This window comes from Dipteris shenzhenensis, chromosome 12 (genome assembly GCF_047967505.1).
Source record: "Dipteris shenzhenensis isolate YYH24624 ecotype China chromosome 12, Dip_SZ_1.0, whole genome shotgun sequence".
Taxonomy (NCBI): domain Eukaryota; kingdom Viridiplantae; phylum Streptophyta; class Polypodiopsida; order Gleicheniales; family Dipteridaceae; genus Dipteris; species Dipteris shenzhenensis.
This window is the reverse complement of record NC_141607.1, coordinates 12,936,236-13,080,414: the sequence shown is the minus strand read 5'-3', so window position 1 is coordinate 13,080,414 and position 144,179 is coordinate 12,936,236. Positions and strand designations below refer to the sequence as shown.

The 144,179-nt window shown below is 43.1% G+C and overlaps 1 protein-coding gene across 1 annotated transcript; it reads right to left on the bottom strand.

Annotated features, from left to right (window-relative positions):
• Positions 1-44,606: 44,606 nt before the first annotated feature.
• On the bottom strand, positions 44,607-131,375 carry SMT1 (sterol methyltransferase 1). The gene is made up of 13 exons (XM_087382556.1): positions 131,182-131,375; positions 130,861-130,927; positions 128,624-128,697; positions 128,422-128,506; positions 111,614-111,669; positions 103,340-103,394; positions 78,311-78,358; positions 50,642-50,725; positions 50,420-50,536; positions 49,468-49,551; positions 45,932-46,057; positions 45,725-45,822; positions 44,607-44,920 (listed from the first exon to the last, which is right to left on the bottom strand). The coding sequence occupies exons 1-13, from the start codon at positions 131,265-131,267 to the stop codon at positions 44,860-44,862; spliced, it is 1,041 nt and encodes a 346-aa protein (XP_087238682.1). The 5' UTR covers positions 131,268-131,375; the 3' UTR covers positions 44,607-44,859.
• Positions 131,376-144,179: the final 12,804 nt, after the last annotated feature.

The window sequence follows — 144,179 nt, the reverse complement described above, 5'->3', positions numbered from 1 at the left end:
GATGCAAGGGTAGTGTTTGCAGAGATGCCACAATGGGTTGTGGTCTCCTAAGTGCGATGATTGCTGGTTGTGCTCAGAAAGGGCATGGCAAGACATCCCTGCAACTGTTCAGGCGCACAGAGAATTTTATGAACTGACCTATTGGGATGTAGTGTCATGGGGTGCTTTGATTGCAAGATGCACTGAACATGTGCATGCTGTTCTTGCTCGAGCTTTTTGGGAAAATGCAACATAGTGGCATGAAGCTAGATTCTATTGTAGAGATTGTTTTTCCAAGTTTCGCATCATTGAAACTTTTGCAACCTACCTATATGTCAAAACCTACCCTAACTTCATTTCAGCTCGAGTAAAAAGTCCATAACTTGGGTATAGACTATAGCTTTTACTTTCTGGACATGTCCACCCGACTGTATGTCAAAAATTCTCTTAATTTCATTTTAGCTTGAGTAAACAATCCATAACTTGGGTATAGACTCAATATATTTTTGAATCATTGTCTGGCTACTGAAAGCACTAATCATTGCTTGGGAGTGTTTAATCTCATTTCATGAATGTCCTACCTATGAGTATGTATTTGTTCCTGCTTTCATATCACACATTTTTTGGAAGGAATGTTGATTTTCCATTGCGGCAATGTAACGATTTACAGGTGCCACAACCAATGTTTCATTGTTTGGCTACTGAAAGCACTGCAGCCTAATCATTGTTGAGGACTATTTAATCTCATTCCATTAATGTCTTGCATTTTAGATAAGCTTGGTTGAGCTATAGAACAATATGAAGCCTATGTGTTTAAATTAGATTTTTGGGCTTTTTTGGTAGTGTTGGGAGCGAGCAGAGTTGCTGGTGTACATGTTTGTACCCTCTTTTTTTAACTGAAGCAGTTGCTCAGCATAACAGATGTAATTAACCATCAAGTTTTTTATTGGCAATCTATTTGCAGCAATAGATCATAACTCAAATGTTTTGTATTTTAGATTCATCAATCATTGGTTCCTATGTTGCGCATGCATCCACACCTACTTTCATTCATGGAAACGTTGAATTAATTGCACATAGATACTCCTACTTGTTCTACATGGTAAATCATGCTTAGCAGTCATGAAATTCATATTATAAATGAAATATGCATAGAATGGCTTCTTCACTTACATTGTGTTAGATATTTAATAAGTGACTCGATGGTATTTTGTACTGTCATGCAGTTACGTTTCTTCAAGCTTTATGACTGTGGCGAGAAACTACTCAAGTGATTTTACATCACCTTAAAAATTTAGGAGTTAAACGCAAAGCATTGGAAGCAAATTATAGTTTGTAGCAGTTGCTTCTGACAATGTCTCCAAAAATGCCATCTTCCAATGGATCTTGTAACTTGAAATCCATTGAAGCTAGAAAGGAGGAACTCAAAAAGAAGGTTTTCAAGTGTATGAAAACCAAAAACAAGAGTACGATGAAGCCCTAGTACTACGAAACCACAAGGGCATTAGGTTTTTCAGAGTTTATGAGTACACATGCACTTGTACGGTTAATACTTTCAAGAAAATAGATTGGATTAAGTGTTATATTTTGTACATATTGTTGTACACATCACTAAAACTAATGGAGAGAAGATGAACTTTGTTATGACGGGTGTTAATACAATAAGCTTATCATCTCTTGCTTAATATTTGATATTTTTATTATAATGTTGTGTGGCAAGGATCTTTAAATGTAAAAGCTAAAAATATTCTTACATTTTCAGTTGTTATGTTTAAGAAGTGATGTTGTGAGAAGTATCTTGAAATCCAAATTACGAAATTGCATTTTAAAGTAGTAGTTCTACGATGAATTCTTCATAAGCCAAATTTAAAATAAGTGGTAGATGGTGAAATATTTAGAATGATGTTTTTTTTTACAAAGATGAGTACTAACTACATGCAAAGTGAAGGCACTACTCTCTACGATGCATGGGAGCCTTAGAAGAGGGTAGAGTAATCTATGCTACTATTATTAGCAATAGATGGGGAGTTGGATTTTGTTGTGGGGAATGCTCTCATCAATATGTATGGCAAATGCAGCAGCAGAGAGGATGTGATGGTGGTGTTTGTTACAGAGTTGCTACAGTGAGATGTGATCTCCTGGAGTGCCCTGATTGGCAAGGAGGCATTGCTACTCTTTGCCTTATGGATTTGTGAGCCATCGTGACTGCCCTAGCAGTGGATTGAGTGATTGCCCATGAAGGGCATGACAAAGAATCTCTACAACTATTTGGCCAAATGCAAGTTGAAGGTCTCGTGCTAGAGATAAGATCACCTTCATCTGCGTTGTGGATGCTTGTGCTTGTATGACATCCCTAGAAGAGGGTCGTGTGACCCATGCTACTATTGCTGGCAATGATGGGAGTCAGATGTTATTGTGGGAAATGCCCTCGTCCATATGTATTGCAAGTGTGTGAACCTAAATGATGCAAGGGAAGTGTTCACAGAGATGTCACAGTGGAATGTGGTCTCCTGGAGTGACATAAGTGCTGGTTGTGCTCAGAATGGGCATGGCAAGGCAGCCTTGCAACTGTTCAGTGGAATGCAGGTGAAAAAAAGTCTCTTGATTTTTTTATTTGTTGATAGTACACTGTGTGGATGGGACTTCTCTTCATGTTGGTTTTTGATTTCTCCTCATCTCCTCCCAATCTAAGCCGTGATACCTTCATTTTGATTTCAAAGAAAGGTTTTTCCAAATTCCATGCACACATTATTGTACACACATAGTATTGCATGAGGATCCTTCCATTAGTTCATAAGCCTTACTTTACGAAGTTGTCATGTCAGGTTCATTCATATCCATAAGCAAGGCCCTCTCTCTCTAGGTGACATCGAGAGATGTCGGCCTCTAACACCCCCTCTCAACTCCTGGATGGAATAGAGATGCTAGGGACATGAGTGAATGAAAAGCTCACAATATTCATGAAAATTGAAAAAAAGCTCGTGACAAAAAGCTCACAAAAAAATCACACCCGGTATAAACTAGTAAATGTAATTGATGGTATAGATGCACAAAATGGTCATGCTGCACAGAATTCACAGCAGCAATCACAAAATATTAGTGGACCTATAGTGTCCTCTAGCAGTGCTTCACATACTTCACCATGCACAGGCAAATTGAGATCAAGAGGATCTCCTCAAAGCAATGCAGATAGTGGTATGCAAGTATCTCAAAAAGGAAAAGAGAAAGTAGATCAGCCCATGGTTGATGTGGATGCAGGTCACTCTTATGTGGATGGTGAATCCAGTGGCTCAGAACAGAGCCTTGATGATGAGTTCAGTATTCCTTCTGGTGTTACACGTGGAGTAAGGAAGACAAGGGATGTTTTGAGAGCATCTGGTAGTGAGCCTACTTTGTGCAGGCCTACCATAGCTAGGTGTTCTATGGATAGGCTGAAATATGATGGATTTACAGCCATTCACTATGCCTATATGGTCAAAGTGATACATGAACCAGAACCCACTTCTTTTGAGCAAGCCATGGGAAAAGAAAAATGGGAGAAAGCCATGGATGAAGAAATGGATGCCTTAGAAGCAAATGCTACATGGGAATTGGTGCCTTTGCCTAAACACAAGAATGCAATTGGCTGCAAGTGGGTTTATAAGGTGAAGCACAACACAGATGGTTCTATGAATAGATACAAGGCAAGATTAGTTGTCAAGGGGATGCATAGACATATGGCATTGATTATGAAGAAACATTCAGTCCGGTTGATATGATGGCAACCGTAAGAGTAGTCATTGCTATGGCTACCTCAAAGGGATGGTCTTTACATCATATGGATGTAAAGAATGCCTTCTTGCATGGTGATTTGCAAGAAGAGGTCTATATGGAGCAACCACCAAGTTATGTTCATGCTATTCTTTGTTTGCACGTTGAAGAAAGGAGGAAGAAAGCCTTGTATGGCTTGAAGCAAGCACCTAGAGCATGGTCTGACAATATAGGATAGTATCTTGTCACTATTGGGTTCAGATTTCCAAGGCAGATTTCTCACTTTATGTGAGAAAAATAGAGTAAGGCATTATGCTGCTTGTCATTTATGTTGATGATTTGATCATCACAAGTGATAGTGATGAAGATATCCTTCATGTGAAAATGCTATTGAAGAAGAAGTTTGAGATGAAGGATTTGGGAGAGCTGCGTTACTTCTTGGGCATTGAGGTGATTAGATCCACAAGTGGGATATGGCTCTTACAGAGGCAATATGGATTGGACATGCTATCCAAATATGGGATGAGAGGTTGTAAGCCTATTTCAGTTCCTTTGGAGCATAATGTGAAGTTAAACACAGATGCAGGTGAGCTTCTGGAAGACCCTACTATGTGCAGATGCATAGTAGGAAGTTTGATTTGTATGACTATTACCAGGCCAGATTTGAGCTATGCTGTTGGGTTAGTAAGTAAATTTATGCAGGCTCCAAGGAAATCACATTTGGATGCAGCTAGATGCATACTGAGGTATGTGAAGTCCACATTGTAGTATGGACTATTTTATGAGACTAGGGTTCAGATATAGTTGCATGGATACATTGATGCTGATTGGGCTGGTAGTATTTTTGATAGACAATCTACAAGTGGGTATAAGAAGAGGAAAATTGTTTTCAGCCTCCACCTTTGTGTATATTCCCCCATTGTGTATGTGAGAAAGTTGCAAGTGAGACTCCTTCCTTCTCTCCCACTCTCTTCAAAAGTGGGATACTAGAGAATTGATTTTGCAAGGAAATGATAAGAAGGTGCGCTACAACGTCAGAAGCGGCAAAAAACAAGTTGTCAAGGAGGAGGCTTCAACATCAGAGAGTTTGAGCTTTGACTTAACCGATGAAGAAGAAGAGACAGGGTGTAGCTTCGAAGAGTCTAGCTCAGAGGGTGAGGTGGAAGGAGTGGCCTTTGTTCTTTGTCTTGGTGCTAATCGGGATGAGGGAACAAGGTGGTGGTACAAGAAGATCCTGTAGAGACACTTCATGTGGAGGATGTGGAGCACACTAAATGAAGCCAACACAATGAAGAGCTTCTTGGTGATTCTCTATCAGCAGGTAGTGAGAAGCTCCAATACTTGGATATGTTAGATGATTTTCCGTGTCTCTTTGCAACAAGGTATTCACAAGTTTGACTAGTCTCATGTGGAGCACAACATTGAGTTGAAGCCAGAAAGCAAGCCAGTTATGCAACGCTTAAGGCGATTGGGGGTGATCGAAGCTGAGGCACTAAAGAAAGAGGTAACACAACTACTTGATGTGGGATTCATCTTTCTTATTGATGATTTAGAATGGATATCTCCTATAGTTGTCACACCAAAGAAAGGAAATAAGTGGCGGGTTTGTGTGGACTTTCGTCCTTTGAATGCATGCACTAAGAGGGATCATTTTCCTTTGCCATTCCAAGATGAAATACTAGACCAAGTGGCAGGGCATGAGATGTATTCTGTATGTGATGGGTATTATGGGTACTTTCAAATTCGTATTCAGGAGGAAGATCAATAGAAAACATCATTTGTCACACCTTGGGGAGTTTTTGCTTACAAAGTGATGCCCTTTGGGTTGAAAAATGCACTAGCTACATTTCAAAGGTTCATGAGTCAAGTGCTTGAGCCTTACTTGGGAAAGTTCATAAGGGTGTTTTTGGATGATTTTTGCATTTATTCTCCATGCATAGATCACATGGAGAAGTTAAAGATGGCCTTAGCTAGGATTGATGAAGCAAAAGGTGTCTAAATCCTAGAAAGTGTCATTTGGCTCAAACAAAAGTAGTCTTGTTGGGGCATATTGTGTCTAAATAAGGCTTGCAAATGGATCCTGACAAGGTTCAAGCAATCATGGAATTGCAAAGTCCTAAGAGTGTCAGTGGTGTTCGCAGAATTCTAGGAGAAAGCAAGTATTATCAGCACTTTTGTGATGATTTCACAGAGATAGTGCATCCCATGAACTTGTTGACAAGAAAAGGAGTTTCTTTCCAATGGGGTGTGGAGCAACGGGAGTCTTTTCAGCAACTTAAGGAGGCCATGAGTAAAGGCCCAATATTGAAGCCCCTTGATTGGTCTCAAGACTTTTATGTAAATCCAAGTGTATCTTTGCATTCAGTTGGTGCTGTATTGCTACAAAAAGGAGAGGCAGGCAGAATGCAACCCATCTATTATGCCAGCCAATAGCTTACAGAGGTGGAAACAAGGTATGAAAAAATGGAGCAGCAAGCTCTTTCTTTGGTGTTTTTAGTCAGAAAGTTTCGCTCGTATTTATTACCTTGGCCATTTTTCTTCCTTACCTCTCAGTCTGTATTAGCATATCTAGTTCGCAAGCCTAATCCTGGGGGGAGATTTTCAAAATGATTGTCAAAGCGGTCTCCTTGGAGCCTACATAAACTGACTTACCAACCCAACAGCATAGCTCAAATCTAACCTGGTAATAGTCATATAAGTCAAACTTCCTACTATGCATCTGTACATAGTAGGGTCTTCTAGAAGCTCACCTCTATCTACACTCAGCTTCACATTCTGCTCCAAAGGAATGCAAATAGGCTTACAGCTTGTCATCCCATATTTCAATAGCATGTCCAATCCATACTGCCTCTGAAAGAGCCATATCCCACGGTCTCATGATCTCCAGCATAGTCACTATCATAGTATCCATGCAACCGTGGATGACTTCCTCTGTATTCTATCCCAAATTGTCTTGTACCTCTGATGTATCTCAAGACTCTTTTGGCTGCATTCCAGTGAGACTGTTTTGGATTTGCCATAAACTGTGCTAGTGAGCTTACTGCATAACAAATATCTGGCCATGTGATTGTCAGATATATAAGAGATCCAATGAGTTGCCTGTAGTATCTGTCATTGACTGTAGGCTTTTCTGAATCTTTATTAAGTTTCAAACTCTGTTCCATGGGAGTGGCTGCAATCTTGCAATCTGCCATATGAAACTTCTTCAGGAGACTGTCAACATACTTGAGCTGACTCATGAATGTGCTATCTGAATCTCTCCAGAACTCAATTCCAAGACAATAGTGCATAAGTTCAAGATCTTTCATGTCGAACTCTGTAGATAAGTCTTGTTTTAGTTTTCTGATGAAGCTATCCTTGCTTCCTGTCACAATCAGATCATCTACGTACAAAAGTGCAATAGTAATATATTCCCCTTGAACTTTGTAGTAGAGAGTATGATCTGCATTGGACTTCATGTATCCCAGATCAGCAAAATATTTGTCAATTCTGCTGTACCAACTTTTGGGTGCTTGTTTTAAGCCGTAGAGACTTTTCTGGAGATGGCAAACCTGGTTCTCCTTTCCTGGTTCAACATAACCGGCTGGTTGTTGCATGTAGACTTCTTCATCTAGATAACCATTGAGAAATGCATTCTTGACATCGAGCTGATACACATTCCATTTGTTGAGTGTCGCTAATGATATCAAGAACCGTATGGAATCCATCTTTGCTACTGGAGCATAAGTCTCATCATAATCTTGACCATATTGTTGTGCAAATCCTTTTGCAACTAATCTGGCTTTGTATCTCTGAATACTACCATCTGGATTGTACTTCACTTTGTATACCCATTTGTTGGCTATGGCCTTCTTTCCTGGTGGAAGGTCGCATAATTCCCAAGTGTTATTTTTATACAAAGCATCCATTTCTTCATTCATAGCAGTTTGCCATTCTGGCTTATCTACTGCGTCTTCGAAGTACACTGGCTCTTCTGTAGCCATGATGGTAGTCATAAGAGCATAGTTGGTGGTTTCCACCTGAATTGCTTTGCCTTTCTGAGCATATGTCAATCTTGCTGGTGGTCTGCCTTCCCTAGTAGACCGTCTGAGCTGCTGTGGCACTGCTTGGGGTGTTGCTGGCAATTCTTGCTCTTCTTCATCAACCTATTCTGTAGATGACTGTGAAGTCGATGCTTCTATCTCCTGTGTAGGTGAGGTTTTCCATTCTGATTCCTCATCGAAGATTACATCTCTGGAGATAATGACTTTGCGGTTGATGGGATCATACAATTTGTATGCTTTGCTTTCTTCACTGTAGCTAACCATGATGCATTTGCGTGACTTCGCATCCAATTTCCTGCGATGATCATCATGTATGTGGGCATATGCTATGCAACCAAATATGCGGAGATGCCCAATGCGTGGCTTGTGTCCAGTGAATGCTTCATAAGGAGTCATACCTTGTATCGGTTCGGTAGGAAGCCGATTAAGCAAGTAGTTGGCTGTAGATATTGCTTCTGCCCAATACTGATTCAGAAGATGCTTTTCACTAAGCATTGCTCTAGCACTGTCTGCTAAAGTCCCATTCTTCCTTTTAGCTCTTGCATTTTGCTGAGGAGTATCTGCACATGTGAATTGTCTTCGAATACCGTGAGTTTTGCAAAAGTTCATGAATGCTGAAGACATGTATTCACCTCCTCTGTCTGATCTCATGACCTTGATCTTTCTGCCTGTTTGGTTTTCTACCATGGCTTTGAATTCTTGAAATCTGGCAAACACTTCAGATTTCTCTTTCAGAAAGTAGACCCAACAATATCTACTGTAGTCGTCGATGAAGGTCAAGTAATAAAGTGAACCATTGATGCTGCGGGTCTGGGCATAACCCCATACATCTGTATGAATCAAATCAAGAATACCTTGTGCACGAGAGGTACTTCTGACAAAGTTGGTTCGCTTTTGTTTGCCGAAGCAGCATGCTTCACAAACTTTTCCAAGAAACTGTAGCTTCAGAATCCCAATTGCCATATTCTGATTCCTTAGATCTAACAAGTACTTGAAGTTGACATGACCATATCTCTTGTGCCATTTTGCAGATAGTGGCATCTGTTGCATTTGAGCTGACATGGCATGCTTATCTGGTACTGTAGCTAGCATCCTGTATAAGCGTCCTTCCTTGACACCTTTTGCTACTAGCTGACCTCTTTTGGATTTGTCTCTGATAGTGCATTCATCACCGTCGAAGATGACTTTGTAGTTGTGTTCCGTCATTTGACCTACTGACAAAAGGTTCTTGCTGAGCTTCGGAACATAGAGCACATCTTTGACTAATCCTTTCGTACCAGTGAAATTGTTCATAGGGATAACACCTGTCCCTTGAACCGGATTCGGTGTATTGTCTGCTGTGTAGATGACATTCTTTTGACCTTCTAATGGCTTCATTTCTGTGAACCATTCCTGATGATTTGTCATATGAGATGATGCACCGCTGTCGATGTACCAAGGATCCTGTTCCACTTGGTCGACTTGATAGCTGAAATCCTCTTTGGGATTGAAATCAGTGTCTAGGTGCATTGTATCAATCTGATGCAATTCCTCACTTGCAAGAAACATATTTCCATGTTCATTTGCAAAATGACTGTGACTAGAATGTCCACCACGATGATTTCCTCTTCCTCGGGAATTCCCTCGATTGACCGCCTTGGTCATATTGCTTCTTGCGGCAATCTCTTTCATAGTGTCCAAACTTGTGACAATAGTTGCATTGAATGTTTGACACATTGGTGGATGCATTCCCTCGTCCTTGGAATCTTCCTCGGTTGGAATGATTTCCTCTTTGCTGATTTTGGTGTTGCTGAGGATGATGCTGCTGATGCTGATGCTGATTTTGATTTTGTTGATGATGACCACTTTTTTGATATGATCTACCTCTGTTTCTACCTTTGCCTCTGCTTCTGTCTGAAGCTGTGAATGCCTGATCATTAGAATGACCTTTACATGCTTGAATGGCCTGAGTCCTGAGTTCTTCACCAAGTAGAACTGACTAAAGTTCTTCCAGTGTTGGAATTTGCCGTTGGATGGCAATACTCTGGACTAGATTCTCATATCCTTCTCCTAGTCCATTCAGGATTACTTGAACCATTTCTGCGGGATTCATAGTCTCTCCTACTGCTGCAAGTTGATTGTTGTAGTCTTTGATGCGGAGTACATAAGCATGACCGGTTTCACTGCTGTTGCGGAAACTCTGGTTGATCTGGTTTCTCAGGGTGAGAATCCTGGATGTGTTCTTGGACTCGTAGAGAGCTGCGAACATATCCCATGCTTCTTTTGATGTCTTGACTGTGTTGAGCTGTCCTAGCATGACATCTTGCACATTCTGCTTGATCAGGTGATAGGCATACTTGTCTTTCTTATCCCATTCTGCTTGAGCTCGGGTATGGCAGGATCTGCTACTGGTGCGGAAACTGTTTGTGTAGATGTAGATCCCGTTGTTGGTGCTGTGACAACAGATGGAGTAGAGCTACTGGTGGCTGGATTGGCCAATGGTCTAGGTATGGATCCATCGACATACTCCCATTTGTCCTGAAGCACAAGAATGGTCTCCATTCGGTATTTCCATGTACCATAATTGGAGTTGTCTAACTTAGCAGATGCCTCCAGGTTGAGGTTGCTAGTCGACATGGTGCAAACAATGTACTCAAAAGTGTCCTGAAAAACTCTGTATGAATCAACTGCAAATACACTGAAGATGCCAAGTGAAATCTCTGTACCGTCGGTGAAGATAGAACTGCAGTATATAAGATCTGATCTGTGTTACAAGGCTTGTGGCAATGATGCCGGGAATAGCCAAGAGGCTTTACAAGGCTGAAAAATGATGTGCACGATGCCGTTGGATAGCCAAATAGGCTTTACAATGGTGGCATGTGTGTGTGAAATCAAGTACTATCTGCCCACTGAATCAATCTGCAATGCCTCTGAACTCTGGAGTCTGCTCACTGAACTGATGAACGTAAGGTTTTTAGTAATGTAATGATGTGAAACCAGATGTGAGCGTATGGAGTGACTCCGAGTAGGTACTAGTCGAGAATTTTGGGCATGGCTTAGATTGGCAACTTGGGGAATTCAAAGCGTCCCCTCTATGGCGATCTAGTCTACTCTGATCTAGATCTAAACCAACCGTCGATCGATGAAAGAGCAACAAATAATTCCTTTTCCTTTGTTCTTTTTAAGTGCTGGGTCAGATGCGTCGATGTAGAGGCAAATGTGCGTGAAGGAAGTGGTTTTGTCGGCGAGGCCTAAATGTGAGTGTAACTTGTGCCGAAATGTGCGCGTGATGTAACGAGCGCGTAGAGCACAAAAAATTGAGCGATTTTCCTTTTTGGAGCACCCTCAAATTCTTCCTGGATCAAGAGATATGACTTGATCTAGGTGGAGGGGCAAAAGGAGTGCAAATGGTGCTCAATGATGATGTGTCACTGTGAGTCACATGCAGTGATGATGTGGCACTGTGCTTAGCAAGAGGTGTGCCAGTGAAGCTCTGTGCTGAGGTGGAAGGAGTGTGCACATGCAGTGTGTGCACAGTGTGCCTGGCAAGGGGCTGTGCCTGCAGGGGTCAGTGCTGACTGGACTGCTGAGGTGGCAGTGCTGAGGTGGCACAGATGATGTCAACAAGGTGACGTGGCACTGATGACGCGGCCTGATGATGTGGCCTGATGACGTGGCCTGATGATGTGGCAGTCGGTGGTGATGTGGCAGTCGATGATGACGTGGTAATCGGTGATGACATGGCAGTGAGGATAGGCTAGCTACACGTGGCACATCCGGGTGCCTGATGATGTGGCAATTGGAGGTAAGGTTGCCACGTGTCGAAATGATATCTGCCACGTGTCGAAACGCGAGGCACCGGACTACCCAAGATTCTGACGGAATCTTGGAGATTCCGTCGTCTTCCCCGCTGATTCCGTTGACTAGGCATCGTTGGAGCTACGAGTCTACAGGACATGCAGCCCGTGGCTGCTGGAGCGTCGCCCGTGCGCTGGCGATGGAGCTCGTCGATGGAGCTCGTCATGGAGCTATTCGAGAGGCTTTAGATGGTTGTTGTACTTCATTGCGAGAAGGAGAGCCAGGCAGTCGAGTTGACTAGAGCATCTGTGGCGGTGTCACAAAGCAAGAACTGTGGCCATTGAAGGAGGCTTCGTTTGAGTCAGAGGCGCTGGCTTTGGAGAGGCATGGCATGGGGGCTCTGTGGCGCTGGAGTGTCACCTGGCTGTTCTTTGTGAGTCGCTGGCTTCGTGGTTGCAGATCGTTAGTTGGGCAGGCGTTGGCTGTAGCTTTGGAGTGCTTGTTGGCTGGGTCGCAAAAGATGGAGGCGGCTCGTGCTGTTGAGTTGCCTTAGCCATCACAAGCTGCACCTCAGGAGCTTTCGGTTGCCATAGCCAGAGCTAGAGCTTCCCGTCGCCATAGCCCCCCTCTCCCCACCTCCTTCCCCCATCTCCCTCTTCCTTTGGCCTCGCCATGACTTTCGTCGAGTCTGTGCAATGCTTCGGTCGTAAAAAAAACCGATGTTGCCGTCGCTTACTGCAAGCGTGGCCGTGGTCTCATCAAGATCAATGGTTGCCCCATCGAGCTCGTTGAACCCGAAATCCTTCGCTACAAGGCCTTTGAGCCTGTCCTTCTCCTCGGCCGCAACCGGTTTGCTGCCGTCGACATGCGAATCTACGTCTGCGGCGGAGGCCACACTTCCCAGATCTATGCCATTCGACAGAGTATCGCCAAGGCTCTTGTTGCCTACTACCAGAAGTACGTGGACGAGCAGTCCAAGAAGGAGATCAGGGACATTCTTGTGAGGTATGATAGGACATTGCTTGTCGCCGATCCTTGTCGCTGCGAGCCTAAGAAGTTTGGAGGAAGAGGTGCCCGTGCTCGTTTCTCAGAAATCTTTTTGTCTCTCCCTCGCAATCAAAATAGTCTTTCACAGCTTTTGGAAGCTCTCCCTCTCACAAACAAGGAATACTCTCTTTCTCAAGAAATGAAATCTTTCAAAGAAATGGACACTTAATGAACGGAAGTGGACGGAATTTCTTCCACAATGAACAGAAATTTTCTCTCAACGGAAGTGAATGGAAGAATCTCACAATCACTCAAGAGAACTCTCAATCTCACAATCTCTCTCACACTCTCAAGAATCGCAATGCCTCAGCGGAAGGCAAGGGAGCTCTGATACCATGACAAAATATGAAGAGGGGAGAGGAGAAGAGTGGAGATGAGGAGAGAGGGCACAGCTAGAGAGCACACCACAAATGACTAACTGTACACTAGAATTAGTTGAAAAAATAGAATATATACAAACCCTTTTAGGGTTAGGGTTAGGGGATCTAACCCTTTCCTTTATAGCACTCTATAAGGTTAGTGCTATACACATATGATCACGTGATGGTGCTATGCACACATGATCACATGATGTTGAGCGTGAACTCTCAACACATAGGCAATGCAACCAAAAACTTTCAAATGAGAAATATCTGGTTTGTTGCCAGTATACCTCTCCTCTAGTGTCATGCCATGTATTGCTGTAGTGGGAGTCTTGTTCATTATGTAGACTGTTGTAGCAACTACTTCAACCCAATAATAATCTGGCAGGTCTTTTTCGTTGAGCATGGCATGAGATACCTCTCCAATATGCCTGTTTTTCCTTTCTACAAGTCCATTTTGCTGTGGGGTATGACTGCATGAATATTGCTGCTTTATGCCATGCTCCTACAGGAACCTTGCAAACTCTTTTGAAAGGTACTCTCCCCCTCCATCTGACCTTAGGCATTTTATTTGCAGGCCTGTTTCTTTCTCAACCATAGCTTTAAAAGCTTTGAAATGCCCAAACACTTCACTTTTCTTTTTCATAAAATACAACCAAACTTTTCTGCTATAGTCATCAATAAAAGTGACAAAATAATGATAGCCTCCAATAGATGTAGCTTTAGTAGTTCACACATTAGAGTGGATTAATTCCAATGGCCTCTTACTCTCTTGAACATGTCTAGGAAATGGTTCCCTTGCCTATTTTCCAAATTGACAAGCTTCACATACCTTATGCATTTCTGCAACCTTAAACTTAGGCAATCCTGCAATAATATTTTGGGCTTGCATTAATTTAAGTCATTGTACATTAACATGACCAATGAGTTTATGCCAGATATCAATATCTGCAACTACATTGGTCCCATGTGCAAACATTGCTGCACTCAATTCAGGCATGTCTGCCTCCAACGTAAACATCCTGCCCTTCTTCTTCCCTTTTGCTATCAAGCAACCTTTATTTTTCATATCCTCAACAAAGCATCCATGAGGATTAAATCTAACCTACAAGCCTTACTCAACCATTTGACCAACAGAAACCAGGTTCTTGATGATATTTGGGACGTGATATACATCAGACTTTTTTTTTTTCCCATCGTGCATAGACAAAGGAATTTTACCAATCTGCACAATAGGATGTGCAGTATCATCACCAATCTCCACAAATCCTGGTCTTTCCATTTGCCTTGCATCGTGCATCCACTTTGCATGACCTGTCATGTGGTTTGATGCACCTAAGTCAACATACCACACATCATTGCTCTCTTCTGCACTTGTCACAGAATTGGTCATGTGCTGCACCATAAACAAACACTCATTTCTATCATCACCCTGTCTACTAGAGGATGCATAATTGCCTTGCTGTAATTTTCCATTCATGATGTCATTCTACTTTTTATAGCAGTCTTTAGCCATATGACCCATTTTACCATAGTAGTAGCATTCAACATTGTTGTTTGTATTTTGGCCTCTCTTCCATCCACCATGACCTCTTTGGCTCCCCTTGCCTCTAAGGTTACCACATCCTCCTCCATAGGACTGGTTTTCTTGAATTTGCTGCATATTCTGATTTTTGCCACGGCCTCCAGATCGGCCTACTCTACCTCTTGACAAAATATGAAGAGGTGAGAGAAGAAGAGTGGAGATGAGGAGAGAGGGCACAGCTAGAGAGCACACCACAAATGACTAACTGTACACTAGATTTAGTTGAAAAAATAGAATATATACAAACCCTTTTAGGGTTAGGGTTAGGGGATCTAACCCTTTCCTTTATAGCACTCTATAAGGTTAGTGCTATGCACATATGATCACGTGATGGTGCTATGCACACATGATCACATGATGTTGAGCGTGAACTCTCAACACCTTCCCTCAAGATCGACATCATGAAGTAGGCCTTCCCTCAAGATGATGATTTTGGGGAATCAAAGAAGGACTAAGCATTGCATTCCATCACACCCCTTTAATGGGAATGTCCTTCCTCTGTATCAAACCAAGAGCTAGTCGGTGTTTTTCGAATAGCTCTTTACCGAGTGGTTTGGTAAAGATGTCTGCAACATTTTCTTTGCTATCACAATGATGTAGTGTGATGTCACCAAGTAACACTCTTTCTCTAATGAAGTGCTCTCTGACATCAATGTGCTTTGTCTTGGAGTGATATACTAGATTTTTGGCTAGTGCTTGAGCCGAGATTGATTATCACAGTATATTGTTGTTGGCTTTGACTCATCAAAGTAATCTGTTTTTGACAATAGTCTTCTGAGCCATATAGCCTCACATGCACCTGTAGTGAGTGCTCTATATTCTACTTCAGTCGAAGACAAAGAAATAGTTGGCTACAACCATGATATAGCACCTTGACCAAGGAAAAATGCATATCCATGTGTCGATCTCCTGGTCTCACGATCTCCAACATAGTCACTGTCATAGTATCCATGCAACCAAGGATGACTTCCTCTGTATTCTATCCCAAACTATATTGTACCTCTGATGTATCTCAAGACTCTTTTGGCTGCATTCTAGTGAGACTGTTTTGGATTTGCCATAAACTATGCTAGTGAGCTTACTGCATAACAAATATCTGGCAGTGTGATTGTCAGATATATAAGAGATCCGATGAGCTACCTGTAGTATCTGTCATTGACCGTACGCTTTTTTGAATCTTTAGTAAGTTTCAAACTCTGTTCCATGGGAGTGGCTGCAATCTTGCAATCTGCCATATGAAACTTCTTCAGGAGACTATCAACATACTTAAGTTGACTCATGAATGTGCTATTTGAATCTCTCCAAAACTCAATTCCAAGACAATAGTGCATAAGTCCAAGATCTTTCATGTCGAACTCTGCAGATAAATCTTGTTTCAATTTTTTGATGAAGCTATCCTTGCTTCCTATCATAATCAAATCATCTACATACAAAAGTGCAATAGTAATGTCTTCCCCTTGAACTTTGTAGTAGAGAGTATGATCTGCATTGGACTTCATGTATCCCAAATCAGCAAAATACTTGTCGATTCTACTGTACCAACTTCTGGGTGCTTGTTTTAAGCTGTAGAGTCTTTTCTTGAGATGGCAAATCTTATTCTCCTTTCCTGGTTCAACATAACCTACTGGTGGTTGCATGTAGACTTCCTCATCTAGATAACCATTGAGAAATGCATTCTTGACATCAAGCTGATACATATTCCATATTTTGAGTGTCGCTAGTGATATCAAGGACCGTATGAATTCCATCTTTGCTACTGGAGCATAAGTCTCATCATAGTCTTGACCATATTATTGTGCAAATCCTTTTGCAACTTTTCCCTTTGTATCTTTGAATACTGCCATTTGGATTGTACTTCACTTTGTATACTCATTTGTTTGCTATGGCCTTCTTTCCTGGTGGAAGGCCACATAATTCCCAAGTGTTATTTTTACACAAAGCATCAATTTCTTCATTCATAGCAATTTGCCATTCTGGCTTGTCTACTGCATCTTCGAAGTACACGGGCTCTTTTGTAGCCATGATGGTAGTCATAAGAGCATAGTTGGAGGTTTCCACCTAAATTGCTTTGCCTTTTTGAGCATATGTCAATCTGGCTGGAGGTCTACTTTCCCTAGTAGACCGTCTGAGCTGTTGTGGCTCTACTTGGGGTGTTGCTGGCAATTCTTCTCTTCTTCATCAACCTGTTTTGTAGATGACTGTGAAGTTGATGCTTCTATCTCCTGTGTAGGTGAGGTTTTCCATTCTGATTCCTCATCAAAGATTACATCTCTGGAGATAATGACTTTAAGGTTGATGGGATCATACAATTTGTATGCTTTGCTTTCTTCACTGTAGCCAACCATGATGCATTTGCATGACTTTGCATCTAATTTTTTGCAATGATCATCATGTATGTGGGCATATGCTATGCAACCCAATCTGCGGAGATGCCCAATGTGTGGCTTGTGTCCAGTGAATGCTTCATAAGGAGTCATACCCTATATCAGTTTGGTAGGAAGCCGATTAAGCAAGTAGTTTGCTGTAGCAATTGCTTCTGCCCAATACTGATTCGAAAGATGCTTTTCACTAAGCATTGCTATAGCATTGTCTGCTAAAATCCCATTCTTCCTTTCAGCTCTTGCATTCTGCTGAGGAGTATCTGCACATGTGAATTGTCTTCGAATGCCGTGATTTCTACAAAAGTTCATGAATGCTGAAGACATATATTCACCTCCTCTATCTGATCTCATGACTTTGATCTTTCTGCCTGTCTGGTTTTCTACCATGGCTTTGAATTTTTGAAATCTAGAAAACACTTCAAATTTCTCTTTCAAAAAGTAGACCCAACAATATTTGCTGTAGTCATCAATGAAATTCAAGTAGTAAAGTGGACCATTGATGCTACGGGTCTGGGCATAACCCCATACATCTGTATGAATCAAATCAAGAATACCTCGTGCATGAGAGGTACTTCTGACAAAGTTGGTTTGCTTTTGTTTGCCGAAGCAACATGCTTCACAAACTTTTCCAAGAAACTGTAGCTTCAGAATCCCAATTGCCATATTCTGATTCCTAAGATCTAACAAGTACTTGAAGTTGACATGGCCATATCTCTTGTGCCATTTTGCAGACAGTGGCATTTGTTGTGGTTGAGCTAACATGGCATACTTATCTGGTACTGTAGCTAGCATTCTGTATAAGCATCCTTCCTTGACACCTTTTGCTACTAGCTGACATCTTTTGGATTTGTCTCTGACAGTGCATTCATCATCGTCGAAGATGACTTTGTAATTGTGTTTCGTCATTTGACCTACTAACAAAAGGTTCTTGCTGAACTTCGGAACATAGAGCACATCTTTCACTAATCCTTTCATACCAGTGAAATTGTTCATAGGGATAATGCCTGTCCCTTGAATCAGATTCGCTGTATTGTTTGTTGTGTAGATGACATTTTTCTGACCTTCTAATGGTTTCATCTCTATGAACCATTCCTGATGATTTGTCATGTGAGATGATGCACCGCTGTCGATGTACCAAGGATCCTGTTCCACTTGGTCGACTTGATAGTTGAAATCCTCTTTGGGATTGAAATCAGTGTCTAGGTACACTGTATCAGTCTGATGCAATTCCTTAATTGCAAGAAACATATTTCCATGTTCATTTGCAAAATTACTGTGACTAGAATTCCACCATGATGATTTCCTCTACCTCGGGAATTCCCTCGATTACTACTGGATTGACCACCTTGGTCGTATTGCTTCTTGCAGCAATCTCTTTCACAGTGTCCAAACTTGTGACAGTAGTTGCATTGAATGTTTGACACATTGGTGGATGCATTCCCTCGTCCTTCAAATCTTCCTTGATTGGAATGATTTCCTCTTTGCTGATTTTGATGTTGTTGAGGATGATGATGATGCTGATGCTGATGTTGATGCTGACTTTGATTTTGTTGATGATGACCACTTTTCTGATATGATCTACCTCTGCCTTTGCCTCTACCCTTGCTTCTATCTGAAGCTATGAATGCTTGATCATTAGAATGACCTTTTCGAGCTTGAATAGCTTGAGTTCTGAGTTCTTCACCAAGTAGAACTGACTGAAGTTCTTCCAGTGTCGAAATTTACCGTTGAATGGCAATACTCTAGACTAGATTCTCGTATCCCTCTCCTAGTCCATTCAAGATGACTTGAACCATTTCTGCAGAGGGTTCATAGTCTCTCCTGCTACTGCAAGTTGATTGTTGTAGTATTTTATGCAAAGTACGTAAGCATGACTGGTTTTGCTGCTGTTGCGGAAACTTTGGTTGATTTGGTTTCTCAAGGTGAGAATCCTAGATGTGTTCTTGGACTCGTAGAGAGCTGTGAACATAGCCCATGCTTCTTTTAACGTCTTGACTATGTTGAGCTATCCTAGCATGGCATCTTGCACATTCTACTTGATCAGATGATAGGCATACTTGTCTTTCTTATCCCATTTTGCTTGAGCTCGAGCAATGGCAGGATCTGCTACTAGTGCAAAAACTGTTTGTGTATCTATAGATCCCATTGCTGGTGTTGTGACAACAGATGGAGTAGAGCTACTTGTGGCTAAATCGGCCAATGGTCTAGGTGTAGACCCATCGACATACTCCCATTTGTCTTGAAGTACAAGAATGGTCTCCATTCGGTATTTCCATGTACTGTAATTGGAGTTGTCTAACTTAGCAGATGCCTCCAGATTGAGGTTGCTAGTCGTAGACATGGTGCAAGAAATGTACTCAAAAGTGTCGTGAAAATCTTTGTATGAATCAACTGCAAATACACTGTCTATGCCAAGTGAAATCTCTGAACCATCGGTGAAGATGGAACTACAATATATGAAATCTGATTTGTATTACAAGGCTTGTGGCAATGATGCTAGGAATAGCTAAGAGGCTTTACAAGGCTGAAATGATGTGCACGATGCCGTGAGATAGCCAAATAGGCTTTACAATGGTGGCATGTGTGTGTGAAATCAAATGCTATCTGCCCACTGAAACAATGTGCAATGCCTCTGAACTCTGAAGTGTGCTCACTGAACTGATGAACGTAAGGTTTCAGGTAATGTAATGATAAGAAACCATATGTGAGCATATGGACTGTGGGTACTAGTTGGGAATTTTGGGCATGGCTTAGATTGGCAACATGGGGAAATTCAAAGCATCCCCTCTATGGCGATCTAGTCTACTATGATCTAGATCTATACCAACCGCCGATCGATGAAAGAACAGCAGATAATTCCTTTTCTTTTGTTCTTTTTAAGTGTTGGGTCAGATGCATCAATGTAGAGGCAAATGTGCATGAAGGAAGTGGTTTTATCGGTGAGGCCAAAATGTGAGTGTAACTTGTGCCGAAATGTGATGTGATGTAATGAGTGCATAGAACAGGAAAAAACAAGCGACTTTCCTTTTTGGAGCGCCCTCAAATTCTTCCTGGATCAAGAGATATGATTTGATCTAAGTGGAGGGGCAAAAGGAGTGCAAATGTGCTCAATGATGATGTGTCACTATGAGTCACATGCAGTGATGATGTGGCACTATGCCTAGCAAGAGGTGTGCCAGTGAAGCATGTGCTGAGGTGGCAAGAGTGGCCACATGCAGTGACTGTGAAGCATTGTGTGTGCCTAGAGGTTAGTGCTGACTGGACAACTGAGGTGGCACAAATGATGATGTCAGTAAGGTGACATGGCAATGATGATGTGGCTAATTATGTGGCCCTGATGATGTGTCCTTGATGATGTGGTAGGTGACATGTCATTGATGATGTGGCAGGTGACATGGCCAGATGATGTGGTAGATGATGTGTCACTGGTGACATGGTAGGTGACATGTCAACTGAGCTGGCAAGGGTGACATGGTAGCCTCTCAAAGCTCCTGACATGTCAGATAAGGCTGATGTGGCACTTGCTAATGTGGCAGTGGATAAGCTACCATGTGGCAAGCGCGGGAGACTGCTGATGTGGCAAGTTGAGCGGGGCGATGATGTGGCAAATAAGGTCTACCACATGGTAGATAAAGATTGATACGTGTTAACTTTGAGACCACACCGGTGTGTGGTAACCCTTGTAATAGGTTTGGTGGACTATGCCACATGTCATTTCATGCTTCACCAAAATCTCGATGATTCTGATGGAATCTAAGAAGATTTCGTCCGCCTACAGATTTCTATCCCCTGTTGCAGATCTACTTGGAAGGCACTATGTAGATGTTGCAGGGGCTTAGAGCTTGGGGCTATAGTCCGAATGGCGAGAGGTAGGGTGTACGGCATTCTGTCCGTGGAGGCTGGGAGTCTGCGCATGCAGGGTGAGAGCTTAGAGCTCTCATGTAGGTTGCTGGTGCAGTTGGAGGCATTGCTCCATGGAAGGAGCTTGCAAATCCTTCTCTGCTACCTCAACTTGGCAGCAAGTGTGCAGAAGCTCTCGTTCATCTGGCGTTGGAGGCTGAGCAGTCGTTGAAGACCCGTGGGCTGATTGTCATGCTAGGCTATTTGGTGGCTTCACATGCAGGCTTTGGAGCTAGAGCTAGGTCATTGTTGTAGCTTATTGGCTGTCGCGGCAGCCAGTTGCTTGGATGTAAGAGAGCCATAGTCAGAGAGCACAGCTCTACTAGGAGCTTTGTAGCCTTGGTTGTTACTAGAGGCATAGGTTGGGTGGAGAGGCGTAGGTCGGTTGGCTGAAGCCGTTGATGGAGAGGTTGCAGTGCTCGGCCGTTGCAACAGTGGTTTGCTGCGTTCCATTCAATGGTGCTCGTTGGCAGTCTATCGATCATGTAGTGAGCAAGAGTGTTGGAGCATTGTCGTGGTTGGCTCAAGAGATCTATTGATGGGAGGCCAAGCGTTGCATTACTGGAGCTACACTAGAGCTCGTGCGGATGGTGCTATGTAGATGGCGCCTTGGAGAGCCGTCTGTAGTAGAGGCTTGCTTTTGTTGTAGTAGATTTTGTGAGTCTGCTAGTAGATAGGTCGTGCTTTTGTTTGCTGTGTGAGGCTCGCTGGAGTTGCTGAGAGGGTTGCTCACTAGGTGTAGTCTTCACTGTAGAAGCATCTCGTGGTGAGAGCTGTTGTGGGAGCTTGAAGATAATAAAGCTGTAGATAGACGTTGGAGTAGATTTGTTGAGGAAGACCGGCCAGAACCTCTCTCTCTCTCACTCATCAAGGATAAGAACGTCTCTATCACACAAGAACTCTCTCATAGAAACAATGAATCTCTCAAGAATAATTCTCCCTATCTTTCTCTCTCACTCGAGTAGAATTATGAACGGAATGAATAACTCTCCAAGAACTCTCGAAGGAGATGATAAAAATCTCCTTTCAATGGACGGGATTTTCTCTCAACGGAAGAGAATGGAACACTCAATCTCTCTCAATATCTCAATCAATGATCTCGATGCCTTAGTGGAAGGCAAGGGAGCTTTGATACCATGACAAAATACGAAGAGGGGAGAGGAGAAGAGTGGAGATGAGGAGAGAGGGCACAGCTAGAAAGCACACCACAAATGACTAACTGTACACTACATTTAGTTGGAAAAATAGAATATATACAAACCCTTTTAGGGTTAGGGTTAGGGGATCTAACCCTTTCCTTTATAGCACTCTATAAGATTAGTGCTATGCACATATGATCACGTGATGGTGCTATGTGTGGGGGTTAAAGGTCACTGTGCCTTTACCCCAGTTATGTACAATACTCAAACACATATATAAATGAATGAAAAAGAAGATTACGGTGGTTCTGCACCCACCAAAACTTGTGTGGCTCTCTGTCTCTCTCTCTCTCCTTCTTCCGTTCTTGCTTCTATTGAGAGCACTCTCAACTGGTATCAGAGCCCGGGTGATCTAGCTGAGCATGCGTGAATGCTTAAAAGCTTAGCAGCTCTGTGGGAGGAAGGAGAAGCTCTATGGGAAGCTTTGTGGGTGACTTTACTTGCATCTGAGTGTGTAGAGACCTTGGAGGAACCTTTGGAAAAGTCACTTTGGTTTCGTGAAGTGGTTTTGAGAGCCTGTTAAGTGTTTTCAAAGAAAAAGTCATTTTTTGAGCTTTTCCCTGTTCCGTTCGATGACAGAGACTCCGTATTGACTTGTAGAGACAACTATTGCTTGCTTTTGGTATCCACTTCACTTCAAGAGCTTGGAAACACCTTCATTCTTGAATCTGGGATCATTTCATTGGATTTCTAACTCACTGTGTCAGTTCCTGCGTTTTTTGCCCGGGTGTTGGAACTCAAGTTTGGAGCAACCATTTGTAGATCTGTCAGTTCCGGTGGACTAAGAAGGTCCTAAAACTTCTATGTTGCTCATCATTCGCACTCCGGTGGAGTTTACAAATAGCTCTGTTTCCAAAAACGTTTTTCAGTCCGTGTGTTGGACCCAGTGATTGAGACCACGGTTTCCAAAACCGTCAGTCCCATTGCGCGGACGCCCAAAAACCCCTACCTGTCAGTTCTTGCACGATTCGATGGAGGATTTTCAGAGTTATAGATCTCTTTGGATTCGATTCCGTCTCTCTGTTATGCATTTTTCATTCTAAGGTTTTGAAACCTTAGATTTATGCCACATGGCAGTGGATAAGTGGACTCCCATTTCTCACTCATCGGTTGGGATTTTGGAGTTGTGGTAGAATAGAGATATTTGCAGATTTTCTTGCTGAGTCCAATTATGCAATGGCGCCCATGTTTTGAGGCATCTCATGTTCTATTTTCAGTAGCGGTCATTACCATGGGATTATGATTTCTTGAGCATACCTTATGCAGATCACTCTGGTTGCAGTTTGAGTAGTGTGTGCACTCATTCGTGGTATGCATTGGGTTGCAATGGATGATTTATAGGCCATTTAGATGCATTGCGGTCCTTATTGGATGCGTTGATAGGCCCAAATTGCCTTGTGGGATGCTATTTTTTATGGATGCTTTGCACATGGATGCTATTTTATGCTGAGGGATAGCTTTGACACATTGCAGGTGATGCACTGATAGTGCTATGCTCTCTTGGATAAGATATTATTGATGCATATGCCAGTGGATGGTGTTTATGCTTGAGTCATTTGGCACTTATTGGCATTTTCTTTTGGGCCAGATTTGCTCATATGGATGCATAGGATATGCATAGGAGTCAGATGCATCTTTTGATGCTTTGAGCTTTGAGTTTTGGTGATATTTCACTCTATTGTGGCATACACATTTGGGTGCACCTGGTATTTGGTGTGATTCTCTCTTGCAGGCACTAGCATTTGGGATTTTGTTTCATTTGCATCATGGCATCATCTTCCATGTCTGAAAATGAGTTTTTCAGCATTAAAAAGTTTGATGGGACATTTTTGGCATTGGAGGAGGTTGCCAAGAAACCTATATGTGTGTGGAAGACTTGTAGCTGGGTGGCTAGTCTCTGTTCAGCTTATTAGACCTTGGTCTCTTGAAGATCTTCTCTCTATAGTTGGGACACACTTTTCTTTATGGAGTTCTTTCTCTACTGTCCTCGCCTCTACTTAGTCACCCAGCTCTTTCACTGTGGCATATTTGTTCCACTTCATGCCGTGGATATAAAAATAGCCTCTTTTGCAACTCCTCAATGTGCTACTCAACAAAAACTTCCCAAGAAAACATGATCAAATTGCCTTGCTCAATTGACACTAGGCTAAACTCCTTTGCATATGCCTTGTTAATGGCCACAGTCACCTTCATGTTGGCAGGGCACAATTTTTGATACACTTTATTGTGAAAAATGATAAAATGTCTATACACGTTAGGGCAAACATTGCTGGATTTGATTTTGTATAGGGATGGATCTTTGGGTATTTTAAAACACCCAGCCACTCCCTCTCTGATAGTTTTGTCTCCTTGAAGCTTTTGGGATTAGCTCCCATCAAACTAAGACCATATTTTGAATGAAAATCCTCCTTCTTCAAGCACAACTTCATCTGCTTTAGATACACCACTTTTAGAGCTTTCCATTGCCCTACACATAGATAGAAGGGAAGCATATGTAAAAGAGAATAGCCATAGACTAGGAAATCACCACAAGGTAAAAGCATGTTAACAATAACACTTTTTGTTATAATTAGCAGTTTAATAAAACTTCAATAAATACTAATTATTTCCACAATGACATAAATGTAAATTATGCAATGATTAGTTTTGATGTGCACTTTTATATAGGGCATGCTAGAATCACAAGTAAGTGTGTATAGAAATATTTATGGATATGCTAGGAGCTCTAATAGTAATGTCCATGGACATGCTATTTTATATCAGTTGATATGCTTTAATCCCACAAAGAAAGAGACAATAGCTGAGATGCTCGTAGATGCTATCATGAAATACTTATTGTTCACAAAATGCCTTATCTAGCCTTTATGAGACACCTACCTACTGTGTCTCTTACATTACTAGCAAACAAATTAATGGACATAGTTTTCAAAGTCTCTCAATGAATGAATCTAGTAAACTCGTTTTATGATTACCTGGAAATTATCCACTTCCATTGTCTCATCAGGCCAACCCATAGAAGGCACACAAGTCATGATATTTGCATCATGGCCCTCAGTTTTCTGGGAATTTGCTGTCTTGGATTTTGTTCTTATAAGCTAAAAGATGGAATTTCTAAAATATATCACCATCCTCACCTTTCTCATTTATACTATGAATATGATTAAAAGCCAAAAAACAAATTATCATTCACACCCCAAGTGAGCTTGCCATTGGCAATGAAACTAAAGTGTGCATCCTCACATTATTTTAAAGTGATGATTGGGCACCTTCGTATGTGCAAACCACCTACCTCAAAAATGAAAGACACATGAACCATCTCTCTTGGGTAAACCAAACAAGAGAAAGCTAAAGCAAATAAGTGGAATGAACCATCATTTAAAGAGTCCAAAATTGAGGATCTTCTATCCTTTTACATGTCAATTCTCCTCTAGCTAAAGTCAAAACCAACTACATCCACTCTCCTCTTCTTTAGACATGGGATGAAGTCTATGTAGTCTCAAAGATGACTCATGTATAGTGGGGATCTTGAAGGAATGCCAATGGATACTCCACTCCAAGATACTCCTTATGAGAGCAATGCAAAGCACGAGCCATCTGCAAGTGTCACTCGAGCAACTCCCGGATTGTTACAATGTGTTTCCACATAGAAAGAGGGAAAGGGGAGATGGGAGAAGAGAGGGAGAAGTGGAGGAGAAGAGGAGAATGAATGGGATGGAGTGGCAAACACAAAGGCACTACGAAGGAAACAAGAGAACACCCAAAAACACTCTTGGAAGAGAAGAGGGAGCTTGTGTTCCAAACTCATGCATCCAACAATGAAGACCAAAGTCAAGCAATTGGCCTTTTATACATGTCACCTTTTGAAGTGGGGGCCAACCCTATTTCCTTTATATGATTCTCTTTTGTCATTCTTTTACACCCATCTATTTGGATCTAACGCACAATCCTAGCTCTATGGACTTGCCACTATCCATAAAATGACATCACTAACTAGCGGTGGCATATTGTCTCCATATTGTTAAATCGGTTAACATGTCCCCCTTCCTGATCTCGATCTAGTCCTCTAGATCATGCAAAGGTCATAATTGTTGGTTCAATGTCGGTCAAGATCATTCCTTATGAGTACCCGTGTGAATGTTTGCCATTTCCAGTGCTTCATAGGAAGAATTGTTGCTTGGAAAGATGGATATTGCATCTGATAGCATTAGATTCCACTATAATTGGCATGGCATGGCTTGATTGATTGCAATGGTTAGATGTTGGGTGGATGGATTATAGATGAGTACTTGTGACCTTTCAATGAAAGAGGAAAAAAGAGAAATATCTAAGGTGTAAGTTAGTAGGGAGAAGGTGTTAGTAGGGATTAATGTGAGCTCCTAGTGGTGTTAGGGTCATCAAAGTAAGTATTTAGTATTCCTGCTCTCCTTCTTAAGTCCCATATTTGACTTGAGTGGAACTTTTATTGGATTCTCATTGGATTATGTCTTTGACCTACCATGCTTGTAAGTCCAAATTTTTGCATGACATTTTTCCTTGCTTCGATATTTTGAAGTTCTTTCAAAATCCATTTTATTGATTATATTTCATTGAGGGCTTCATTCGAGTCATCAAATTGAGAGGAGTCTGATAATACACCATACAAACCCCTAAAATGAGGACTATGGCTAAAGAGGGTTATTGCATTTTTGGTTCTAGGAAAGTCCTCTAAGTTAGAACTAATATGACATTGGAAGGCTCAAATGATTAAGTGGGTACTAGGGTTAAGCATAAAAAAGAAGAATAAAAAGACAAATAAAAAGAGGAGGGAGAGTTAGAGTCAGCTAATGAAGGGTGGGTTAGTAAATGAAAGTAAAAACAAATCTTTGAGGATCACAAGAAACTCATCCCAACCCCCTTTTTTTAAATCATCAAAGTCACTCTACAATCAAACTCATCCTGTAGAGCTATTGGTGTAGGATCACTTGTTGTTCTGTATGTGCAAGGGTGTCTTGGGATATTGGGGGTTAATGTGTCTTTGACTATCCCTAGACCTTTGCTAATGAGGAGCTTCTTCCATGGTAGCAATGTGTTGTGAAGGGCTCGAGTCTCTTTTGTCACAGTGGGTTCTTGTGGATCTACTCCATTTTTATGAGTAGGTTCTTGTGGGTCTAGTGTAATCGAGTTGACTGAATGCCATACTAAAGGAGTGGGTTTATATTTCTTCATGGGAAAACTTATGAAGGCCTTGAACTAGCATTGCCTTTCCCTTTTTGGACCTTGCGGTAGGTTCTTATGTTACTACTCCCTTTTTAGGAGTGGGTTCTTATATAGCTACTGCTGGTGAATGCTTCGTTGTTGGTATTGTAGACTCGGACCTTTTAGATCTCTCCTCTTATTTTTGTGGCTCTAGAGGGGTGAAGTAGGCCATGATACAGCATTAGAAGGTGGGCTGCCATGTTGATGATGCTTAGGGATCCACATTGCCATCAAAAGATCTTGAGCTTGCAATAGTCCTTCCTCATCCCATCTCTTTCTGGTGCCCCTATTAATTACATCCTCTAGCATGTTCAACTTCCATTGTCTCACCATAATAAAGTGATGTATGTCCTTTGGAGCAAATGTGAGTAGGATCATAGTGTCTCAGAGATCTTGTGTTTTCGTTGAGACCAAGCTGCTTATAACAAAGTTGCCAGTAAAAATAATTCTTCATTCTCATTGGAAGGTCTTGTGTGATTTCCATTGTGTCTAGCATGGTTGATGTGACACTTGTAGCTATCATGAAGCTTGATGCCAAATTTTGTAACAAGGAAGGTTCTTGTGTAGCTCCCAAAGTAGACTCCCTTCTTTTCATGGCAAGTTCTTGTCTTACTGTCTCTTCTTTGGAGACAAGTTCTTATGTAATTTCCATTTTCCTTGAAGATGATGCAGTGGATTCAATGGCTTTTTGACAAACTAGTGACTAAGTAGGTTCTTCTATTACTGTCTCTCTATTTAAGATAGGTTCTTGTATAACTACCCATAGGAGGTCAAGGATATCTATGGGGTGTGATCCTCCTTTATTGGCAATTTGCCTTGATGTTTCATAATCAGTAGGCCTAAATTTGATATTTGCCTCTCATTTGTTGATGATGAAGATTTTAAAGGCTTGGGACTCTATTCCTTCTTTTTCTCTTCATTGAGCACATTATCATTGCTGCTAGAATATGATGGAGGTGCTCTTGCTGCACTAAATACCTTGGGTACCCAAATATAAGTGTTCCCAAGGTAGTATCCCTGAGCGTCTAGTAGTCTTCTAGAAACCTAACGGTATTGTACCTTCCTTGTTGGATGGAGTCGTTTTGTTCTTCGATGTTGGGTTTCGTTGTTTGCATGATGGGGTGGCTTTTGATGTCGAGGTTTTGCTAGAACCCAAATATATGATTCACCTTCAAGGTACCCTTGGGCTTGTGGTAGATCCTTTCGGACCCACATTTGCTTGGTTGCTCTTCTTCTTCATTTTCTTTGTTGGTGAGGTTCTTGCTGAGGTTGAGAAGTGGAAGTGGATGTTGATGCTTGAATATTGGGTTGGTTGGTAGTTCTTAGCACATCTTGTTGGGTTGACTCATCACCAAATAACCCTTTGTAAGTGTCTTGCATCTAGCTTTTACCAAGAATGGCGGCTTCCATTAAGATACATGTAGGAGTTACAAAAGACTTGCAAGGCACAATGTAATTGTCCATGGAAACATTTAGCATTAAAGAACCAATAACCTTAATTTAGGTACCTCCTATTGTTTGAATTTCAAAATCACATACTTCAAGGTGTATCTAGACAAGATTCTTTAATGTCTCCTAGAAGATGAGGTTGAGATGAGTTTTGGCTTGCTTGCCAATCTTCCATGGCCTGTCTTCAGCATGTTGCACCTGTTGAGGTCAGCTCTACCCAAAGTTGAGATGGAGTCATATCTATCTCGTTAGGATCAATAACATTATCAATTGTAGGTTCAATTTGATTACGTAGTATGGCTCTTACGGTGTAAAAAGGTGTAATGGTGCTAGGTTTATCATTGTCAAGGTGCACAAATTGAGTTCCCTTCATATTCGGTAGATCTATTGTGGCTAATGTATGCATCCACTTTAGTGAGTCTTCTAACTCAGGTATAGGAGCACACCAAGAGTCTTCAAGACCTAAGCATTGGCCTAGTTTGTTGACTAGCACCCTTGGAAGGTCTTGAGCTTGATTTCTCTAGATTCATGGGTTGGGGTGTCACTATTCACCCATTCATCCAATCCCAAAGGTCTCTCCAAAGGGTTGGGTTGCCTCGGAGCAATGTCGCAATAGGCATTTGCACCTTTATGGATAAAAATGAGGCTAAACTAGCAATGTCTTTTGGCCCCATGTTTGGCTCCAATCCGATTGATTTTGGATCCTTAAAACCATAAAAGGGCCTATCATCATCCTCTTTTAAGTGTTGTAGGGTGGGGTCTTCTTCAAACATCCACTACATTAGGGTGGATCCCTTTGTTGAAGGGCATGACATACCTTCATCTTCCCTTTCAAATATTTTCAAGGCTTTTGAGGCCCAAGTGGTTAGCACTCTTGCTTGCCTTGAGCCCCTACTCACATTACTCTTGGCACTTGTGTACGAATTTTTGCGCCTTGGTGAGACATTGTTTCCCCACCAATGGGTTGGGAAATTCACTGTGACCCTTAGGTGTTGTGGTTTGGCCATGGGTTGAGTCCCTTATTGTTCCCTCATTTGCCTCATGCACATGTTTGTTGTTGCTACCATTCGACAAAGAACCACCAGAAGAAGATGATGTGGCTAGGGAGGCCGTGTCTTCATCTGACCCATCTTGGATGATGACCTTATTGTGTCCCTTCCCAATCTTCATTGCACCCTTGGTCCTTACTCATGCTGATTCAGTTGCCTCCCTTGGCTGTGATGTACTAGCTTTATCCCTTTTGGCTTGTTTGCAAAGCTCTTTATTAAGGGCTTTAACTTGCAACCTTGTGATTACGTTCAAGGATACCGATGACACTTGGCCTCTCTCAATGTTTAACAAGTTAAGGCTTGTGGACTTAGATGTCCTTCTTATCGAGAAATCATTAAAAAGATGGTCCACACCACACCCTGTCCACAATGGTAGTGGTGTATTGGATGCTGGTGCACATGTGATCGGATGATTAGATTGCCCCTTATATGGATACTCATTGGTTGGGTGTGGCCCTTGACATGTATGGCATTGAATGGGTTGTGTCTTGGTCAACTTGTTCCTATCTTCCATTGTTTGAGAAATTAGTGTCGTTTGATAGACCGAAATGTATTGGTCATCTTGCATAACATAGTGGCTTATAATGCTAGATCGATATGCACTATCACCATATTGGGGATAGTTGTTTCCACACTAAAGGTAGGTTTGGGGTATCCCTAATCACTAGGTATCTCTTCCACTAATACTTGATTCAAGGGAGTAATTCATGGTGGTGGTGGTTGTGGTTGAGGTCCCAATACTGGCAGGGGTAATGGAATATGTTGAGCCCGAAATTGCCCTTGATTGGCTAATGTGGCTCCTTGTATTGCTGATTGTGCTTGATTGGATGGATTGGGTGGTGCAAATATGGTAGATGCGGCCTTTGTTGGTACATGGGTTGCAGGATGACTCTATGACAACAACATTGAGATGTATCATGATTTCCCCAACAAACACAATGGGCATAGTAGAGTGCCAACCTTGCCCTAAGACAAGGGCTCTCCTTAGTGGGATGATTTCCATTGCATACCCCACACCATATGTTATTTCTTTGTGGTAATAGAGAGGGCAAAATGGTGATGTGGATGGAGGGTGACATGGTAGTACTATTGACATGCTGTGTACTGTTGACATGCTATTTACAAAAGTGTGCCTGTGTGGTAGAGTGCTTTAATGGCATGCTGATGTGTGCGTTCTGACATGGCTATGCCATGTGTCATGATGATGTGGTAGGTACATAAGGTGGCATTGGTGACATGGCCTGATGATTAGACCTACTGACGTGGCAACTGATGAAGTGGTGGCTACTGACTAAGTTGATGATGTGTCAATCAAGTGACGTGGCACCTAGTGGATGAGACTACCATATGGCATAAGAGTGGCAACAAACTCAACCAAGGCCGAACTCCACCTAACCTTGGTTAGATGCTATTTTCCATGTGTCACACAAATTACTACACTTGACTAATACTACCCCTGGGTGAGATTCAACTAACCTTGATGTGGGCTTACCTGTCACGTGTTATTTCCCAAGGTGTGAGAACCTTAGAGGAGGTTAGACAAAAAACAAAGATGGAGAGGACTGCAAAGTCAGCGGAGATGGCATCACACCTCTATCTTTCCATGCAGATAGCTTGCATCACACCAGCCTCAACCCCACCAAAATGAAAGATGCAGAGTCATTTGCAAAGGCTGGGCCCTAAGGACTCATTGTACCGCATGGTCTATGTAGCTTTTTGTGGAGCTATGGTGATGGGGCTCGAGATGCTATTGTATGTGGGTTGGGTGGAGTTGCGAGGTTTCTTGTGAAGCTATCATTGCTATTTAGATGTTGATTATAGGTTGAGCTAGAGCGTTGTGAGGGAGCCGATCATCTCATTGAGAGCTTTGTCCCATTGGCTAAGCATTGTTGCTAAATATGATGTGGGTGTGAGTCCTTTGGTGCCTTCTAGTAGGTTGTAGAAGTGGCTCTATGTTGCTAGAATGGTCGGTTGTGGCTATTGCTAGAAGCATCATCTGTCATCTCGAGCACTATGGGCTGTTGTGTAGGTTGAGTGGTCTATGATACCACGATAATAAAAGTGAGAGAGGGAGAGATAGGAGTACACTCAAGATTGACTAACTATACACTAAGTTGTATTGAACATAATCATGAATATATACATGAGAACCCCTTAGGATTAGGAATAGGGTTAGGGTTAGGGTTAGAATTAGGGTTAGGAATAGGGTTAGGGTTAGGGTTAGGGTTAATAGTCACTGAAGGAAATCTCAACACAATCCAAAAGAAGGATGGCTCACAAGCTATATTGAATATCCAACCACACTGTCTTATAAAGAGCTTACTGCCCACAAGCTTCTACACACGAGAAATAAGAGAATCGCCTTAGAGATGGTTGAAGAATGAGCTACCAGCACTAAGATGACACATACAACTTTGTATTGCCTCCATGCTCAAATCAATAGCTTTCTACTGTCAACTAGGAAGAGCTTCCACATCCCAAGCATCAAATCTGACTCTCATGGAAGGCTAGAAAGGACTGGAAGAAAGAAGAGAAAAAACACCAACAAGCCTTTTTAAGTACCACATCTAATTATTGCATGGGAATCTCCCAAGTGGCATAAAACATCCACCACCCTTGAAACCTTGGAGAAAAAACCCCCCACAAAGTGTACCAAAACATAGAGAAATGCCAACAATTGCCCACCAATAAATCCAGATCAACCATGTTGAGGACGGTGTTAATGGCACCATACCTAAAGGGAATTTTTGTTAAGAAGTAAAATTTTATAATGGTGTCAAAAGTTTGTGTTTTACTTAAAATTTCAAAAGAAAATATATAAAAGTGTGCTACATACTGTGAAACCAAAAAAAAAGAGCTCCATAAGCTTTCACCAAGATTTTATATTAATATATAAGCAAAGCATCGATAAAAATAGCTTTAATGTTAGCCTTCTATGTCAACAGCCTTAGTGGCTTGATATCTAGTCTTTGGTGAGTTGTGTAAACCACAACAAGCCCAGTCAGGATGAGTGGTAATCTGTGGTTCTAATAAAGATGTCATTTAGTGAGATTTTCTTCTCGTGTCTTCCATATCTTGTTCATCATTTCATGATAGTTCTTGCCTTTCAATCCAAGAGTAAATACATGAGCTTTGTGTTTTGAAACCTAACAGTGGTATCAGAGCAATCTAATTCCAAAGGCTCATGAACATTTATCTAGCATCATCAAGTGCACTAATGAGGATGAGTAGTTTGTCATGGCATCACCCAATTTTGTGCTATTGTATTGGAAACATTTATGTGATGCAAATAACTCAAGAAACAAAGAAGTAACAACCAGAAGAGGTCACGGATCTATAATCATTATGGGGAAAAGGGACAAAGTTGCTACAGAAATGACAAAGACTTAACTTCTAGAGTATACTTGCAGTCCCAAAGGAAAATGACGGAAAAACGATGTCACTTTTGCTCAGAAGAATAGGCCTATTATTTGTTTGTTTTTTACTGCGAGACTTTTTTTTTTTCAAGTCACAAAACAACAAGCCTATTGTTGACAGATTCTGATTTTTGAAATATGGATCAGTTCTAAATAATTTTGATAGTCATGTGTGGAGTCACATATGTGGGAAGTTTGTTTGTTGATCTAATCGCTTGATGGTTTTAACCTTGAATGGGCAAGTTCTATTTGGCTCTATAAGCAACTCTTTTGGCTATCTATCAGCAAATGTTTGTTTTACTTCTCCTTTTATCTCCCCCCCTTCAATTTAAGGGGGGAAATTTTGGAATTTCTCTATGTTTTGGTAAACTTCATAGGGGGTTCCTTCTCCAAGGTTCGAGGGTGGTGCATGTGTTATGCCACTTGGCAAATCCCCATGCAATAATTAGATGTAGTCCTTAAGGAGGTTTTCTCGTGTTTTGGTTCTTCTTTCTTCGAGGCATATTTGGCCTTCCATGAGAAGCAGATTTGATGCTTGGAATGTGGAGCTCTTTCTTGTTGACAACAGGCGGCTCTTGATTTGAGCATGGAGGCAAAATGCTAGCATTGCTTGAGAGCTCCTTCTACAATCATCTCTGAGGTACTTAACTATATAAGCAAGTGTCACTCTTATTTATTGTGTGTGGAAGCTTGTTAATAGAGATGCTTGTGGGGCAACAAGATCTTTGTAAGCCAGTGTGGCTCAATATTCAATGCAGCTTGTGAGCCATCTTTCTTTTGGACTGTGTTGAGTTTTCCTTCAATTACTTCTATCAATTTATGTAGTTTATTGTTATCCTTCTATGTCGACACCCTTAGTGCTTGATATCTAGTCTTTGATGAGTCGTGTGAACCACAACAAGCCCAATAGATATGAGTGGTATTCTTTGATCCTAATAAGCATCTCATCTAGTGATATTTTTGTCGTGTGTCTTCCATATCTTGTTTGCTATTTCATGAGAGTTTTTGCTTTCAATCCAAGAGTAAATATGTGAACTGTATTCTAAAATCTAACAGAAATGTCATGTTGCATGCATAGCCATAGGAAAAGGGTTTCATGTCTTCAAGATATGTGGATCTGCTCTCATCAAAATTTGATGTGCTCTCATTGCAAACTGGGCAATTGGCTTGTCTAGGAGTTTGTGTTTGTTTAATGGTTTGAAAGTTGCTTTGTGTGATGTTTTGTTGTGCAAAGTTATGGATTAAGAATCGTCTAAGATGTAACCAGTTGTGTTTTACCAATTAATCTTGTAGAACATACCATGTAGTGGTGATGCCCACAAGAAGCGTACAAGCTTCTAATTCATTGCAATCCTCACACCAAATATGATATCCAGTGATATTTTCAAAGTGATTGAGAATTTTCTCTAGTAAGGGGGCCTAAAAATGATTTGAGCTTATGGATTGGTTTTTCTTCAATTGGATCATTAGTTCAGATATAACTTAGGAAGAGTTGTTCCAATTGGGAGTGATTTTTATGTCCAATTCAGGGTGCATGGGAGTATCAGCTTAGTTCATCAGATGACTTTGTGGAGACGTGTGATAGCTCACGTTGTAAGCAATAGGACAGCAAGGTCTATGAAGGACTACGTACTAGAAGAGGCCAAATAGTTGCTCTCATGGGTGGCACAAGCTTATGTAAGTACATAGATGTGTGTACGTGTGTGCGTATGTGCTTGTTTAATGCTCTTGTAAGACTTCCTTTCTCTCCCGATATTTCTACATCACCAAACCCCTTTCTTACATGTGTACAAAAGAGTTCAAAATTCCTGTCTGCTAAATTTGAGAAGAGCTTTAGGCACATCGAGTATTTATTGCATATTTGCCTATATTTTGTTTTTGAGTGGTGGCATATCTAAGGCTAATTATGTATGTTTTGCTTACATCTATGCACCTACTAATATAGCATGATACGAGGTGGCCCTTTAATTTCATCCATGAAATTGATGAGAGGAATAAGACAAGTTCACTCCACATATAGTTATAGTGATGAGGGCATAGAGTTAAATTCGTATACCAAGCTGAAGTAGTGTGCTTTTGATTGAATACTTAGTCGTATATATGCGTTGAACAAAGTTTTGATGTTTTGGGATAAAGTGTTGCATCCTATACAGTTTAGGGTAAATGCCTCACATGAAAGATAGCACTTGCAATGATTTCATGATCTCATTTAAGTTGTAATTCCATAATTTTTTGGTCTCATATTGAAGTTTGAAATGTGTACTACTAAGTGGTAACCAAGTTTGTCAAATTTCATTTAGCAACGTAAAAGTTATGGGACAAGAAAGCTACCTATATACAAAAAAGGCACTAAACCTCACCAAAAATGTGACCACCCAAGCATGCATTAGTCCATCACATCAGTACAATAGGCTTATTTTTAACATAAAAAATAAGCTTATACATCATGGGTGGGGGCCTTTTTTTAGTTTTTTGATGTCGAATATAAGTTAGAGAGCTCAAGATCCATGCCATCTTTGGGAGACAGGGGGTAAAGGAGTAGGAGGGGGTTTCTTAGGCACATTTTTACCCTAAACATAGACAATCACACACCTTACGGGGGGTGCGGGGGGGGAGTGCTCCTTAACATGTAACATAGCATGTTAGTGTACATAGGGGTATTTTTAAAATAGTGGGACTTACATGCCATTTAATGCATGAGAGGATTCAAAAAATAGAAACTTAGTGTAATTTATATATGTGATTTAAGGAGCGGTGTCTAAATTTTCAAATTGAAAATTTTTTACATGCAAGACTCAGGGGGCTATATGAAAATGTTAAAATGAAACAATAGGTGGTTTTTTAATACATTCTTACTTGCACATGGTATATGGTCTTTCTACCACTGATCTGGTTCAATCAAATTCCAATTATGTGATTGTCCTAAACCAACATGGTTGGAATAGAAATATATAGCAATATCATTGAACTAGTAATGTGATTCTAAATTGAGCCAGCTGCATGGCTGCAATTACAATATTACCAAGATGGTCCAAGCCACACACCAATTATGATTGTCTAAAACTTTAGTTTTAATTGCTTGAATTCTAAAGTGGGCCAGCTTGGACTTAATGTGATTGTCTTAAACCAGCCTGGTAGTAGGAATCAAAATCTGAATTTTGTGTTGGCTACAATCCCTCCATATGTCACCAACCCAATGTTTGTCCATGTGTGATTGTATTTCAAATGCATGGTTGCATGCGGCCAATTCTCTTTATCAATAATGTCTCATTGCATCTCAATCTCATGATCTTTTTATAAAACAAAGTGTTAAGGATGGTGGTAGGCATTCAAATATTCAAAAACTAAAAGTATCCCACATATAACTCGAGACATAAAATATAATGAAAAATACAACAAAATATATCCCATTTTGTAAAATTTCCACCACCCCCACTGGCATAGCTCACCAGTGAGTTTGTCTAGTGGGGCATGGAGCTTGGTCCTTGGAGGACATCAAGGCTTGAGCACATAGGCTAATGTAAAACATCAAATTGAGCTTCAACTTAAAGGCAAAAGAGAAGAAGGGTAAATGGGTCCCATTACAAGTTCTCCAACACCAATTCCAGTCATAACAATGCTGACGAGGTTGGTTGGCCCATAGACTCCAGGTGAAGTGGGGGATGTTGGAGAGTAAACTTAGCTCGCCAGGAGGCCATATCCTTGTTTGTACTTTCAAGACAACAAGGTGCTCGTATCTAGGTGTCATTGTACAGAGAGACTACAAAAGTCTATGGAGCACGTGGACTTAGATATCTAGAGGAGGCAGTAATAATGGCTTGGAACATTTCAAGGTATAGTGCTTTGTGGATTCCTTTCTTTTTAAGTTTGAAGGTATGTTTTGAAAAGGGGCAAGCTGTTTTTGATGAAGCAATGTTCTTTGTTGAAATTTTGCAAAATATGGCTGAGTGTTGTGGTATGGTAGGAAGAATCAAGATGTGTAAACCTACTTTTCCAATGCCATATTGTTGTTATGCTAATGTTTCCTTCACCTTTTGTGGAGGGGGAAATGAAGGTCGATGATGTGCTTGCACATGAGGAAGTGAAGAAAATGGTTAGTGTCCATGAAGTCACTTTGGTTAGAAGAAAAAACAAAATGTCATGTGGATGCTCTAAACAAGTGAAATCCTAATGAAAACCCACAAAACATAGGTTGATCAAGTATGAACCTACAATTGTGTATGAGGTCCTAGAAATTCGGCATGTCATTCATCAATAAACTATGAACAAACAAATACCTAGGTTGCAACTCTGGAGAGTCTAGAAAAACTCTAAACCCGATTGATAATCTTATATAGTGCGATCAGGAGACATCACAACTGACAACATGGTGTGCTCTAAGCATTATTGGATGTTCAAATATACAAACTAATGTAAGACTAACTTTTATCATTTCACAACCGCGTCCAATTGATTATACTAGATTGCTCATTGTTAAGATTAACTTTTATCGTTTCACAAGGGTGCGGTGCAAGATTCTTTACTCTAGTTCGGCCAAACTCTCACTAGCAGGGCATTAGCGATGAATTGACTGCGCTTTCTCTCTTGCTGCCTCCTTGCCTCTCCTGCCCATCAGCCCCGCCCCTTTTCGCTCCCCCCTCCTTGCTTCCGCCCCATCCCACCTCTTTGCCGCCTCCTCCCTGCTCGCTTCCACTCCCACCTTCACCCCCCCTCTGCCTCATTTCACCTCCCTTCCCTCCGCCTGCACCTTGCCTCCATTCCGCCTCCCCTGTGCTCCTCTTCCGCCTCCTCCTATCGCCTTCCCGTCTCCTCCCGCCTCTCTCACCCCCCCCTCCGCCCTTTTTCGCTCCTTCTCCCTTCCCGCTTTTTTCTTCCCCTCCCCCTCTTCTTCACCCCTCCCTTTACTAGTGGTGCTGCGAGTATGCAATGGGTTCCCTTAGCTCCGTGGGAAGCCCTTTGGTGCTGCCGTGGAGTCAATGTGCATCTCTTCCAAGAGGTGTTTCTTGGGAAGCAGCTTGCTCTTAGCCCGACATTGGGCCAGTACTAGACCTAATGAGCCTTTGGAGCAGCTGCAAACTAGCCCCTTTTTTTCCTATCATGCGTTTCTTGAAGCCCTTACCAATCAGCTCGTGGCTCCTTGAGAACTTTTTTTGAGGGCCCTCCCTCCTTTGTAACTAGTATTTAGTGGCAGGTAGCAACTCCCTACTCTCCCCCCGGTGGTTTTCCCTCTTCCTTTTTCCTTCCTTCCCCATAGGCAGTGAGTTTTTTGCTTTGTTTTGGAGAAAAAGAACCTAGTGATGCTTCACTTCTTAGGGCTCCTGAGGGAATACAGAGCCAATCTCCCGGTAGAGCGTTTGGCATGATGCTGGAGTCCCCGTCAAATTTGGGAGCATCAGTGGTAATAGATGACGGGGTCCCCACGATCAGATTGGAGGTTGAGAGCCCATAGTCCCTCCCAGAGTTGATCCTCCTCGAGACCCTTGAGGGGAGTACACTTCGTCAGAAGTTAGAGATTTTTGATTTACCATGCCAGTGTCTTTGCTGCTCTATACAGATGGGCCATCTAGCTCGAAATTACCCTCGTGGCCAGTGCCGAGCTCCTTCCTCCCCACCCCCACAAGGTAGACAGAGTCAGTAGCCTAGCACCCCCTCAGACAGGAGCAACAGGAGTCTCAGACGCCCTAGGTGGCACCATTCGAGGGAGAGTGGACCGAAGTGGGCAAGAAAAAGAAACCAAGCAAATTGGCTCGAAAGCACCGTAGGCAAACCAAGGAGAGGGAGGGAGAGAGAGAGAAAGAGAGAGAGAGAGAGAGAGAGAGAGAGAGAGAGAGAGAGAGAGTTGGTCGAGAGGCACTCGTGGAGGAGCAGTTGTAGGAGCCATTGGTTGAAGACCCCTCTCCCCCAACGGTAGGGGCCACTATCCAGCTAGGTGATCCGCCCTCGGTGGAGGTCCAGCGTCCGCAGAAAGTCACCTAGGCATCAACCACAGCGAGCCTTAGGAGTCTCTGGCATTGTGATGGCAGACGCTGCAAAGGTTAGCCCAGCAATGGGTGAGGAAGAGGGCATCCATAGCCCTTCACGCTTGATCAACAGGGTGGGCTTGTGTTCGCCCCTATTCCTCTCCACCCCCCGCACCCCCAGATCCCTCTCCCTTCCCAGCCCCACCCCCTCATCCTCCCCTCGCTCCTCATGCTATCGTCATCCTTACCACACAGGGCTCCCACCCACCCTCCCTCCACCTCCCCCTCCCCCTCCCCCTCCAAAGCAGCTTCCTCACCCCCTCCCCCTCCTGCCCCCCCATCACACCTATCTCAGCTCCCCAGGAAGTAGGCAAGGGCACGTCTGTGTCCCCCTTCATATCCTTGTCTAACAATCAAATACCCCTCCCATCTCAACCCCCCCACCCGGGGCGGGATCCAGAGGGAAGGGGCTCATCCTCCCCGATCAACAGCTCTCAAACTTCAGCCTGGGTGCCCTCTTTCGGGGGAGCCCTCTTTCGAGGGACTTTGGGAGATTGGATCCTGGGAATTACCTAGAGATCCCAGACTCTTATAGGCTCTGGCACTAGAGGTGACGCTTATGATCTTGCAGCCTCGAAAGGGGTTCAATCAACGTGGTGGGCACCCAAATGCATAGTTTGGTGAGGTGGGCTCCCCTTTGCCTCCACAGGTTTGGAAAAGTGGATCCCAACGGTATTCGATGCTATATTGGGGGATCAGACTTCATGCATGATGGACGAGTGGAAGGGTCCAAAGGGACTAGATCTTTGCCACGCCCATGGTTGTTCACCCTAGTACACCAATGTAGAGACACAAACTACTTGCCCTCCAAGCCCCCTTCAAAGTCCCAAAAGGCAGTTGGACCATAGTGAGTTGGAACGTGCACGGGCTCCACGACGTGCTCGTAGTCATCCGTAGTACTGATCCTTCGACAAGAGTTGCAAAGGGTAGTGGGAGGGTGAGCAATGGACTTCCTTTTGATACAAGAGCACATGTTCTCAACATGAGACATCAGACAACACCAGCACCTTTGGGGAGAGGCCCACAGTAGAACAGAGAAGAGGGGTCTACATCTCAATCTCCCAAGCGGTTGCCCCGCAGGTCTATGATCAAGATGTGCTTATCCCTAGGTGGGCAATTTGGATGGAAGAGTCCAAGATTGGGATCCTGAATGTGTATGCCCCAGCATGGAGACACCACTGCTCAGCCTTTTAGAGGAGGCTAACAGCTTGTGTTGACTCCCTGATCGTTGGAGGAGACTTCAACAACCTGGAGTTCGAGGAGGACAAGCAAGGTGGTGCCTCCTCTGAGATGCCAGCAGCACAGCAGAGCACATAAGAACAGTTCATCTTCACGATCAGTGGTGGCAGAGACCCATGGAGAGAGCCAGAGTTCAGCAAGATCCCAAGCAGCCTCCTCTTCTCATTCGACCAGAGGAGACATGATGGTTTGCTTGAGAGGCTGGATAGCTTCTACATTGGGGACTACTCCACATAGGCGGTTGTACAGGGATTCTAGAAGGCACCATGATGACAAGCAACTCTCCAACAGTACTCTACCTAGAGCAACCCCGCCCTACTCTTCCACAAAAGGGGAACCGCATTCGAGGACCTTTTGCAAGATGAGGAAAATCATCAATAAATTGCAGGGATCTGGCAGTACCCAAAGTTAGCACCCGACGAGAGCTGCGCTTCTTAGGTGGCAGGTGTGATTCTGAGTAGTGAGGAGTTGTAGTCTCATGCCCTTAGACGAAGGAAGGCTCTTCATGAGAGTGAGCGTGCATTGCGACAAGACCTCACTTCCATAAAGGGGCTCTAGGAGCAAGACCCAAGATCCCAATCACCATTGGCTCAGTGATAGATATGAGAGTGTGCACCTTGAGCTCCAAGACATGGAGGTTCGAGGAGCTGAGTTTTCCTGCCACTCCAACCAAGCCCGTTGGGTACAGCAAGGGGATAGGATGACGAAGAATTTTTTTGTAACCACTGGACCTCGATCGGCAAGCACGCAATTACATCAATTACCAGATCCGTAGAGCATTATGCACACCAATCAATAGGAGATTCTAGAGCTAACCACAGATTCTACCGCCAACCCTATCGAGCAGAGAGGGTGACTCCAACTTGCCTTGTGCCCCGAGAGGTAGTTTAGGACCATGTTCCGCCAGTAGTCTCGCAAGAGTTGTATATAAGACTAGAGGAGCCTTTCATAAATGAGGAGCTCTAGGAAGCCCTCAAGGCCCTATCGACCCAAAAGTGTCCTAGCGAAGATGACTCTACTCCGGCCTTCCTTCGTAACTTCTGGGAGATCATTGCCACCCCTTTTCGCTCAGCCTGCCAGGAGATCTTCGACACGGGTTCTCTTCCTCATCAGTCCCTAAGCAAGGGGTGGAACTTTTGATCCCCAAAGGGGGAGATAGGTGAAACATCCCACAGTGGAGACGATCACCCTGCTTGACACCGCATACAAGATCGTCGCTAAGGTCTTGAGTTTGTGGTTGCGGCCTCGTCTCACCAACAGCTTCCATGACACACAGATTGGCTTTGTATACGAACGTAGCATCTTGGACAACATTTTCACGTTCTGCGAGGCAGTGGATTGGGCTAGGGAGGAGTCACAGCCTTTGGCCATCATCCTTCTCTTGGATTTTGAGAAGGCTTACGATACGCTGGAGTGGTCTTTCCTGGAGGGCACCATATGGAGGCTGGGTTTCTTAAACAAATGGATTAGAGGAATCTCTGCGCTTTATGCACAAAGCTCTAATTAGATGCTTATCGATGGACACACGAGCGAGGCGTTCTTCACTAACCCACTCGGTCTTCCAGGGCTACCCCTAGCTCCCTTTCTTTTCCTGTTTGTGGCAGAGACATTGGGCTACTACTTGAGGCGTTGGGCTACTACTTTTTCTAGCAAAGGCATTGGGCTACTACTTTTTCTAGCGGAGGCATTGGGCTACCACTTGAGATTGCAAGTGGCAAGCCTCACGGGGTTGAGGCTTCCAATTAGACAAGTGGAGCTATTGGACTCACAGTTTGCAGATGACACAGCCTTGTACGTAAAGGACACCACAATGAGCTTGGAGAGAGTCAAGGGAGCCCTAGCTATTTATTGTGAGGCCTCGGGTGCACGAATCAACTGGACAAAATCCATCAATTTGTTCACAAGCTCTGAGGAGACACGAGAGATTCAAGAGTGGGAGAGTACCTTTGGTTTCTGCTGGATACCGTGGGGCCACTTCGCTGGCGAACTTACAACGCGCAAGGGACGCAAGCTTCTCTATTGGATCTCGACCAAACTCTCTCTAGCAAACCGTGACTTACTGGCAAACCAAGTCCTTGCCACGGCCTGGTACACTGCCTCCTGCTGGTGCTTTCATAGGGAGTGCATTGGACAGCTACGACAATTGGTTTGGAATTTCCTTTGGGCAAGATCGGACGACACAAGGAATACCAAATCCCGTGTCACTTCGCAAACAATGATCATGTTGCAGGCATTGGGAGGCTTGGGTATCATTGATCTGGAGATGCAGAGCAGAGCCCTCTTGGACAAGTTGGTTGTGTGCGGCCTCACCCCTAGTGCAGAGTCCTAGAAGCTCCTTTTACAACGAGCGCATCTCAAGAAGACCCCACGCACTGGGGGGCAATAGCAAATCTTCTCAGAGGCCCTCCTTATGAGAAGGGTTCCCCCATGGTGAGGAGCCTACATAGAGTTTGGCAAAGATTAGCAGATGGCCTCATCCGTTCTCAGCATCGTTGCACAGAGAGTTCGAGCGTCAGCCCCTCATTTGGCACCCATAGATCAGGGATCAAGATAGACGTATGCTAGGACAACGGACTCACATTGGATGGACACAATGGGACAACGGTCTAGCTTGCACCTTTAACAAATGGAGGAGAGTACCCATGGAGGTAGACGTAGAGGCACAGGCAAGGCTTGGAGCCATAGCGCATATGCGAGGGGCAAGGTGGCAGATGACGGAGATTGATTTAGCCATCCCTGAGTCTTGGTGGGAGGCAACCTGCCTGTGGATGGACAACAAATGGTTGCATCAATTCTCTCAGACTGGAATCTCCTTGAGGATGATGATTCAACAATGTAGCAATCAACCTGGTTTCTTCCGTGTAGGGCTCGAGGGCTTACTTTAAGCACTCACTGAGAGAGACCTAGAGATGGACGGGAGTCTGGATGGGATCCATTAGAATGATCTAAGTTGTGGACGGATTGGTGGGGAAGGAGTGCACGGTGATCCTCCCCCCAAATGGCACCATTGGATTTGGGAAAATACGCCCGTGAGGGAGGTCCAATGGGATGCAGGGGAGTGGTTATGGCCTTCCAGGGTTGGCCTCATGAAGCAGGTGTACAAGGTGCCCTTCTTTTCCTATACCACACAGATTGGCAGAAGGCTTTAGATGGACGATTCAACATTGACCCCTCGCGGGAGATATTCGGTCCCAGTAAGTCTATTCCAGGTTTTGGACATGCCTATGGTCCAATTTGCAGACGACAAATATCTCCTACTTGTGGCTGGCCGCTCACAAAGGCTTGCCCATAGACCCGTGGTTAGAGCAAATGCAACTGAAGCCGCGATCCCTCATTGCCTTTGAAGGTGTCATAACACAATGAGAATCTCGATGGGAGCCCTCAGGATTATGACCCGCATGTAGAGCCTTCAGAGACTACACCTGGGGGATGGTGGCATGTTTGACTAAGGGACGACACATGTTCCAGATTGATGAGGTCTCTCCACCTTATTGGATACAAGGCAGAGTATTCAGAGGATAGAGCTCCACAAGACAACTCCTCTTGCTGGGAGGTAGTAGCCAGTGTCACAACATGTAACATTTGGGTGACTCACAGTAGTTTGGTGAAGGGTGAGCTACCGATTTCACCCTCGGTTACCTTGCTCGCTATCTGGCAGGATATCAATTACACCCTGTGCTCCACTTCGCAGCGCAGGACACATGCTCTAGCATGGTTGTTGCGAGGCACAAACGTCTCTGCAAGGCTTGGCTTGCAAGAGGTTTCCTACATATTCACTCCGAGAGGGATTCGCTGGTTGTATAGTCCCCCCACCTAGCTCTTAGCCCTTGTACCAGAGATTCCCTAGGCAGTGAGCTGGGTTTCTCTGGAATAGGCTAGTTTCCTCTTTCAACCTTTATCAGTTTTTCCCATACTCAACACTTGCGAGGCTGCTATTTTGTATAAGGTTTTTCAAGGATTAATAGTAGGTTCCTTTCTCCCCCCCCTCCAAAAAAAAAAAAAAAAAAACTTGTATCATTTCACAACCATGTCTAATTGATTATACTGAACTGCTCATTGTTAGAATCTTGCAAACTTAGAAATAGGTAGACTATTCCTACAAATCATAAACATCACCCAAGACTCAACCCATCGAAACACATCAAGACCCATAATTTTATTTCTGAGAGAAAAAAAAAAGGGCCTTTTTTTTTTTGGCTCTTTTCACACTCAAAAAGGTAAGAGCCTTGTAGGTTTTATGCTTCAATACCATTAAAAGCAAGCTTAGAGATACACACTAAAAACTTATTATCTTGACAATTTAAAATATATGCTCACGACCAAATAAGACAAAAAATTGTGGCCTCACCACGTGGAACACAATAACAACACATCAAAGTTGCCCAGTGACAAAAACTAAGCATAAAGTCAGATGCAAATAATGCTGCCTTACAGCTCCTCAACTGGCTTGTGGACAAGGAAGAAATACATTGGTGTAAAAATTTCCAACCTGAAAATCCACATTAGTGCTTAGTCTCTCTCTCTCTCTCTCTCTCTCTCTCTCTCTGGTTTTCAGTACTAATTCTTGAGTATCTGCATCAGCAAGGGCCCTAATGAGCCCTTTTCCTCATCCCATAGTTGCTTGTATGAGTTAAATTTTTTTTTTGTACCTTGTCTTATAGGACCGCAAGGCCTCTCAAAGACCTCTCTCTCTCTCTCACACACACACATACACACACATGCTTCAAATATTATGCATAGCAAAGGCTAACAACCATGACATCCCCATTAGTGTCACCACATGCCAACAGTGGGATGCATACCGATGTATGACCACATGCTCTTACACATGTGCACACCCCATATGGCTATGCTTTAACACATGTACACATGCCCACACCCCCCACATACATATCAGCACCGATCTTGATGCCTTTGTACTAGTTTCAACTCGCTAACCCACTAGTATCACCATTAAGTCCCTATAAACAAATTTGCAAGGCTCATGTGCAAACATAACCAGAAAAGGATTCCCAGCAAAATTGCAAATGCAACGACTCGGCTGCCCTTTCCATTGGGGACCTAACTTCACACTTTTGGACTGCATCACAAGTGCTGGAGGCTGTTTAAAGGTAATTTCCCAGTCTAGCCTATGGAAGGACCTTTGACAAGAAGTTTCGTCCCAACTAGCATGCTTCTATTTCCCAATATAAGGTCCCCAGTTGCCTCTAGTCTTAGATAGGATGTAAAGTCTTGAAAGGGGTCCTTTCCTGGAAATAAAGAGCAATGCAAAATGCCACATAAATATACAAACCTGCCACCAGAAACAAGTCCGTCGGCAGCCTTCTCCAAAAAGTTGCTTACACGAATGCTACCCTTAGGTGCAAGCATAAGAGATTCCAAAACTGTAACCTGGAAATGAACAACGTAACTGTATAGAGGAACAGGGCAACACGCATACAATTCGTCCAACCATAAAATAATTCTCTGCATTGCCACAAGGTACTAAAACAGTACTTACCAAAGAATGTGTAAGGAACCTGCCCAATCTTGTAAGACGAAAGCTACTGAACGAGATATGACTCGTATCCAGAGGAAGGTACCATGGTAGCGGTGAACATTTTGCCAAGTCTCCTTCCATGAGAACCTGAAAAATCAGTCACAAGGGAAAATTTAAAATTGCTTGTGTAGCAGCAACAATGTCATAAGCTATGCATAGCAAGTACCTCTCTCGAGGAGCAGCTTAGACAGATGCCAAAAGATATCATCACCACCCATTGATGACTTAGTCAACAGCAGAATGGATGAGCTAACCTTCACATTAAGAGAACAAAAGCAGCAGCAAGACAAAGCCTTCAACCTCCAATTAGTGGGGGTAGAAAGAGATTGAGGATGAGGAAATGCAAAAAGTCCTCATCCACGTCTTCCAAAGGACAATGCACATCTCACCCACGTCTTCCAAAGGACAATGCACATCTCAGCAACAAAATGGCAGGATACGTGGGGAGGAAAGGGGAAAAGACACACAGCCCCACACAAAAGTGTCGAACCAGAAGCACCACCTCAAGGGGCAGTTAACATGGATAAATGAGGACTTTACAAGGATTCGTTATTACTAAAAGCTCAAGGAACCTGAGGTACAAAAAAGGAGGGGAAGAATGACTACATGAGAGATGCAAGTAATGCAAAAAAGGATGGGAAGACCGGCTGACATAGGTCCTCTAAAGACCACGCAATTATTTTGGCAGGAGATTTCAATGCAGGAACGGTCTGAAAGCAAGGCATCATGACAATGGAGGGGAGAGAACCCATATGGATGGAGGACATGGAAGACGACAATGAGGAAAAGAGGGGTTGGAAAAGGGCACCAAAGACATGGGAGAAATCACCCAGATGGGGAGACAACTCACGCTATGTGGATGCTTTGGACTGCCAGTACCCCCTTTTTCAAAAGTACCAGAGGCTATACATGCAAAGCCCCCCAAGGGGTCGAGCGTGATCAACGACATGATCATAAGTCCAGCTGCAAGACACACAGTATTCACCTCAGGGTTGATGAAGAGACCCTGGAGTCCCACCACAAAGCAAACGAACAGAAAAACAGAAACCTATAGCATCCCCGGGCTGAGAATGGATTATAAAAAGGCTCACATCTATAAGAGAGAAATAGAAACAGTAATATCACAATGTCAGATGCCTCCTACCTGCCAAGCAATCAATAAATGCATGACAGCAGTGCTACATTCGGAATATCGAGGTTGCAGATGCTACTGGAGAATGGTCAACTTGAAACAGACCCAACATGCTTTGGTACTTTGCGGTACCTGGGTACCTTGAAGACTCTTGACTGTACGTGACTTAAAACCGGTGATTGTACCTGTCTTCCAGACATCATTGGTTGTTTGTGTACGATGCAGGGTAAGATCTGGAGATACTTGACGAGCGGGATTGTGGACCAAATTATGAGCACATCCTGCATGTCTTAGTGGATAAGCTTAATGGCACAGCTATCGACACCAAGGGAGCCACACTGCCTGAAGGAGTGAACCGTTCATATTAGCTTCATGATGATGAGGCTGCTGCATCTAAAGTTCACGATCTTGTCCACATACACCAATGAATCTTTATATATATACCTGGATATTTACAATGAATCTTTACACCCTTTATATCTTGATTTTCTCAAGAGACTACGCTGTTGGTGTTTACTTTAAAGAAAACATTTACATAGCAGTGGGTCATTGCTCTCTAGCCCCTTTGTATCTACAGCTAACTTACAGGTTTTGACTTCTTCCAACAAAATATGATCCATCAATGGAGAGGCTCTTGATGAAAGAAACACTAGAGAGAAGGGAGATATTGGAATATGGAAGATGACACTTAGCTAACTCCTGACAAATGGAGTATGAAACTAGGTCCTAGCTCTCAAATGTCGGGATCTAGAATTGCTTTGATGCCATACATTGAGTTATCTTCATAATGGCATTCTCATGCACGAGCTACTCATTTAAAGCAAAGGCTAACTCTTGACAAATGGAGTATAAAACTAGGTCCTAGCCCTCAAACGTTGGGATCTAGACTTGCTTTGATGCCATGCATTGAGTTATCTTCATAATGGCATTCTCATGCACGAGCTACTCATTTAAAGCAAAGGCATAAGAAGTTGAGCATGTGGTAAACAATCACGAGATGCAGTTGTCCCCCCCCCCCCCTCTTTATCATTGAGCAAAGAATACAATGTTGAATTGTCGATGCAGGCTGCTCCTTCCATGAGTGACAACATAACTCTTCTCAAGACAAATTTGGAGAGTGACATGTTGCTCTTCTACTAGTGTACAAGCTAAGGAGTACCTATTCCTAAGGCGCTTATAGACTTCCTGCTCTTATATTCCACAAGAATGAGGGGCTTTATGTCCCTTTTATAGGATCATACTTGTCACCACGTTGGCTAGGTTAGTGGTTGGCTAATGGTCGACATTCAGCATTGACCCACTGAGTCAAAAATTCAATGTGTTACTATTTTTAACCAAGTCTACGTTTTCTTCTTTGATCGATTGATCAATATGAACCAATGGGCAAAAAAGTCAAGATTGAATGTGCTACTATTGTTTATCAAGTCAACCTTGTGTGGCCATGATGTTGATGATGTGGCAATGTGGAAGTCTTCGTTTGGCTGCCTACTATGCAACCCTTATGTCTACTTTGTCATTCTTTGCTACATGGGATGCCTTTTATCCTGCATTGATCGTGCCTAGGACCTATGAAGACCCTGCTCATCATGAACTTGGGCAAACAAGAACTAGCATGAAGCTAGAAGCATGGGACCAAGGGACAAGAATTTATCATGAGAGGGATCAAACAGGTTTACGAGGCAACACCTTATTATAAATGAAAGATTAAGAACTTGTCCATGATAAGTCCAAGCTTGTATGAGACCAGCCGTTAATCACGACCAAAAAGTGCACAGGTAGGTCTTTGTCACAATAGTTCCACATAACCTAAACAATACAATATGCATATCCAAAAGAACAACATTGAGCAGTAATGGATACTAGGATGCCACCAAAATGCTTTGAGGGTTCCCAAGGGCTATTTCAATAGGCTCTTCCAAAACGTTCCCAAAATCTCAAAAGAAAAAACACCTGCTTAGATTAAGAAATATAAAAACGTTTGCACAATGACTAACAAAAGAAGACGAAAAGGAAGAGAAAGTAGGTAACCCAGAAACAACTTATGACGATTCATTCTAAAGAGCCAAAGCAAGATAAGAGAAAACGTTGAGGCAAAGACCAAAACACCAAAAGCAAGACACTCAAAGGTCAAAGCGAAGAACCAAAGGAAGAAAACTAGCACCAGAAAGAGGGCACCTAAAACCCTCAAGAAATAAATTAAGGGGAAATTAGAACAGAACCAGAGCCAAACATTGCACCAAGGACAGTCAGGTAATTCGCACTTTTAAGGCCACGTTTCCAAGACAAATTGCCAAAGAATAAATGAAGGGAGGAAGAACTTCTCATCTGTATGCAAATGCAATTAATGGCTGACCTAAAGGTATACCTCAAATCCGGCAGCCTTCAATGCCTCAAGGCATTCACTTGTTGTGCGAACATCAGGCAATCCATTGCCAAGCTCTATCTCTGCCTGTCACCAAAACCATTGCTTATCTTAAGACTATAATCTGTAAACCGTAAATTTAAGAATGAACAGGCGTATTAAAGAGTTACTGAAAAAGACACTAGCGAATGGATGATTTCCACAAACACACAGAAAACACTTTCCAACAGATGTATCGCAAGGGAACTGAACCTAGGAGATTTATTTTGTTTATGTGATAGGTACAATGACAACAGCCTGCATTCATTCCAAAATACGTCATTTTTTACGAGAGTCCACTCATACTGCTTCAGCATAACTCAAGAAGGATAGCCCAGACTACACACTACCAAGTCTCACACATGGAGAAACGCACTAGAATTCTATTGCTTTGCTAGGCCCAAAACGAACACCGACGAACGAAGTCTACTGCCAAGCATTCGAAGTAAAATGAAGACTAACCACCAGCACTAAAAACAAACACAGGCTAGGTGCTAGCATTAAAAGCAAATAACATCTGTTTAACCTTGTTTAGCCACACCGTTACAACATTTAGCACACTTACTAATAGTATGTCTGCATGAAACATACTTTCACATTCCTACTTCTTTCTCAAAATGTAAACATGCATGAACATATGTATAGTCTAGCACTTAAGCTCACACACAAGGACACACTCCAGGTTGGGCAGCCATCACAAAGGCCAGCTCCTAACACCAAAAGAAAATGTCATCCATGCTGGTGGCCCAGCTGCAGGCATTAAATGCAGATGCAAAAAATATCACATTTAACAACAACAGCCATCATAGAGTTATTAGTACACTTACTGAATCAATAAGCGAAACACTGTTCTATTTAAAAATTAGATCCTGCTTCAAAACGAACCTGCACACCTACAAGAAAGATAGATCCGAACCTTGATCTTCTTGTGCTCTGCATTCTCAGCATCATAAGCATCTGTCATGCACCATTCATACCCAGCAAAAAGCTGCCCAGGCTTCAGCACTCTTTTGATCTCCTTGTAGCAAGCCACCTGTAACAGTGATATTAGTCATTTTTCCTGGTCATTCAAGACATTAGTAATTCATATTTTGCTTTCTCCATCACTCATTTTGCATGTACGAAAAGTATTACTAACCGCATCGGGAGCATGACAAGTTGCTTCTATGGTATACACAGCATCATAAGAATTATCAGGAACCGGCATTTGCATAAAGTCAGCCTGAAATATAAGAACATTCATGTCAATTGGCAAACCAACCCCAATACAACTTGGCCAATACTCTCATGCATTTTTCTGGTTAGTTCCAAATCCCCTCAATTTCTGTCGCATTGACTCCTCTATATCTAAACGAGTTAAGTCACTCAAAGTGCTCTTACAAACCAAGTGATTCCAGAAAGTTAAGTTTAGCAAGAGCAGCCTGACTATGCAACAAGCAGGGGATTATTAAACAGAATCCAGATAGTTCACAGCAAAAGATGGGCTAGCAACACACAAAAGGAAGATTCACGTTCAAATCCTTTCACAAGAATAAATCACAGTATTCAATATCCTATCCAGGACTCATTATCAGTTTTGAAGATTAAAACTCGATTTGCTTGAATGAAAACATGCTAATCTGGAAGGAAAGGAATTATAACAGGAACACCCAATCTAATATAATTGTGCAACATGATGTCTTTCTTCAAGGCATTAGCTCCCCCATTGCACATTATGGAGGCTAGTGGGTACCTGGCCCCATTGGCTTTTCAGCAGGGTTGTGCCTGAGATGTCAGGCACACCCCCTGTTTATTCAATCTCCCCTTCCATTTAGCATGAGTTAAGGCTTCGTACACCACCCATGAGGAGCAAACAAGATCCTGAAACAGCATCTCATTTCAATTAACCGTCAGTAAATCGCGTCAGAGCTAAGAGCTCACATTTCATTTACGGGCCTTGCCTCCTCAGGGGGAGATTGGTTTCTCACAAATCACAGTCTTTTGAGACCTTATACCTCCTCACAATGATGACTCCTATAGTTAGCTTCTTTTTTCCTTGAAAATCTAGCCACTTGTTAGATTTAAATTTGAGGGGGTTTCTTGCTCTTTGCCGTCAAGGCTGCACTAATGCTCTATATTTTTTTGATGTTCAGCGGCTGGACTCAACTAAGTGGTACAGGATGAGAGTACTCCGCTTTGGGACAACTATAATTGTAATCATAAGTCTTTGGAATTGCAGACAAACAGTAATTGCAACATCAATGGAGAACATGATGGAATCAACAATTTATGGACTCATAATAACCTCAAGCCAGCACATGGTGCATATATGAGGTAGAGAGGCAACCTCCTATGGGACCTCCAAGATCGAGATCATGATGAACCTCCAAGATCAAGATCATGATGAGAAGAGGTCGGGACCTCACATGTATTTTGGGTAGGCGCAATGGACGGTGGACTAGTTAGATCATTTGGGTAATGGAGCAAGAGAGAAATAGGTCACTAGCAGAGATTGCAAAGCCGCTTGTACTTGTAGATTATAAGCAAGACAATTCGAGATTTTGACAATACCATAGCGGCGGAGTGGAGCTCACCCAAACATGCAGCCCCAAAGAGGTATTCTCTCGTGCAATGTTCCCTTGAGGATAATGAGAGTGTGTGATTGCTCGAATCAGCTTATCGATCGCACATTTTCATAACTTTGCTTTTCTTGCTTTCACTTTTCTTTCCTATTGCATGTCTGTGTGCTGCATTAGCAGTTTTGGTTCAGGTTAGTATTATCTCTGTATGCATGTGTGTCAAAAGTTGAATTCCAAGATAGATGTTAGATATTCTGACCATACACAAGTTTAGTAGTTTTGGTACCATGGGGTATTTTGATATGGGTTGCCTAGGATCATCTCCAATGAGGCACTGATTGAGTGGTGAAGTGAAAACAAGTCCCTTATAAAAAATCACATGGCAGAATACCTCAGGCATCAAATGGATTTGCAAAATCAAATATGATGCAAATGGAGCTCATAAATATAAATCTAAGTTGGCTGCCACACATTATTGTTACAGAAGACCATTGACTATGCAAAGACATTTGCTCCTATAGAAAATTTGAATACATTTGCAGTATATCATGATTGATCTATTTTCCCAATGAATGTCAAATCTTTACTTTTGACTTGCTATATGACTAGCATGTAGTGCAAAAAGAGAAACACTTAACATGCAGGCTAAATACGGCACCGTCTCGCTTAAGACAAGCACTAAAACCTCGCTCCAGATAATTACTACAAATATTCTCTCTTATGCTCTCTCTCACTCCCTCTCTCTACAGGTGCATTAGGGCCCAGAACAAAACGTCAGGCTGGACCCCCCCGAAGGTTTTTATTCATGAAGAGAGAAAACTGTTACAAAAGTTCAGCATAGAGGTGTCTGATACAAAATCCAACGTGAATCAATATTACAAGAGCTTCAAGCTCATTTCGAATTGGCAACATGCCACTTGTCTAAAATCTAGACTAAGTCCTATTACATGCCACTAAGGGCAACTCTGGAGTCTTTGAAGCACTTGGTCACGCGAACCATCTCCTAGATGCTTGTTAGGCTCCCGTAGCGCTTAGAAAAATAACTCTTCCTAGTACCTGCAACAATTAACTAAAGCGCACCACCATGGCGCCCATTAATTGTTAGCGCTTTGCAAGCAAATAACACACTGTGGACTAATTCTAGTCACGGTGGGCATCCCCACTGAACACATGTGCACACATAACAAATATAAAAATATATATTTATTCTCTGGTTGACCGAAGTCAACGCTCTTGATCATAATTAAGGGGCTTTGACCAAGGGTCAAGGCACCTTAATTATAGTCAAGTCTCTCCAACCGAAGTTGGCACAACTCTCCGACCATAGTTGGCACACCTTGGTTAACCGTAGTTAACCCTCTTGGTGCATGCCAAGTCTTGTTGACCGAAGTCAACACTCTCTGACCGTAATCAGCTCTGTGGTTCTCTGGTTAATCGCAGTTAACCCTCTTAGTAATAAGCCAAGTCTCCCCGACCAAAGTCAAGCTTACTTGACCAGAGTCAAGTATCTTTGACCATAGTCAATTCTTTGACCATAATTAACACATATGAAAACTCTTTAATTATGATCAGATAAATGGTCAACTGTACTTTGACTTAGGATATTTACATTGTGGTGACTAACCCTCGGCTTCTATTCAATTGACCTCAACTGAAAAGCTTCCTTGTAAACATTCAAAAGCTGTGAATGATCGGAAAACATATCTTCATCCATCCACTTGGCATTCAATGCCGTATAATTCTTAAATTTTACAAGATACCTGTAAAACTCCTTGCCTTGAGGGCCTTTGCGTACAATATGGTAAACAATCTGTTCTGGCTGAAGGACCTCCTCCAGCTCATCCACTTCTGGTGGATCCTCTAATACTGGCTCTGTAGGCTCTGGCCCCTGGAATTTCTTTAAAAGACTCACATGGAATGCATTGTGAATCCTCCAATGCTCTGGCAATGACAACCTGTATGCAACCTCATTTATTCTTTTTGTAACCCTCAAAGGGCCATAGTACCTGGAAGATAACTTTGCATACACTTTCTGTTTGCCTTTAAACTTGCGGAGCCTAGCTTTCTCGAACTTTAAAAGTACCCAATCCCCTTCCTTGAGATTTAACTGTCTCCTATGCTTATCTGCAGCTCTTTTATGCTTCTCTTGAGACCTTTCAATTACTGTCCGTACTTGGCTATAAGCTGTCTGGAGGTCTCTCACAAACTGATCAGCTGCAAATATTTCATCATTGGTCCTCAGAATAGGTGGCAGAATCACCTTCCCATAAATGACCTCAAAGGGGGCTTTCCCTGTAGAGCTGTGTACTGTATTATTGTAAGCAAACTCTACCAATGGTAGGTTGATGCATCCGTATTCCATCTTTGGATATTATATGCCCCAAGTAATGGATTTCTTCCAGGAAGAATTCACTTTTCTTGCTGTTTGCATAAAGCTGATGATTTCTCAGCTCTTGAAACACTATAGCAAGATGTTCCTTGTGCTCTTCTTCAGACTTAGAAAAGACAATTATGTCATCGAAGAAGGTACCAATGAACTGTCTGTAAGGTCGGAAGATACGATCCATCATCCTATTGAAAGTAGCTGGGGCATTTGTCAATCCAAAAGGCATCACCAGATATTCATACAACCCAAAAGTAGTGCGGAACATTGTTTTGTGCACATCCTAAGGCTGTATCCTCACTTGGTGATAGCCACTCTTTAACTCTATCCTGGAAGCTCCATTTAACTGATCCAGCACATCATCAATGCGCGGAATAGGGAATCTATTCTTGATGGTGATTTTGTTCAGTGCATGGTAATCGACGCACATACGGAATGAGCCATCTTTCTTCTGTACTAGCAGTACAGGGGAACAAAAGGGAGAAAAATTGGGCTGAATCAGCCCCTTGGACAACAAATCCTACACCTGAGTCATAATCTCTTCTCGCTGAGTTGCACTAACTCTGTATGGGGGCCTATTGGGTGGCTCGCTGCCAGGAATGAGTTCTATCACATGATCCTCAGGTCTCTCAAGGGGTAGCTCCCCTGGCAAAGCATCAGAAAAGCAATCTTTAAAATTTTCAAGAAACTGAAATTTATTCTGATCTGCCTCACTTATTTCAGCATGCATTTCCACATCTCTCTCTTTTACAAAAATCATGTAAGCTAAAACTACAGACTTTATTTCTTTTCCAACAGAACTATTTGATACAATGGGAATAGTTTCCCCTCTATTCCTAGCAACCACACAATGTACTTTGCCCCTATGTACAAACTCCAGCACTCTATCAGGAAGAGTCAACTTCACTGCCTTGTGATGAAACCAAGGCATACCCAAGACTACATCATGATGTTTCAATGGAGAAATGAAGAAGTCTTCTTGATCCACATAACTCTGTACATGAAGACGGAGCTTCCCTATCAAGGGAGTGACTGGCACAGGGTTCCCATAGAACATCTGGTCGGCATCCAGAGCCCTGCCCAACTCCTTCGTCTTTATTCCCAGCCTCAGGGCTAGATCCTCTGATATAAAGTTATCAGTAGCCCCTGGATCAAATAAAATCAGCACTTGCTGGTCTCTGACTTTTTCCCAAGATAGCAGCAATTATCGTTCTTCTGGGTTTGAAACATGACCCAGTATGTCAAGAATTCCTCCTGCCATTGGCTTTTGCGGTCCCCATGGCTTCTCTGCCTCTTTTCCCTTCGAAGTTGAAGGCTTTTCTGGGCACTGGGCAGCCACATGCCCCTATTTGCCGCACCTGAAGCATTTACCCTCTTTCCTGAAAGTTTTAATCTGTTCAGAGGTAAACTGTGCTCTTCCCTTATAGGGCTTTTGCACCTGGTTTCCCCTCGGCTTCTGAGGCTGAAATCCCCTTTTCTAAGCCTTGGGAAACTCTCTTTTTTCAAACTTGGGGGTTGCTGGCTTTTTATCCCTCGGTAACCCTACCTATAGTGAAGGCACACCAGACAAATTGGTTGAATGCATGAGATCTGATATTTCTTTAATATCTTTGGTGTTCACTTGGGCCTGTATTTTTAGAGTGAGTCCTGCCCTGTACATCCTGAGTTGAGTCTTGTCAGAAATATTCTTGAAAGGCGAAACCTGTAAGAATGCGTCCCAAAATTTCTAGTTGTAAGTCTCAACTGTATCTTGTGCTTCCATATGAATGCTCTCCCAACCCAGAAGGACATGATCCCGAAACTATTTGGGAATAAACTATTTATAGAAAGCTTTCTTTAAGTCCTTCCATTTCCTGGGGGCTACATAGTTGGCTGTTTTAGCTATCCACCATGCACTGGTTGTACCAGTCGAGTGTAAACCAACCATACGAAGCTTTGAGGGCTCACTGAACTTTTCCAAGCTAAAGGCAGCATCAAACTGCCTTATGAACTGCATAGCCTTTTCAGCTTGGCCATACTGGCCATTGTATGTGGCAAATCTTACTGACTTCCCATCCTCCTTGAATTCTTTAGTCTCTGCCTTCCGACTGGACTTCTTCTTCTTCTTCTTCTTCTTCTTCTTCTTCTTTGACTCTGAAGATCCCGAAGAAGGAGGTGATGTCGAGGATGAAGAGGTAGAGCTAGAAGATGAAGACGAACTAGATGAACTGTGATGATGCTTCACCTTCTTCTTCTTGGGAAGAGGACTTACACTTTTCCTCTTTTTGCTCACCACCACTTCTTACTGATTTGCTCCAGAGGGAGGCTTCTCTAGCTTTCCCTCAAAAAGAGGTTGTACCATCCTGCGAAACAAGGGATCGCTTGTTGCCTCTCCCAACTGAGTAATCAACTCTCTGTAGGCATTCTCTTTGTTTATCTGTAAAGCTTCAGTCTGATGTACCTGGTTAGACTCTGCCATTCCCTCATGGGATGATTGGGCATTTTGCTGTGAAGCCATCTCTGCAACTTGTCTGAGATCTGCAACTCTCTCACACACACTGTGTAAGCAATATAAAGAAAATACTTGGAGACAAATAAAACAATACTTAAGACAATCAATGGCTGAAGAAGATATATATATCACAAACGGAACTTAGTACAAGTGAAGAGAAGCTCTGGAGGAAACAAACTTCAGTCCTGACAACTGTAGTGGACTTCTGCACTAGCTCCACAAGTTGGAACTGAACCAAATCTGAGACAGCAAACTGATGAAGGGGTTGCTGCAGATTTGGAATAGAAAGAACAGAATCTGGAGCGGAAGTTGGAGGTAGATCTGGAGTAGAAGTTGAGGGCAGATCTTGGAGCAGAAGTTGGGACAGATCTGAAGCTAAACGAAGGCAGATCTGGAGCAGAAATTGGAGCTGATCTGATGCAGAAAGGAGAGCAGAACTGAAGCAGAAAGGAAGGCTGTTCTGGAGCAGAAAAGAGGGCAGATCTGGAGCTGAAAAAGGGGACAGATCTGGAGCAGGATCTGAAGCAGAAAGGAGGACAGATCTGAGCAGAAAGGAGGGGCAGATCTGGGGCAGAAAAGAGGGCAGATCTGGAGCTGAAAAAGGGGACAGATCTGGAGCAGAAAAGAGGGCAGCAGAGGAGGCAGCCAGGAGGCAGAAGTTGAGGCAGCAGAGGAGGCAGCCAGGAGGCAGAAGTGGCTCAGGGTGTGCAGGAACCTCTGGAGCTGGAGGAGAGATGATGTTTGAATACCTAGCCCCCCCCCCCCCCCCTTTAAATAGGAAGGGGCAGAAAAGTCGGTCAACCAGCAGGTTGACCGACCTGGTCAGATTTGACCGACCAGGTCAATCTGGTCGGCCAGATCTGGTCAGACCAGAAAAAAAACATTTTTTTAAATAATTTTTTATTTTGTTTCTCCTCTGCACCGGGGCTTTTGACATTTCTTTGGTTGTGGTTTTTGCCTCCGATTCGGGGTTTCTTTGACAGGATTTGGAGAGGCACCAGTGGTGTTTGTACCTGTTTATCTGGTCCTGGAGAATTGGAGATTGCCTGGCTTAACACCCCCTCTCAATGTCCAATGCAGACAGGAGAAGCAAAGAGGTGTTCCATGAGTGATCTATCATCTTCATCAGCCTTTTTTTTTTTTTTTTTTTTTTTTGGTGGGGTTTTCATTTAGATGGAGATGCCTACAGAGTAGGTTTTCATCTTCACTAAATGCCCAGATGATGGTACAAAAAAGAAAGACTTGAAGGAGTGCCCTCGCAGGGGATTTGTTCACTTCCTTAAGTACACAAAGAGAAAAAAACTGTTAAAGAGGAGGAGGTAAACCGATCCCCAACCGTGGGCAGAGATGCTCAAGAGTAGGGCGATTAACCGGCTTGGTAAGAATATCAGCAGCTGGAACATAGATCAACCGAATAGTACCTAATTGCACTTGCTCGCGAGTAAAATGAAAGTGAACACCGACATGTTTGGTGCGGTTGGAAAAAATGGGATTGCCTGCGAGAGCAATGGCACTTTTGTTGTCGACGTAGAGGATCGTGGGTTCAGTACAAGGAAAGTGCAATTCTGCCAAAAACTGTCGGAGATATATGGCCTCTGTGGTACAATCATACAAGGCCCGGTATTCAGCCTCAGTAGACGAACCAGCAACAGTCTCTTGTTTACGGCTAGACCAAGAAACAGGTGCCGAGCCAAACGAGAATATAGCCGCCATGAGAACGACGATTGTCCGGGTCACCAGCCCAGTCGGAATCAGTGTATCCCTGTAGGGTTAGTCCTGGTCTGAAATGTAAACCATAAGAGTAAGTACCACGAATGAACCGCAAGATACGAATACATGCATGCCAATGAGTGAGCTTGGTTCATTAAAATACTGACTGAGAATAGAGACGGAGTAAGCAAGATCAGGACGAGTGTGAAGGAGCCAGAGGAGTTTGCCAACAACCTGGCGATAGAGATGTTCATCAAAGGGAGGAGACTCCAAGTCTTTTGAGAGCTTTACGGTGGGATCTAAGGGAGTGGCAGCCAGCTTAGGCTCATGAGGAATGATTTGATCAAGGAGTTGAAGAGCATATTTCTGTTGAGAAACAAAAGTACCACCAGAATGTTGTACAACTTCCATGCCTAAGAAATAGGAGAGCCGACCAAGATCAGTCATTTCAAAAGTGATGCTGAGTTGAGTTTTAATGTATTGAAGTGTAGTGGGAGTGGAGCCTAAAAGCAAAAGATCATCGACATAGAGTAAAATAAAGCAGACCCCCTCTGACGAATGATGGATATATAAATTTGGATCAAAGGGAGTAGAATGAAAACCATTAGTTTTGAGGAAGGTGTCTATCCGGTGGAACCATGATCGAGGTGCTTGTTTGAGACCATAAAGAGCTTTGCGGAGACGGAAAACCTTAGTTTCATGGCCAGGAGGAGAAAAACCTGGTGGGGGAGTCACATAGACTTCTTCATCAAGGTAGCCATTGAGAAAGGCACTCTTGACATCCATTTGATAGATAGTCCAGTGGTGATGAGCAGCTAAGGCAAGAAGAAGACGAAAGGAAGTTAACCGAGCAGTAGGGGCAAAGGTTTCCTCATAATCGATACCATGTTTTTGGCGGAATCCTTGCACTACTAAGCGGGCTTTGTATTTGTCCAGGGTGCCATCGGCTTTGAGTTTTGTGCGGAAGATCCATTTGGTTCCGATGACCTTTTTGTGAGTGGGTCGATTGACCAAGATCCAGGTCTGATTGCGATCAATACTTTCAAGCTCCTGTTCCATAGCACGATGCCACGCAGGATTTTTAACTGCTTCCTGCCAAGTAGCAGGTTCAAAATGTATGATATAGGCCGTGGTAAAAAAAAAGAGGCAGTGGCAGTAGAAGAAGTTATTCGAGTAGAGCGGTGAGGACCAGAAGGAGGAAGTTCGACAGGAATAATCCCGGAATCCTTCATAGTTTGACGATACCAGCGTGGCAGTGGGTCGTGAGGAGAAGCAATGGGTGGGGGGAGAGATGTTTCGGGAGGAGAGGAAGGAATTTCGGGTGTAGAATTGTCGGAGGGAACTGGAGTGGAGACGTCATCAGGAGAGAGAATAGAGGAATTTTTAAGCACTGCTCTTTCATCGAAGACCACATCGCGGCGAACCAAAACTTTGTTTGTACGAGGATCAAATAATCGATAAGCTTTGGCTTCTGCCGAGTAGCCAACTAGAAGAAAAAGTTCAGCACGAGGTTCGAGTTTACCGCGAGTATCATTGGGAGTATGAGTGTACGCGCGGCAACCAAAGATTCGAAGATGAGAAATAGAAGGACGATAGCCATAAAAGGCCTCAAAAGGCGTCATGTTCAGGATGGGTTGAGTAGGACAACGATTAAGGATATAGACAGAAGTATTGACGGCTTCGGGCCAGAGACGTTCAGGCAACTCGGCTGCAAAAAGCATGGAACGGGCCATGTTCATGACAGTACGTTGTCGCCGTTCGACACTAGCATTTTGGGAAGGCGAATTTGGAGATGTAAGATGGCGTTGGATACCATGCTCTTGAAGAAATTGAGTGAATTCATGGGAAATGAATTCACCACCATTATCACTACGAGCAATCCCAATAGACTTGCCTGTTTGGTTCATAACCAAGCGAGCCCAAGTAGCAAAGAAAGAAAAAGTGTCGGATTTCTCTTTCATGAAAAACACCCATTGATAGCGAGAGTAATCATCCACAATTAAGAAGAAATAATGTGAACCATTGAGGGAAGGAACAGGAGATTTGCCACTAATATCGAGATGAATTAGACGCAAAATCTCACTGGCTCGAGAAGTGGAATGAGAAGGAAAAGGAGTGCGGCTTTGTTTACCTAATTGACAGGGATGACAAATATCTTTAGCGCGCGATAATTTAGGTAGGCCATCAACTAGATGATCCCAAGACATTTCATATAAAGAGTCATAGGACAAATGTCCTAGACGATAATGCCATAATCGTTCTGTGTCAGTTGGATCTTTTAGGGTAGCATTACCGTAAAGCCGATGAAACTCAGAACCGCAAGGGGAGGGAGTCGCAAGAAATTGATTTATAAAGTACAGACCATTAGGTTGAGCATCACCTCGAGCTAGAAGGAGTCCCGAGGACTCATCTATGATGTCAACATGCATCTTTGTAAATAGCACTGTGCGACCAAGGAGGCAAAGTTGATGAACAGAAAGAAGATTGACCCCTAATTGGGGCACATAAAACACTTGATCCAATTGAGCAAGTTTGGGACCTTTGTCAGTATCAAAAGTTATTGAACCAACACCATGAATAGTAGCAACAGAGTTATTGCCACAACGAACTCCCCCTGTTGCCGGTTGGCGAGAAATGAAGAGATCAGGATGAGGAGTCATATGATGAGTGGCTCCACTATCCACAATTCAAGAAGATTTAGAGTCACATGAAAGAGTATGAAAAGCTGACCCAGATAAGGAAGAGGAGGAGTCAAGCTCGGTGATATGGATCAAGGCTTGAGAAGTGAAGTCTAGAGAATCTCCGGTGGACCAGTCAGACAGACCTTCAGGAGTTATAAAGGGAGGAGAAGGAGTGAAGTGATTAGTGACATGGCCCTGGGGTCTCCAGAGACCAGTGTTCGAAGGAGGAGGAGGAGGACCACCCCTAGGACGCCAACGAGGTGGCTGAGGAGTCATGGTAGGGGGCTGTGGAGTCCAACGGGGTGGTTGAGGAGTCGTGGTAGGGAGCTGAGGAGTCCAACGGGGTGGTTGAGGAGTCATGGTGGGAGGCTGAGGAAGAAGGCCTTTGGCTTTGGAGTGACATTCATCGTCAATATGCCCAACTCTCTAGCAATGCTGACAAAACCTATTCTTTTTGGGAAGGGAGTGCCAGGCGGGTTTACTACTAGAGGGGTTAGGAGTAGGAGAGGGCTTTCCGGAGCTAGGTTGATCTTTTGGAATCCCGGAGAGAAGAGCCCCCTCTGAAGCAGGAATGCTATGTTTTTGGTGGACCTGAGAGTAAAGACGAGCATAACGCAAAAGTTGACATTCAAACTCATAAAAAGTAGGAAGAGAAGGTTGAGAAATGATTTGTTGCATAAAACTGAAATACTTGGGCGGAAGTTTATTTAAAAAGAAAGTAACTTGGTCATCCTCGGATTTGGGAGGACCAGTTGTGGCAAATTCAGCAACTAACCGCCGGTAATCGGCTAGTTTAACCTTGAGATCATCGTCAGCAAGAATCTGGAATTGTTGGAGATCATGGTCAAGATTGATACGACGAGTACGATCTCGAGCTGCATAGCGGTCAGTGAGATGTGCCCATCGCTCAGAGGCAAGATCAAAATGCTGTAATTGAGAGTGAAATTCAGGTAAAAGACCTTGCATAATTTCAACAATGGCAGTGGCATTACGATGTCGCCACGAACGAACTACCTGAGGAGAATAAACATGAGGATCAGGTGGCGATTCGGTACCTTGAACGAGTTCCCATAGGTCTTGAGAATCAAGCACATGGCGCATAAGATTTGACCATGTGGTATAATTAGACCCGTTAAAACGAGTCATATCAGTGAAAGCATGTTTGGCTGTTGCAGAGACAAGGTGAGGGGAAGAAATAGAATGATAGGGAGAAGCAACCGGTGGAGACAGAAGAGAATTGGGAATAGTAGCAGAGTGAGAAGAAGGGAGAGGTGGCATCACCGGAGGAATAAAGGAATTTGAAAAAGGTCCTGAGGGGGAGGGATGAATATGAGAGGCGGGATAAGACATGAGAGGTGAAAAAGAGGCAGCGGGAGAGATAGAGGGAAATAAACTATAGGAATCCAGTGGCATGGGAGAAGGAGGAGGATGAGAAACCACTGGAGGAAAGATGGCAGCGGAAGAGATGAGAGGGAAGGGAGGGAGGGAGGGATGTGAACCGAAAGCAAACTCATTGTCAGACGCATTTCTCCCTTCTCGTCTGCGAGTGTTCACATGCATGTATGGATCTGTGTCCTCGTGATTACTTGTTCCTATGCCTTGCATAACAGAAGGAGTTGCACTAAGGGAATAGGGCATCATACCTTGCACTGATTCTTGTGGAATAGGCACTGTCGAATAATCCAATGTTCTCATGCCGGCCTGTCCTCTTTCGTCAGGGGATACTTGTTCTTCGTTGGCACCGAACTTGAGATGTTGCTCAGCTTCTTCTGAGTTGAATAGAGGTCCTTGTTGACGTATTGGAGAGAACCGTGGAGAAGTAGAGGCACGAGGTGTGCGGGTACCTGCTTCAAGTTCCTTCCATTTCTGGAATTCAGCAAATTCTTTAAAGAGTTTGGAGAGGTATTCATCACCTTCAATCCTAGCAGACTCTCTCTCGACATATGTCGAAGGTGATGGTTGAATAGAGGTTGATTCAGGCTGAGATCACTTCGGAGAAGAGGGAGAAGACATCTTCAGGTGATGATTTATCTTCCAAGCTTTCCAGATCAAGGCTCAGGTGTCGATTGGCACACCTGGCTCTGATACCATATAAAGAAAATACTTGGAGACAAATAAAACAATACTGAAGACAATCAATGGCTGAAGAAGATATATATATCACAAACGGAACTTAGTACAAGTGAAGAGAAGCTCTGGAGGAAACAAACTTCAGTCCTGACAACTGTAGTGGACTTCTGCACTAGCTCCACAAGTTGGAACTGAACCAAATCTGAGACAGCAAACTGATGAAGGGGTTGCTGCAGATTTGGAATAGAAAGAACAGAATCTGGAGCGGAAGTTGGAGGTAGATCTGGAGTAGAAGTTGAGGGCAGATCTTGGAGCAGAAGTTGGGACAGATCTGAAGCTAAACGAAGGCAGATCTGGAGCAGAAATTGGAGCTGATCTGATGCAGAAAGGAGAGCAGAACTGAAGCAGAAAGGAAGGCTGTTCTGGAGCAGAAAAGAGGGCAGATCTGGAGCTGAAAAAGGGGACAGATCTGGAGCAGAAAGGAGGACAGATCTGAGCAGAAAGGAGGGGCAGATCTGGGGCAGAAAAGAGGGCAGATCTGGAGCTGGAAAAGGGGACGGAGCTGGAAAAGGGGACAGATCTGGAGCAGAAAAGAGGGCAGCAGAGGAGGCAGCCAGGAGGCAGAAGTTGAGGCAGCAGAGGAGGCAGCCAGGAGGCAGAAGTGGCTCAGGGTGTGCAGGAACCTCTGGAGCTGGAGGAGAGATGATGTTTGAATACCTAGCCCCCCCCCCCCCCCTTTAAATAGGAAGGGGCAGAAAAGTCGGTCAACCAGCAGGTTGACCGACCAGGTCAATCTGGTCGGCCAGATCTGGTCGGCCAAATCTGGTCAGACCAGAAAAAAAACATTTTTTTAAATAATTTTTTATTTTGTTTCTCCTCTGCACCAGGGCTTTTGACATTTCTTTGGTTGTGGTTTTTGCCTCCGATTCGGGGTTTCTTTGACAGGATTTGGAGAGGCACCAGTGGTGTTTGTACCTGTTTATCTGGTCCTGGAGAATTGGAGATTGCCTGGCTTAACAAGCAATTGATGCACTCAGCCTTTGCTTTTCAGAGAGAAAGTACCTCAACAAGAGGTGTCTTGCATTCACAACTTGTGCCAGTAATGGGCTGTCAATTCAAAGCATATACCCGCAAAGTGGCCAAAGCATCAACAACTGTATTGCCCCTTTTCTGGTTGCTGCAAAAAGCACTCAGAATGCATTTGATTCATCTTTCCAGTGCACAAAGACATACATTCTCTCTTTTCTACAAATCTCTGATTTCTCTGCTTTTCTGCTGCTTTTCTGACAGTAAAAGTCTCACAGATAGTGTAGGAATATAAAAGGAAGAACTAGAAACTAGAAAACTAGAAGTAAAAATAAGAACAAGATTGAAAGACAAAGAAGTACCTTGAGAAGAGTGTAGACAAGACACAAGCTAGATATATTGCAATGATGTGACCCATGAATATATGGGCCAAAGTACAAGACATAGAGCAAGAGTGCTTATGGGATAATTGTAGAGGTGCCACATGGCACACACTCAAGACACAAAGACTAGACTAGACTAGACAAATGTAGACTAGGAAAATAGTACACTTAGTGTGCACTTATCTCCAACACCCTCCTTAAGTGGACACTAGGAGGAAGACAGAAAGACAAGACTAGAAGACAGACATAAAGACTGATAGACTGAGAGACAAGATAGAAGACATGACAGACAAAGATCCTGAGACACCCCTCCTCAAGTGATATCCTCATATGGGTCCACAAGGGTAGGGACAAGATGGATCTGAAACAAAACACAGTCAGATTGATAAACAAATAGACAGACAGACAAGACTAGATAGACAGAAGACTAACTGTAGACAAACAAATAGACCTTGGAGACATTCCCTCCTCAGATCCAAAAGCAGAATGAGAAGACACTAGAACCCCTTGACCTACATCATCGGTGGTCAAAGTGGTAGACAAGAAATATGAAGTAATCAGAAAGCCCACTTCTCATCATATGAGGAAGGAACAGCAAGATCTGCTGATGGAGATGTTGCAACAACATGGGCTGAGGTAGATGCAGGGGCTGATGTAGAGGGTTTGGAGTAGCAGTCCTTCTCCCGGTGATTATCACGGCCACAAATGGTGCATGGATGAGCCTTGAAACAGTCCTTCTCCATATGATTAGTTTTGCCACAATGGGTGCAAGGCTTTCTTACCTTAGAACTTCCTTTCTTTGCTAAAAATGCAGTGTCAGTTACCTTTCGTTGTTGAGTTCTTTCTTCTTCTTGGAGAGCATTGATGATACCTTCAAGAGAAGGATTATTGTGATACTTTAAGGTGGTGACAAGAGTAGCATAGGTGTCAGGTAAGCTTTTGAGAAGCACAGCAATAGCAATATCTTCGGAGATGGGGGACTTCACTGATGCAAGCTGAACCATAAGACTGCGAAGATAATTGACATGAGAGGCTATAGTAGCTCCCTCCTGCATATGTAGATCAAAGAATGAGATCATAAGTGCAATCTTAGAGTTTTTTGATCGGGGTCCAAAAAGGGTATCCAAAGTGATCCATGCTTGAGAAGCAGACTGTATGTCGGAGATGTGATGAATGTAATCATCTCCAAGACCGAGCAAGATGATAGCATAGGCTTTGTCCTTCTTGGCATTGGGAACATAAGTGACAACTTGCTCAATGTCGGAATCTGCGGGAGCAACACGGTGAACAACGTCCCAAAGACTTTCTTTCATAAGATGGCACTTGATTTTGATTTGCCAAGTATGAAAGTTGGACCCATTGAATTTGTCGATAGACATGAGAGAATAAGTAGAAGAGGCCATATGGGAAGGTCTTACCTCTTGCTAAGATGCAAGGGCAGTGTCTATTCCCTTACAAGATTGCAAAAATGAAAGAGGAGATCCAAGAAGCCGGCTCTCTCTCCAAGAAGCAGTTTGCAAATATGAGGATTAAAAAAAAGACTGCTCAGCAAACTGAAAGAGACAATGCACAGTACCTTGTAGACTCTTCAAGAGGAAGTGATGGCAGAACTGAATGCAGGTTGGGCAGAGATAGAACAGCTTCAGCTCCTCCTTTGTTTCGAACAGAAAAGGTACAAGCAGCAGCTTTAGAAAGTCATGGGCAGCAACATGGAGCGGCTCTTCAGCATGAACAGGGGTGGCAGCTCACAGCGCAGCAATGACACGCTGAGCGCAGCAATGGCACGCAGATCTGGCGCGCAGATCTGGCAGAGATGTGGCGGCCTGATGTGGTGGCGCAGATCTGGCAGAGCAGACAGGAGCAGCCCGTGGCGCAGAGAATGGCCGGGCAGCCAGAAGCAGCCCGTTTCGGGGATGATGGCGACCAGCTGAGCGGGGCAGAAATTTGAGAAGAGGCGGCTATGGCTACAGCAGACTGAGGGGAGAGAAGAGGGATCTACATGGCTCTGATACCATGTAGGAATATAAAAGGAAGAACTAGAAACTAGAAAACTAGAAGTAAAAATAAGAACAAGATTGAAAGACAAAGAAGTACCTTGAGAAGAGTGTAGACAAGACACAAGCTAGATAGATTGCAATGATGTGACCCATGAATATATGGGCCAAAGTACAAGACATAGAGCAAGAGTGCTTATGGGATAATTGTAGAGGTGCCACATGGCACACACTCAAGACACAAAGACTAGACTAGACTAGACAAATGTAGACTAGGAAAATAGTACACTTAGTGTGCACTTATCTCCAACAGATAGATGAAAATTGATGGCCAGAACTGTCTCTGCAACTGTCTTTTTTTTTTTGACAGTAACTAGATGAAGTAACCGGCTGGTTACTCTAACCAGACTGATTGGTTCTGGTCTGGTTAGTCTGCAACTGGACTAACTGGACTAGTCAGTCTAGTTACAGTGACCAAACTAGTATGATTGGGTCAAGTTAGCTAGACCTCTGACCAGGGTTAACTAACCAGAGTTAATTTTAACCACTGGTTTGCCACATCAACCTGCCACGTGTCTTGCCACGTCATCTGCTGAGCTGTCTGCCACGTGTCAGTGCCACGTCATCATATGCACATGCATGCCACCTGGCTGCCATGTCAGCTCGCACGTGTGGACGCCACGTCACTTGTGTGCCATGTGTCTATTCACTGCCTCTGCCACGTGTGCACCACGTCAGCTGGTGCCTTGCCTACCACGTCACCTTGGCTGCCACACTGGCTGCCACGTCAGCATAAGGTTCAAACCTTGGCTGGCTCACTGGCGTCGCACGTCGCGCCTTCTGAAGAATCCGTCGCAAAACCTTCTAATAGCGCTCCGTGTCGCCACTCCGTTAACCAAACAGTCATCTTCCGTCGAGCATCTCCGTCAGCATCTCCATCCATTCACCGTGGGCGTTGCAAGTCACGTGAAGGTATTTCTTCAGCTGTCCTTCAAACTCCTTAAGCCCCACGCAGTGGTTCCTTCCTCCCACGCCTCTATTTCAAGACTTGAGAACTTAGAAGCGTGAAGCCATGCTCTGATACCAATGAAACCTCACTCCAAATAATTACTGCAAATATTCTCTCTTATGCTCTCTCTCACTCCCTCTCTCTACAGATGCACTACGGCCCAAGACAAAACGTCGGGCTGGACCCCCCCGAAGGTTTTCATTCATGAAGAGAGAAAACTGTTACAAAAGTTCAGCATAGAGGTGTCTGATACAAAATCCAACGTGAATCAATATTACAAGAGCTTCAAGCTCATTTCAAATTGGCAGCATGCCACTTGTCTACAATCTAGACTAAGTCCTATTACATGCCACTAAGGGCAACTCTGGAGTCTTCGAAGCACTTAATCACGCGAACCGCCTCCTAGATGCTTGTTAGGCTCCCGTAGCGCTTAGAAAAATAACTCTTCCTAGTACCTGCAACAATTAATTAAAGCCCACCACCATGGCACCCATTAATTGTTAGCACTTTGCATGCAAATAACACACTGTGGACTAATTCTAGTCACAGTGCGCATCCCCACTGAACACATATGCACACATAACAAATATAAAAATATATATTTATTCTCTGGTTGACCGAAGTCAATGCTCTTGATCATAATTAAGGGGCTTTGACCAAGGGTCAAGGCACCTTAATTATAGTCAAGTCTCTCCAACTGAAGTTGGCACATCTTGGTTAACCGTAGTTAACCCTCTTGGTGCATGCCAAGTCTCGTTGATCGAAGTCAACACTCTCTGACCGTAGTCAGCTCTGTGGTTCTCTAGTTAACCACAGTTAACCCTCTTGGTAATAAACAAAGTCTCCCCGACCAAAGTCAAGCTTACTTGACCAGAGTCAAGTATCTTTGACCGTAGTCAATTCTTTGACCGTTAAAAGAACTCTTTGACCATAATTAACACATATGAAAACTCTTTAATTATGATCAGATAAATGGTCAACTGTACTTTGACTTAGGATATTTACATTGTGGTGACAAGCACCCGAGGCAAGATATGCCAAATTAAATCTACATTTTCCCTAGAAGAGATTGAGAGAGGTTTTGCTGATCCAAATCTGTATTTCATGCGGAACAATACGGGTATAATGCTTGTTTTATATGGGGATTATAACTATCAAGAAGGAATGACATATGGGCAGCTGAAATCCACAGAAATTTAGCTAGTCATTTCAAAGGACACATTTGACTTGGACATATTATTGCTTGGGCATTGAAGTGTACAAGAGTGCAAACGTTTGGAGTCTCCACATGTCACTGAAGATGCACATTACTAGGACTAGGAAATATGCTTCCATGTTGTGTTTTATGTAAGAGTAGAAGCTAGCTAGTTGTTATTTGGACCAACCATCTTGTAAATAACAAGCGTGAGTGAAGATTTTGTTTTAATGACACAAAATGCCAATTACAATGTTTACATTTTTTGTATTCTCCTTGTCTTGCCTCAAAAGGGCTTGCCAGTAGCAACTTTTGCTAAGAAGAGATAGCAATAATGTTTATTAAAATAAGGGTATAAAATGATAATTACATTATTCACATTCCTCCTATACTTTGTGCTCTTGTGTAGCATATATATAATATAGCTAAAGGAATCCAAGAACATATCCAAATTCGGTCTCTAAAACTACAACAAGTAGTTCAATTTCAATCTCATGTAGTCACTCGCAAGGTTGAAAACAATAAACTCATAGCAGGGACTAGCTACTATGACATCCCACCGATATAATCAGCACCCAATGGTGCATGTTCTCTTTTGACATGTATCTCATAGATCATAGACTTTATTGAATGGCAAGTCTTGTTAAAAAACACTCTTAGGAGACTTAGAAACAAAATCCATGCCTTGCCTATAAGGCCTGAAGTAAACAGCTCATTGGCTGTGGTTACAAATGAGATTAACTGTGAAAGGGCCTTGATTGCCAAGCTAAGTCCAAACTACTAAACGCAATGCAAAATATATATACCCAGGAGATCACAGTCTGAGATAGATACCACATGTGTGACGTGCATGAAGAACGAGATGCTGCTTCACTGGTGCTAGATTTAAGGCCGAAGTATTGCCCATCCACACACCCAAAATGCAGATGCATCCACTAAGGTGTGGACCATTCTAAAGGATGTGTATGAGACAGATAACTTGTCAAGTATCCTATCCCTTCAAAATCAATTGTTTGCAATAAGAAAAGAGAAAGAAGATCACGTACAAGACCATCTCAGGAAGGTGAAGGTGATAAAGGATCAACTGGCAGCAATCCGTAATGAGTGGACTCAAGCCAGTTAGCAATGCCAGCTCTTGGCTTCCTTCCAAGACGTTTCAAAGGCTTCGTCACCATGACGACATGAGAGACGACAGGCCTCTTATATTTAAAGAGCTCAACCCCTTGCTATTGCAGAAGGAAGCCTTGAAAAAACTTCCAAGAACAACAACAAGGCGTTCCTAACAACAAGAAAAGATAAGGGCAACCCTAGTAAGAGAAAATTCCAAAGAAGATTCAAAAGGCCAAACAGATAATGGTGGAGACAAGAAAAGGAAGAAGTGTTTCTACTATGAAAAACTTCAAAAGACTATAGGTACAAGAAAGAAAATACAAAGAGGAAGAGAGAAGGCAAGCCCAAGGAAAAGATTGAGGCTGAGACATCTAATGTGACAACGGGCATAGTCATTGAGCATTATCCAGCACATGCAGTGACTAAATAAAAGGATGGTATGCTGACAATCGGAATCTCGACACATGTCAAATAGAAAAAGCTAGTTCAAAGCTATGGAACTGGCACATCCGAACTCAAAGGTGACTATGAGTGACAACTGTACAAAGCTTATGACAGACATAGGGAATATATTCCTTTCATCACCGACTCAAGAACTGAGAAGGTAATCTCCAATGTAATCTACATACCTGATCTTTATAAAATCTTGTTGTGTGTGAGCCAGATGACTAAGAACACGATGAAAGCGAAGCACGACAACGAGAAGGTCTTGGTTTGATCAAAGGAGACTAGAGAATCTTGGCACGAGAACTCAAGAAGATGGCAAATCTGTCATGTCAAATTCAGCTTTCAACTCAGCTTTGAAATCTGCAATTATATCCTCATTTGACCCTGTGAGCAGCATGTCATCTACATAAAGAATGATGACTAAAATATCCCCCCCATCCTTCTTGATGTAGAGGGTGCTTTCCGTGGAACTATTGTCTAATCCCTTACTTGGCAGGAATGCATCCATCTTGGCATACCATGCACGTGGGGCTTGTTTCAACCCATATAAAGCTTTGTTAAGCTTTCAAACCTAAAGTGCATTGCCAGAAAGTTCAAATCTAAGAGGTTGCTTGACAAAAACCTCTTCCTGCAAGTCCCCATTAAGGAAAGCTATTTTTATGTCCAACTGATGGACATTCCACACATGATTTGCAACCAGTGCAATAACTGATCGTATGGTGGTCATCCAGGATGTAGGAGCAAATGTCTCCTCATAATCTATGCCCTTCTTCTGTGCATAGCCTTTGGCAACCAGCCGTGCCTTGTACCTGTCAATAGACCCATCTGGTTTCCTTTTTACCTTGAAAACCCACTTGGTACCAATGGCATGCTTACCTGGTGGCAAATCCACAACATCCCCAGTTTGATTTCTCTCTATGGACTGCAACTCATTGTGCATGGCATGCATCCAATGCACATGATCCTTTGTTTCTTCTAAAGAGTCAGGCTCCTCTCAAGAAGAGTCCCTGCATAAGATGTCTCAACTAAAAGAGCCCCCCTTGCGTGCCTTACTGCACTACGAGTCCTGCCAGGCAATGGGGTCTCAAGCCTACTCTCCCTGAGAGTCTGTAACCACCAATTCGGGACTGTTTTGGCTGTGTGTATCTCTTGAATCTCTTTCCTGACAACATCATCCACACCCTGAGAAGGTACAAAATCAGCCGGTGGCTGAATCGGTGCATGTGGATCAAGAGGAGGTTGCTGTAAATTCTGATTTTCAGCGGGGGGAACCAAATGCTATAGGAAGCATCCCCTCAAACACATCATCTGAATAAGCTGGAATCTGAAATTCAGCATGTGTATGTGCTGAATTTTCAGACAATATAACATCTCTACTAACAAAAATCTTGCGTGTAGTAGGATTGTAGAGACAATAGCCTTTGCTTTGTGAACTATATCCCACAAAAATGCATTTAAGTGCCTTATCTGACAACTTGTGTCGAAACTCCATAGGCACGTGGGCATATGCAACACAACCAAAAACTCTGAAATGGTCCACTGAAGGCTTTCTCCCATGCCATGCCTCATAGGGAGTGATTGTCTTCAAAGCCTTTGTAGGAGCCCGATTTAAAATATAGTTCGCACACATGAGGCCTTCAAGCCAAAACCTGTGAGGCAACTTCTTACTTGTAAGCATGCATCTATCCATCTCCATGGCAGTACGATTCTTCCGCTCAGCTTTGCTATTCTGTTGAGGTGTAAGCCTCACTGTAAGTTGATGCGTGATACCTTTCTCCTTCAAAAATGCCTCAAATTCATGAAACATTTACTCTCCCCCTCAATCTGTGCGAAGTGTCTGCACCTTGAGTCCTGTCTCATTCTCAACCATAGCCACAAAGTGTTTGAAATACATACACACTTCTGATTTTGCCTTGAGACCATAGACCCAAGTGTAGTTGGTAAAGTCATCAATGAATGTAACAAAATAGAGGTAACTCCCAAAAGCAGGTGCCTTCATTGGACCGCAGACATCACTATGAATAAGCTGTAATTTGCATGTAGCTTTCACTGCACCATCCTTCTTGAAAGGAAGTCTATGCATCTTGCCAAGGATGCAACCTTCACATGCATGAAGAGGAGGCGACTCTAAAGAAGGCAATGCATTAACCATATCATGCCCCTGAAGTGTCATTAGGCTGCCATAGCTTATGTGCCCATACCTGGCATGCCATAACTCCGCATTCTGCATCGCAACAGTGGGAGTGCTCACTGATAATGCAAGATCGGATCTTTTTTCATATAAATCAAGCTGAAAAAAACCCCGATACGAAGGGCCAGACAACAACAAAGCATAGTCATTCTCTTTGTCTCTGATTGCGCACTTATCATCATCAAAAACAACCTGAAATCCTCCTCTATTGAGTGAGGACACTGAAAGCAAATTCTTCTTTATGCCTCGCACATAGAGAACATCTGAAATTCTGAAATCTGTGCCATCAGTGGATGTGAGAATAATGTCTCCCACTCCACACACTGAATAAGAAGAATCATTTGCACAAGTCACCTTCTTTTTGGTAGGTGGTGAGTGCAGAGATGCAAAAAGACTCTTCTTGGAAGTGATGTGCTTTGAAGCACCGCTATCAAAATACAAGTATTCAGTGTCTCATTGACACTGAGAGAGCATGCATCCTTTGAAGGATCATAGCTGCAAGTCAAAAAGCATATGGGTCATCATCATTAGTGGCTGTAGCATCTGAACTACCCACTGAAAAATATCAAGTGCAAGACAGAAAGGCATAGTGCTCTTCCACAAAGTTGGCTGCAACATCTCCCCCATCATGAGAATGAGGAGCTGTGCATCTGATACAACCATACCTGAATCCCTTTTCTTCTCTTTGGCTATGCGCTTCTTGCATTCTCCAATATAATGACCTGGCTTCTTGCAATAATGACAAATGCCCTTCTTTTTCTGCTTATCTGCATCACCCTTAGCCTTACGAGAGGGCTGTCCTGAATCAGCTTTATGCTGATGTGTGGGCTGATTGGAATGTGGCTTTTGCTGCCCTTTACCCTTGGGCTTGAACTTGGAAAGCATGGCATGCTCGCCAGCCCGGGTTGCCATATTTCTACGAGTCTGCTCCTCCTGTAACAGAAGTCCTACCAACTCGTGAAAAGAGAGAGGATTGCTGCCCCCCCTCAATGACGAATTCAGCCAGGTGTGGAAACCAAGATAGGACTCATGAAGAGAGTTCAGAGTGGTGGTGATCATCTCTGAATCCGGAATGACGTCATCAATATTCAGCAACTATTCCCTCAAGTCCTGAAGCTTTGTGAGGTGAGAATTCATAGAATCTTCCTCATCCATATGCGTATGGGAAAGCTCTCGCTTCAGAAAGGAAACTCTAGCGTCGTTTCTTGCTGCAAACATACTATCTAGTATCTCCCAAGCTGCCATAGATGTCTTGCATGACCAAATGTGAGGTATAATGAACCTCTTGACAGAGAGAGAAATCACTGAAAGAGCTTGTGCATCTCTAGAGTCCCATCTTTTATGCTCTGTTGTGGGATCTCCTGGAGCGGCTGCTCCAACTACTTGTGCTGCATTTGCACCTCTACCCCTGCCTCCAGCTGTAGGAGTGACAAGTGTAGCCAGTATATCTGGTCTTGCTTCATCTCCATTGACATAATCCTAAAGATGTCTACCAACCAAGATATTGCGAACCATGAAACTCCACAAGGAGTAGTTAGTGCCATCCAACTTATCCTCTTGTGTGAGAACTCCGAACACCTCATTGGGGTTGTTCTGAGCCATTTTTGCCAGATAAACTCAAAAACACAGCAAACTGACCCAATTAAATCCCTTTCTGGGATGCCAAATGCACAAGTAAAATCTGTCCACAGTGACAAATACTTTCACAGCCTATCAAAGGCTCAAAATGCACCTCAATGCTCTGTTGAATGCCCAAAAATCTGCAAATAGAATCTCCAAAAAAGTGGCAAAAGTCTGCAAATTGACTCGTACTGAGTCTAGAACTGCTAGCAAACTTCCAAAATGCTCTTTTACCTGCAAAATTGCAACCCAAATGCAAAGCCCCAATTTCTTGCAGAAAATTGCATACAGAAGAGGGCAAGTGATCTGAAAGCCCCAAATGTTGTACAAATTGCACTCTACCTGCAAAAGCCCCAAATTTCACTGCAAGATTGCAATGCAATTGCAAAAGCCCCAAAAATTCTCCAAAACTTGCAAATCTACTGCAATGTCTACTAAAGCTTCAAATGTGCTCCCAAAAGCTAAGCCAAACAATGGCTGAATGCACTACTGAGCCTGCAAATGAACCCTTCCTACAAATAATGGACACCAGACACCTTCAGCCTGTAAAAATCTGCAAGTACAGAACTGTACGAAATTGTACGGACGTACTATACGGAACTGGCACGCAGGTACGGAACTGTACAGACGAACTATACGAAACTGATGTGCGGGTGCAGAATTGTACGGACAGCCGTACGGAACTGACACGCATGTACGAAAATTCGTACAGTCGTACGGGGTGTACGGACAGATTTTTGCACGGGTGTGCGGACGGAGGTAGGCGCGGTACGAAATCCGTATAGTTGTACAGACTGTACGGATAGCAGGTCGCGATGAAGCTGTACGGACGATCGGGAGGTGGAGCTTGGCGATGGAGCTGAAATGCGCGAACTGGAAGCAAGAAGCTGGGAGCAGGGACCAGGTCCGGGAAGGAAGTGCTCTGATACCAAATGTGAGAAAAAGCAAGAGAGCAAGAGTGAGCAAGATGGAGAGTGACCTGGACGTAGTTCACTCCCAAAGTGTACTGAACTGAAGTGACTGAAGTGAGAGTACAAGGAAAGAGATAAGGGTTTTGTCTAAGTGACAAAACCTATCTAATCACTAACCATAGTTAGAGATTAGACCATGGTTAGGGGGGAAAACCTCTAAGAGGGAAAAGTGCCCCTAACTCACTTATTACATTACATTGGCCACTGCCTAGAATATATTAATAATTCTAACAGTACTGGCCACAGTGAGTGGTTGAGAGGGGGGTAATGGTTACCACCCCACCTGTGAGCCCCCATATGAGGAGGACGGGACGACAGGGTAGGTTTAGGCTTACTTAGAAGTGCAGAACAGATTGGTACATCATCACAAAATTGAAACTTATGATTGCACTTATATAGAGGATCATCTACTGCAGTGCGTGGCAGCACAGTAGAAGGGCAGTGCATCAGTTCCAGTGCCTATCTATAGGCTTGGCAGTAGGACAGCTCCAGCAGGAGATCGGAGGCAACAGCTGGTTCAGTCACAGTGCGCAACAGGCTTGTTGGAAAGATCTACTACTAGCTGGCCAATTTTTGTGCCCGGGGGCAGGGCGCACCGCGGGTTTTGGGGGGGAGTTCTTCAGCAGCAACGCAGACTGAGGCGTGTTTGAGCACACAGCTCCCTTCGAGATCTCAGCACTACAATCATCATTGATTGATGTTCTACCCAATATTTCTGCTGGATGCATTAAGCTCTCCTCTGAGCTGTTTTCCTATGCTTGTGAATGAGTAAAAGTCTGAGTTCTTCCTGTTGTAGTTTTCTGAGTGAAATCTCAGTGCACCTCTTAGTGTTTGGAAAGAGTCTCCTAGACCTGTTCACTGTGATCATGGTTGTTAAGACACTCGTGTCTTATGATAAGACACTTAAGACACTTAAGACACCTTTAGACACTCGTGTTTTTTTTTTTTGGTGGGTGGGGAGTAACAACACACATTGAGTTTGACTTAGCCATGCTATCATTGATGGTGACTTTGGATCTAGCAGTGGCAGTGACCTCATAGATTCAGATTAGGATGAATCTTTAGAGATTTGAGTCTTGAGAGTCAAAAGCTTCCTTTCAATTATATGTATCGAGATGCAGTTTTCATTCATGTCACATGTGACAAGATTCAATTGTCAGTTTAAACCTTTTAGTACTCAAAACTTGCGAGCTCTTCAGTCGTGAGTCTTAACTTTAACTTTTAAGTCTTGAGTGACGAGTCTTGACTCTTAACTACATTGTACAAGTGCATTGTTTCTTCTTGCATTATTTAAGTGTAGCTTATTGTACTTCTAGAATCTAGCAACTAGCTATGCTAGCAAGTTGTACATTTGTATACTTATACATATATTAATTAAATATTTATTATTATAACCACAATGGCGTGTCTTACATGTCTTATCTTTAAGACACTTTAGACACTCGTGTCTGAAGCGTGTCTAGCATGTCGTACAAGAGGTTAAAACATTCAGGCCTCAATATCCAACAATAATTGTTAGAATGTTAGGGATCATTGACCCACATGCGAGCTCCCATTGAGGGGGGGTGGGGGCGGGGGGGGGGGGGGGGGCATTGGAGTATTTCAAAAGCAACGAGAACTGAGGAGTGTTTGAGCACACAGCTCCCTTTGAGATCTCAACACTACAATCATCTTTGATTGATGTTTTGCCCAACATTTTTGCTGGATGTGTTAAGCTCTCCTCTGAGCTGTTTTCCAACGCTTGTGGAGTTCTTCTTCTCTCTTTCCTGCTGTATTTTTCTGAGTGAAATTTCAGCGTGTGAGTGCACCTCTTAGACCTTTTCACTGCGATTAGAGGTTAAAACATTCAGTCCTCTATATCTAACAATAATTGTTAGAATGTTAGGAATCATTGACCCACATGCGAGCTCCCGTTGAGGAGGACGATGGACAAGATTACCACTAGGTTAGTGGGCAGTACTTGTAGCAGCAAGTGTAGGCCTCAGTTAGAGGCATGCTACACATATCTAAAAGCTGCGTTTAGGCAGCTAGAGGGCAGAAGAATTCACCCCATTTGTCAGGTGGTGACCCTGGACAGGTCCAAATCAGTCCCAGGTTAGGCGTCTGTAGGTGCAGTAAGATCCCCACCCCAAAGTCCCAGTTTGGGAAAAATTTGACCGGTCAGACCAGGCAGGCTGCAAAGGTTGACCAGTCAAAGTCAAATTTGTGGGCTGGTAGGCTGGCAAAGGTTGGCTCAAACTTTGACCCAACTGGCTGGCTGGCTGATTGGTCTTCCATCCTACGTCCCTCCTCCTGCCACATAAAAGGAGGGCTCTTGCCCTCTCCAATCCCGCTGCAGAACTCCTTCACAAAGCCACGCAGGAGCAGAGAGAACAGCAACAAGCCACCTGTACAACTTTCCTCAGATTGAGCAGATCTGCACTAGTTAGAGTCTGCCATGTTTTGGCCTCCATCTAAAGCCTGTTTTCACACACTTTGAGGATGAATTTACTGAGTTCTATCTGGCGCATCTTTGCTGTTCTTTACCTACTGTTTATTCAGTTGTACATTGTGTGTGATGTGAGTATCGAACGAAGTTGTTGCTTGCATTTTCCACTGCGCACAGGTGCTACAGCAAGCATCTTGAATTCTGAGAATAACGTCACAAGCATAGAATATATCCAATCTTACAAATATGTTTTTTTATAAAAGAAGCAAAAAAACAATGGAAAGAACGAAGTTTGTACGCGACATTAAAGAAAGTTATGAGTATATGAGAAAATACTACTGATAACTTAGTAAGCAAAGCTAGGCTTCTGTTCTCATCAGTTACCAAGCATAAGCTGCCATCTAGGTTTCAGAAATTTATCCTATAGCTGGTATTTTGTACTTTTTTTGTTCTACAATGTGATAAATTTTCAGAATGTGATAAATTTTCAGAATGTGATAAATTTGGTAAACTACAGGTAAAAGGAGCATATCAACTTACTTTAAGAAAATCGCAAGACTTGTGGAGACCCCAAGCTTTATTTAGCTCCTGTCCACACAAAAACTCAACAAGTTACAGCAGGACAATTTCCACACTTATGTAATTTGAATATTCAAAGTGTAACGTTGTGAACAAAAAATGATTATAGTGCTCTGCAATATAATTCAATATTTACAACCTCCAGGATACTAAGCTCTACCAAAAAAACATGGCAACAGTCCTATCAAGCAAGGGCAGGGAGCATTGGAAGACAAATGAGGAAAGATCCAATATTCCCATGTGCCATATGCATTATTAGCCAAATAGTCTACCAAACATCCGTTTTTCCTGTTTCATGCAATGTTTGCCCTATCTTATGCAATCGATGTGTGTCAATTGTTCTCTGATACGGCATCCCCCCCCCCCCTCTTCTCTCTCTCGCTCTTTCATGATCAGGTCTGCATCGGTCTCTAGTTGATCAAGCTGCGACAACACAGAGAGGCTATTGAGATCAATTAGACAGTAGGAGATGATAGTGACACCAAAGACAAAGCTAGACTGACACAGTGGCATGTCACGGACTTCCAAACGTTTGAGCCCGCACTAGGTTAGAATGTGAGCAACTATGATCTTGGTGCCTCAGCCATTGCATTTCTTGCTCAGTGTTCGAGCAGCCCTTGTGGCATTTGCAGAGCATTGCGGAGTTGACATTTGCAGACTTCCAGTCTACTCTTGAGCAGCCAGCTCATGGCATTGTAGCCTTAAGGCTTTGAAATTTGCAGGGCAGCTTTATGCTTCGGGTGCTTTGACATTTGCAGCCATTGCAGTCATTTTTGTATCATTAGTTACTTGCAGGATCACTTTCAACGGACAGACATTTGCCCTTCCTGCAGTTGCTGAATTTATTTGGGATATCGTGTGCATTTTTGCTCAGAGGTTGGACAGGTCTATTTGGCATTGACACTTGTCCAGCTTTTGCTGTCATTTTTGGGTTGACAATTGCAGATTGTGTGTCAGATTTTTGGACAGCCTGCTCATTGCAGTGGTAGCCTTGAGACTTTTGACCTTTGCTGCACATTTTCCTGTTATTTTTGGAAATCTTCATTGCAATGGAAAACCATCAGTCATTTGGAATGCTTGCTGGTAAAGATAAACTTGATGGGACCAACTATCCCATGTGGTCGTACTTGGTCGTACTTGGCACGCCACTGGTTTCCAGGAATTTTTAGGGTATTGTATCTGGATCGGTGGAGACTAGACCTGTCTCTCCAATACCAGTATCTGCTGCCACCGCAGCCACTTCAGGTGGTGCTATTGCTGCTACAGCCACTTCTGGTTCATCTACACAGCCTTCTGTAGTGTCCCCCACGCCCGATCAAATACGTTGGGATCATAGGCATGTACAGGCCCATGCCATATTGCTATGAATTGTAAAAAGGTCATTATAACTCACATTCTGTCTTACAAGATAGCCAAGGATGCATGAGATACTCTGGCCAATCTTTATCAGATTCCGATGAGGCTAGAGTTTCTAATTTGCATAGGCAGCTTGATGGTGTAAAGATGAATGCAGGTGACAGCATGGATGCCCACCTCACCCAAATCAAGGACTTTCGAGAGCAGCTCATCAATGTTGATGAGATTGTGCCACATTCACAGGTAGTCTACGACACTTGATGGGCTCCCTGACTCATATCAAGGCTTTGCTACAACATTGAGGCTAGTGGCCATGGGTAACCCCAACCACTATACCTTTGATCAGCTTGTTTCCCTACTCCTGGAGGAGGAGCAAAGTCATCAAGAACGGGCTGCTTCTATTCATGCAGATCAAACCTTTGGTACCAACCATAGGGGCAAAGGGAAAGGGGGGGAAATTTACAGCAAGCCCAAACCTTCATCTGGTACCTCATTCTCTTCTTCTTATTCCGACATAAGAAGAAGAAGCGTTGTACATCAGAAAACAGCAGAAGAGTCGTACAGTTCCCCATTCCTCTACTGCTCCAGAGCATCCTCCGGAGGCTGCCCACATTGCTCATGATGATTGGGCATTTGCTGTGACTTGTCTTTCTCCTCCGGTTGAGCATGATGCATCCTGCTCGTCTCCTTTTAATCCTTGATTCTCTACATGAAAGTCACTCATAAGGTTGAAAACCATAAACTCCATCACGCATAGCAGGGACTAGCTACTCTGAGCTCATGATGGGAGCCCACCATGTGACATCACTCTTTACCAGCAGGCTGTTGGATGTCTCATTTACTTATGTCACACTAGACCTGACTTACAGTATGCAGTATCTCAGCTCAGCAGGTTCATGCACATGCCCAGTTCACAGCATTGGCAGGCAGTGAAGAGAGTCTTCAAATATCTCAGAAGCACTCAAGATTTAGCCCTCTTCTATGGTGATTAGGGTTCACTTACCATGCATGCTTACACAGATAGTGACTGGGCAGGTTGTTCAGACGCCAGAGTGTCACATACCGGCAATTGTTTTTTGCTTGGCAGTTCATGTATCTCTTGGCTTAGCAAGAAACAACCAACAGTTGCCACATCTAGCTGAGGCTGAGTACAGGGCAGTCTTCACTGCTACAGTAGAGTGTGTCTAGCTTCGACAGTTACTTACAGATCTTGGTATTCGCTAGACATCCTCCACTATGGTCTACACTGACAGCCAGAGTGCTTTGGCCATTGCGCGTAACCCAATGTTTCATGCACGTACCAAGCACATTAAAGTTCACTATAATTATGTTCGAGAGCGGTTGTCAGCAGGAGACATAGAGTTGTCCTACCTTCCCATAGAGGACAACATAGCAAATATGTTTACAAAGGCACTTCCTCGTCCCAAGTTCGAAGTCTTCCGACAAGCTTTACACTTGGTTCCCTACGTTACATGATCTGACATACCTTGTATATTCATAGGTGGCATATTCATAGGTGGCTATATCCTTTTGGATGAACATGTGCCACCATGACCAGAAAATACCAGGTATTCTGAGATGTTTCCAGAATACTTCAACCCATAACATGGAGGGGGGTTTTGATACCACTGGAGGATTGATAAACGAGAGAGCAAGCACAAGATTCAAGAGTCGATGGATATCAGCCGTCACGTCAACTAGATTAAAAATGAAAAGAGAAGTAGATGGTACTTGAAGGTAGACCCTAGGACTAAGTGTCCTAGGTGTCACATAGGACTAAATGTCCTATGTGGCGCATAAAAGGCACTAAAACACTAGAGTGCCTAAAACTATGCCTACAACAAGGCACATACCAGGGCCCATAGGGCATCACTAGAACCCGGAGGAGATGACCTACAATATTGGGGCTTTTGAAAGAGGCTAGGCTAAAGGAAGGCTCCCCCAGTTGGACTGGGAGTGGTTGACTTCGAATCGTCCAAGTGCCTTTGTGTGCCACCTCAGTCGCCATTTCTGGCTTTTTGAATAAAAAAGCAATGTACCCATTCCTCAAGAATCGGATACTTGTCATGTTTAGACCTTTACGTGTCCAATAATTTCTTACCCATCCTTCTAGAAACATAGCGGGGGGGGCATGGATGTAACCCACTATTGCACATGAACAGAGCCACTTGGTCGTGTTGTTGAGGAACCATTGTGCACTTTTACAGTAGGGAGTTTACCTTTGAGAGCGCTTCCATTTTGCTCTGTCCGCTTGCCTCAGTTGCGGTGTTGATGGGTTCACTGAAAATATGCCTGGCTTTCGGGGTGAGTTGCTCCCACACCTATTGTTTCGGGGCTTGGGGAGCCTTGAACACGCTTCTTCCACCTCCTTGAAGTGCGCCAACATAGGTGCCTCGTGGCATGTTTTGCGTTGGTCTCCCTGTCGCTTTTGCTGCACAGTGTTTTGTCGGGTTGGTCCATTGGGCTGACGAGTTGGCTTGGGCGCAACGGAAGAGACGGCCTTGGCGTTTTCTATTCTGCTTGATTCTTGGTGGAGTGCCGATAGAAACTCAGTAGGAAGACTTTGTATACATGTATGCTCAAGCATGTGTGGGTGTGTGGATTTGTATGTGTGAGAGCATATGTTGATACTATGGTCTACACCCACCGTTGGGCGCTGATGACGTCAGTGGGGATGTCAAAATTTGAAGCCAAGGTCCACTGGTGTAGAGATTGGCTTGCAATCCTCAAACTGTAAACGATCAAGGAGCTGTCCAATATACTTGGACTGTGACATCATGATACCCCCCTCAACATGAGCAAACTGAATGCCCAAATAATAGTGTAGCTGTCCCATGTCTGACATTTCAAAAGCTTGCTGATCAGCCTTGAAACTGCAATATGCTGAGTATCTGGTCCCGTGATTAGCATATCATCCACATATAAAATCAGCACTAAAAAATCAGATCCACTCCCACGGACATAAAGAGTGGGCTCTGTGGGACTATTCTGAAAACCAAGGGATAGTAAGTGTGCATGAATTTTGGCATACCATGCCCTGGGTGCCTGCTTCAAACCATAAAGGGATTTTCTAAGCCGGCATACCTTGTTTTCATAATTAACAACCTCAAAGCCAGGAGGTTGTGTCACATAAACTTCTTCCTACAGATCCCCATGAAGAAAAGCAGTCTTGGGTTCAAGCTGGTGCACTTGCCAATGGTGATGGGCTGCAATGGCAATGACACATCTTATAGTAGTAATCCTGGATGTGGGAGCAAAGGTACTTCCTCGTCCCAAGTTCGAAGTCTTCCGATAGGCTTTACACTTGGTTCCCTTCGTTACATGATCTGACATATCTTGTACATTCATAGGTGGCTATATCCTTTTGGATGAACATGTGCCACCATGACCTAAAAATACCAAGTATTTTGAGACATTTCAAGAATACTTCAGCCCATACCATGGAGGGGGGTTTGTAGGCCATCTTCTCTCGGTTCTAGTGATGCCCTATGGGCCCTGGTATGTGCCTTGTAGGCATAGTTATAGGCACTCTAGTGTTTTAGTGCCTTTTATGCCACATAGGACATTTAGTCCTATGAGACACCTAGGACACTTAGTCCTACGGTCTACCTTCAAGTACCATGTACTTCTCTTTTCATTTTTAATCTAGTTCACGTGACGGCTGATATCCATCGACTCTTGAATCTTGTGCTTGCTCTCTCGTTTATCGATCCTACAAATATGGGTGGAATTCCCTGATCTCCTTTATCGCTTTTCCCACAAGTTGAAGCTCTTTGTCTCCCTCTAGGACAGTTTCTAGGACTAGAAACAGAGAGGTTCATTAGTCCCAAGGGTAACCCACGTATGGTTCTGCCGGGGGGATCTAGCCCGACAAACACTAGTTGAGGCAGCCCTTGCCGGTTCAAGCTTGTGTACTGATGGATTTGGCTGTAGAGCCTCCAAACACTATTCGTGTTCTGGATGGGGATGGAGCTGAGTTAATCCAAAAAGTGTTTTACAAGAATATTCCCAATTCTTGTTTCCTGTGTGGACTTGGCGGACATTTCATTAAGGACCACCCTTCTAGAGCTAATCGTAGAAGGAGACACCAGTCGAGGCAAACCAGGAACCTCAACAATCGGAGAGGGTAGAGACAGAGGTCCCAGCAGAAACCTGTCAACAAGAAGAGAAAGAAGAAAAGACAACAGAAGGACAGAGAGAAGCAGGAAAACAGATAGTGGAAGAAGGAGCTTTGGCCAGTGAGGAAAACATGAATGAAAGTTCAGGAGATGAGGAGTTTGTGGCCGACACACAAAACTTTGAAACTCAATTGGAGCAGGCGGAGCAAGCTGCTCTCTCAGAGGATGAGCAAGAATTCACAGTGGGTGAAGGGAGACGAACAATACAGCAAGAAAAAAGACTCCTCCCGAACTCAGCAAGCTCCTCAAAGAAAATCTTGGCTGAGAGAGAAAAAAGGAGGATGTCCAAGGGATTTGTCTTATCACCTCAAGCTAGTCTAGTTAACTTCAAGAAGTCGTGGCCGACACACAAAACTTTGAAACTCAATTGGAGCAGGCAGAGCATGCTGCTCTCTCAGAGGATGAGCAAGAATTCACAGTGATTAAAGGGAGACGAACAATACAGCAAGAGAAAAGACTAAGCTAGTCTAGTTAATTTCAAGAAGTCGAGAAATAAAAACTCCACCCAATGATGATGAACAAATCACAAGAAAAATTTTCATTTCTTAGCATGAATGTTCAGGGGCTCTCCAACGATCTTAGGCCTCTGGTAGTTAAAAGATGGTTGAGAACAAACGGTCTGAAGCCTAACTTCTTAGCTCTTCAAGAAGTCAAAATAGGAGGAGCAAAGTTAAGGTGGCAGCTAAGTCAGATTGACGACAAGAGAATGTGCCTCACAACAAACCACAAAGAAGGAAGAGGGGGCGCAGCATTGGGTATCGTAAATCATTTAGCCCAAGCTGTTGGTAATATTAGCACAATTTTCAGCAGCTATGGAGTGGGTGTTGACTTCATGCATCCAAATCTCTCCTGCCAAGTGTTTTCCATAAACGCTCCTAACTCCACGAGAGAGAGAACTTTACTGTGGGATAGAGTTCATCTGCTGGATAATGCTTTTCTACTAGGTGATTTTAACATGGTAGAAACTAGAAGAGACAGATGGAATGGTTTAGGCAATGCTCTCACAGGGTGTGAACTTGTAGCTTGGAATCGACTTAAGGATCCGGCAGCTCTTGTTGATATCATGGAAGACACGTCCTTCACCTGGACAAATAACCAGATAGGTGTGCTGCACACGAAAGCGCGCCTTGATAGAGCTTACTACTCTAGAAAAGTTATGGATGAGACACTCTACTTCAAAAGCAGTGCCTTAGCGATGCTTCCTCTCTCAGACCATAAACCCTTATGGGTTGAGCTGGATAAAGGTGAAGGGAAGATAACTAGATCTTGCCAATCCCTTTTTTTTTCAGCTTCCTTACGTTAAGGAGAAGGTAGTAAGGATTTGGAACAATGCTTTTGGGGGCACAGCTAAAATAACAGAAAAATGGATCAGGGCTACAGATAGAACAAAGATCTTTTTTAAGGCAATAAAGGGCATAAAAAGCAAGAGCGGCAAAGCGTCAAAAATTGGAAGATCAGATCAGCACTTTGGAGGGAGACCTCTTTGAGCAGGGTCAAATCCTGTTGAGGCAAGCTAGAGATAGGCTAAAAGCAGAAGAGGAGATTTCAGCAAAGCAGGTCAAAATCTACACACGCAAGTGGTGGGCAGGGAGAGCTGACAGAGCTAACGATGATATGTTCAAAAGCCTGAGGAAGAAACATGCCAAAGATTCCTTAGATGCTTTAGAGATAGAAGACAAACTGGTACAAGATCATGAAGAAATCATAGAAGTGGTTTACGCCCATTTCCAAAAGTTACATTGAGAGACGGAGGTCCTCACAACAGATAAGGTTAGAGCTCAAGAGCTATCTAGACGGGTCACACAAAAAAAAGTCTCCAAATTTGATAGTATTTTTCATGATAGGGACCTCTCCCTAGAAGAGTTAAAAGAGGCAGTTGACCAAATGGGAAAAAGTAAGATGCCAGGTGAGATGGATTACCAATAGAGTTTTTTTGGGACACTGTGGGGCCCTATCTACTAATGCTCTGGAAAAAATCTGAAGAAAATGGTTTCTTAGACCCAAGGATCAACACAGGAATGATAAAGTTAATGCCCAAGGCGGGGTCCAAAGGATGAACTCAAGAACTGAACACCACTGAGAATGCTTAACTGCAGCTACAAAATATGCACCAAAGCACTTGCCATTAGACTCCGGTCAAAGATGCACGTATGAATCAAAGAGGAACAAAAAGAATTCATACAAGGCAAACATATTCTGGAAGCCATCCTGACTCTTTGGGAAGGACTTTAACTTAAAGATAAAACACAACAGGACATCTGTTTCCTAAAAGTGGATTTTGACAAAGCCTACAACAGGTTTAAACTTAATAGATTTGATTTGTTGCTACTACAGGAGAGACACAGGCTGTGGACTAGGGATTTTCTTATGTGGATGGACAGAAGACTGCAACCATCCCCACCAAAGAATTTAGATGGGCAGGTCAAAATCAACTATACCCGATCCCTATCTGGGTTGAAGGCCAAGAGGAACTTATCAATAAGCTTAATTTGAAGTGGCGCAGGAGGGATTCAGAAGCTGTGTGGACCAAAATATTTTTAAAGGTCTGGGATATCCCAAAGAAACAAGCTTGCCTACTTTGGCTAATTCTCCATCAAGAAGTCTGGACAGCCAAGCGAGCGTTAAGAATCGAACAAGGAGATGGATTCTGCCAACGGTGCTTCAAAAAGCACGAAGACATTCCTCACCTCTTCCTCACCTGTAGCTTTTCTAGATCTCTGTGGGATACGATGTACAAACATCTCACTTTTTTCCACTCAATTACACATATCTATTGTTAGGAGACACCTCGAGTAGAGCCCCATCACACTGGAATGTTATTCATAGCTTTGCGATTTGGACCATCTTGGTTCAAAGGTGCAATAAAGTTTTTAACAATGTTCATGTGGACACTAATAAGATGTTACTAAATCTATGGATGAACACAGGAACGAGGAGATAACCTTCAAAAGATCAAACAACTCCACCTACAAGTTCAAGAGTCCTTCAAGAAGGATGAAAAGTTGGCTAAAGCCGAAGCTGTTCTATTAGCACAGATGCAATCCTTGGTGGACAAGGAGACACCAAAGGATAAGGTGCCCAATCGCGCGCTCCTCCAACTTCTTCACGCAGTCGCCTTCCAGACACCTACAGCTAATTTGCCCCCTCAACCGCCCTTCTCTTCGCAAATGCTCCCCGTGGCTCCTTCCCCCTCTCCTAGTGCGATTCCAGTACCTCCCGGTGATTTGGTGTACAGTCGCCCCTTGCAAGCCCCCCCCCCCCCCCCGCTACAACTCGCAATCATGTATCACCAGCTCCGGCTCAACAAACTTTCAAAAGACCTGTGTCTAGGTCCGACCCATCAAGCGCCACTTTCAAGGTTCAAATGAAGAGACGACGTGCCCTGAACCTATTTCTAAACGTAGGACAAAGAACTCTTTCCCCTATCCTTTCATCCTGGATACAATTGTTCTCAAGGTTACTTCACGCTTTGTGCCAAAGGAGGAGCTCCCGGAAGAGGCAACTTGCATTTTTTCGTCTGCTCAGATTTTCCTCCTGCTTCTATCCGGCTACACGTGTACCGCTTCAAGTGTTACTGATACACTGCTCCCGCGACAGATGTCTCATTCCTGCAATATTTTCCATGATGCAATTATCCAGCTACAATGGTCTTGTTACGTCACATCTCCTAAAATGGACCTCCTACAGTACTTCATCTATCATGCTACAGTTTTTTAGTACTTAGACAGTGCTACAGGATATCTTGTTAATTTTACCCTCTTTTGTATTTCGCAGGGATATGTTTCGAGAAGTTGTATAACTTGACAAATTGCCATTATTAATATAAACCCTCAATTTTAGAAAAAAAAAATGTGCATATTTTCAATTTCTGAACGAAACCCGTTTCATACATTTTACGAAACCCGTTTGAAACTATGAAACCCGTTTCATACCTGCCATTTCTGAAACTCCCGGCAATTATGAACATTAGAATTATTTTGGCTCTAAGTCATGAGTGCTCCAGAGTCTTCACAATCCTAAGGCACCAACAAAACCATCCAGTCGACCCTCTTATTACAAGATAGGAACAGACCAAACCTTGCAAGGTACCAGCATCTTGGATCTATTTCAACCCAACGTAAAACCAGCACCATCTACATCCTAGTTGTACATTCCCCGCACAAAGAGATCCTTGAGGCTGGTCCGTGTTGATCCCCGTACCCGTCCATCCAACTCTGGAGTAATAATGCCATCCTCTAATCTTCCACGAGCACAATCATGTTGGAAATCGGGAACCCTTGTTGCAAATCCTTTTCTTGTGGAACCTCTATTAATGTTGGTCCCACATATAGCGTAAGCCACAATACATGAAACACTGGATGCATCGTCCACTTCTTGTGTAATTGAAGCTTCATGGCTACATCATTGATACCTTCAATGATGGAGAATGGTCCAAAGCTCCAATGGGACAACTTTGTGCACTTCTTCTAGTCTGCTTCAAACTTTTCTAGGAGATTCTAAGATAGATACACTAGCCTTCCTTATACTCCACTTCTATGCGACGCTTGTTGGCGTATGTTTGGTAAGCTTCATATTCTACTGGTGAATTTGAAGTCTCTATTTGAAACTATGACTTTGGTAATTCTGCACATTGAATACCAGCACTAATGAGCAATGGAACCATGTCTTTCGCATCCAAATTTGCAAATTATAGCGCATTTTTTAACATTGTTTGATAGCTCATTAGTAATCATCCCATGTACTATAGCCTAAAAAACGGGACTTAGAATCTTGGGCTGTTCTCTAATGTGTGCATGTATTGCCTCAAAAGTTGCTGATCCTCTTGTAAATAAAATCACTCGAAAACAATATAAGATGGCGGTTGCCACTCCTCACAAGAAAGGGTGTCTCTCTCTCATAGTGGACAAGCACCAAATGTAAGCCACAGGCAAGGGGAAGACTTTGATACCAATTAAGGATACAGAGGAATACAAAAGTGCAGAGAAGCAAAATACAAAGGTACTACATTGTTTTGATATTCCACTAGTAATCATCCCATGTACTACAGCCTTAAAAAAGGGATTTAGACTCTTGGGCTGCTATCTAATGTGCACATGTATTGCTTCGATGCTGCTGATCCTTGTAAATAAAAAATCAATCGAAAATAGTGGACAAGCACCATTTGGGACAAGAATGTAAGTATCGGGAAGAGGGAGACTTTGATACCAATTGAGAGTATGGAGGATTACAAAAAAGCAAAGAAGCAAGACACAAAGGTATGTATTCCACAATAATCATGCCATTTCGCGAAGTATCCCCAACAAATTAGGAGGAGTGGCTGCTACAGGACTAGTCTTTGCGTCACTATTGGCCTTACTTTTCCTCAACACTTCTGCAGTACGACACAAAGGTCTGTATTCCACAATGATCCACAAACAACTGAACAAAGAGAGTATCCTTAAAAGGTTGAGCCCTAGAGTTGGCTAACCTACATAGCTTTACCATAGTAATTGTTTCTTCCGTTGAGAAATTAGGTGGACCCCCATAGATAAGAACATCATTGAACGCAAATGGGTGTCCAAGGTAAAATTCAATGTAGGCAAGATTAGCTCTAAACACTAGTGTGCAACAAGGAGTAGATTTTGCAAAGAAAGAAACCCTCAATTAATGCTTGAAAAACTTCATACCAAACAGCAGCCCCGAAGGTGTATGGTAAAAACCGATAAAGGCTAAAAGAAGAAAACCAGCCTGTTCTAGAAACCCAGCTCAATGCCTAGGGAATCTCTGGTACAGAGGCTTACAGCCAAGTAGGGGGACTGTACAACTAGCGAATCAGCGCAAGGTGTATATAATATCTTGCCAGATGACGACCAAGGTAGTCGAGGGTAGAACCAGATGCTCACCCATCACCAGACTATAGCGAGCAACTCCATTGTTCCACCCCGTGATGCTAGCTACTACCTCTCACACACTATCCTCCAGAGTGGAATGAGGATCCGAGCTATCAGGAGGGACTGCCTCATGGAGCTCTCTCCTCTGAATGCTCTGACCCTGTATCAAGTAAGCTAGAGAGACCTCATCAATTTGGAACGCGTGACCTCCCTCAATCAACCAAGCCACCATCCCCAAGTGTAGTCCCTCTAAGGGTCATAATCATGAGGGATCCCATCCAGATCCTCACTGCAATATGATAGCTCCAAAGGCAATGAGGGATCGTCTCCAAAACACCAACAGAGCAACAGATCAACCCACATCTGCTCCAACCACGGGCCTAAAGACTAGCCTCCGTGGGTAGCCGGCCAGAAGAAGTAGGAGATCTTCCTTGGCCGCAAACTGGACCATCGACGCGTCCAAAACCTAGAATGGACCTCCTAGGGCACCCTCTGGGTCACCCAATGCCTCACCCTCGAAGGGGTCCATGTCGAAGAGTCCATCTGAAGCCTCTTGCCAATCCGAGTGGTATAGAAAAAAAAAGGCACCTCATCCATCTACTCGGTGAGGCCGATCCTAGAAGGCCAAAACCACTCTCTCGGATCCCACTAGACCTCCCTCAGAGGCCTACCTTCCCAAAGCCAGAGGTGCGATCTGGGGGCATCCTACTCAGGGATGCTGGGGGGATCAATGTGCCACACCTTTTCCCCAGTTGGCCCACCACTCTGATCATCTGCCAATGAACCCCATCCACACTCCCGTCCATCTCTGGGTCTCTCTCAATGAGTGCCTGGAGTATCCAAGCCCTATGAGAGAAACCAGGCTGCTTGCTGCCTCATTGGATCATCATCCTCAAGGGGACCCCAGTCCGAGAGACAACTAACCCACCCATGTCATGACAAGAGAAATCACTAATCTGTGATTAGTAGACAGTAAAACATTATTATATATTATACGCCAATGGTGTAACATATATTTGTATTTATGATGCACACCGACCGATTTGTTATGGCGGTGGATAGGACTAGTCGAGCTGGAGCCGTTGCTTCAAACGGCATCAAATTTGAACATGTGATATTTATTCTATTAATAAAAATGTGCACACACGTGTCTAGGTCCTAGGGGCAATAGGAAGGGAAGGGTGCATTAAGATGCATTGAATGGTAGATGCATGGGTCATAGGCTAAGGGTAGGTGTAAATGGGAAGATGGAACTTGAGTGATCTCAAGGGACATTAATGAAAGGGTAACACCCTTTCATTGTGAATCTCACGTAGCATTCTCTCTACCACATTGTATTCATCCGCCCTCTCTCTCCCACCTTGCATGTAGGTCAAAAAATAGAAACAAGTACTCTCACAAGGGCGCTCTTCCCCATTGGAGGGCCGATTGGCATTCAAATTCTGCATGCATTGCACACATTTGCATTCTCGAGAAGGCTCGTTCTTCACGTTTGGTATCAGAGCTTCAACGTCCACCAACGGGATGGGAAGAGAAGGAGAAGAAGTGACCACGAGAGAGGGCGCAAGCGTGAGGGACAGCAGCCAACACAGAAGAGAGCCATATGAAAAGGTGGAGTACAGAGGAGACTAAACGGAAGGCGTGGCAGAAGACTGCAGCAGGAAGGCACGTGTGCGGAGAATCGGACGGAAGGTAGCATGCTTGAAACCCTCGCACGAACCCAGGAAAACTCTACGCGAAACAAGCCCTTGAGTAAAACCCCTGCGCGAAGGCAAGGGCTGCTGTACGCAAGAAAGCGGGGGCGCGGACACCGAAATTTGGTCCGCTGAATGCAGGGGAAGCATGGCTGCCAGACTTTGAAATTTGGAAGAAGGTTCAAATTTGGAACTCCTGAGATAAGGGCATTGTCTGATTTTTTCTTTGCCTTTGGACGGGGAATGGGGTGTCCTAACGGGGTGACCCCCTCTCATGCGAATAGACCCGTAAAACCCTTAAACTGTGAGGAAAAAAGACCCCCCCCCCCCCCCCCCCACCGTTCTCCCCAATGGAAAGTCGGATTGGAACAAGATTTTAAGGGGGTGATCCACCCCCTATAACGGTATCTAGAGCTCCAATCCACTCAAAATAAGTAGCCCAAACGGAGCGCACCAGTTTACAGCATAAATACAAGCAGAAAAGCCTAAAGAGAAGGAAGAAGAGGTCATTTGAAGTGGTTTTTCGACACAAGCAAAGCGGGAGTCAGATGAGTACCACCAACTCTACAACACTTGACTTTGGCTATAAAACAAACCCCTTTTCTGAAATTACAGCTAGTCATTTTCTCTCTTGTATTACTAAAAGGAAGGAATGGAAGGAGAAGGGATATTTAATAATGAACTTGTCCTTTATCCTCCACTACCAAAAGGAGATAGGGAGAGAACACCATCACCTCCTCTTGAAGACGATAATGTAGATGAGAATTACACACATATTGAGTATGATAACCCACGTATAGAATTACCTTCATCTGTCCTTCAAGAATCTCTTGAGGGAAGGGAGAAATGAATCCATCAAAGAGCAAGGCGCTAAGTTTACGCGTTTAACTCAAAATCCCATACACATGGATTACAATCCAAGTGCAAGAGGGAGAGAGGAGTCTCCCGTTGATTAGCTGGTTTCTCAGCTTAGCCATATGATTGAACAATCCATTATGACAATATTAGGGACTAAAAGAGTGCTGAATTTTGGAGATGACGATTTAAGTAACCCCTCGAAGAGAGCCAAATTTCAACCTTGCGAGAGAATAGAGTTCCCAAAGTATGATGGAGCAAGAGAGGCCTCAATTGGATTCGCCATTTTGAGCTATATTTTACCCATCAACCGACCAGGAGAAACTTGCTCTTGCTACACTGCATCTACAAAAAGATGCTTTGATGTGGTGGTCCTTATCACAAACGAGAAAAGAGCCTATTCTTCAATGGTTCAAATTTGTAGAGCAGCTTAAGGCCACTTTCATGCCTCTAAGGCATGAAGAAAAATTGACCTTCTACTGGGAAAGGTTCAGGCAATTTGAAAACGAGAGTAACGCTGAATTTACAGCTAGCTTCTGGAAACTCTCTTTAGAGTTACCTGAGAAGAGCGAGGATGATAGAAGCAAGAAGTATTTAGCAGCCCTAACCCCGAAAGTGAGGTATGAGGTTGAAATGTTCAACCCAACCACCTTGAAAGACCTCACTAAATTGGCTGAGATTGCTGAGAGGAAATTGAATACTCGTAAACCCTTCAACAAAGGAAAGGAAAAAGCTATTGTACCAAATGTTAACAGCCAATCATGTCCTGGATGGATACCATTTCCTTCCATGACTGACGATGAGAAGAAAAAGCTAATTAAGGAGGATAAATGTTTCGGATGTAAGAAACATAAGCAAGGGCATCCATGGCATAAATATCCTACTCTATTAGCCAAAGTTGCCAAAACGAATTCTGTAAGGCAAAGCATCCAAGCAGGAGGGTGAGGCTTCAACCTCCTCATCCCAAGACTCTACGGTGAACATAGAACCAAGAGTAAATGCTAACCATTCAGCCAACACTGGTGTATGGATGTGTGAACTGAATAGAGAGTAGGCATATTCATTGTAGAGTATGGACAAAAAATAAATATTTTTCTCCTCTGTGTAGAGCGTCTAGAACTATCGCCAAGGTCTACCTAGTTCAATAACACATTTGGGTGAAAGAACATCTTTTGAATACTGACCAGTTTGTTGAGAATATGTTTCAGCTTATTGAGCAGGTTACTATAAAGAGATTTCAGCAACTTCGTATTCAGAAGAGGGTTCTGAGCATGAAGAGATATTGAAGAGGCACTACAGTGGTACTTCTGCATTTTGAATATTCAGCATACAGAGGAACCAGAACTTGAAGATGAGATTTAAGTTCTGATTCAGAAGAGATCGTATACCACCACGAGAAGACTATTTGCAGATTATGAAGAGGAGATGCAAATGCAGAAGTAAAAGAGAAAAGTGTACGCAAGAGAGAGAGACAAGAGAGGATCCAGAAGAGGACTTCTGTCTATTCAAGCAGGAGGGAGAGTCATGACAAGAGAAATCACCAATCCGTAATTAGTAGACATTAAAACATTATTATATATTATACGCCAATGGTGTAACATGTATTTGTATTTATGATGGACACCGACCAATTTGTTATGGTGATGGATCATCTGAGTAGATAGGACTAGTCGAGTTGGAACCACTGCTTTAGGCGGCATCAAATTTGGACATGTGATACTTATTCTATTAATAAAAATGTGCACACACGTGTCTAGGTCCTAGTGGCAATAGGAAGGGAAGGGTGCATTAAGGTGCATTGAATGGTAGATGCATGGGTCATAGGCTACGGGTAGGCGTAAATGGAAAGATGGAACTTGAGTGATCTCAAGGGACATTAATGAAAGGGTATCACCCTTTCATTGTGAATCTCACGTAGCATTCTCTCGACCACATTGTATTCATCCGCCCTCTCTTTCCCACCTTGCATGTAGGTCGAAAAATAGAAACAAGTACTCTCACGAGGGCCAATTGGCATTCAAATTCTGCATGCATTGCATACATTTGCATTCTCGAGAAGGCTAGTTCTTTACAACCCATCTGTTGTCCATCCCACATCTAGAGTCCCTCCCACCAAGACTCAGGGATGGCTAAGTCAATCTCCCTCATCCGTTGCCTCCTCCCCCCTCCGCCGGCTTCCTTCTCCCACTTCCTCTTTGCCTCTTGCCCTCGCAGTCTCTCCCTCCTCGCCTTCTCGTCCCCCCCCTCCTCCTCCACCTTCCACCCTCCTTGCCTCCCTCCTTCCTCTTCTATCCTTACCCCGCCTCGTCTCCACCTCCCCCTCTAATGTTTTTCTCCCTTTTCTTCTTCCTCCCTGCAGGGCATTTGTGCTTGTTAAGGCGAAAGAAAACCTTGGTGGTGACCCTTGGTCTGACCAGAGGGGCTCTATGGCAGCACCCTCGAATCCCACGACCATTAAGGTTCTTCTTTCCCTAGCTAACAAGCAACACATACAGCAAGCAATTCAGTCCCTCAAGGACAAGGCGCTTATGGGCAGAATTGTGGGCCTCACGCCTACACGGAGACAAATGCGAGAGTGGATCCAAGCGAGCTTGGCATTAGAAGGAGACCACATCTAGGAGGTCACCATCTATGGACGAGGCGTTTTCCTCATCCAACTGAGCTCCCCTGACACTGCCTCGACACTTGTGGAGCAGAGCCCCATCACCCTCGACCCACATCTTGTTTACCTCTTTCCGTGGTATCATGAGTTCACAGTGGAGGACATGGATAAGACACACCATGTTCCACGTTTCCCGGTTACACTTCGCTTCCCAAGGCTCCCCAAGGAGTATCGAGCCATCCTCCCTTCCATTGGTCGGGCATTTGGCACAGTGCTGGAGTCCCAGCCAGAGTCAGCCGCCTCAGTTTTAGTAAATGATGGAGTCCCCACAATCAGACTGGTGGTTGAGAGCCCAGAGTTGATCCTTCTCGAGACCCTTGAAGGGGGCACACTTCGCCAGAGGGTGGAGGTTTCTGGGTTACCAGGCTAGTGTCTTTGGTGCAAACAAATGGGTCACCTCGCCAGAGATTGCCCCGCCTCCCTCGTGCGTCCCCCCCCTCTCCGCAGAGTAGACAGAGTCAGCAGGCCCGGGCCCAATGTCCTCTCAGCCAGGAGCAGCAGGAGTCTAAGACCCCTTGGGTTACCCCCTCAAAAGGGGACTGGACCCAAGTTAAAAAGACAAAGAACCCAAGCAACCACCTCCTCCAGCGACAGGGGCCACGGCCCATCCAAATGGTCCTCCAGATTCGGAGGTTCAACCTCCGATTCACCCTTGTAGCAGCAGCGAGCCCCAGGAGCTCCAAATGCGGCGATGGCGGAAGCCGGAGATGCTATCCGCAGAGGAGCCGATCCAGAGCCCTGACGAGCCTGACCAGCAGGGGGGCCCTATGGTCCTTGCCTTCTCCTCCCCCTCCCCCCCCCAGACCTTTCCCCTCTTCTTCTTCGCTTCCCCCTCCCCCTCCAGGGTTCCCCCCGCCCCTCCCCGCTCAGCCCCCCCTCCTATAGTAACCCTCACCACCCGCCCCCCTCCCTCTATCCCCCGCGTCCCCACCGCTCCCTCTCATGTTGTCCCCCTCTCCACTTCAGCAGCAAGTTATACCTCCTCATCGCAACAGCAGGCCTGTTTAGGGAGGGATCCTGAGGGACGAGGCTCGTCTTCCCAGTCAGCAGCCCCTAACCTCCAACCTGGGCGTCCCTTACCGCGGGACTTCTAGAGGTTAGGGCCCTGGAACTATCTGGAGGTTCCAGACTCTTATCCTCTACCATTGGAGGCGACGCTCATGGTCCTTCAGCCCCGAAAGGGGGGTTTGATTAGTGCAGTGGGGTCTCTGACACGCCCCGTTTGGAGATTTCCATTTGCCTCTACAAGGGTAGAGAAATGGTCCCCGGAGGTGTTCGATGCTATTTTGGAAAATCAGATTACACTCCTCATGGATGAGTGGATGGGGCCACATGGACTAGACCTTTGGTACGCCCATGGTGCGGAGGTGAACTTTCAGTTGAGCTTCACACGCGAGGAGCCGGTGTGTGGTTTGGCGACAAGAGTTATCAGATTGCCACTGGAGGCAAAGGTGGAGCAAGCACACTTCTGGCCCCTCCAAAGTGTGCGCAGCTGTTCGGGGGGGAAGCCTCCTTCATGATGAAGTGGGCACGGAAGATCAGTACGACAACGCTCAGATATGTTGAAAATGGCAAAAGGGTGAGAGACACTCAATCACATGATTGGAGACGAGCTGAGGCACGAATTGATGTTGATAGATTGTTGAATTGTAGCAAGTACATGGCCTCATTTATAGGCTCGGCAAGCCTTATCTTCCCACACTGACACCTCATAGATGAGGTCACACACAAGAGAATCTAGATCCTATAATCTAGGGGAGGAATCACACCTACCACATGAGGTGGCACAAGTGGCCTCAAGACTCTTCACACTCACACAACTCTAGGACACTCCTAGGACTCTAGGACCACACACACTAGGACTCCAATAGTTCCAAACCCCCCTTCGGAGCTAGGGTGAGAAACTATGACATCATCCAAACTGTGCATCCCAGGCAATCTCAGAGGCTAACAGCTGAGCATAATTCAGAGGTTGAACCAAGCACTCTCATGGCTTAGGTGTCAACGTGATCAGAGACTCAAATCTAAGCATGGATGCATGACCAACTCATAGGTCTAGGGAGTACACCAACATCCTGGAACTCGGCCAGGCCTGATAAAGGAAAGACATAACAACCCCCCTGTCTCCTAACTGGGTACATGGAAATAAGTGGAGCCTTTAATAGGACAAGGCACACAAAATGACAAATTATTACATCATTTTAGGGGGACTACCCAAGGCAGAGTACCTTACACACACGACTCTAGAAAGCCCACTCTTCATATATCACCTCATGGAGGCATAGACCAGAAACAGCAACAGTGCAGGCTTGTTCCTCATGTCTAGAAGGTGTAGCTTCATCGTCTTCGTCCTCGCTCTGCTCTGCAACCAAATTGGCATGTTATTTGGCTTGTACCTTTGCCATCTTCTTGAAGCAGCGATTCTCTGTATGGCCAAGCTTCTGATAGTAATTACATTTAAGGGGTTTTCCTTTCTTCTTGGGCTTATTCTTGAGAAAGAATGCTTTGTCAGGTTCAAAGGAAGATTCTGCTTTCTCTGTAAGCCTACGGTCCTCATCAATGAGATGAGCTACCATATTCTTAAATCTCATATTGCGGCTAACTCTTAGGACAGCAAGGATCTCACTGTACTTGGAAATGTCTTCAATACTTGAGAGAAGTACAGCAACTTGATCATCATCTTCAACAATGGCTCGGATGGCAGATAATTGTTGGAGAATTGACCCAAGATTGCTCAAGTGTTCATTGAGGGTTTCAGTTTCCTTCATCTTGAGCTTGAAGAGCTTTTGTTTGAGAAAGACTTTGGAATTATTGATCTTATTTCCAAACAAATTCTCTAATTTTTCCCAAACGTCGTTTGCAGTCTTATCAAAATCCTCATGGTGGATAAGGTTGTCAGCTAAAGCTAGGCCTATGATAGCCATTGCTTTATCATTTTGGTTCTCCCACCAACTGATTCTAGCATCATCACTTTGGGGTTTTGGCTCCTTGCCATTGGTGATATTCCATATGCCTTCTCGCATAAGAAGAAGCCGGACTTTGGTCTGCCAAGTTGGGAAATTGCTCCCTGAGAATTTCTCGATGAACGAGGAGATTTTTATGCTATCCATTGGTGGGAAGGTCTTAGCTGTTATTATAGCCAGTGTCTAAATCCCTTACAATGTTTACTCAAGCTGGGCTAATCGTGGCTGAAAAAATGCAGACTTGGATAGCGTCTTCAGAAAGCATGGCATGAGAGAGTCGCCCGTCGTAGGAGCTTCAGCGTGGCGCAAACATCATAGTAGAGAATCGGGTCAACAAGTAAATTCAGAGGTGGAACCTTGTGAAAGTCAATACCTCGTGCAGGAAATGAGCAGCAACCAATGAAGCAGGGAGCCACAAACTAAATCCATGGGCAGCCATGAATTGGAGCAAGATAATTCGTGAACTGATCAAGAGACCAGGGGCAGATTGCTGGAGCTTATCGTGGGCATGAAGCTGGAGCAGACATTTGATCACGAACAAGATCACGAACAACAGCAGCAGTAAAACGGCCTGACTTCAGTTCGAGCAGTCAGGGCAGCAAATCGTAGCAAAGAACGGCGGGCTGTTTGCAGGGCATTGGGGCAGAATGCTGCTGCTGGAGATTGCACAGATCAGGGGCGGAAGGAAGAGAGCTGAGGGGCGACAGCAGCAATGGGCAGAACTGAAGCAGCCATCAGGAATTTTGGGATAGAGACTGCGGGCAGAACTGGAACGGCCTGCTGGACAGCAACGTGGAGATGGCGGGCAGAATTCCTGGCCGCGATGGATGCGTGAGCAGATTGCGAGGGAGGCCGACTGCTTCAATGTGGCTTCATCTCCACAAGACGCAGTTGCAGAAGCAGGCGACAAACTGAGCTGGGGAGCGTGTAGAAATGCGCAGGGACTTTCTCCATGGCAAAAGAAGAAATCGTGACAGCGTGTTGCTCCTCCGGAATCGTGGTGCAGGATACTCTCAAGGGCTGAGCGATGGCAGGCAGAAATAGTACGTGGAGCTACCCGAGCTCTGATACCATTTGTTGAAAATGGGGAGAGGGTGAGAGACACTCAATCACATGATTGGAGACAAGAGCTGAGGCACGAACTGATGTTGATAGATTGTTGAATCTTAGCAAGTACATGGCCTCATTTATAGGCTGGGCAAGCCTTATCTTCCCACACTGACACCTCATAGATGAGGTCACACACAAGAGAATCTAGATCCTATAATCTAGGGGAGGAATCACACCTACCACATGAGGTGGCACAAGTGGCCTCAAGACTCTTCACACTCACACAACTGTAGGACACTCCTAGGACTCTAGGACCACACACACTAGGACTCCGATAGTTCCAACAAGATACTGACTACTCGCCCTCTAAACCCCCGGCAAAATCACACAAAGGAGTCTTTCTGGGACAGGCACCCACTCACAGGAGAGCCTTGTTCCTGACTCCCCCGTCCTTATGAGCTGGACCATAGTGAGTTGGAACATACACGGGCTCCACGACCGTGTTCGCAGCCAGCCACAGTACCTGATACTCCGGCAGGAGTTGCAGAGGGTAGTGGTAGGACGGGCAGTGGACATCCTTATGACTCAGGAGCACATGTTTTCAGCTTCAGACATCAGACGACGCCTTCACCTTCTCCCAAGGAGAGGTCCAGAGGAGTGGTCCCCTGCGGTAGGACAGAGTGGAGGGGTCTGCATCTCAGTCTCACAAACTTTGGCCCCAGAGGTCTACGATCAAGGCGAGCTCATTCCAGTTCGGGCAGTTTGGATGGGAGTTCGGACGGGAGAGTCCAGGATCGGGATCCTTAACGTGTATGCCCCAGCATGCAGATAGCACTGCCCGACCTTTTGGAGGAGGCTATCAGAGTGTCTTCCGGATGTAGACTCCTGGATTGTTGGAGGTGACTTCAACAAACTGGAGTTTGGGGAAGACAAGCAAGGCGGAGCCTCTTTTTCTGAGATGCTAGCAACAGAGCGTAGCACCTGGGAGCAGTTCATTTTCATGATCAGTGGCAAAGACCCATGGAGAGAACCAGATTTCAGCAAGACACCTGGCAGCCTTCTCTTCTCCTTTGGACAGAGGAGACACGATGGATTGCTAGAGAGACTGGACCGTTTCTATGTTGGGGACTGGGCACTACACAGAAGCAGATCTACCGGGGTTCTGGTAGGTACCACGATGTCAAACCACTCTCCAGTGGTACTTCACTTGGATCAGCCCCGCCGAGGTCTCCCCCATAAGAGGGTCCGCATTCCAGAGGACCTCCGGCAGGATGAGGAGATTCAGCAAGTCATGGCAAGGATTTGGGAGCAGTCAAAGACGGCACCGTGTAAGTGCAGGGCTACGTGGGTAGCCGATGCGATTCAGAGGAGCAGTGAGGAGCTGCAGGCTCACGCCCTTCGGCGGAGAAGTACCCTTCAGGAGCGAGAGCGGGCTTTGAGGAGAGACCTCGCCTCCATCGAGAGGCTCAAGGAGCAAGACCCAGTGTTTCACTGGCTTAATGACAAATTCGAGAGCGCTCGTCTCAAGCTCCAAGACACGGAGGTGCGACGGGCTGAGTTCTCCTATCATTCCTCCCGGGCCCGATGGGTGCAGCAGGGGGACAAGATGACAAAGCAGTTCTTTCATACCACTAGGCCCTGATCGGTAGGCACACAGCTACAGCGTCTCCGGGACTCGTAGGGCATCATGCACACTGACCCGCAGGAGATTCTGGACATGACCACTGGTTTCTACAGCCAGTTCTTTCAGATGGAGAGGATGACCCCAGCTGGTCTTGTGGCCCGAGAGCTAGTTTGGGATCACGTTCCACCAGTAATCTCGCACGATTTATGCAGCAAACTTGAGGAGCCTTTCACAGATGAGGAGCTCTGGAAGCCCTCAAGGCTCTCCCGACCTAGAAGTGCCCGGGTGAGGATGGCTTGACTCTGGCCTTCTTCCGAAACTTCTGGGAGATTATCTCCACCCCTTTCCGTCTAGCTTGCCAAGAGATTTTTGACACAAGCCTTCTCCCTCAATCTTTGAGCAAGGGGTTTATTTGTTTGATCCTGAAAGGGGGAGATAGGTCAGACATTCGACAGTGGAGGCCGGATCACTTTGCTTGATACTGCATATAAGATCCTAGCCAAGGTCTTGAGTTTGCGGTTACGACCCCATCTTACAGACATCATCCATGACACACAAACTGGGTTTGTCCAGGAGCGTAGCATCCTGGACAACATCTTCACATTCTAGAAGGTAGTGGATTAGTCCAGAGAGGAGTCACAACCGTTGGCCGTCCTCCTCTTGGACTTTGAGAAGGCCTACGACAAGGTGGAGTGGTCTTTCTTGGAGGCCACAATGAGGAGATTGGGTTTCTCAGACAGATGGGTCAAAGGAGTTTCAGCGCTATATGCAGGGAGCTCTGGCCAGATGCTTATCGGAGGACACACACGCAAGGCCTTTCCTCTCTCTCACTCAGTCCGCCAGGGCTGCTCACTTGCTCCCTTCCTCTTCTTGTTTCTGGCGGAGGCTTTGGGCTACTATTTGAGATCACATATGACGGGTCTCACATGGGTTGAAGCTCCCAATCAGACAGGAGGAGGAGCTACTTGACTCGGAGTTTGCAGACAACACGGCCTTGTATGTTGAGGGCACCATAACAAGTATGGAGAGAGTCAGGGGCGCCCTGGCTATTTATTGTGAGGCCTTGAGGGCACAGATCAACTGAACGAAATCTATAGGTTTTTTCACATGCTTTGAGGAGACACAGGAGATCCGGGAGTGGGGGAGTGACTTTGGCTTCAGATGGATACCGCGAGTCCAGAAAACAAGATACCTCGGATGCCAGGTGGGTATTGATAGCGCAGCAAGGATCTGGATGGGAGCCCTCAAGATCATGACACGTATGCAGAGTCTTCATAGAGACTACACCTGGGGGATGGTGGCTTGGTTGACAGAGGGAGGACACGCGTATTAGATTGATGAGATCTCCCCAACCTACCGGATACAGGGTTAGAGCATCCAGAGGATCGCACTCCACGAGGCAGTCCCCCCTGACAGTCTAGCTCCTCCTCCTCCTAAGGAGGACAGTATCTGGGAGGTGGTAGCTAGCATCACAGCTTGGAACATTTGGGTGGCTCGCTGCAGTCTTGTGATGGGTGAGCACCCAGTTCCACCCGCGGCTACCCTAGTTGCCATATGGCAGGATATCATTTAAACTCTACGGTCCACCTGGGAGCACGGGACTCCAAGCTTATCGAGAGGCGTGCTCGTTTCTGCAAGGCTTGGCCTACAGGTGATTTCTACATCTTCAATCCGTGAGGGATTCGCTGGTTGTATAGTCCCCCCACTTGGCTGTTAGCCCCAGTTCTAGAGATTTCCTAGGCAGTGAGTTGGGTTTCTTTGGAACAGGCCGGTTTTTCTTTCAGCCTTTTCCGGGTTTTTTTTCCATACTCAGCACCTTCGGGGCTGCTATCTTGTATGAAAATCTTTCAAGCATTAATAGAAGGTTCCTTTCTTTGGAGAAAAAAAAAAAAGTACATTACTCTATCTAGACGTGCTTGTGGTTTAGGAGACCTCTAGGTGACCTTGGTTCAACCCAAGCAGAAGATACAATGATTTTTTGTGACAACATCAACAAAACGCTAGAAATACAAAAGACCGTGGAAAAACAAAACACATTGACATCGTGTATCATTCCATTTGTCCTCAAGTTAACAAGGCAACATCCAACTTCTCCATTGTTTCTCTCCAGATCAATGGATAAAGCTATTTAAAAAGCGCTGCAAAAAGAAAATTTTGAAAATTCCCAATAAATCATTTGTGTCATTGACATAAGACCATTTGATCAATGGGATTTCTCTTGGTCTGACTATCTAACATAATTGGTGTTTCGTTGGTGGAATGACACAAGGTGAAGGGGGCAACTGTAGAACTAATTTATGCATGTGCGGGACCTGCACGTGGGCATGGAGGTAGGTGGGTAGGAAGGCATGTGTGTGCACGTGTGTGTGTCCATGTAGACAATCATCCATGGAGTGACTACAACCTTCCCAATCATATTCCACCACCCACAACTAGGTGCAAGTCACACAAATTAAGATAAATACTGTCTATAGCATCAAAACTACATCCTTGTAATGCGATGCCTTTTCCTATACGTCAAAAATATGGTCACTTAACTTGAACGTTTTCTAGAACTCTTAACGTTAATAACAACAAGCTAAACAACTAAACCCACAAAGGAAGAAAGGCTTCGCAGCTTGTCTAATGGAAAAATAGAAATCTTTGCACAGAGTTTGCAATTCCTACTACAACAAAAATACAGTCAATAAAAGCTCAGGTTCATTTTCAGAAGGCAGGCAGCTCTGTGTCACACTTACTATTCCTCGGGATATTTGGTACGCATTGTTGTTCAGACCGGTGATAGATGCACCACTGCATGTTGGAAAAACATAGTCATTCAATTACCCTCGTAATCATGAATAAACTCGCACACAGAGAAAGAAGATAACCTTACAAGACTGAATTATATTTCAAACACAATTGCATTAAACACAAAGCTCAAAGCAGCTAATTTCAGAGAGCAAAAAAGCTACACATCTAAGACCAATGCTCATTCTCTGACCGGCACAACGTTACTAGAAAGCAAGCGAGGTCCTCCATGATTGTGGAATATTTTTTCAAGCATCAGGGTTCTTGCGCTAACACCAATTTGACCCTAAAGCAGTAGTGACACATAAAATGACGCCAAATGTGTACTACCCAAACGATTGACCTAACATTACAAAAAAACTCATGCTAGCATAATTTGCCAACGTATGTATATTAAGTGTATGTTCCTATGTGCATTCTGTGTACACATACATATGTATGTAAATACTTAAACATAGATACATCTGCATGCATGCATACATATATAGGTATGTATGCATGTGTATGTAGGCATACACATAAATACATATGTTTGTGTAAACGTTTTGTGCGTGTGTCTTACATTGAAATTTTTTTATGTTGTGATTGCATGTTCCCACTTGGGGGACTGTTTCTTGTAATATAGAAAGACATGGATTTCACTATTTAAAAAAAAGTGTGTGTTGGTGTTGGCATTGCCCTCACACTCGTGACTTCTTATTCATCTTGCAACGACGACTTCAGGCCCACTTCACGGGTGCTTGCTTTGGCAAGCTTTTTTGGTTATTTTGGATCCGCCCAGTCAGACCGGGATATGATCTTTTCTTTACATGGGTATGCTATTCGGCACTGTGGACTCTATGGAAGGATCAGAACCATAGGGTTTTTGGTGACTCATCCATTGCAAAATATCCCTTCTTTTGGGCATCTTTGCAGCACTCTTTTTAAGATTGTCTACATACAGAATTTGACTTATCCTGCATACTTGTCATACAATGAAATTTTCTAATTTTGTAATAGCATCTGCTCTCCTTGAGAAATGATTTTTATAATACAATAGCAATTGGATTTCACCCCCAAAGAGAGAGAGAGAGAGAGAGATGTATTAATATCAGCAGGAGGCCTTGCAGACCTGTGGGACAAATTGCACAAAAAGAAGGCTCATACAAGCCTCAATGGACTGGAGCAAAGGGCGCGCTAGGGCCCTTGCTAAGTACTAATGTATGCTATTCTTTTGGGCTTAGCAACTGTAGCAAAATCAAAATGAATCAAATACAAATTGAATCAAATCAATCCCGGAGCTAGGGCTCAGAAACTAAAGCCCAGCACAGTGGTGGCTCTCTAGTGAGCTGTGAAGATATCTCGTATCTGCATCTTGAAGGATAGGGAGAGAGTGAGAGTAAGAGGGAGTGAGAGAGTAGGAAGCTTGGAAGCTGAAGACGTAGTTGCAATAGAATAGAGTGAAAAGAGTTCAACACAAAGTGAGAAGGATAAGGTTTTGTCCTAGTGACAAAACCTTAGTAGTCACTAACCATAGTTAGTGAACTAACTGCAGTTAGGGGGAAAAACCTCTAAAAGAGGGAAAAGTGCCCCTAACTAACTTATTATATTACATTGGTCACTGCTGAATTATATCTATAATTCTAACACCCCCCTGCAGTGCCAATGTCATGTACAAGGCTGATCAATCACCAAACGGATATAAGTTCAGGGCACTGCGAAATGCCTCAAACTTCTCACGTGGTAGCGCTTTGGTGAAAATATCTGCAACGTTGTCATGTGTGGACACAAAGATCATACTGATCTCTCCTGCATGCAACTTCTCTCTGACGTAGTGATAGTGAACCTCAATGTGCTTCGTGCGAGCATGAAACACGGGATTCTTTGCCACTGCAATGGCACTCTGACTATCAGTGAGAATTGGAGAAGGACCCTCCAAAGACAGATGAAGATCAGCAAATAAACGTCTCAGCCAGACACATTCAACTGTTGCTGTGAAAGCTGCCCTGTACTCAGCTTCACATGATGAGGTAGCCACTGTAGATTGTTTCTTGCTCAGCCATGAAATGCAAGATTTGCCCAAAAAGAAACAATTGCCACTAGTGGACTGCCTAGTGTCATAATCACCAGCCCAATCTGAATCACTGTAGGCATGCATCTGCAAGTCACCCCCCCTGGGAAATAGTAAGCCAAAAGACTTAGTGCCCTGCAAATAACGGAAGATGCGCTTAACTGCCTGCCAATGCATAGTTTTGGGGCTGTGCATGTACCTGCTCACCTGAGATACTGCAAACTGAATATAAAGCTTTATTAAGCTTGCAGACTTGAAGTGCATTTGCTGTAATTTCAAAACCCGGAGGTGGTTTGACATACACCTCTTCCAGCAAGTCCCCATTTAAGAAGGCTGTTTTTATGTCCAACTGATGAACATTCCACTCAAAATGTGCAGCCATTGCAATTACTGATCGGATGGTGGTCATCCGGGATGTAGGAGCAAAAGTCTCCTCATAATCTATGCCCTTTTTCTGAGCATAGCCTTTATAGCAACCAGCCTGGCTTTATATCTGTCAATGGAGCCATCTGGCTTCCGTTTGACTTTAAACACCCATCGTGTGCCAATAGCATGTTTACCCTGTGGCAAGTCCACAACATCCCAAGTCTGATTTTTTGCAATGGACTGCAACTCATCGTGCATGGCATTCATCCAATGCACATTACCTTTTGCTTCTTCAAATGTGGCAGGCTCCTCCTCATCAAGGAGAGTACCTGCATATGCTGATTCCACTGAATTAGCACCTTCCATGTGCCTTGCTGCACTGCGAGTCCTGCCAGGTAACGGAGCATCAAGTTTACTCTCCCGGAGAGTCTGTAACAGCCAGTTTGGAACTGTTTTTGCTGCATGTATGTCTGCAATTTCTTGCTGCACCACTTGTTCCACTGCCTGTGGAGGAGGCAAGACATCCTGTGGCGGAACTGAAGCATTTGAAGGTTGCTGTAAATTCTGATTTGGATCAGAAAAATCAGCAGGGGAACCCAAAGCAATGGGTAGCAACCCTTGAAAGACATCTTCTGAAGATGAAGGCATTTGAAAATCAGCCTGAGTGTGAGCTGAATTTTCAGAAAATATCACATCTCTACTTACAATGATTTTGCGTGTAGCAGGATTGTAGAGACGATACCCCTTGCTTTCTGCACTGTATCCAACAAATATGCATTTGATGGCTTTATCTGACAATTTGTGCCTAAATTCAACTGGCACATGTGCATAGGCAAGGCATCCAAATACTCGGAAGTGATCCACTGAAGGCTTCCTGTCATTCCAAACCTCAAAAGGAGTTTTTGTTTTTAAAGCCTTAGTGGAGCCCTGTTTAAAATGTAATTGGCACACATCAAACCCTCTAACCAGAATTTATGAGGCATGTGTTTGCTCTTCAGCATACATCTGTCCATCTCCATGAGGGTTCTATTTTTCCTCTCAGCTTTGCCATTTTGCTGAGGGGTCAGCCTGACTGTGAGCTGATGCACAATACCCTTCTGTTTAAGGAAAGCATCAAATTCTGCAGATAGGTATTCCCCACCTCTATCCGTGCGTAATGTCTGTATCTTGAGCCCGGTTTCATTTTCAACCATGGCTGAAAAGTGTTTAAACACTGTGAACACTTCAGATTTCTTTTTCAGCCCATAAACCCAAGTAAAATTGGAGTAGTCATCAATAAATGTGACAAAGTAGAGATGACCACCCAATGACGGAGTCCTCATGGGACCACAGACATCACTGTGTATAAGCTGCAATTTGCGAACAGCTTTAACTGAACCATCCTTCTTGAAGGGAAATCTATGCATTTTACCTAAAATGCACCCTTCACAGGCATGTGGAGGAGGTATCTCAAGAGGTGGCAATGCATCAACCATTGAAAATTTCTGAAGTGTCATTAAGCTGTTGTAATGCATGTGGCCATATCTGGCATGCCATAATTCTGCATTTTGCATGGCAACTGTAGGGGTAGAAATTGCCAATGCATGAACTGCTCTTTTCTCAAAAATATCAAGCTGAAAAAGCCCACGCAGCAGAGTACCAGATAACATTAAGGCATAGTTAGCTTCCCTGTCCCGGACAGCACATTTGTCATCCTCAAAGATGACCTAAAATCCCCCTCTGTTAAGAGTGGACACTGAAAGGAGATTTTTGGTTATGCCAAGCACATATAAGACATCAGAAAGTCTGAAAATTGAGCCATCAATTGCAGTGAGCTCAACTTCTCCTGTGCCACGTACTGAATATGAGGAGTTGTTGGCACAAGTGACTTTCTTACCAACAGGAGGTGGATGCAAGGAAGTAAAAAGACACTTCCTCGAAGTGATGTGCTTGGATGCACCGCTGTCAAAATACCATGTGTTCAGTGTTTCATCAACACTGAAAGCAGATGCATCTGTAGAAGAGTCAAAACTGCAAGTCAAAAAAGCATATGTATCATCACTGCAAGAGGCTGTACTATCCCGAGCATCTGGAACAGCCAACCTAGAATCAGAAATGCAAGATAAAAAGGCATAATCTTGACCAACAAAGTTGGCTGCAGCATCCCCACTGTCAGATGCACAAGGGGCTGAATCTGAAACAGCCATTCCTGAGCTGTTTTTCTTTTCTTTTGCAATCCTTTTCCTGCATTCTGCTATGTGATGACCTGGCTTTTTGCAGTAGTGACAAAAACCCTTCTTTTTGGGCTTGCTTGCATCACTTTTAGCCTTTTGTGAAGGCTGTCCTGACCCACTGGAAGGCTGATTTGCTGTTGTCTTTGCCTGTCCCTTTGTTTTTTATTTAAATTTTGAGAGCATAGCTTGTTCACCTGCACGTGAAGCCAAATTTTTCCTGGTCTGCTCTTCCTGAAGCAGAAGTCCTATCAACTCATGAAAAGAGCGAGGATTTGCACCCCCCCTCAATGATAAATTCAGCGAAGTGTGAAAGCTGAGATAAGACTCAGGAAGAGAATTCAGAGTGGTTGTAATCATCTCTGAATCAGGAATAATTTCATCTATGTTTAACAACTGCTCTCTGAGATCCTGTAGCTTTGTGAGGTGGACTGACATGGAGTCACCCTCCTCCATATGTGTATTGCTCAACTCTCTTTTTAAAAAAGATACCCTGGCATCATTCCGTGCTGCATACATGCTTTCCAAAATATCCCACGCTGCCCTGGAGGTCTTACACGATCGGATATGCGGAATGATTGATCTTTTCACTGAAAGAGAGATGCATGACAAGGCTAAGGCATCCCGTGAATCCCATCTCTTTTGCTCTAGAGTATTGACTGTAGCTGCACCAACAACTTGCCCTGCAGCTGCACCTTGTGCACGACCTCTTCCACCTCCTTGCTGAGGAGGGGTAGCAGGTGCAATATCTGCTGGTCGGATTTCATCCCCATTGACATAATCCCATAAATTGCGAGAAATCAGAATATTACGTACCATGAAACTCCAGAGGGAGTAGTTGGTACCATCCAATTTGTCTTCCTGTGAAAGACCACCGAACTGGAACTCATTCTGATTTTGATGGGCCATATCTAAGAAAGAGATTGAAGCAGATACTTAGCTGAATTCCCTTACTGGGAATAAAATGCACAACTCCCAAAAACACAGCCAAGCACAGGCTGTATATGCAACTTAGATTTCTGTACTTGAGCTGTCAGAAATCTGTCCAAGCATCAAACACTCTCCAAAATCTGCCAAAAGTGTTCCAAACACTCCAAGAAAGGCAGTATGTACTGAATACTCCAAAAAATGCTCTCCCAACACAAAAGCCCCAATTTGTGGCTAGAAATTGCAGCCAGAAAGGGGTAACAATGCTAAAAGCCCCAAATACTGAGTCCAAAACTGCCTGAAAGGGGCAAATCAACTAAAAGCCCCAAATTTCTGCAATTCTCTGCAAAAACTGCAAAAGCCCCAAATGTGCTCCCAGAATGTAGGCCAAACAATGGCTGTCTGCACAATTTGTCTGTCAAAAAAACAAAACACATGCTGGTTCTTTTCGAAACAAAGCAGCTACCTGTTGTACTGAATCGGATTCAGTACAGACAGTGTGAAAAGTACGGAAATGCCGTACAGTTTGTACGGCACTGTACGGCTGGCACTGTACGACGACAGGTACGGATGCTGTTGCGATGTACGGCGGTCGATGTACGGACACGTCTTCCAAAGTGTACGGCGCTGGTACGGATCTGTACAGCGACACTGTACGGATCTGAATGGCGGTCGTCGTAAGGATCTGAATGGCGAAACGGTACGGTCAGCAGGTATGTACGACCGACGATGAGAAGAACTGTACGGCCACGTGCGTCAGGATGCCGTACAGTCGTACGGACTGTACGGACAGATTGGAGCGGGCTGGAGCTGGAGGCAAGGCGCTGGTACGAAAAGGAGCAGAGGGCTCAAAGGCCTAGAACCTGCTCTGATACCAAATGAAGGATAGGGAGAGAGTGAGAGTAAGAGGGAGTGAGAGAGTAGGAAGCTTGGAAGCTGAAGACGTAGTTGCAATAGAATAGAGTGAAAAGAGTTCAACACAAAGTGAGAAGGATAAGGTTTTGTCCTAGTGACAAAACCTTAGTAGTCACTAACCATAGTTAGTGAACTAACTGCAGTTAGGGGGAAAAACCTCTAAAAGAGGGAAAAGTGCCCCTAACTAACTTATTATATTACATTGGTCACTGCTGAATTATATCTATAATTCTAACACATCTCTCGAGCTATCTCACGTTGTGGCGGGGGACGAGGTCTCCTCAATCTCTACCCTCGTCTCTGTCGGTCCCCCCTTGAGGAAAGTTGTGATAGGTCGGACCTCAATAGAATGTGCTCTTGGCACTCTGTCTCACGCGTGGTCTCGATATCCCTCTCTAGACAGCACCGTCTCTCTGCTGATCCAGATTGCTCTCATATTAACTAGCTCCACTGCCACCAATTGGTATTTCTCCCAAGAAATAAAGAACAGTCTTTATCAAATTGACTATGGTCAAAGAAAACTGCCTTTGGTTCACTAGAATAAGTTATACTACTTTTACTTTTGCTTTGCATTGGTAAAAAAGAACTGTGGGGACGCCCACAAGGGACTAGGATTAGTCCAAGAACTAGGAATGCATGCATTTCGCTAACCTTTAATGGGTTAAACTGTTGGAATGTGTTTGTGCCATGTGTAGGATCTAAGAGAGTGCAAAAAGGACCCAAGAGTGGGGAGAAAAGTGTAAAAAGCAAGTCCCACAAGGCTCAAAAAGCAAAGACAAGGGGTGCCTCATTAAAAAGGAGGGCCCACAAGATTAAAAGGCGCCTAAAAGCTCCAGAGAACCAGATTTAGAAGAAAACAGACTAAAAGCTTGGCTTTTGTAAAAGTAGCTTTTAGAAAGTAGGCCCTAGCTTTTTGCTAGGTCTAGTCTATAAAAGAAAGGCCCCTGTACCTCCCAGATTTATTCAAGATTGTACTCAGACTTACGCTCTTTCATGAACCAGTGGTACAAAGATTATTCTATTGTAATAAAAACCTTCGGGGGATCCAGCCCTTATTTTTGGGCCCTAGTGTGGTGTCTTGTATTCTTTCTCTCTCCCTGACCCCTCTTTCTATTATTGCGATTCACTTCTACTCCTCCCAGGCTGAGTTGTGATTCATTCCAGCATCATATCTTTGACCCTCTGATGCATACAAGTACCCACAGAGAGTGCAGCTGCAGCGATCTAGTTCCCAGCCCTTCTGGAAGATCATCTACTTGCTGCGATTAGGGTTTCCAGCCCTACCTGGTGCCCAGAGACGCTGCAAGTTTACTCCAAAGCACCCAGACCTGCTGCGAATTGATTCCAAGGTGCTGTGATTTGGTCTAAGGGTGTCCAGAATTGCAAGCTATTCCAAGGAGTAGAGCCATATTTTGATTTGTTCCACAAGCTGTTTTGTGTGTTGCAAACTGCTCAAAAGTTCATAATAGCAGTGATTTTATTGCTTAAGTATTTTCAAGTATCTTAAGGTTTGGTTACATCCTCCTCCTCGACCCTGCTGTGTCCTAGAGCTGACTCCAATGTATAAAAGTATGTGATGCATCACTGTGCCCGATCAACCTCTATATCATGTGGTCTAGCCGCCTCCTGCTGCTCCACAGAGAGAGAGAGAGAGAGAGAGAGAGAGAGAGAGAGAGAGATTGCTAGAATCAGCATCATGACCAGGGCAATGATTTCATTGCGAAATTGTGATAATAAAAAAAAGGTGACAAGACCTGAATGCAGCAATTTCCCGCAATGGTCCACCGATGCCACAACCAACATCTAAGACCTGCAAAACCAGCCATGAAAACAAAAGATAAGTTTTAAATTCAAAGCTAAATATTCTCGAATCACGACATTCAAGGCTTCAGCTTACCTTTGTTTGAAAGGCTACGTAGCTAGAATAACAATAAAAGTTCGAAAGAAAAAAATTAGTTCTAAATGTTGTCATTGAAGTCTTGATTTTTGAAAGAAATATCATATAAATTGTAATTTTAACATAAAATAGTAAATCACAACTAGTTCATCCATGAGTTGGCCCACAAGGGCCAATCAACCTATGCTTTTACATAGGTTAAACTTCTGTACTATTTAAGCTCTATATATATCTAGATGCCCAAACTCGTACTCTAAAAACACAACATATGCTATGTCTAATAGCCCTTTATTTTTGTTTACATGATTACCTTTTTAGCTATGTCTAACAGCCATTTGTTAAGGTATGCCAGCTCCGTAAATTGATGTAAAAGAGGGAGGAAAGGGAAAGAGAGGGACGAGTGACAATATACTACAATCAAGTAGATTATATCACAGTTGACTACTGATGTACATACATCATACACATAACCTAATAATACACAAAGAAGTTCAACTTGTACTAAAAGCTCAAAATTGAAACCAATTACTATATTAGAGCATATACTCTACAATCTACACGTTGTGTGGACCATGGGATTGACCACAGCTTCAAAGAGAAGGATGTGCAAAGGGGGCTGTGTGGGCTGAAGGAAGGGGCAGCAACTAGCCTTGAGCTACAATGAGAAGGGAGGAGATGGCAAGAGTACGCAAACAAGTGTCTAATCAATTTAAAGTGGCAAAGAGCTTTTCAAATACATTTTATTATTACAAGTACACAACTTAAGGAAGGGGGACACATCTGAACCACATCCCTTTTAAACTTAACTTTTTAAAATTGAACGACACCCCTACAAAACACACACACACTTTTATTTGTGAAATAAACTTTTATCAGAACAAAACACACACACACACACACACACACACACAACTTTTTCTGTACATGTAACGTATAATATCGAGTGTTCCCTAGTGTACTATACACATATCAGAACTATTTTGCACCCAAGCCTTATCAATAGCCTAAAGAGCATCATGTTGATCTTAAATGGGACTTCATCGGTTATATTTTTAAAAAACAGCGCTGTAAGAGGGCCTCTCCCTATGGTCCCCCACTTGTTCTCCCTGTCATAATAACCTTCACCCTCTCTTTGTTGATCCCCCTCCTTTCCCCACTTATTAACGCCCCTCCCTGTAAATGTACAAAACCAAAACATGAAACTCTGAACTCGGTTCTCCAAATCACAGACGATGGTGTCTACTTACACCACCCAGCCAACATCTCCGTAGCATGAACGTCAGATTACACGACTTTTTCTTCCTCCATGCATACAACAAAGCCCTCAGCTCCCTAGATGGTTGTACTTGCCACATGTCAATAATTTGAGGCCCTTTCTTCGTACACCATTTTACACCTCTTTTGGAGTACATTTTCTACACTTGCCCCTTGGCTTTCACCCATATTTGGTGCACCTAAGCCCCTAGCCTTAGAACCACCTAGTCTGCACCGTTTTGCCCTCACGAAGAACATTGACATTGATTCCTTTAACCATATACTTGAAGCACACTAAAATATAATACAAAAGTTGGTCCTCTAAAGGAAAATGTCCAATGATCCTTCCGAGGTCATGTTATCTCAACTTGAGCATAACATTTCGTCCCTCTTCAGACATCAGCGTCCTCGATGATAAAATCTGAGAATGCTCTCCGCATCTAGTATACAGACTCTTAGGTTGCATCAGATAGAGGTAAACCATGCCATGCAATCAACACCCTGGGTATCTTCTGATTGCGCAATTGCATTGTTCTCGGCCCAAGATTCTTGTTGGTTTGTGCCTTGCATTATCCTCTACCTCCTGAAGCAAAACAACACCCTCCATTAGTGAGTCACCTGGGTGCAAAAACTTATTTAAACGAGAAACATCAAACACTGGGTGCACCTTTGGTAATTCCAATTTATAGGGCACCTTGCCTATTCTTTTAAGGATTAACCACGGCTCACAATATCGGGGTGATAATTTAGCGCACTCTCCTGCAATCAAAGACTAAAAGTGTGAAGGGATTCTAAGAAAAACTTTTTCTCCTTCCTTAAATTCTCTAAAATATCTATTTTCATCTGCATACGTCCTAGCTCTAGCTTGGCGGATGCTAGCTCTCGCAAGTGCTAACATCTCCCGCATCTGAACAACATAGTTCACGGAACTAGGCACTTTCTAAAAACCGTACTTGGATTTGCTAGTCTATAACCATAGCTCAACTAGACACATTCCTGTCGAGGAATGTTTTTTATCATTGTTCCAATAGTGGTAACCACTTGTCCCACGTATGTTGCCTTAATGAAACATATGCTCTAAGCATATCCTCTAGAGTCTAGTTGACTATTTCCGTCTGACAATCCATTTTAGGATGATCCCACTACTCATTCCCAACTCAATCCTTACTGTCTCTAACACTGCAATCCAAAAATGACTAGTAAATTTGACATCCCTATCTGACACTATGGATATGGAGACGAAATATATGTTTAATAAACAAATACGCCACTTGTGAGGCACTAACAAACTCCCTAGTGGGACTGAAGTGAAGGGTAGAATCATATCCACCTTGTGTCGTGAGCAGACTAACTATACAGTCCATGGAAATGCTCTCCCATCTATCTATTTTCAAGGGCTGTAAAAGACCAGGTGACTTCACCTGCTCTACCTTACTCACTTGACACGAAAAACAATGTGTCGAATATTCATGAATACGCTTTTTCATTTTTTGCTAAAAGAAATCTCGTTTCACGAGATCATATGTCTTCTCGACACCTAGATGTCCTGCACACAGGCTATCATGGCAATGTTGAACGATCCTCTGCCTGAGATCACTCTGATTAGGTACTACTACCTTGCAATCTCGTTTCAGCATACCATCTGCTATAGTATATCTTGCATAGGTTTTGCCTTTTATGGATGACACGTCATCCTTTTCCCTGAGTTTAATCAGAAGCCCTAGGCAAAAGGCTTTGGACGAACTCGTCCACTTTTCAAGTTTCTCTAATCTTGGTCATTAAGGAGCACTCTCTAACACCGTGAAACTCATATTATGCATAATGCGTGACAACGCATCAACAACTTTATTTTCCTTTTCTCTTCAGTACCAAATCGTCATGTTAGACAAATGAGTTCTACCCACCTAGCTTGATGGCCGCAAGTCAAATTGTTTACAAAAATGTTTCAGAGTATCATGGTCTACATCCACATAGAACTCTGAACCATACAAATAATGCCACCATGTTTTCAAAGCATAGATAACAACGTACAACTCTAATTCATGAGTTGGCCAATTTCGCTAAGAGGGAGAAAGCTTCTTGCTTTCAAAGGCTACTCGCCTTTTCTCTTGGAGGAGAATTGCTCCTACCACAATGCCACTTGCATCAATTTCTATGAAAAACAGTTTTTGGGGATCAACAATTTTTAACACCGGACCCAAGACCACAGCTTGCTTTATGGAGTTGAAACTTTCTTGTTGATTCTATCCCCAAACAAAAAGTCTTTATCTAAGTTGAGTCGATCAAAGGCGATACTATCTCAAAATCTCCTTTGATATGTCTTCAATAAAATTGGACAAATCCCAAGTATGATGGCATAGCAATCAAACTCTAAGGGATAGGCCAAGTCAGTATCGCAGCAACTTTCTTTGGATCTATTTCCATCCCCTCAAGAGTAATAATGAATCCTGAATATTCAAGTGTTACCATGCCCAACACAGTTTTCTTTTTATTTACATACAGATTGGCTTTCCTCAAAGTATCGAACACTTTTCTTAAGTATTCATGATGTTCCGCAATACTTTTGCTGAAAACAAGGATATCATCAATAAATGTACTACAAACTTCTTGCGTAGTAAATCATTCAGATAATAGCTAGAGCATTGGTAAGTCCAAATGGCATTACCAAAAACTCGTAATGTCCAAACCTCCTTCTAAAAGCGGTTTTATGCACATCCTCACCTCTAAACCGGATTTGCTGGTTTTATTGCTCCATATAATGCATCTAGCAAGTCGTCAATCCATGCCATTGGATACATGTGCTTAACAGTGATATTGTTCAGTGCTATTGAATCTATGCAGAGACGGAAAGTATCACCTTTCTTTTTCTTCAATATCACTAGCAAAGCAAAAGGTGAGAAACTCAGTTGAATTTGCCCCAGCTTGAGGTACTGTTCTAGTTGCCTTTATATCTCAGCTTCTTCAGTAAAACTTAATCTAAAGGGGGGCCAATTTCCACGTTCTACCCCCGAGACAAGTTCAATCTTATGTTGAACATTCTGCTCTGGAGTTAACCCATAAGGCAACTCATCCCCAAAATAGTCAAAGAACAAACATCCTGATTCCACAAATAGCAAAAGCCTCTTCCCATTTGTGCAGCTAGGCTACTATGACATCAGAGCTATGGTCACTCATCCAACCAAAATACTTTTCTGGCCTATAATTGGACATATTAGGTATTTTAGCCCTCCTAGGCTCGACCGTATGAACACCGGTTTCAAGCTCCATTGAAGCTTTTCCTTTATCCTCCCGAGATGGTCTTGCAGACATACTATGAACCATTTTTCTAACGTCGGATTCGCCTAAGTTTGCTTGCAGTTGCTGAGCCAGAATCTATTGTAAGTCATTCTCTAATAAAGCAATCGTACACTATCAAAAACAATCGTACCTGATAGTATATAGGTCGCTGGCGCGATACCTGCTGGGTCGGTTGGACTCCAGGTTTTACGGGATCCACCCTTGAGGCCTCTTGTTCAACCCTACATTGCTATAGCTTTGCCTCTATCCATAGAGTCTTAGATCTAAAAGATTTAACCCTGCTTAGGTGGTAGTTGTTTTTTTTTAATACACTGTCTCAAGCTAAAATTCCAAGTTTACAAACTAACTCAAATCTCCTTTTTTATACAGGCATAACCCAAAAGGTTCACAACCAACGCTAACACTCTTTTCCCTATGCTAGGGAATTACCTGCAACCGCAAATAACAAGAAAAACTGCTACTGCCATAAAGGAACTCAGAGGTTTTGAAGGACAAACAAACTGAAATTGAAATAAAGAGAGAAAGCTCCCTAATCACTTTTTCGCTCCTATTCTGATCACCACTTTGTCTTGATTGCAATCTCATGTCCGAGTTAAAGAGTAACACCCTTCCACTTCCTCACCCTAGCATCCCCACACAACTCCTGCACGACGTGGTGCTGCTGTTTGAAGACCAAGCCCAGTGTAATGGAGTGTCTCCCAATGCGTTTGGGAGGTTAACATCAGCACCAAAGGATAAAAGCAGGGACGACTTCAGTGTTTCTTGCATTTGCTCCAATAATCCTGGTCATGTAAGCTGAACAAATCAACAGCATCATCCTGAGATGGCAGCATTGTTGTCACAATTTTTGCAGGACTCAAAACTTTTATAAAAGAATATTGATCGTTGTGGTCGCAAATCCAGAAGCTACCCAAGCGTTGATTTGCTCGTTTGGCACCTCGAATCACATACACGGAACACAATCTGTATTTCCCTTTCCAAAAAGCTGCTCAAGACGTCCAAAGCAAGGTCCTCTAGCCAAGACGCACACCAATAAGGTGAAGCTATGCTTCAGCTGCTTGTTGTGAGCATATGGCGGTGAAAGTTTTTCTACAGTATGGAAGCATCACCGTCTCTCAACACGCGAACCGTCACTAAAAACTCGTGGGCCAGAATGGTTCTCGACTACCCAAAATTAATTCATGATTGTCTGTCTAGCAAAATACTCCTCGAGTCAGACCAAACTTCCATATGGAACTGCCATGGCTACCATTACTAATTACTAGGCGGAAATTTGAACTAACCAAAACGTGCAGGCGTGGGTGGACCACGCGACGAATCAATCTGCACTCTGTACTATAGTAGCAAAGCACCCACTCGAATTTTCACTCGCAAATAACCAACACAACGCTTTCCAAAACCTCTTCGTCGATCTGAGGCTCTCATACTAAATATAAACGTACAAAACCAAAACATGAAACTGTGAACTCAGTTCTCCAAATCACGAGCGATGGTGCTTGCTTGTACCACCCAGGCAACCTTTGTGTAGCATAAATGTAAGATTATATGACTTCTTCTTCCTACATGCATACAATAGAGCCCACAGCTCCCTAGATGGTTCTACTTGCCACATGTCAACATTTTGAGGCCCATTCTTGGTACACCATTTTACCCCTCTTCGAGTACATTTTCTACAATTGCCCCTTGGCTTTCACACATATTTGGTGCACCTAAGCCCCTAGCCTTAGAACCACCTAGTTTGCACCATTTCACCCTCACCAAGGACCTTGACATTGATTTCTTTAACCATATACTTGAAGCACACTAAAATATAATACAAAAGCTGGTCCTCTAAAACAAAATGTCCACTGACCCTTCTGAGGTCATATTATCTCGTTTGAGCATTACACTACCCTCTCTCCCACGTGTGATGGATTCTCTTTCCCTTCATTACTGCCGCACTCTCATTGAATCCCTTGGTCTCTCCCTTAGTTTAAGTGCGCCCTCTCCTCTTTCCCCTCCCCTCACACTAGATTAATTGCTTCTTTTCAACCCGTCCTTTGCCCTCCAAAACTAATTATTAGGAATTTGCATTATTGCAAGAAATACGTGGCATAATAGTAAACATACTATGGAGTTCCTAGCTTCAACATCAACGATTAATAATTTCATCCTTATAGGCCCTCACACTATAAACCTCAAAGCATAAAATATCATGCCACAAACACATCCAAACTCTAGGATGTTCAATAATGCTGCAAAAAAAGAGAGATTGACAACAAACAATGCACAAACTACACATACAAGCACACCATAATAACTATAGCACTACATATATTTCCACACCTATACATATTTACAATACAAAATCGTACTAATGCTTGGAAACCTGGAAAAAAATGGAAGTCCAAAATCGACTATAGATGGGCCTCTCTATAAGACCGTTTTCCGGTCATGTCTCCTTGAAACATGGCACTTTGTAGATTTTATTATTTAATCTTTTTTTGCAAAAAAATAAACTACGAAGTATGACCGAAATATAGAAAGTCCCATAAAGACCTCATGCAAAATCATGTAGAAAAGACATGAAGCTATCGCAACCAATCTGGAAAGTGGAAATGCCATGAGGGCATAGGGCATTGTGACAATATATGTGAAAGGCCCCACTCTCATAGAAGTCGCTATCCTTACCGTAGCAATGCATGAGGAGCCTTAGATCCTACCCCACCTGGCCATAAGGATGTGAATAATGTCATGCTAGATTACAAAAAGTGATAGAGAAAATAGCAAAATCCCCATCTATAGCTTCTATTTAGTGTATCATGTCTGACAAAGAAAGCTTTTAAAACCTTAGTGCCTTCTTCATCAGGATTGGCAATGAATTTATTGACTATAAGAACTACATGACAAAAGTACCAGTTGACACCCTTGCTTGCCCGCTCAATACTTTGCATTGATTAAATGTATCTTCTCTAGCTAGAAGCGATGTCATCTTCCTCATCAATGCCCCTGTTCCTAGTATGTCACTTAGTTTACAAAGCTCTCTAATTTTGAATTTTTAACAAAACTAATGTGACCTTTTATATCCACATAAAATGTATCTTACTATGATCAAGTATCCTAAAACAAAAACAAAAGATGATCAAGCCTTTGTCCTCCTTATTTTAATACGTCCCAATGTGGAGTTCAATTCCACCTTATGCATGGAAATCTCCATGTCTATTCCGCCTATCTTGTTGTGCCAAAGTTTCAAATCAGATCTCGCTAGACCTCTTCCTGCACTCATCTCAAAAAAAAAAAGAGCTTTTGGTCCAATAGTAGCTTGCCTTAACACCGACATACCATGTGTTACGCTCTAGCCGAGGTAGCATGACCTCGGAAGAATCAGTCGACATTTCCCTTATAGGATCTATCTTTGTAATATATGTGTTTGCGCTTTATGTAAATGATCGTGAGGGATTAATGTCAAGGTCCTAGGTGAGGGCTGATAGCACCAGACTAGATAGATCTGAGACCAAGGGCCTAGTGCAAAGATTGTGCCTAGGGGCAAGGAATTAAATGCATCCCAAGAGAGGGGTAAAATGTTGCATTAGGAAGGCCCTATATGGATGACATGTGGCATCTAGATCTATCTAGGGATTTGGGGTCTGGCAAGGCTAGTGAGAGAAGATAAGGATTGGGATTTTTTTTCGTGATTTCGTGTACAGCTCTATCTCTCTCTCTTGGAAGTCTTGGCAGAATTGGCTGGGTGGAAAATCAAGGTGCTACTCCCGTGATCTGTGAAGAGAGAATAGCAGAGGTTGGTGACAATTGGTATCAGAGCCAGGTTGTGTAGGGGAAGGCTTGGGTTCTGTAGGCTCCTTGGTTTGATCGTCCTCATGATCATTGGCTTCTTTTTCGTCCAACGAATTTGGACAGCTGAGTCGGACTTGAGAGATGCACGAAACAACGCGTTTCAATTGCAAAAGTATTACGACGACGCACTGAACGAAGCAGCTGATTGACGGAACAAGTACGATGCGGATATAAAGAAGTGTGCTGAGCTACGAACGAGCCTACGCAAGCAAGTATTGAATGACAAGAAGGTCCTTCGACGTGGGCAGTCTTTGATTGACTGCGGATCAGCGCAAGGTCTGGCACGGAAACGTGACGAACGGTAGCTGGTGACGAAGCAATCGCGGCGCTCACGTGGACCCACGATTGGGCTATGCAGAACGACGGAGCGCAGGAACGTGGGGGCCTACGAATTGGCGAACGCAGGCTTTTGAATTGAGGCTTGAGCCTGGGGGTCCCGTAGGTGGGTGGAACCGCTGGTAACTCGGCGACGCCCACGAACAAGGACTGTGGCGCTCTCGCAGCGGCCCGTGAGCAGTGACAGGTTGATGGCGGGCTGGTCGACGTGCAGTGACGGGTTGACCGTTGCGTGAGCAGGCATCTATCCGAAGGTCGTGTGAGTCCGTGATGGACCTGGAGCGAACCACCAGGGAGCAGCTCTTTTTCTTCCTGCGCAAAATTTCAATTTACAGTTCATTTATTTCTACAACAGAAGGGAATCTAAAGTGGAAAAAAATAAAATTTTCGTGGACTGCCTTTCAGATTGAGCCTGTGCGCTCAAGTCAGTTTGATGCAGGAATTTCCCTAGTACAGGGAAAGTGGTTTGGGGTATATTGTGATATATGCTTGTGTCAAATACTTGGTCAGTATAGTCGTCAGATTGCAGGTATTCCCTAGTATAGGGAATTGTGTCAGTTTGTAAGTACAGTGTTTTAGGGGTGTTTTTTTTTTTTTTTTTTTTTTTTTAAACCCCAAACCAAAACACCTACTGAACAAATGGAAGCAGAAGAAGGGGCTTCCAGGAGGGACCTTGGTGAATCAGGAGTCCGGCCGACCCAACAGGGATCGCGCCCAGTAGCTCACACTTTATCTGGCAGGATTGCATTGCTGGAAGATGCCTTGCAACAGTTGTTAGCGCAGCAATTACAAGCCAACGCAGGGCAATCTGAACTTAGGAGAGTGCTACAGAGTATGTCTGCCAGACCTTCTCGAGAGGAGAAGGGAAAGGCTCCAATGGAACTGGAGTCTAGTGTCCATACGGTCGAGCCTAGGAAGGCTAAAGTGCCAAATATTGCTAATTACAGACCGGAAAAGTATTCTGGTCGGATGAACGACCGTAGCTCCGATGTCATTGAGACCTGGCTACACAAATGGGACGAGGCGTTCGCCATTTGTGAGATCAGAAATGACATCAAAAAGATCCGCGAGGCCACCCATATGTTTAGTGAGGCTGCGGATCGGTGGTGGATTAAACAACAAAAAGATGGCATAGCATCCACTACCTGGGAGGGGTTTAAAAGAGAGTTCAGGAAACACTTCTTACCTCCTGACGAGGCATCCCGAGCTTGGGATCAATATAGGAACCTGCGTCAGAGAAATTTATCAGTGGCAGAATACACTAATAAGTTTCGAGAGAGTGTAATGAAGGTTGACGAACCCCTGCCTCAATCAATCCAAGTGAAAGATTTCATATTTGGATTGAATGATCGAATAAAAATGGAAGTTCGGGCTAAGTACGCGAACACGCTAGATGATGCAATAGCTATAGCCCTGAACTACGAGGATGCCAAGGGCAGCAAGCCAAGTGGGTTTGCACAGGTCGGAACCCAGTATGGGTATCCGAAGAAATCTGGGTTTAAGAAGAAGTGGACTAGTAGAGGGAGTGGTTCGCAGCCGAGTGGTCAAGCCAAGCAGGCGAGACCGGCTGAAACTCCTAAACCAAGTACCACCATTGGAATGAAGAGAAAAGTAACTCCAATGGCAGCCCGGGCTTGGTCTAAGTCTCCCTTGAACCCAGAACAGCGGGAAAAAGCGAGGAGAGAAGACTTATGCTTTGGTTGCCTTCAACCTCATCAGTGGAGAGATTGTCCACGTAATAAAGATCGTCGGATGGCTGAGATGGTGATCTCAGAGTGCGACGTGGAGATGCAGGGAAGTCCCAGAGCGGAAGAGATGCAGATTCAGCTAGCGGGATCTTCTCAGAGGTTAGTACCTTGTTTGTTCTGTGTGTCTGTTACTAAGTTAGTGACGAGTGCACCTGATAACATCCTATCTAAGCCCGCAGCAACGGGGTATACAGCCTTCAATGATACGGAGTTAATCAAAATGAAAGGGCAAGTGGCCAGTCATGATGTCATTGTGTTGTTTGACTCAGCGTCAACTCACAATGTGATTAACTCCAAGCTCGTGAAGAGGCTGAAATTAAAGACAAGTCCATCTGACTATGCGTACACAGTCAAGATGGCTGATGGAAGTTCAACTGAAGTATGGGACCAAAGGGTTACCCAGTTGGAGCTTCGGATTCAGGACTATGCTGAGAAGCTTGATTTTGAAATAACCAAGCTTGCTCATGCGGATATAGCCCTGGGAATGGCGTGGCATTCTAGGAAGAATCCAGCCATTGATTGGAAAAAGCACGTATATCAATTCAAGATGAATGATGTGCTTTATGTCTTGCGAGGTGAAAGAGATATACCTCAGGGACCGTTGGTTTCCGTGATGGAAATCAGAAAGGCTCAAGTAGAGTCTTTATACCTTTGCACATCATCGGTAGAGTCGGTGGATGAGTCTTCGGCTAGCACTGATGTTACGCAAAGTGATGAGATGGCCAAGCTGGCTAATCTTATAACAGAGGAGTTCTCTGAATGTTTTAGGGATGAATTACCTTATGGGTTACCTCCAGAGCGGAAAGTTCAGCATAAGATTGAACTGATCCCGAGGGCAGAACCTATAAATAGACCTCCCTATAGAATGAGTTTTACTGAAGAAGCGGAGGTGCGTAGGCAACTGGAAGAATACCTCAAGTTGGGGCAGATTCAACCAAGTTTCTCACCTTTTGCTTCACCAGTGATATTAAAGAGGAAAAAGGATGATACGTTTCGCCTCTGTATAGATTACAGAGCATTGAATAATATCACTGTTAAGCACAGGTATCCGATGGCTCGGATTGATGATTTGCTAGATGCATTACATGGAGCCGTGATTTTCAGCAAGATAGATCTTAAGTGCGGCTATCATCAGATCCGGATTAGGGCCGAGGATGTGCATAAAACCGCTTTTAGAAGCAAGTTTGGTCATTATGAGTTTTTGGTAATGCCCTTCGGACTAACCAATGCTCCAGCGACCTTCGTCATGCTTATGAACGATTTACTACGTCCGTATATCGGAAAGTTCGTAGTACATTTTATTGACGATATTTTGATATTCAGTAAAAGTGTTACTGAGCACTGTGAACACTTAAGGATAGTGTTCAGTACTTTGAGGAAAGCCAGTCTTTACGTGAATAAAAAGAAAACTATACTGTGTATGGTTAGGCTTGAGTATTTAGGGTTCATAATTACTCCACAGGGGGTAGAAATGGATCCGAAGAAAGTGGCTGCGATACTAACTTGGCCAATCCCTCAGAGTCTGACCGCGTTGCGATCATTCTTGGGATTTGTACAGTTTTATAGAAGGCATATCAAAGGATATTCCGAAATAGTATCGCCATTGACTGCTCTGACCTCAGATAAAGTACCTTTTATTTGGGGACAGAATCAACAAGAAAGTTTTAACACCATAAAACAAGCTGTGGTCTCACTACCGGTGTTAAAGATAGTTGATCCCCAGAAACCGTTGTTCCTAGAAACCGATGCAAGTGGCATTGCGGTAGGAGCAGTTCTCCTTCAAGAGGGAAGGCCAGTAGCCTTTGAAAGCAAGAAGCTTTCTCCCTCTCAAAGGAATTGGCCAACTCATGAATTGGAGTTGTATGCTGTTATCCATGCTTTGAAAACATGGAGGCATTCTCTGTATGGTTCAGAGTTTTATGTGGATGTGGATCATGATACTCTGAAACATTTCTGTAAACAGCCTGACTTGAGGGTCCGCCAAGCTAGGTGGGCAGAGCTCATGCAGGAGTTTAATTTAACGATTCGGTACCGAAGAGGAAAAGACAAATAAGGTAGCTGATGCGTTGTCTCGCATTATGCACAACCTGAGTTTCACGGTATTAGAGAGTGCTCTAATGACCGAGATCAGAGAAACTCAGAAGGTGGACGAGTTTGTCCAGAGCTTATGGCCTAAGGCTCGTGTGTTAAAACCCGGGGAAAATGAAAAGGATGACCTGGCATCCAGAAAAGGCCAAACTTATGCAAGATATACCATAAGGGATGGTATGCTAGTTAGAAATGGCAAGGTTGTAGTACCTGGTCAGAATGATCTCAGGCAGAGAGTCATTCGACAATGCCATGATAGCCCGTGTGCGGGACATCCAGGAGTCGAGAAGACATATGATCTCGTGAAGCGAGATCTCTTTTGGCCAAAGATGAAAAAGCATATTCATGAATATGTGACACGGTGTTTCTCGTGTCAGGTAAGTAAGGCCGAGCGGGTGAAGCCACCCAGACTTTTACAGCCCTTGGAAATACCACTAAGCAAGTGGAAGAGCATTTCCATGGATTTTATTGTAGGGCTACCTGCAACACAAGGAGGGTATAATTCTATCCTTGTGGTGGTTGATCGTCTAACCAAGATGGCTCACTTCATTCCGACTAGAGAGTCTATTAGTGCCCCGCAAGTAGCGGATTTGTTTATTAGACATATATTTCGTCTGCATGGATTGCCTAGATCCATAGTGTCAGACAGAGATGTCAGGTTTACCGGTCACTTTTGGACAGCGGTATTTGAGACACTAAGGACTGAGTTGGGAATGAGTAGTGGTAATCATCCTGAGACGGATGGTCAGACGGAGAGAGTCAACCAGACTTTAGAGGATATGCTGAGGGCATATGTGTCATTGAGGCAACATACATGGGACAAGTGGTTGCCATTGTTGGAGTTTGCCTACAATGATAGAAAACATTCATCTACTGGGTTCAGTCCGTTTGAACTGAACTATGGTTATAGGCCAGCCAATCCAACTATAGTTGGAGTACTTCAGAAAGTGCCTAGTGCCGCGAACTTCATAGTTCAGATGCGGGAGATGCTAGCACTTGCGAGAGCTAACATCCGTCAGGCTATGGATAGAGCCAAGGTGTATGCGGATGAAAATCGGTCTATAAGAGTATTTGAAGAATGAGAAAAAGTTTTTCTCAGAATTCCTTCGCACTCGAAGTCGTTGACTTCAGGAGAGTGTGCTAAGTTATCACCTCGATACTGTGGGCCGTGGTTAATTCTAAAGAGAATAGGCAATGTAGCCTATAAATTAGAATTGCCACAGGGGTGTAAGGTGCACCCGGTTTTTCATGTTTCACGTTTAAAGAAATTTTTACATGCTGGTGACTCACTAATCGAAGGTGTGGTTTTGTTTCAGGAGATAGAGGATATTGCAAGGCGCAAACCAACAAGAATCCTGGACCGAGGAACAATGCAAATACGAAATCGGAAGATACCCACGGTGTTGGTTGCATGGCATGGTCAGCCTCTATCCAAAGCTACCTGGGAATCCGTATATCAGTTGCGGAGAGTGTTCCCAGACTTTATCATCGAGGACGCTGATGAATGAAGAGGGAAGGAATGTTACGCTCTAGCCAAGGTAGCATGACCTCGGAAGAATCAGTCGACATTTCCCTTATAGGATCTATCTTTGTAATATATGTGTTTGCGCTTTATGTAAATGATCGTGAGGGATTAATGTCAAGGTCCTAGGTGAGGGCTGATAGCACCAGACTAGATAGATCTGAGACCAAGGGCCTAGTGCAAAGATTGTGCCTAGGGGCAAGGAATTAAATGCATCCCAAGAGAGGGGTGAAATGTTGCATTAGGAAGGCCCTATATGGATGACATGTGGCATCTAGATCTATCTAGGGATTTGGGGTCTGGCAAGGCTAGTGAGAGAAGATAAGGATTGGGATTTTTTTTCGTGATTTCGTGTACAGCTCTATCTCTCTCTCTTGGAAGTCTTGGCAGAATTGGCTGGGTGGAAAATCAAGGTGCTACTCCCGTGATCTGTGAAGAGAGAATAGCAGAGGTTGGTGACACCATGCATAAAACCTAGGGCTACTTCCTCACACATTTCATCTAGACCGTTAGCTTACTAATATTGCAATTAAAAACTTGATCGTATACAATCACACGCTCATGATCAAACTCTACCTTCATTCCATTCCTAGTGATAGCATAAAACGGAGAGAAGATTCTTGTAGATTTTAGAAACATGTACATCAGATAATACCTTAGTCTCACCTATCCTGGTGACGAAGGGAACACTATTGATTCCCTCCGCTCAACACCTCGACCACCGTTGATTGAAGACCTTCTATTATAAATTGGTACGACTACAGTTTGTTGGTCATGTGCCTCGTGGCCCCATACCATGTTCCTTTGGTTCACATACCACATTTGCAATGATAGGTACCTACTCAATGATGAGCAACGACTCGTCAATGACACATTTTGTCAATGACCACATTGTTGTGCTCTTTGTCTCCTCCTTGGAGTGCTCTTTGTTGCCTTTCTTGTCAACCGCTACCTTCTTGTACTACTTGGTGTCATGCCCCCTTTTATAGTAGAAACACTTAATCTTCTTTACTAAATCTAAAGACCCTTCATTCTATTCGTTCTTTTTGCTTAGTGACCCTTGCTTCCCTTTACTCTTTGCATAGGCATTGAAAGCCTTATTGGTAGCTTCTGTGCCATCATACATCTTCATTCACAACACTTCTTCCAATACCATGGCTTCGAGCTCCTCAGAGGACATTGTGCTGCTACTTTGACCTTTGGTTTGTGTTGTGATAAAGCCTTTATAGCTACGAAATAGTGTGCCCAACACAAGCAGCACCAAATGTTTCTAGGTTCGCATCCACGAGGCTAACTAATCCAAGATCACCTTAATCTTAAGGAGCAACTCCTTACCCTCTTAACCTTCTCCAAGCTTTGGCGCATAGAAGTGGTTTTGGAGGTTTACTATTCTCTTGGAATTGTCAATTCATACCAATCTTTCAGTCAGGAAAATTCACACATGTGAACTATCTACCGAATGGATCAGTGGAATCGCTATATACACCTTCATAAGACTAGAATATATCCAATCTTACAAATTAGAAGTTCCTATAAAATGAGTGAAAGAACACAAGAGAGGGAAGAAGGGAGTTTGTAAGAGACATCCAAAAAAAAAAGAGTAGAAGAGAGAGAGGGGAAGGGAGAATAAGCAAGTAAGCAAAGCCACAATTATGTTCACATTAGTATACAAGCGTAAACTGCCATCAGCAGAACCACAATGTCCTTTGTGGTCTTGATCAAAACAGAGAATGCATCTACCTCCTACTCTTCCCATGCCTGCAAAAGCGCTACACGGTACCGATATGGCATCCGTTCCCGTTGGCCAGGGATTTTGAAAAGCACTACCTATAACCTTTCATATGTCTACATGAAGTGAGGAGGCTCTTGACCTTAATCTTCCAGAGTGAATAGTTAGGTCCATCTAATTTTTTCTCCACGGAGTTGGGAATGGGAAAATACTATGTGGTTGCCATTTCAGCTCTGCATACTAGATCTGAAAGAGATAAGCTGTCCAAAACAGAAAACTAAAAGGACCTTGCTTGTGCTGGTGGTTGTGAGATCTTGAGAGGTTGGTGGCTCCAATTGATATGCTACTTCTCCAACCTTGCGGATGATTTTGTAAGGGCCATAATACATTTGAGCCAGCTTTCTTTGGTTCTACACTTCAACGAGGCATATCACTTTTTGTGAAGACGTAGATGCACAGAATCACCTTCTTTGTTCTTTTAAGCCAATTGAAGAAAAGCCACCATCCTTTCTAAGTTTGCTGACTTTTTACATCCATGTCTAAATTTGTGGAAGGCATCCCAGCTTTTAACCCGATACATTGCCTCAAACGGGTTCATCCCAATAGATAAATGCATGGTGTTATTGAAGCAAAATTCAACAAACCCCGTTTACCCCAAGACCTCTAAGTATCATGGCAAAAATGCCTCAGGTATTCCTCCACCCTTGGTTCACCCTCTCAGACTGGCCATTGGTCTCAGGACGGAATGTTGTGCTAGGAGTGAGTATGGTGCCTGTAAATATGTAAGTACGTTATGCATGCCTATATGTTTATATATTCTGTATCTGTGTGTGCGTGCATGGCACATGCATCTGTACCTTCATTCCGGGTCTTAAACAAAGGCGAAGTGCGAGGTAATGTTCATGCCTTTTGATGCTTTCCTGCAAAGATTCATATTTCAACCTGTAAAACAACATTAAGTGATCAAATAAATGAGCAGGAAAAAGGTTAATTAAAATGCCACAAAGCATCCCACAATAAACATAAATAGAAACATCAAAAGAAACAATATTTGCAGACCTGTGTGCAAAATGGAAAGATTGACCCCATCCATATTCATAGAAGCTGGTTGCCAAATCATAGTATTTATTGACCTGCACAGTACTTTCAACAAGTAAGACATCCTTTTCAACCTACAAATTCTCTCTGCTCGTTCCATAAGATTTTATTTTTTAATATAGAAGTCTTAACACTAGCATTAATGAGGAGCACTGGCCATATAATGATTTGGAGACGGCCAAAGCTCTGTTCTTGTTAAACATCCTTGCAAGAGAGAACTAGGAATCTACAAAAGGACCCAATAGGAATGCAAAACAATGTTTATAGTAGGGCATTTCAGCCTTAATATAACCTTTGCAATCATGTCTATGCATGGGATGGTTATTGTGATTTCATAGACTCATGTTCATCAATTGGTAGCTTCAAAAAGATGCCAACTCTATACTAAAAGGCATGTCAAAAAGCCAGAAAAGTGGGCCTTATGGACTCTAGACTAGAACTAGGCTAGATAGCTACATTAATTATGTATTTTTTAGCATTTCTGTGGATTTAGGATTGCCCCGGGCTTCCATTCGTTCAACCTATTAATCCATTAGACTCAATTGTTTGCCAGAGACTTTCCAGAATCCCTTTGAACCTGGGGGGTGTGAAACTATACTTCAGCCATAGTGCTCTTCCATAATCATTTGGCATCCCCAATAGATTTGGGATGTCCCTGACTTGCACCCTTTTAAGTCTGCGAAGTTTGAAATTATTCCTCAGCTCTGGTGCTCTTAGGGACCCATGATGATATGCGTACATCATCTTCTGCTCGTTCACAGCTTTTTACAGTAGTAATTGCTGCACATTTTGGCATCCAAGCAATTGTTTTGGGCTATGTTCATCATTTCCTATTGGAATTTGGAGCATAGGCAGACTGTCGCATTAACTAACAGCAGCAGACAGCAGAGGAATTCTGTGCAAAAAGATATACCACAAGTCACTTCTGTATCGAGCTGTTCTTCAAAGTATCTTAGCATTATGATCTTGCATCAGCACATCTCCTGTTTCAGAGCATGCTAATATGCTCACAGTCTCGAAACTGAAATCTGGTGTATATCTAACTATTACAATAATCTGGAGATTATCGTATATCCAGCGTAGGACTAGCTAGAGCAGAACATGAAGTCTAGCTGCAAAAAGGGCAGTCTTTAGGGAGAATTTGCAAAAACTGTCTTTCATGCTGAAGGAAAACACTTCAAAAGCCTGCAATTTTCTGTGAGACGGCAAATGCTTTCAATCTAAGAGTTCATACCTGGTCAAATCTTTGGTTTGTATTTTTTATTTTGAAGCCATTTTGCCACCCCAAAAATCCTTGGAGATGCCAAGATTTTACCAAATTTGAAAATTTTCACCCAAAAAAAATACAATGTGACCAACTCAAAAACCGCTTTCGATACTAGAAGGGGATATTATCAATTTGAAATCATGTCACTTGGCACAAGTGTTGCCAAATGTAAGATGATACTAGAGACGAAAATGGGTTATCGAATGCTTCCAAGTTGCCCACTCAACCAAAATTTGATGTTATCAACTACTTGTTCGTGTGGAGGCAATGAGAGTTAGAAGCCGATTAATATCAGATGTATTGTAATGTGGTCGGAGGGGTACCGTGGGCCTTTTCACAAACTGTTGCAAGACTTCAGTCTCTTGTTCAAGACATTTCAAGCGACTAGAAGGCCGTCTGGCTACTAAGACGGCTTTGAAAAAAAAGGGTGGCACTAAAAGAGGATCTCCACCTCCTACTCTTGCCTTAGAGAGCTCCTCCCCGACCTCAATACGGGCTTCAACGAAGAATAAACAGGCTTTCATCGCAAAACGAACGACCTTGATTGCGAATTAAAGCTGAGATCGCAAATATGAAGGAAGCACAATTGCAAAGGTTTGAGAAAAGGCGAGTAGATGTCATTGCTAGTTATGGCTTTAACTATCAAGATTCAAATTCTGACCCCACCATTTTTGCGCAAAGCACAATGTGTTTTCGATTGATGGCTGCGCAATTATAACACATCATTTGTTTGTCTGATCAAAGTTTCGAGGCTTGACGGGTATGGTCAGCGCACCTGGATCGTCGACTAGTTTATTGATTTTCACGTTAAATGGAAAGGATAGGGGGGAATGGAGACACAAAGAAGTTGGAACAATGTCTTCAAACCAAGAATAAGTTAGGCGAAACAACACCATGCATGCATACAGAACTGCAAAGTTTGAAAGTTCACCATGTCGGCATAATTTGCTTTCCGTTCCGTCTCCTCTCCACCGTAACACGCATGATAGTCTTCGTACCTTCACAAAAACAGCTGATAATCAGTGGATTGACGCCATAATACGCCGAGTTCGGAAGAGCAGAGGAGGAGGGAAATGCAGTAGGAAGGAGGGGAATCCATGCAAGATCGCATGCAGATAGGACCACTCTCTTGGATTCCTGCACCCCGGGAGCTCGCAGGCCCTCCTGGGACGTACCTTCATGGGTGCCAGGGGGGAGCAATGGAGGGAAACCAAAAGGTGAAGATCTGAGAGGGGGGGGGGAGGGGACTCACGATTTGGCGGCGGCAGAGACGTCGGATTTGGCGATACTACCGCCGGTGTTGAAGGCAAGCTTGGCAACGTCTTGGGCGACAGTCATGGCGGCTGATGCGAGGAGCAAAAATGCAAGCAAAGCAAAGGCGAAAAAGCTGAAGAAGAAGAAGAAGAAGAAGAAGATCGGAAGAAAATGAAGAAGCAGAAGATGAAGAAACTGAAAAAAAAGAAGGTGGCGTCAGAAAGCCAGGCTTGCATTTTGCCTTTTTTGTCTTATTCTTTAAGTACTTATTCAAAATCTTTAAGTACTTTGCCTTTTCCTTTAATCCCTCCCTCTCTCTCTCTCTCTCTCTCTCTCTCTCTCTCTTTCTTCATTTTCAGATTTGTTCTTCTTTTGGTCCTCTCCTTTCTTATTTTATACAATCCACCTGCCAACTTTACTTTATTCCTATCTTGTTTTTTATCGAGACCATAGCAGTTAATTAACCTATGCTTGTCCATGGATTGATTTATTTGTTTATTTGGGTTAACTATTAATTTTAAGCTTATGCTTGTCCGTGGATTGATTGATTGATTTATTTGGGTTAACTATTAAATTATTTTAAGCTTGAACTCATAGACATCCACTTGAACTCAAACTTTCGATCTTCACTTTTTGTCTTTTGGCATCTATTCGCATCATGGATCACCTCAAGTTGAACTACTGACATTAGCCACTCATAGGGCCCACTTGAGTACTTTTTTATGCTACAAACGTAGTCTAATGGGTTGAAGGGTTGTGGCTCAAAGATGGGGACCAGATGGGTTGAAGGGTTGTGGGTCAAAGATGGATTAAAGGGTTGTGGGTCAAAGATGGGGACCACCAGTCCATGGGGCACTTCACCACATAGTAGTGACTATATGGAAGCACTGAATGAGCAAGGTTGCCAAATATGAGAACGAACAAGGTCAACTTTATAGTCTTCTTTTTAAAGCAACTGTCTTAGTTACCACTATTATATGCTTCTCATTCTAATTCACCAACGCATATTTCACCTTTGTGATATTGTTACGAGAAGTATTTCTCAAAACTCTTGTTCGAAATGACGTAAAGTATTTATAGGATCACACCAAACATGGCGGGGGTTCTATTAATACTTGAATGGTTTAGTCAGGGATGCCTAACTAAACGTGTGCCTTTAATAAGTATCATGGATGATGCCATTAAGAAATACTCACATTAATGGAAAGTCATTTGTAAAGACCATTACTTAGCATAATTGGCTAATCATTGATATTTTATGTATATCATTTCACTAAGTATTTGACTAATGGTGAATTGGTTTATTGAGTACAATAAATGACATGGACGGATGGGAGTAAACAAGCTCAAAGGAATAAAGGTTAAATGCCATGGTTTTATGCTAGTGCTATTAAATGTATTAAATGGCCAAGAGTCATTACATTTTTGACAAGGGAGAGTGCTTAAAAGCCTTCCCACTTTTTGGCATATAATTTTGGATGAGATCGTGAGTACGAGGTGATAAAGAGAAAAGTATGATGTTCAAGAGATGAGTACTTAACTTTGTTTAATAACTCATGCACTTATTTTAATATTATAAATACTCTTGGTATGGGATCATAAGCCACACACCTCGAGGGAGGAGATTGTACCCAGTGATGCTATTATATGTGTTAGAATTATAATTCATGTTTCAGTGGTATCCGAGCACTTGCTATGCTCCATGAGGACTTGAAGTTGGGAAGTACTTCTCCAAAGAAGTGTTGGGAAGAGAGCTCAAGCAGCTATCGTCTCAGATTTCAAGGAGTTCAAATGGTACTTGGGAGAGTGGTAAAAGTGAGTTTTAATTTTTGGCCCCCTTATCTCTTTGATTAAAGTCATTCCTTTGGAGAAGAAAAAGAGAATCTCTTCTCTATTCAAGATTGCCATGATGGGCCATCTCTCTCTCTCTCTCTCTCTCTCTCTCTCTCTCTCTCTCTCTCTCTCTCTCTCTCTCATACCTCCCTCTCCAACTCCTATCTCTCTGCTTAATATTTATGCCCTCCTAGCGTTCCCTCCAAGCCTCTCCAATAAACGGAAAGCAGTCGAGCCAAAAAATATATATTTGCATATAGCTCTATCTATGTCGCGCGTGCGCGGGAGAGAAGGTGATAAGCTCTATGACTTCTAGTGTGATGAAACTGCCTCTGGAGCCGGGTATAGGGTTTAAAACCCTCCGAATGCGTTCCTCCAGTCCGTTTGATCTATGGTGGAGCGGTTGAGTGGGTTCAAACGCACTTATCATAGTTGAAAAAGCTCATAAAATGTGAAAGAAGATGATAAGTGCAGTTTTCCAGTGATAAGAGAGTGAGATCTTATCTGATAAGTTATCAAGCCCTCAACAACTTATCAAAGCTCTCTCCCCCTCTCATTTTTTCACTATTTCCCTCATAACTCAAGCAAACGGACAGCTTTCTTCAAGTTGATTTTTGGGGGCTCTTCTACTTCAACAACTTCATATTCGATAACATCCAAAACCCGTAAAGCTCTTGTTACTAAGCGTCAAGAAGGCTCTCTCACACATTGATAGCATCATAAAGTTGGTATTGCGGATCTTAGCAAATACGATTTGCAATGCTAGTGGACACTCTCAACTTGGGTGGCGAGAGCACAAGAGATAAGTAAAATGATTGAGTAAAATTTATTTTATTGAGTGTTTCATAGAGTTTTTTTTTTTTAAATTCCCTTTCACAAAAGGGCACAGCATCTCCCACCATCTCCAACAGTTCAAGAGCAAATTAATGCACTTCACCTTCAACTTTTGCAAGAGAGAAATCATTGAGAGAAATTAGAGAAAGAGCTTGAGAGAACTAAGAAAAAGAAAAGGAAGAGACATGTGAGAGATGAGAGTAGTTCAGGATCTGATTTTGAGGGAGTGATTTGTAAAGCTGTTAAATCTGCACTGAGAGAAAAGAAGGAAAATAAAATTAGTGGGAAATCTTTTACTTTCCAAAAATATGATGGGAAGAAATATGCAAAAATTATTTTAGCATGGATTAGCTAGCATGATGATTATTTCCAGGGTGAAAGGTTTCCTGAAAAAGAAAAAATTAAATGTGTTGTTAATCATCTTGTTGACAATGTGGCACTATGGTGGAATGTGGTCAAAAACCATAAAAGACGACCAACTACTTGGAAGGAATTGAAGAAAAGATTAAAGAAAGACTTTCTTCCGACACAATTCAAGTCGAAAGTCCATCAACAATGGGATAGTTTGCATCAATTAGAAAAAGAGAATGTTGCTTTGTATATTGAGAGATTCTGGCAATCTCTCATTCAACTTCAAACCATAGATAGGATTTATGAGAAAGAACAAAAGAGGAAATTTGTATCTTGTCTTAGGGCTAAAATAAAATCCGAGGTCAACATGTTTAATCCTCATTCCTTGAGTTTGGCTATATCACTTGCTATAAATTCTGAAAGAAAGAACGGGATACCCAAGGATGGAGAAAAGAATAAACCTTTTGTTTCTTTTCAAAAGAGAAACAAGAAGTTTAAGTTCAAACCGTATTCTCATTTTACGCCATCGACCACATCTTCGAAGGATCGTGACAAATCAAAAGAAGAAAAGAAGACCGATTTGAAGAAGGGAACTTGTTTCAACTGATTAGGTAAGTTTACACCTTATGCCTTGTTAAAAAACAAATGGGAAAGAAATTGTTATTTTACATGATGATGGAAGTACACATGATTTCATTTCTGAACGATTAGTAAAAGCAATGAATCTTAAAGTTTCACCAACACATTATAAGGTTAAAGCTGCTTTTACTAGAACTAGATATAATTGTTTGAATGAAGTAAAAGATTTAGAACTCATGATTGATCCATATAAAGAAAAGAGAAATTTCTTAGTGGCTCCTCTAAGTGGAAAAGATATAACTTTGGGAATGCCGTGGTGGCGACATCAATTTAATTCTGATGTTGACTATAACACTCACCAAATGTGGATCACACATAATGATAGAAGAATTTGTTTAAAGGGACAAATAAAGAATGAAATGAATCCTTTGTTGAATCACACACAAGCTAAAAGGGCTTTTAGGAAAGGTGAAAATTCATTTTTGGTTTTGGTTAATTCGATTACGGTCGCACAAATTAAATCAAATGATGATTTTATCTCGCAATCTTCGGATTGTTTCTTGGACGAATTAGCCCCAAGTTTACCCAAGTCTAGACCTGAACATCATTGCATATAGAAATTTTACTTGGAAATTCATCTCCTTGTAGAGCTCCATATTGAGTAAACATCTTACAAACGAAAGGAGATTCAAAGACAAATAGAAGAATTGTTGGAAAGGAAGTTGATTAGACCAAGTAGTTCCCGTTATCGTGCTGAAAAAGAAAAATGACACATTTAGGATGTGTGTGGACTATAGAGCAATTAATAAACTCACTGTCAAGAATCGGTAATTCCAAGAGTAGATGATTTACTTTACAAGTTAAGAGGAGCTAAAGTTTTTAGCAAGATTGATCTTAAATCTGGTTATCATCAAGTTAGAATGACGGAAGAAGATGTTTACAAAGAACACAAACAGGTCATTACGAGTTTTTGGTTATGTCATTTGGTTTGACCAACACTCCAGATAGTTTTAATAGAATGATGAACCGAATCTTTCTAAAGCATCAACACTGTGTAGTGGTGTTCTTTGATGACATATTGATCTTTAGCAAGAATATTGAAGATCACAAGGAACATTTGAAATTGACTTTTTCTCTTTTAAAAGAAAATCAATTGTACATCAATCCTAAGAAGAGCCTATTCTTTCAAGATCGCATTGAATATTTGGGTCATATCATTTTAAGTCAAGATATTGAGTGTTTGATTTGTCAAAAGATTAAATGTTTCAAAGGAAAAACACCAGGACTATTAATGCCTTTCCTGGGAACAAATATCCATGGATTTTATTACTGGATTTCCCTTGACTTTTAATCAAAATAACATGATCTGACCATCGTGGATCGCTTTAGTAATCAAGCATATTTCTTGCCTTGGAAAAAAACATTGTCTCCACTACAAGCTGCACACATGTATTTGAAATATGTTTTCCCACATCATGGATTACCAAAAATTATAGCATCAGATCGAGATTCCAAGTTTTGTAGTGCCTTTTGGAGGACTTTATTTGAAAACCTTGGCACTAAAGCGGATTTTACTTCAGCTTTCCATCCTGAGGCAAATGGACAAACAGAAGTAACCAATAATACTATCTTGGATATGCAACGGATATATGCTGATTCTCAAGGCAAGAATTGGGACAAGTATTTGTATTTATTGCAATTTGCTTATAACAACACAATCCATTCTGCTACAAGAAGAGCCCCATTCAAAATAATATATGGAAAGTTATTACCAATTCCTATCACAAGAATTAGTCAAAAGGTTGAAGCTGCTGATGATCTTACAAGAAATTATGATCAAATCATGAGAAAAGTAATGGAAGCCATCAAGAGAGCTCAAGAAAAGTATACTAAACAAGCAAACAAGAAAAGACAACATATGATGTATAAAGAAGGAGTGGATTTTACTTTAGCTTTCCATCCTGAGGCAAATGGACAAACAGAAGTAACCAATAATACTATCTTGGATATGCAACGGATATATGCTGATTCTCAAGGCAAGAATTGAAACAAGTATTTGCATTTATTGCAATTTGCTTATGACAACACAATCCATTCTGCTACAGGAAGAGCCCCATTCAAAATAATATATGGAAAGTTATTACCAATTCCTATCACAAGAATTAGTCAAAAGATTGAAGCTGTTGATGATCTTACAAGAAATTATGATCAAATCATGAGAGAAGTAACTAAAGCCATCAAGAGAGCTCAAGAAGTATACTAAACAAGCAAACAAGAAAAGACAACATATGATGTATAAAGAAGGAGATTTTGTCCTTCTACGAATTGAAAAGAGGCGTTTAAAGAGTGTTGATAAATGCCCTGCAGTAAAATTAGCACCAAGATTTTATGGACCTTTCAAAGTTATTTCCAAGATAAATGATTTGACTTATCGCTTGGAATTGCCTAATCATTGGAAGATTCATAACGTTTTTCACATCCATTTCTTGAAACCTTTCAACGCATCCTATTTATGAAGAGCCACCTTTAATTGTGGATGAAGTTGAGGTTCTTGAGCCTGATTTTATTCTAGATGCTCAGCAAAGAACAACACGCAAAGGAAAGATTTATAACTCCTATTTATTGAAGTTTAAAAATCATCCAAAAGAAAATGCACAGTGGTTTCCTGAGCAATTTTTCTGAGACCATCCTGATATCCTTAACTCATATAAACAAAATCACAACTGAGGTCAGTTGTACCTTAAGCAAGAGGGAATGTTACAAGAAGTATTTTTCAAAACTCTTGTTCGAAATTATGTAAAGTATTTATAGGATCACACAAGACCTGGCGGGGGTTCTATTAATACTTCAATGGTTTAGTCAGGGACGCCTAACTAAAGTGCCATTAATAAGTATCATGGGTGATGCCATTAAGAAATACTCACATTAATGGGAAGTCATTTGTAAAGACCATTACTTAGCATAATTGTCTAATCATTGATATTTGATGTATATCATTTCGCTAAGTATTTGACTAATGGTGAATTGGTTTATTGAGTACAAGAAATGACGTGGACGGATGGGAGTAAACAAGCAGGGATCCCACTTTTTGGCATGTAATTTTGGCTGAGATCGTGAGTAAAGGAGTGATAAAGAGAAAAGTATGGTAAAAGGGTGCGTTCAAGAGATGAATACGTAACTTTGTATCAATGGCATATGCACTTATTTCAATATTATAAATAATCTTGGTGTGGGATCACAAGCCACACACCTCGAGGGGGGAGATTGTACCCAGTGATTGCCTCTTGTCTTTTCATGAGTTTCCATGCATATTCAATTTTTGAGTACTGGCTGTCCAAGACCACACGAGACAAAAGTGTGATAGCCATATCTTTTTCCACTAGAGGATCATATGTGGAGTTATCAGATTCTGATTCAGGATGATTGTTTAGGCTTCACACATTTCTTGTATAGGGATGCACTTCTGCAGCATGATGATGATGATGTACAGATTCATTTTGGTACTTTCATGATATTGTTCTTACTTTTATGATGTATGAGCATTTTCGTACTTTCATCATGTTCTTCACACTTTGTTTATCTCAGTTTATAGTTTGTTTAAATGTAACATAAACATTTAAAATTAGGAGTATGATTTTGAATTTTGAATATCTCAATTCACACATCTAATACATAAGGTATTTAAAAAAGAATGCCATGTGAAGTAATTGTAAACATTAAGCATTGAAAAAGTGTTCAAGTTCCAACTTTATCATTTTGAATATCATATTGAATTTTGTATATATCAATGCTTGCAATTATTACACTAAACCTAAGAGCCGCGCGAAGTTTCATCCCCATGTGTGTATTTAAAATTAAGAGTATGATTTTGAATTTCAAATATCTCAATTCACACATCTAATACATAATGTATTTTAAAAATAATGTCGTGTGTCGTAATTGTAAACATTAAGCATTGAAAACGTGCTTGCAAAAATGTATGCATTATACCTTCCACGTGGCACAAACCAGATCAGTTGGAGACCAAATCTTGCGTGGATGTATGTCTAGGGTAGCCTAAGAGCCATGTGAAGTTTCATCCCCAACAGGGTTTAGGATTTAGGGTTCAGGGTTTAGGATTTATGTTGAGATATCGAGCTCCACTCGCGATATGCCAGGGTGATCATTGTGCATTTATGTCACCGACTTGTTAGCTACAGATGCGGTTGGTACACCGCCCACGAATAATAGCTGGATGATAGCTATCCTTATCTACACTAGTTCGTGGCTCAGTTAGTATGCCACCTTAGTTAGTTGAGTTTGGTTTGAGACCCACATATAGGGTTCTTCTATTTCTTTGTACTAGAGTTCTTTTGGCTTTCACAACTAAGAAGAGGAAAACTATTTTCAGCCTCCACCTTTGTGTGTATTCCCCCATTGTGCTTGTGAGAAAGCCTCAAGTGAGACTCCTTCCCTCTCTCCCACTATCTTCACATGGTATCAGAGCCTTGTTCATGGTAAGGAGCTCAAGAAAGCAAACCAAGTTCGCAGTGTCCTGGTAAGAGGACCAGTGTTGCTTTCCTTTTTCGAGTTTGGGAGCAAATCTCTGCAGGTAGCACAGCCGGAAGTGCAAGAGTGCACTGTCTCAGATTGAGACGCCCTTCGCGGTGTGGCGAGAGGGCATTATATGCTGCGGGACAGGGCAAAGCCCTGGGTGACTTTATTTTTCTGATTCAAGGTCATTTCGAGGCCCGTTTTGGAGGCGGATGTTCTCCGCAGGCACTCAGAAAAAGGCCCTGTTTTTGTTGTGCGACCACTGTTCTGCAGGTCGGTGAAAAGTTGCTACAGAAATTGCATCGTATGCCTGTGCGCAGAGATATTGGGAGTTGTAGAATCATCCTTATTGCCTATTGATGCAAAATCGTCACTAGGAAGTGACTGTGTGGTCAAAAACCACTTTCGTCAGGTTTGCAGATTTGCCCTTGTGAGGCAGAAGCTGTGTTTTTGCAGTGACAGAATATTTTGCAGTGTTCTATAATGGCGTCCGATTCTCTTTCACAGATTGTCACTGAAAAGCTTGACAAGAACAACTTCCAAGCATGGAAGTTTAGAATGACAAATTTCCTTATGGGAAAAGGCTACTGGGAGTTCATTACAGGAAATGAAGAAGAACCAGTTCTTCCTAATGTTCCCAATCAACAGGAAATGCAGGCATTTAAAGGATGGCATGAGAGAGCCAGAAAAGTTATGTACTGGCTGTCTATCAGTATTTCAGATTCAATGATTGTGCATATTCAGGATGCAAGTACACCAAAGGTGGCATGGGATACTTTGGCTAAAATGTACAGCACAAATACGCAGGCCAGGAAAATGCAGCGCCGCAAGCAGGAGCTACACAATGTGCAGAGAGAAAATGACAAGAGATCTCAAGGAGGAGGTATACGTGGAATGACCACCAAGTTTTGAGATCCTCGGTTGAGAAGGTAAAGTCTGCAACTGAAGAAGGTACTTTACGGGTTGAAACAGGCCCCACGGGCGTGGTACCAACGAATTGATGCCTACTTTCTACAAAACGGGTTCATGAGGAGCCCACCTAATGCAAATTTGTACATCTTCAGAGAAGGAGGCAGGTGTATGATCGTGGTCCTTTATGTGGATGACCTTGTCATAACAAGGAACCATGAAGAGAAGATCTCGCAAACGAAGTATTTGCTAGGAAGAGAGTTTGAAATGACAAACCTCGGATTGATGCATTTCTGTTTGGGGATTGGAGTTTGGCAAGAGCCAAAATAGATCTTCATTTCACAGTTGAAGTATGCTGGAGAGATACTGAAGGCATTTGGCATGGCTGAGTGCAAGACAGTTGGTACCCCTATGGAGGTTGACATGAAGCTCTCAAACGAGGATTCATCACCACTGGTGGATGAAGTGAAGTACAGAAGGCTTATGGGCATCTTGATCTACATGTGCAACACATGGCCTAGCGCAGACTCTGGGGGGCTGCTGAGCCCCCCCCTTTTTCCGGTCTCATAGAGTTTGGGGCTGCTGAAACTTGCTTTGTTATCTAACGACTATTTTGCTTTGTTATTTTGCAGTTTTCATACTTACGACTATGCTAGACATTTTGTGAGTGCTTGCACACGTATACTAGGTCTTGAGGGAACTCGCTCGGGAGTTGAGGATCATTGTGTGTGTTAGAATTGTAATTCATGTTTCAGATATTACCATTGTGTTCTAAAAGAGCGGTACTATATCATTCTAATCCTATGCTAGCACCTCGTGAGCTAGTCCTACACTGTAATCAAGGGTAGCGTGTTTGTTAAAAATAAAGACAAAATGATTAAAGGTGAGGCCTTTTTTTCTTTTTTCAATACAATCATTAAACACCAATAGTCATTTTTATCATCCTTGAACTAGGTGAAACCCACCACCTTTACCACTAGTCCCCACTTGCATTTTGGTAATACTTCATGGTGTCATCCTTGGCAAATATATAACCAATGGTAAATGGGAACTTTAAACTATTAATAAATGGGATTGTTAGATTGAGAGACCAATACCATTTTACCCAACTAAAGACTTGGTGGAACCCACCATCCTATATGACCCTTACCACTATCCCTTCCACTTGGTAATGCTCCTGGGCATAAGTATAATGTGCAGCGGTTAATGGGAAATGGCAACCATCCAATAGCCATCTTAATATTGTCATTGTCAAACTTTTGAGAGGCATAATTGAAATAGATGCCAACATCCTCCCCATATGTTCTTTAATCCCTCATACTCCTTAGAAATTCATATATATAAGAAAGAGCATTAAGCCATGGTTTTAAGTATAAGAACAAACATTAAGCCATGCAACCGTAAAGTGGGTGCTACATTTAACCACCCCAAGACAACCAAATCAAATAGGATAGTCACACCTAGCAATATGACTAGTAGGTGGCTCCCAATTCTCGCTAGTAAAGGTAATTTCTTGGTTGGTGAAATGGGGAATAAATTTATATTCAAATCTAAGAATAAGGAGTAACAATTCGTGAATTTTTTTTGGAACATGTTCACTCCATGCACCGCCACATGTGGTCTTGAATGTTATAAATTCGGTGGAAATTCCATATAGTTGTGTAATATTACCAATTGGCAATCCAATTGCAACTATAGCTATAACCATTTTATTTAAACATACACAAATGAACTGCATTTCTTTACCTCTCATTATATTTTAATATGGTTTTGTACAAATGGGAAAAGCAAGAATTGGCTCCATAGCATACATATGCTAGTATGATATAGAAAATTAATGCAATTTTTTGGACAAAATCAAGTTTTGCATAACTATGGAAACTTCTCTCACCCTTCAAAACCTACAAATGACATCAACATTGGACCAAAACCACTCTTAAGGAAGCCATAATACCAATTTTGAAAATGTGCATTTCGTTAAACACACGTAAATGCTATACACATCACAAAAGGTGGGATAGTACATTATTTCTAAAATAGTCTTACATAAATTATGCTCTATCCCAAATCTCACTCCATTAATAGTCTTACATAAATTATGCTCTATCCCAAATGTAGCCCTTCCATAGGAATGGAGCTAAATTAAAACTAAAGTATTGAGAATTTGATAGCTACGTTGATTGCGTTTATATCATAAGAAGTATTAAAAATGGTGGCCTTAATATAAAGGCTATTGTGATTCCTTTGATATCTCCTATATCTTCACTTGCCTCTCTGGAGCTACCACCTCATTATAGTCCTTGAAGGTCTTGTTGTACTCATTTCCCTTTTACATCTTTCCAAAAATGAATTAAATAATGCTTGGTTTACTTCCTTATCTACTTTCTTAATTCCTTCAAGTCCTTTATATATTGAAAATGATATTTCGAGAGACTCATAATGAGCTATTATATATACACATGCATACAAAGCGACATCGTGTCTCTCATTTGTTTCCAAAATAGCCATCCCATCTTTTGACAAGTTACTTATTGTAATATCAAATACACACATAATAATAATGACAACACCAAAGTACTTCATTACTTTTTATAACATGATGTAAATGACGTAGGCAAAACAATGTAGTTATATCACTAATTATTAGAATAAGATGTAGAGAGTATAAATGAAAAGTTCTTAATACCATCCAATAGAGCTTCCACAATATAACAATAAATCTATTGGATGGTATTATGATGATACCATGATGTAAGCAAAATAATGTAGTTATATCACTGTCTCGCGAAGCACTAGTGGCCATTCTTTCCCACCTAAAAATATCATCAAACCCATCATTCTAAATGACTATTTCATCTAAGTCTTATTTAGGTAATATTGCAAAGGTCTCATGCTAGGTAGAACAATGATGTGGTGAGGACTAGGAAATGCCAAGTATCCAACATTGATGTTAGTGTTAACAAATCTCATCCCTCTAAAGTTTAGCGGGGCATAATGAGATATGCCTACAATATCTTATACTATCATTGTAAACAAAATTTCTCTCTCTCTATCTCACTCCAATTTCATTGATAAATACATACATGCGCTCACTCACATGCACATGCAAGCATGTACATGTGTGTGTGTGTGTGCGCGGCGTGCACGTGCATGCATATGCATACATGTGCATGCACGTGTGTGTGTGCATGCGCACATGCATGCATGTGTGTTTGTGTGCACATATATGTGCTAAGAAGGTGGTTGTATTGAAGCAACGCCCCTTTCAATCTCGTCAATGGGATGCTTCTTCTCCCTCACCAGGACAAGCTTCCACTTCAGCTCCTGTCCTTCAAAATTGGGTGGGGGTTTTAAAGAAGGGCATCCCCATATGTGATTATAAAGAAGGGGAGAATGCTATATCTTTCATGGATCATGCAGGCATGCAGCCCATGCAGGCAAAGGCTTTGCCTCTCTGATATCTTGTTTCATACTTATACTTTTCTGTATATATCTCTTTCATAAACACTTAAGTGCTTTACATACAATGTACAAAGCCTCTGCAATGTCTCAAAGTGGAGGCTTTTCTGGAATTATGTACATAAAATGCAGCCAGATATTGTTTGTTTGCAAGAGCATAATCAACACTCTAAGGCTGGTCATCATGATTACTTTGGCGGTTATGATATATATTATGCTGGTACCACTACCTACTCAGGTGTATGCATAATAGTTAGACATGAGTTGGAGCCTCAGTTAGCCTTCAATGACAGCAGTGGAAGATGGATGGTCATACAATGTAATGTCAATGGTGATATTCTAGAGTGTGCATCAGTCTATGCCTCCCAGGCCTCTGCCATAAGGGCTTCTTTATGGGATTCTTTAAGCAAATATCCATGGAGATCTAATGCATTTATCTGCGAAGATTTTAATAATTCCCCTCTACCAAGAGATAACACCACTTCAAGATCTCATATG

Coding starts and splice junctions, on each gene's coding strand:
- SMT1 (XM_087382556.1), bottom strand. CDS start 131,267: ATGACTGTCGCCCAAGACGTTGCCAAGCTTGCCTTCAACACCGGCGGT. Junction 103,395..111,613: donor CGGGAAATTGCTGCATTCAG/GTCTTGTCACCT, acceptor TCCAACATGCAG/TGGTGCATCTATCACCGGTC. Junction 46,058..49,467: donor TGAAGGCTGCCGGATTTGAG/GTATACCTTTAG, acceptor CTGATTTTTCAG/GTTCTCATGGAAGGAGACTT.